Below are 121,896 nucleotides of genomic sequence, written 5' to 3'. Positions count from 1 at the left end.
CAAGGAGTGGAATTGGGGTTTGGTTCGGTTCGGTTCAGTGGCAGTCGGTGTGTTCAGTTCTGGTTCAAGACACCCCAGAATGGTCCAGTTACCAGGAAGTGCCCCAGAAGGGGCGGGGTGGTGGCTTGCTTCAGTGGGGAACAGAATTTGGGGCCTGGGGCCTGCCTCAGGTTGTGACTGTTAGAGGGAGGAGCTGCCCCAAGGGGTGGGGACGGGTGAGAGGAGGCCTGTCCAAGGGGAAGAAGAATTGAGCAGCCTTTTCCCTTGCGCTTGAAGAGTTAATGTTAACTTCTGGGCCAGGGAGCCCCCCCACCTGTCTGCCCCCCCCACTCCCTGCTCCTGTGGGCTGCCCCCTTCTCTTCTCCTTCTACCAGGACAGGCTGTTCCGGAAGCGATCACATGCCTGGGTGTTGTTTTGTTGTCTTGTTTTGTAATGAAAGTGAGATCAGAGTAGGTTTTGTTTTATCAAATATTGAGCTGAAAAACTGCTGAAACTTTGTTGTAACTGGTAGCCATTTTTCCCTAAGTTCAATTCACACTGGTGCCGTGGCGCTCCAGCGGGGGCGCACAGAACGTTATTCCCCTCGCCGAGGTGGAGTACCAGCAGCGCTCTAGCCATGGAGTCAGGGCGCTCTACCTGCCTTCCCAGTGTGGACGGGTAGTGAGCTAGTGCGCCCGGGGCTCCTTTAATGCGCTCTAACTCGCAAGTGTAGCCAAGCCCTAAGATGAAAAATGATGGTTCAAGTCGGGTTCCAGGTCAGTTAAGCATATCGGTTCAAGCTGGTTCTCTGGTTCTGTTCTGGTGTGAGTCCAGGTGGGCAAATGAAATCCCCAGCTGCTGAACTGTCCTCATAAGGGGGGCTGGGGGGCTGGCTATTGCTATGGAAGAGGAGGCTGGTGTCTGTCTCTGTCTGCTCATGATATTAGCACCCGGGAGTTAATTGAGCTCCCTGGGTCAGTTGATGCTGCCTCCTGCGTTGTGATCTGGGGCCTAGACTGAGCAGCTGCTGCTCCCGCAGCGGGGTCTGTGCCAGGGAGAGACCTTCATTAAGCCCCCTCTGTGCCAGCCCAGGTGGGGACTTTTGATGTTCCTGGAACTAGCCCCCTGGGGTAGCCCCGGGGCTCTGCCAACGTCAGCTCTTGAACCAGAGTTTCCAGGTGCCTGGGGGAAAGGGCTGGGGCCGGGCAGGAAAGTGACTCTGCACAAAGGACTCTTTTCAGGGCATGTGTCTGCAGGTCCCAGAGCTGCTGCCCTCAGTGACACAGCCAGGCTCACGCTGGAGAGTGAACGCCCATGGGAACGGGACAGTCCCCAGTTCTCCCAGGCAGAGGGGAGAGGGAAGGAGACAGGAAGGGGAATGGTGAGACCAAAATGGGCAGCAGGAGCAAGAAGTGGGGAGGGAGACTCCCAGCCCTGCCCGGATCCATTCCCTGCATCCCCCTGGGCAGACTGACTCTCCTGGGAACAAAGGGAGGAGCTGTCAGAGGAAAAGTCAGTTCCTGCCCTGGCCGAGGCCCCATGCTGTGGGGGGCATGTGCTGCCCTCCGGGCCAATGTCAGGAGGAATCCCCCAAAGTGGCTCCTTTGATTCTGCTCTTTTCTAGCATTTGTCTTAGAGACTGTAGCCTTTTATTTTATTTAAAGTGAATTTAGTGTGAGGGATCACACCACCCTGGGTTCGGCTCTGGTGGCTACAGTTTCAAGCTTAATGGAGTGAAAGGCACCTCTGCTACTTGCCTCAGATTTACAGTCTCTAAGAACACAAAGACCAAGGGCAGTGACCACACAGACATTCACAAGTACAAGGTCTAGTGCTGTTTTATAAGTTTTATTAAAGTAACGATTAAAGTTATGAGTACCCAAGCATACAGAAATTCCATACAGACCTATGCACGAGTTACAAACATAGTTATACTCACATCCTCCTAGATAGTGTTACAGTCTGTAGGTCTCTCATGGATTGATCATCAGTGGAGGGATGGTTCCTGCTGGAGTTTTCCCATATGTCACGGTGTATGCACACCCTGTCCCGAAAGGGGATGGGAAGTGGGTGTGTGGACACCACTGGTGAGTTTACTTGTCTGTGTCCAACCCCGCTAGCCCAGGGTCCAAGGACCAAAGCAAAGGCCATAGCCCCAGTGCCTGGGGAAGCATGGCCTAGTGGCCAGACTTACTAGCGCGCAGCCCTTTGGTGCAGGGTGGCGGGGCCTAGAGGCCAGTACCCACCAACAAGAGGGGCTGGCAGCCCAGGTAGGGGAGACCCAGGGCCCTAACAGTGGCAGAGCCACTGGCTCAGCAGAGAATCCTACTAAAACACGCTGAGCTTACCTGGATGGGAGATACTCCTCCATCACCCTCCCTGGGTCACTTCCTGCCGTTGTCCCTGGTGAGGCAGTCCACGAGGCTTCTGGGTCTCCAGCACATGTAGCTTCCTGGGACTCCGTCGGGTGCAGGGTCCAAGCTGGTCCTTGTGGCTGTAGCCAGTCCTCAGCGGGACCGACCAGCCCAGGTCCTTTCTCTCCAGCCTCCAACCCAGAATGAGCTTGGCTTCCTCCCTCTAGACTGCTACAGCATCTGGAGCATGCCCAGTCTGGCCTAGGGTGCCGGACTTCTGCTATCCATAATGTGGGTGTAACCCTGTCTTGGCGAGTGTGGTGGATGCGCTCCCAGTCACACTACAGGGAATTCAGTTTTCCTAATCTGGGCACCCTCTTTTTATATGGTGATTCCGACTATACCTACATTCTGTGCACGTTCATGAAAGTGTCAACCCTCTTTGTTCTTATTGGTTTGGTGTCCCCCAGAAGCACAAGGGACCCCAATTTCTATTGGTCAGGTAGGTTCTATTTATTCTCATTAGCATTGATTCACAATTTATACCCTGTGGTTAAGACACATGTATGCCATTACAACATTTTTGTGATTTAAAATTAATCTTCTGGCTAATTTTTCACAATATTACCCACTGGTATATCTTTGCCCGTAATCTTGTGGCACCGGGTCATTCCTCAGTGACGTCCTGAGGTCAGCATTTCTTAGCTCCAAGGCCTAATATGGCTAAGCTAAAATCTTACAAGCTTCAGCCTTTGGGCCTTGTGTTTCAGTCCTGCTTACTTAGATACCTAATGCATACCTATCCCAATCTTATACTTTTATAATCCTACAATTTTACTCTATTTAACATAAAATGATTATATATGACATAACATATGAATTAATCATAACATCACACAATAAATGACAAAAAAACTAAAATAATTGGCTACAGGACTCTGTCCTGGGAGGGTTTAAAAGTGCCCCTGTGGGTTCAGCCTTGGTGGGAGGGGCCAGGTCTATGTTGTTATAAAGTCACTGATGGTTTTACCCAGTGTAGCAGAGTCCAGTGCGTCTGTCTGCAGAGATAGAGCTGGGGGGAATCGGGGTGTGAAATGGACTCAAGCCCCTTCTGAAACCTCCCCCATCGCCCCTCTTGGCCTGACAGGCTGAGGAATCACGTCCACGTTTTGCTCCAGATCATCCCAGCTTCAAAGACACAAGGAAGGGAAATGGCTGTGATGGAGCCAGCTCAGGTAGGGAATTTTTCAGGGAGGTTGTTGTAGGGGGGTAGGGCCAGGAAACAGACAGGGTGAAGCAGAGAGGGGACAGGGTGATAAACCTGCTGAGACACGTTCAACCTGGGCCTGATTTTCTGAACAGGCCTATTCCATTCCCCCCATTTCTGAAACAGGAAAAAAAAAAATCCTGGGCAGGGCTGGGAAAACTGACCAGACTCCCAGAGCTGCATCCTCACCCCACTGGCCAGAGGCTGCTGTGAAATACGAAGGGAAGCTGTCGGGATTCCTGTCCCTGCCCCCGGCTCAGAGCTCTGCTTCCCATGTCTGCCTGTGCCTGGCAGGTTTGTGGGAAATGAGAAGACCCTCCCCTGCTCCGTGTGCTGGGGGGGACAAGGAGCTCTCACTGTCTTCCACCCCCCTCAAGCCTCCTGGCTGCTCTGAGCAGGGTGCGGGTGGGATTCTGCTTTTCTGGGCCTCTTCCCCTGTGACTAGTGGGATTCTGGCTGGGGCTGCAGGTGCTGAGTGGGGGAACTGATGTTTCAGGTGCCGGTGACCTTCGAGGAGGTGGCTGTGTATTTCACCCAGGGGCAGGGGGCTCTGCTGGACCCCGGTCAGAGATCCCTCTACAGGGACGTCATGCAGGAGAACTATGTGATGGTGACCTTGCTGGGTAAGGGATTCCTGTGGCCTCAGCTCTTAGATGCACGTCTGAATCTCGTCAAGTTCTTCCATGGTCAGTTGGATTGGGGGGGAGGGTCGCATAGTTCACAACTGCAGTGAGGGAGAGATTTGCATCTACATACCCCCTTCAAGGGAACAGGGAATTCAGAAACCTAATGGACACGCTAATTCATCCCCATCTCTCCAGCTTTCAGGGGATCAGAAGCAGGGTATTGTCCTGCCTGTATTATTTTTCCTTCACACCCGTTCACCTTGCTCCATCCGTAGGGCGGGCTCTAGGTTCTGCAGGCTTGGAAATAGGCAGGAGTTTAACACCTGAGCTGTGTGTGTGTCAGCAAGTCCCCCATAGCACATCTTCCCTGAGACCTCCTAGTGAGGGTGTAACAACACCTCCGTGCCCTCAGATATCTGCTGCTCCCAAGGGGTCTGAGTTACCACAGTCCCATGTAGGGTCAGGTTAAACTCAGGGAATGTTCCTTGTGACAAATACTCTACCAAGACTCCGTGAGCCCTGAGCTTCCCTGATTTCACCCCCTTGTGCAGTATTCCCCATTCCCGAACCTGACCTGATTGCCCAGCTGGAATGAGGGGAAGAGCCATGGGTCCCAGATCTCCAGGCTGCTGAGGAAAGGGAGAGCCCGAGAGGCACCTGCACAGGTGACGAATGAGGGAAACTGAGACAGAAACATCTGGCGAGTGAAGGAAAAAGTTTGGACTCCCAAAAACTTACTGTGAGTGAAAGCCGTCAGTTGTGCCCCATCTCAACCAGGTCAGGGCGGCTGTCAACAGGTGTCCTATCATCAAGGCAGATATCAGTCATGGCTTCCCACCCACCCTGTTGGCTGTGGGAATTTCCTCCCTGACTTTGCTTCCCTGGGAGTGTTTGGGTGGGATGTAGAGGCAAAATCCAATGTCTCCATCTCCCCAAAAGTAACTGTGTTGTGTTTTCACTCTTTGCTGTTCCCCTTTCTGTCCTTTCTCCCCAGCACAAGCAGTGACTCTTGTCTGGATTCTCTCTCTCCCAGCAGGTGATAGGACAGTGAGTCAGAACAAGAAGGAGAATCCACATCAGGAAGGGCCTGAGCAAGTGGAACCACAGGAGATGTTTTTGAGAAGAGCCGAAGGGAATTTTTCCCAGGGCTTGGAGCAGGGAAGTACCTGGGAAGATCGAGACAGATCAGAGATGCAGCTGGGAAACTATCCCGGGAAGAAACTAGATGAATCCACTGAACATGGCGGAGGATGCAAGGATCCCAAGGAAACCTCAGTCCAGCAGACAAGTCACAATGAAGAGAAACCCTACAAATGCCTCGACTGTGGGAAAAGATTCCGTTTCAGTGCAAATCTTGTTAAACATTGGAGAACCCACACAGGAGAGAAGTCCTATGAATGCTTGGACTGTGGGAAAAGGTTCAGTGAGAAGTCACACTTTATTACACACCAGAGACTGCACACAGGAGAGAGACCCTATGAATGCCTGGAGTGTGGGAAAAAATTTAATGAGACGTCACATCTTATGTCACATCACAGAACCCACACAGGAGAGAAGCCCTATAAATGCTTAGACTGTGGGAAAAGCTTCAGTAGGAAGCCTTATCTTATTAAACACCAGAGATTGCACACGGGAGAGAGACCCTATAAATGCCTCGAGTGTGGGAAAGGTTTTATCGAAAGTTCATCCCTTACTAAACATGAAAGAATCCACACAGGAGAAAGACCCTATACATGCCTTGAATGTGGGAAAAGCTTCATTCAGAAGTCAGAACTTATTATACACCAGAGACTGCACACTGGAGAGAGACCTTATAAATGCCCTGAGTGTGGGAATGATTTCAGTAGTCGCTCCCGCCTTATTAAGCATCAGAAAATCCACACAGGTGACAAACCCTATAAATGCCTCGATTGTGGGAAAAGTTTTGTTGACAGAACAAAACTTACCACTCATCAGAGAATCCACACAGGAGAGAGACCCCATAAATGTTTAGACTGTGGGAAAAGCTTCATTGAGAAGTCACAACTTATTCTACACCAGAGACTGCACACAGGAGAGAGACCCTTTCAATGCTGTGAATGTGGGAAAAGTTTTATTCGGAGCTCAGCGCTTATTACACATCAGAGAACCCACACAGGAGAGAGACCTTATAAATGCCTTGAGTGTGGGAAAGATTATAGTGAGAGCTCAAAGCTTATTACACATCAGAGAATCCACACAGGAGAAAGACCATACAAATGCTTGGACTGTGGGAAAACTTTCAGTCAGCGCTCACATCTTACTAAACATGGGAGAATGCACATGGGAGAGACACCTTATAAATGCCTTGACTGTGGGGAAAGGTTCAGTAAGAGCTCAGAGCTCACCAAACATCAGAGAATGCACAAGGGTGAGACACCCTAGGAATAGCTTGACTGCAGACACACATCAGTGACCCACACAACAGAGAGACCTTGAATGTGGGGGAAGGTTTATTTGGTGCTCCCGGAGTATCAGGCATCTGCAAATCCGCACAGGGAAGAAACCTCTGAGATGTTCGCAGTGTGGGACATGGTCCACATGGAGCTAACACCATGTTGGACATCAGAGACTCCTCTACACAGCAGAGAAATTCTCTAAGGGCCCTGACTGGGGCTGGCCATGGTGACCAACCCATTTCCTCATTCCCACACACATCAGGGGCATTTGGCTCCCAAGGATCCAGCTGCCCATCGCTGCGGTGAGGATCCAGCAGCAGCCAAGCAGCAGCTGGTCAATGACCCTCTGTCTCTGCCTGGTCTAAGCAAACCCCAGGCAGAGGAGGAGAAGCCCCCATCAGCCCCTCCTCCCTGCTACAGCCCTGGCTGCTGAGCTGATGGGGCACAGGTGGGGGAACGGAGAGAGAGAAACTCCTCCAGCCTCTCCCTCTGCCTGGCTGAAGTTCCCCCCTCTCCCTTACCTTCCCAGTCAGGATCCCCCTGCCATGGAGATGAGGAGAAGGACACTTGTGTCAGGCCCCACTTTCACTCTAGATGCCTGTCCCCGCCCCGCATCTTCCCCAGCCCTTGCACTGGGCTCCCCCACTGACCTGGAGCTGTTCCTTGCATGGGGATTGTCCTTGGGGGCTAGAAACTCCTCCCTTCCCCAAATCCCCCAGGGCACTGGGCTATGGGCAATCAAATATTAAGGGACCAGGCCGATGAGTTATGGGGAGGACACTGGGGGTTGAATGGTTGGGGCTGGGGGAGCTGGGAAGCAGGGGGAGCTGCGAGCTGGGGCTTTTGAGTGTTTGGGGATCATGGGACAAGAGGAGAGGGAGAGCACAGCGGCAGAGACTTGCTGTCTCTCATCACTCACCCTCTCTGCTCCTTCTCCCTGCCCCCTCTGCATTCAGGCAGCACCACTGAGGGGCTGATTCCCACAGGGCCTTTTGTGGGAGGCCTGGAGATCCCACTTCTGCCTCTGCAGCATCAACCTCTGAGCGTGTCTATGGTAGGAAACATGGTCAGGATTAGCCAGCGCATCTCTGTGACCCTGCACCAGTTTTTCTACCGTAAACTCTCCCTGAGCATCTTATGTGCAAGGCTGAGATTTGTCATGGATATTTTTTTAATAAAAGTCATGGACAGGTCACGGGCAATAAAGAAAAATTCACGGAAGCCTGTCCATGACTTTTACTACGAATATCCATGACAAAATGGGAGAGAGAAGGCTCCAGCACCTATTGCTGCTGGGGCTCTGGGGTTCCATGTCAGCTGGGGAGGTGCGGGGGCTCTGGCTGGGGTCTCCGAGGGCCCCCCACCACCACCTGCAGCTTGGAGCTCTGGAGCCGCCCCGCCATCCATGCCTGCTGGGAGCTATGGGGGGCCCCCAGCCACCCACAGTGACTCAAAGTTCTGGGAGCCACCCAGTGAGGCCAGGAGATGTGGGGTAACCCCACGGCCTGCAGCAGGTCAGAGCTCCAGGGGGCAGCTCTCGGCTGCCATGGGTGGCAGGGGGACCCCGCAGTTCCAAGCCACTACGGGCTGCAGTCACGGAGGTCTCTGGAAGTCACAGGTTGCCTGAGTTCCACAACCTCCATAATAAAACTGTAGCCTTACTTACCTGTTCTGACCCCCTCCCATTCACAAAGTGATCATTAGTCCCTGAGTTCCCCCTTTGGGGCCAGATTGTCTCATTCCTAGATAGTCTCACATTACACCAGGCCGTGCTGAAAAGCATTAGTGTTTGTACATTTTCTCCCTTTATGCACCAGAATTAATGACATGCTAAATAAATGGGGAGCAGGGACAGTAAAATGTGGTGTTTTAGGGTCTGTGCTCTTTCAGGGCAATGGGGTGAGTCTCAGGGATTCCCTCCTTCCCCCATCACTGTCATGCTCCACTCTCGACACAGCAGCCCCTGTCCAAGTGATGGAGAGTTTTATCCTGTCCTCGTTCTACCCCTCCATCTCCTAGGGTGTCACTTACCCCCGTGTCCCTGTCTCTCCATGCTTAGGAATCACAGTTTGATGTCTATGATCCTAAGTCCGACTCCGGAGGGCTGGAGAAGAAAGTGTCACAGACCTAGGAGTGGGTGGGGAAATCCCACTGAACCTCAAAGCACAGTTTGACCTTTCAGATCTTGTAGCCCTGTTTCCATCTATTGGTAAAATTGCTTCCTGGCTTTTTCTAGGCTAGTCCAGATCATTTGTACATCGGAAGATTTGTCTTTCTTTCTCTTTCTTTTATTATGATGATGCTAAAGCTTTTGCAACTAATACAACCAAATAATGAGGCTAGAAGTGAAGCCGGTTTAGTGGCTTCAGAAGAACGTGGGTAAATTTATTTTCCTGATTTTGAGTCTTAAACGATTCTCTGAGATTTTACTTTATGAACAAGAACGTGTTTTATAGCCCACCCTGGATTGTGGGTTTTTCTCTCTTTGTGAAGGCCGTTTGGTCACATACTTTGATATTAGTTTAGTTTGACAGGATGTAGGTCAGATTCATTGAGGACTTGACAAGACAAATGATCATTTGCCAGAACAGTCCTTTTTTAGATTTTATTTTGATCTTTATCTAACCCTTTGTCATGAGATTTTTTTGTGTGGTTTGAACAATGACAGTGATCAATATCTCTCAGCACAAGCAGTGATGGTATGAGATACATTCACAGTGGTCGAGCCTGAGACTGAAACAGGGAATGAAGTTACTGCCTGATCTATGAAGTGATGTAAGATACCATTTGGAGGGGCAGAAGATGAGGGGAACAGAGCTGGGAAACTGCTGGGTTTGCTCCTCAGAGCCAGACGGCTGAGGCTGAGAACTGTGAACTCGCTGCACCGGTGCCAGAGAGAAACTTGAATTGGATTGTGAGTGTTTTGTGAAGCTGCCCATGAAATCTAAAGGACCATGAATGACACTCCAAAAAATGATCCGGGGGTAGGGGGCAGTATCTCCCTATTGCAAAGATGCTGAGGTTGGGTGTAGGCAAGAAGGGAGCTGGGGATATCAACAGACCTGGGCAGCCTTGAAGCCAGGCCGATAGCCAGCATTGAGGCCAGAGGGAGATGGGCAGCCTTACAGTTCAGCTGCTCACTGTGGCATTGCGTCCCATATTCTTCATAGAGATACTCTTATGGTATGATTATAGCATAACTATGATGTATTTTTTTCAAGATAGGTAATGTGAAAGATCATTGAAAAGGGTATGATTTACTGAATATGATTATCCTATTTGTATGCATCTATCTTTTTGTATCTGAAGTTAGGAATATTGGCTATGCATTTCTATTAGAAATGTGTTTACACTTGGGGAACACCCACTAGGCAAAAGATTGTCAATAGGGTTGTCAAGCGAATACAAAAATTAATCACGATTAATCATGCGATTAAACAAATTAATTGCAATGAATCGTAAGATTAACAAAATTAATCACACGATTAATCGAACTGTTAAACAATTATAGACTACCATGTATTTAAATATTTTTGGATGATTTTTACATTTTCAAATATATTGATTTCAATTACAACACAGCATACAAAGTGTACAATGCTCACTTCATATTTATTTTTGATTACAAGTATTTTCACTGTAAAAAAACAAAAGAAATAGTATTTTTCAGTTCACCTAATACAAGTACTGTACTGCAATCTCTTTATCATGAAAGTTGAATTTACAAACGTAGAATTATGTACCAAAAAAAACTGCATTCAAAAATAAGTGTAAAATTTTAGAGCCTGCAAGTCCACTCAGTCCTACTTCTTGTTCAGCCAATCGCTCAAACAAATTTGTTTACATTTGTGGGAGGTAATGCTTCCCACTTCTTGTTTAGAATGTCACCTGAAAGTGAGAATAGGTGTTCTCATGGCACTGGTGTAGCCGGCGTCACAAGATATTTACGTGCCAGATGTGCTAAAGATTCATATGTCCCTTCATGCTTCAACTACCGTTCCAGAAGACATGTCCATGCTGATGACGGGTTCTGCTCGATAACAGTCCAAAGCAAAGTGGATCAACACATGTTCATTTTCATTATCTGAAATGCCACCAGCAGAAGGTTGATTTTCTTTTTTGGTGGTTCAGGTTCTGTAGTTTCCACATCAGAGTGTTGCTCTTTCATGACTTCTGAAAGCAAGCTCCACACCTCGTCCCTCTCAGATTTTGGAAGGCACTTCAGATTCTTAAACCTTGGGTCAAGTGCTGTAGCTATCTTTAGAAATCTCATGTTGGTACCTTCTTTGCGTTTTGTCAAATCTACAGTGAAAGTGTTCTTAAAAAGTTCGAGACTGCTATAACATGGAATATATGGCAGAATGCGGATAAAACAGAGCAGGAGACATACTATTCTGCCCAAAGGAGTTCAATCAAAAATGTAATTAATGTATTATTTTTTTTAATGAGCATCATCAGCATGGAAGCATGTCCCCAGGAATGGTGGCTGAAGCATGAAGGGGCATATGAATGTTTAGCATATCTTGCACTTAAATACCTTGCATCGCTGGCTACAAAACTGCCATGTGAACTCCTGTTCTCACTTTCAGGTGACATTGTAAATAAGAAGCCAGCAGCATTATCTCCTGCAAATGTAAACAAACTGGTTTGTCTTCGTGATTGGCTGAACAAGAACTGAGTGGACTTGTAGGCTCTAAAGTTTTACATTGTTTTGCTTTTGAGTGCAGTTATGTAACAAAAAACTGTCGATTTGTAAGTTGCACTTTCATGATAAAGAGATTGCACTTCAGTACTTACTGAGGTGAATTGAAAAATACTATTTCTTTTGTTTATCATTTTTACACTGCAAATAGTTGGAATAAAAATAATATGCACTTTGATTTCAATTACAACACAGGATACAATACATGTGAAAATGTAGAAAAACATCCACAATATTTAATACATTTAAATTGGTACTCTGTTGTTTAACAATGCAGTTAAAACTGTGATTAATCATGATTCATTTTTTAATCGTGATTCATTTTTTTGAGTTAATCATGTGAGTTAACTGCAATTAATCTACGGCCCTAATTGGCAGTCTAAATGGCTGGCTGGGAAGGGCCATTAGAGAGAACAAGAGGTTTTAAAAGAAGCTAATCTCCCACCAGAAAGCCTTCTTGAAGACTCTACAAACAGCCTGGAGTCATGGCTGTTGTGACACTACAAAGTCATGTGACCAGATCACCTGGTACTGGACTCCATCTTGGAAAACCAGTGTTTTTCCACTGAAAGGCATGGGAGCCAAGCGTGGAGACAAATGGTGCTTGTCACATACAAAAGCTATTTAAGACAGAGGAGAGACATCAGCATGGTTCTTCACTGACTCCCTGCCCAAAGGAGATTCTGGGAAACCCTTGAAGAAAAAGGACTGAACTGGGGGGAAGTGCTGAAGCCAGGCTAGAGAGGTTTCTAGACTGTGAAGGATACTTGGGGATTTTAAGCTTTAAGCAAGGGCAGCCGGCCCCTTAAGAATCTCTGTAACCAGCTTAAATAATTATTTAGGGTGAGAAGTTGCTACTCATATCCAATCTCTTTAGTATATAAAGCTTAGATTGTGCTTTGTTTATTTGCTAGATTATCTGCTTTGATTGGTTTGCTATCCCTTATAATCCCTTAAAATCGATCTCTTGTAGTTAATAAACTTGTTTTTGCGTTATCTAAAACAGTGTGTGTGGGAGTCATAACTTGGGGCAGAAAGCTGTGTATATTCCTTTCCACATTGAGGGAGGGGGCAAATTTCATGAGCTTATGCTGTACAGTTCCTTGTGCAGCGCAAGACGGTATACACTGGGTTTACACTCGGGGTAGGGGGGCATGCCTTAGGAAGTGGGAGGAGCCTTAGCTGTGCCTTCCCATGCAGAGCTGATCACAGCGTCTGTATGAACTCCAGCTGGGTGTGTCCCTACCTGTATGTGTGCTGGTAAAGTCCAGACTGAAGCCTGCGAGAGGGCTTGGCAGGCTGGTCACAGCAGTGCAGTGTATAGGAAGTCCAGGCTGGTGGGTCAGGCGAGCTCAGTGGTACCCCAATTCCAGATGGCACCCTGGGAGGAACCTGTCACAACCTCCTCCTCATCTACTGCAGTGTCCTGTGTGGGGATGAGAGAGACTGTCTCTGCCCCACTCACCCCACACTGCATCCCTCTTGTAACTAACCCCCTGTGCCCCATGTTCACCACCTGTGTATGGTTATGATATATAATGTACAAAGTATGCCTGGTGAGGGATCATTGGAAAACTCATGATCTGTTTAATATTACGCTGTTGAAATGCGTTTAACACCAGTGCATGTAGAATGGTGAGATTTTACTCTGTGTTTGTTATGAGGGTGACCATATTCCAGGTTCTCAAAAAGGACGCTGATGAGGAGGGTAGCTGCGGGAGGGTGAAGTTTTGGGTGCTGGAGAAGGTACTCACAAGGTGAGGGCAGTGTCAGTCGCTGTCTGTGTCAGGGTGCAGACACAATCCCAGGGTGCAGCGACAGCCATCCCTCAGCACCTACCTGCTGGGAGCCGGGGTATGGGCTGTTCCCCTCCCAGTTTGACACCATACCATTGATAACTACTTGGAGTACAGTCTTTCAGCCAGTCATGCATCCACCTTACAGTAATTTCATCTAGACCAACGAATTCCTCCCTGCTGGTCAGAACTGAGTCTAACCCGGCTGCCCCCTGGATACTTCCCCCACCATCGGAAAGCAGAAGTTGTTCCCGACATGTTCCCAGAACTTATTGCATGTTGGGTGCTACTAGGGTGGCCAGGTGCCTGGTTTTCGACCAGAAAGTCCAGTCTAAACGGGGAGCTGACAGTGTCTGGTCAGATCTAGTGACCGGACACCCAAAGTCCAGTTACTGGGAGAGCCTTGGGGGGAAAGGCAGGGCAGGGGCGGAGCCTATGGGGAAGAGGCGGGGCAGGGTGGGACCTCGGGGGAAAGAGGTGGGGCAGGGGAAGTTCCAGCGCTTTTGCTGATGTGCCTGGTTTTTAAAAATTACCAAGTTGGCCACCCAGGTAGCTAGCTGAGAGGCTGTGAAAAATATGAACAAACATACAAATATCACTTTTCACAGCAGCAGACTTACTAGCTAGCAATAAATAACTATTCTGATGTGTATATGGGTAAGGGGACTGTTGGCCTCAAGATCCGGAGACTGACAATAGGCAGGGGCCAATGCTCCGGGTCAGCCTGGTGGACAGGGCGGGCAGGCCAAGGAGGAACTCAGGAGGCCGGGGTCGCATCCTCTCTGTGAGCTGTAGGGGGCAGAGCAGGGCGGGAGGTGCTAAGGAGAGAGCAGAGCTGGGCTGGGAGCAGAGCAGCACCAGCCCAAGCCAGAGAGGCGCAGCCCAGGGAGCTGAGCTGGAGGCAGAGGGAAGCTGGGGCTGGAGCAGTCCGGAGCCGGGTGCCGTGAGCAGCTGGGGAGAGCGAGGGGAGACCCTGGGCAGAGGAACCAGTGCAGGGAGACATCTCCAGCCAAGAGGGCTTGCAGGCTGGACTGGGAGGGGGGATCATAACACCAATGGGGGTGCGATGCTAGGAAGAAAGGTTCTGAGAGCATCAGGGCGTGAGGCCACCACCAGAGCACGTGTCCGACCTGCAGCATCCCTGCAGCACAGCCAGGGCCTGGGGAGGAGGCCTGGGAGTGGGACGTGTGAGGAACAGACTGTGAATTTTCCTTACATTTCAGAAATGCCTGTTTGTGGTTCATCCCACAGAGCGGGATGATGGTTTTTCCTTTAACCTTTCCCATTTTTTCCCTTAATTTGTTTTAATTCGTTGCTGTTTAATAAATTGTATTTGTGCTAAACTCTATGCAATGGTCAGGGAAGCATCCGGAGTGAGGAGAGCACCCTGGAGTAGGGATGCCCTAGCCCCTGTCCTGAGTGATCACAAGAAAATTGGGGATCGAGCCCCTCTCGAATCCTGGGCCCAGCCTTGTCGGGGTTTCAGGGACTAGAGTGGAAGTGGAGTCCTGGAGGGCAGGCAGGCCTCTGGGTGAAGGGAGTGGGAGCAAGGAGTCAGATCCTTCTGCTATTTGATTGGTATAAGCCAGGAAAGTTCTCCACCATATGGGGACCATTCCTCCGCTTACCTCTGTGCATATTTATTGGTTTTTCCACAAGTTAATTAAGTATTTTAGGGAAAAGTGTCAGAGCGGCCACCAGCGGGAGCTGCTGGCAACACTCTGAGGCCACCAAAAATTTGGTCATGAGAACCCCTGGGCTAGATGATCCTGATGGGTCCTTCTGACTGTAAAGTCTATGAGTCAACAGAAGCCGGACACAGAGAGGTGAAGTGCAGAGCGTGGGATATCGCTAGGACCCAGGAGCAGCTGGGTGGGAGGATCGCGGGGCTCAGGCCCGGCCGCAGGAAGTGACTCGCAGCCGCTGCGGGGACTCTGGCTCCCGGCGAGATCCTCGAGCCCCGGCGGCTGGTGCTGGGAGCCCGGAGCCTGGGCTGCAGCCGGGAGAGGGGAACCTCCAGCCGGGCCCTGCCCGCTGCTCCCCGGGAGCCTCTCCCAGGGCAGAGCCCCCAGCCCGGCCAGGGCCCCTTCCCGGCCCGGCCCCTGCCCCGGGGGGCCCCGCTCGGAGGGAAGGTAAGAGAGACCCGCCCCCCCCCGGCACCCCCGGGCTGCTCCCCGCGGAGCTGGCTGCGATTCCCTGCCCCGGGCCCGGGCAAGCTGCCGCCAGCCCCCGGTGTGTGCGGGGCGGGGGGAGCCCGGCCAGGCGGGGCTGTGGGTGGGGCTGGGACTAGGACAGACACACGGGAGGGTGCTGAAGAGGGCCCGGGGGGGGGGGGGTGAGGGTAAGGGGGGATTTAGGGGGCAGGATGGGATGGGGGCGCTGAAGGGGGATGGGGCGATGCAGGAGAATGAGGGGAGACTTATGGGGCGGATGGGAACAGGGCTGCAATGGAAGGAAACTCCATTGGGTTTGAGTGGGAGGCACAGCGAAGGAAAAGGGGGGATGTGGGGTGGGGGGGCTCGGGGGAGACTGAGAGCAAGAGCAGACTGGGGAAGGGGGAGAAACCGGGTAGGGGTCGGGGAGAATGAGAGGAAGAGATACAAAGGCAGCTCCCCCACCCCATGGGGCAGGAGACGGGGAGGGGATGCCCCACGCCGCAGCCAGAGGGGAAATCTTTTACTGCAACTAGTCCATGATGCTTTGGGGGTAGGTGGAGGCTTCTGCCTAAGGGCTCAGAAGCTACAAGGCAAATATCCAGCCCCCCGCACCCACACACCCTGCTCCCAGTGTATTATTGTCAGACACACTCATGATTTTGGGGTCTGTCTCCTGAGTGTTGGGGGCTGCCCAGGGCCCTGGTCTGATTTCCGGGCAGGATTCAGATCTCGGCCACGCTGACCGGAGTCACTGCTGGCTCTGGCAGGGGGTGAGTGTGGATGGGCCGATGGGATCAGCCTCTGCCTGCCTGTCCCTGGGGGCTGCAGGGCCAGGACGGGGAGGCTCAGTCATTAGCTGCTGCCACCAGAAGGCTCCGATTATTGCTCAGGGAGAGGAGGCAGCTGGTGCGTGTCTCTCTCTGCTCCTGATATTAGAGCCCTTGAATTGAGGTCCCTGGGTCAGACACTGCTGCCTCCTCTGCCTGAGAGCCCAGACTGTGAAACTGCTGCTCCCCAGCGGGGTCTGTGCCAGGGACAGACCTTCATTAACCCCCTTCTCTGGGCCCAGCCCGGGTGGGGACTTTTGCTGGACCTGGAACTAGCCCCCTGGGGCAGCCCCAGGCTCTTCTGACACCAGCTCCTGAGCCAGGGCTGGGTCTGGGCAGGACAGTGACTCTGCACAAAGGGCCCCTTTCAGGGACCTGCTGGTGAGTTTGTACCGAAGGGGGAGGGGCTCCCCATGGGTCTGGGGGTTCCAGAGCTGCTGTCCTCAGAGACACTGCGAGACTGACTCTCCTGGGAACAAGGGGAGGAGCTGGATGCGCTGCCCTCATCAGGGGATCATCAGGGGAGTCTCCCACATGGTTCCTTTGATTCTGCTCTTTTCTAGCATTTCTCTCAGAGACTCTGGCCCTGGGGGCATTTAAAAGTGTCTCAGGGGTTCAGTGCTGGTGGGAGGGGCCAGGTCTGTGTTGTAATAAAGTGACTGAGGGCTTTCCCAGCGTGGCAGAGTCCAGAGCGTCTGTCTGCAGGGAGGGAGCCTGGGGGGAGTTGGGGTGTGAAATGGACTCAAGCCCCTTCTGAAACCTCCCCCGTCGCCCCTCTCGCCCAGACAGGCTGAGGAATCCCGTCCATGTTTTGCTCCAGATCGTCCTGTCTTCCAGGTGACAGGGAAGGGAAATGGCTGTGATGGAGCCAGCTCAGGTAGGGGATTTTCAGGGAGCTGCAGGGGGGTTTGCTGTGGAGGGGGAGGGGTAGGAAACCCCCACGGGGAGTCAGGGAGGGGACAGGGTGTGATAATCCTCCTGGGACACATTCAACTTGGAGCCTGATTTTCTGAACAGGCCCATTGGTGAGGACAGGAACATCCCCCCATTTCTGAACCAGGAAACACCCCCCTGGGCAGGGCTGGGAAAACTGACCAGACTCCCAGTGCTGGAGCCTGACCCCACTGGCCAGAGGCGGCTGTGAAATATATGAAGGGAAGCTGTCGGGATTCCTCTCCCTGCCCCCATCTCAGAGCTCTGCTTCCCGTATCAGCCTGTGGCTGGCACGCGGGTGGTAAATGAGAAGACCCTGCCCTGCTCCGTCTGCTGGGGGGACAAGGAGCTCTCGCCTTCTCCCATCCCCTGAAGCCTCCTGGCTGCTCTGAGTAGGGTGGGGGTGGGATTCTGCTCCTCTGGGCCTCCTCCCCCGTCACTAGTGGGATTGTGGCTGGGGCAGCAGGCGCTGAATGGGGGAGACTTGTTGTTTCAGATGCCGGTGACCTTTGAGGAGGTGGCTGTGTATTTCACCCAGGGGCAGGGGGCTCTGCTGGACCCCACTCAGAGAGCCCTCTACAGGGACGTCATGCAGGAGAACTATGAGACGGTGACCTCGCTGGGTAAGGGATTCCTGTGCCTCAGCTAATGGAAGCCGTGGGGTCTGCGTGGTCTGAATCTGGTCAGGTTCTTCCCTGGTCAGTTAGATTGGAGGAGGAGGGTCGCGTAGTCCACAGCTCCAGGGTGAGATCTCTATACCCCATTCAAGGAAACAGGGGATTCAGACACCTAATGGACATGCTAATTCATGCCTGTTTTACCAGCTGTCAAGGGGTCAGAAGTAGGGTATTGCCCTCTCTGTATTATTTCTCCTTCACACACCGTTCTCCTTGCTCCATCCGTGAGGAGGGTTGTAGGTTCCGTAGGCTTGGAAATAGACAGGAGTTGAACACCTGAGCTGTGTGTGAAAGCAAGTCCCTGAGAGTACACCTATCCTGAGACCGCCTAGTGAGGGTGTAACAACACCCCCATCCCAGGATGTCTGCTTCTCCCAAGAAGTCTGAGTTACCACAATCCCATGGTGGGTCAGTTTAAACTCAGGGAATGTTCCTTGCAATGTTCCCTCTAATTTTTTCCGTCCGTGTGCAGAATAAATTTTGTTATGTGTGGATGTGCGCCACCAGTAGAAACAAAAAACCTAGATATAATATATATTTTTCAAAAGTTACAATAGGGATAATTACTCCAGCCAGGACAGGTTAGATATTTTAGAACTAACAACTCAACGAATTAAATTTAAATGTAAGAGAGAAATAAAAATTATGAAATGCATAGACCAGTCGGAACACTAAAATAACATGCTTTGAAAGAATACATTTACAGAGAATACATGTGCATTGCAGGAAATATGAAGTAATAAACAACAATAACACAAGTATGTGTTGGGAGGTGAGTGTAAAAGACTGTGTTTGTGTGTGGAGAGACACACGGACTTGGTGTGCATGTGTGGAGGCACAGTGTGTGTGTGTGTGTGTGTGTTTGTGGAGACACTGTGCATGTTTGTAGGGACACACCGACTGTGTGTGTGTGTGTGTGTAAACACACAGACTGTGTGTGTGTAGACAGTGTGTGTATGTGCGCATGTAGAAAGACACAGACTCTGTGTGTGTGTGTGCGCACACGCGCGTGGGTGCAGACACACACTCTGTGTGCGCACGTGGAGACACACCGGCTCTGTGTGCGCCTGCGTGGAGCCACATAGACCCTGTGTGTGTAGAGACACTCTGTGTGTGTGTGTGTGTGTGTGTGTGTGTGTGTTTGTGTGTAGACACTCTGTGTGGGGGGACGACACAGACTCTTTGTGTGTGGAGACACTCTGTGTGTGTTTGTGTGTGTGTATATGTAGAGATACTGTGTGTGTGCATGTAGAGACACAGATTCTGTGTGTGTGTGTGTCTCGAGGCACACAGACTCTGTGTGTATGTAGATGCACACCGACTCTGTGCGTGCGCATGTGGAGATGCTGTTTGTGCATGCGTGTAGACACACAGACACTGTTTGTGTGTATGTGTAGACAGGCAGAGATTGTGTTTGCTGGGTGCTGGGGAAGCAGACTCTGTGTGTGGGGTTCAGACCTCAGACCCTGTTCTGCTCACAGTGCTGAGCGAGGCTGTTCCGTCTCCCCTGCTGGGGTACAGGGATGGGGGGAAGGGGTACCCTGACATCAGCACCCCCCGGCCCCGACTCTGCACAGCCAGCAGGAGGGTCCCAGGAGCCACAAGGGCTCCAAGGCAGAGGGCTGCATTGTGGGGTGGCGGGGGAGGGAGGGCACCTCAATCCACGCTGCCTGCTGGATGTGAGTGGCTCTGGAGCCTAATCAACTGTGGCACTTCAGTCACTCCTGGGTGGCCGCTCCAGCACACAGCTTACAGGGAACACAGGTTCCTTGTGTCAGATACTCTACCAAGACTCCATGCACCCTGACCTTGCCTGATTTCACGCCCTGCGCAGGATTCCCCATTCCCAAACCTGACCTGATCACCCGGCTGGAACAAGGGGAAGAGCCGTGGGACCCGGATCTCCAGACCGCCAAGGAAAGGGAGAGCCCGAGAGGCACCCTCACAGGTGAGCAGTCAGGGAAACTGACAGAGAAACTGTCTGGAGAGTGAAGGAAAAAGCTGGGACTCCCAAAATGTGCTGTGAGCGAGAGCCCTCAGTTCTGCCCCGTCTCACCCAGGTCAGGGCTTCAGTCAGCATGCAATGTTCTCTCTAATTTTTTCAATCCATGTGCGGAATACATTTTATGTGCACTGAGATATGTGCCTATGTGCACCACCAGTAGAAACAAAAAACCTAGATATGATATATATTTTTTAAAAGTTACCATAGGGATAATTATTCCAGCCAGGACAGGTTAGGCATTTTAGACCTCACTACTCAAAGAATTAAATTTAAGTCTAAAAGAAATAAAAATTATGAAATGCATGGACAGTCAAAACACTAAAATAACACACTTTGAAAGAATAAAATTACAGAGAATATATGTGATTGCAAGAAGTACCAAGAAGTAACATCAACAATAATACAAGTAGGTGTTGAGAGGAGAGTGTCACACAGAGACTCTGTGTGTGTGTGTGTGTGAGACACAGAGACAGTGTGTGTGCTGGCTGCTGGGGAAAGCAGTTCGCTGTCTCTTTAAGACGCTCACTGAATGCTCTCTTGAGCCCTGTTGTCTACCTTCCCCAGCTCTGCGGAGATGTGGTACACAGGTAGGGGAGAGTGAGTGTGTGTGTGTGAGAGAGAGAGAGAGAGAGACAGACAGACAGAGTGAGCTGGCTGCTGGGGAAATCTCAGAAACAGTGCATTGTCTCTTTAAGAAAGGCACCACCATTCAGACCGTATCAGCTCCGAGTCCTCCTGAGCCAGGCTGTCCCCTCTGCCCTGCTCTGCGGAGATGGGGTACCGGGGGAGGTGGACACCCTGACATCAGCACCCTCCCACCCCCGCTCTGCACAGCCAGCAGGAGGACCCTGGGAGCATCTGCAGGATGGAGCAACCTGTGGGGAGGGGCACCTGAACACATGCTGTGCCCGCAGCTTACAGGGAACACAGGCAGGTGTCCTATCATCAAGGCAAATATCAGTCAGAGTTTCCCACCCACCCTGTTAGCTGTCGGGAATTTCCTCCCTGACTTTGCTTCCCTGGGAGTGTTGGGGTGGGATGTGGAGGCAGAATCCAGTGTCTCCAGCTCCCCAACAGTCACTGTGTGGTGTTTTCCCTCTTTGCTATTCCTCTTTCTGTCCTTTCTCCTCAGCACAAGCAGTAACTCCTGTCTGGATTCTCTCTCTCCCAGCAGGTGATAGGACAGTGAGTGAGAACAAGGAGGAGAATCCGCATCAGGAAGGGCCTGAGCAAGTGGAACCACAGGAGATGTTTTTGAGAAGAGCCGAAGGGAATTTTTCCCAGTGCTTGGAGCAGAGAAATGCCTGGGAAGATCGAGACAGATCAGAGATGCAGCTGGGAAACTATCCTGGGAAGAAACTGGATGAATCCATTCAACATGGCGGAGGATGTAAGGATCCCAAGGAAACCACAGACCAGCAGACAAGTCACAATAAAGAGAAACCCTACAATTGTCTTGACTGTGGGGAAAGTTTTAGCAAAAGTTCATCCCTTATTCAACATGGGCGAATCCACAAAGGAGAGAGACCCTATAAATGCATCGAGTGTGGGAAAGGTTTTATTGAAAGTTCATCCCTTACTAAACATGAAAGAATCCACAGAGGAGAAAGACCATATAAATGCCCTGAGTGTGGGAAAAGTTTCAGTGTGAAATCATCCCTTAATACACATCAGAAAACCCACACGGGAGAGAAACCCCATAAATGCTTGGACTGTGGGAAAACTTTTGGTCAGAACTCATACCTTATTGAACATAGGAGAATCCACACGGGAGAGAGACCGTATAAATGCCTTTACTGTGGGAAAACTTTTAGTCAGCGCTCACACCTTATTAAGCATCAGAGAATCCATACAGGTGACAAACCTTATAAATGCCTCAATTGTGGGCAAAGTTTTGTTGACAGAACAAAACTTAATAATCATCAGAGAATCCACACAGGAGAGAAACCCCATAAATGCTTGGACTGTGGGAAAAGCTTCATTCAGAAGTCACAACTCATTATACACCAGAGAGTGCACACAGGAGACAGACCGTATAAATGCCTTGAGTGTGGGAAAAGTTTTAGTCAGAGCTCAAAGCTCATTACACATCAGCGAACCCACACAGGAGAAAGACCTTATAAATGCCTTGAGTGTGGAAAAAGTTTTATGGAAAGTTCATCCCTTATTCGACATGGGCGAATCCATACAGGAGAAAGAGCCTATAAATGCCTTGAGTGTCAGAAAAATTTTACGGAAAATCGATCCCTCATTAAACATAGGAGAATACACACGGGAGAAAGACCCTATAAATGCCTAGAATGTGGGAAAGGTTTTATTGAAAGTTCATCCCTTACTAAACATGGAAGAATCCACACGGGAGAAAGACCCTATAAATGTCTTGAGTGTGGGAAAAGTTTCAGTGTGAAATCAGCCCTTAATATACATCAGAAAACCCACACAGGAGAGAAACCCCATAAATGCTTGGACTGTGGGAAAACTTTCAGTCAGATCTCCTACCTTATTAAACATGGGAGAACCCACACGGTAGAGAGACCATATAAATGCCTGGACTGTGGGAAAACCTTCAGTCAGCGTTCATACCTTATTAAACATGGGAAAATCCACACAGGAGAAAGACCCTATAAATGCCTTGACTGTGAGAAAGTTTTCAATGAGCGATCAGCCCTTATTAGACATGAGAGAACTCACATGGAAGAGAAACCCCATAAATGCTTGGACTGTGGGAAAAGTTTTATTCAGACCTCACAACTTATTATACACCAGAGAGTGCACACAGGAGAGAGACCCTTTAAATGCTGTGAGTGTGGGGAAAGTTTTATTCAGAACTCAAAGCTTATTACACATCAGCAAATCCACACAGGAGAGAGACCTTACAAATGCCTTGAGTGTGGGAAAGGTTTTAGTCAGAGTTCAACGCTTATTACACATCAGAGAACCCACACAGGAGAGAGACCCTATGGATGCCTTGAGTGTGGGAAAGGTTTTATCGCAAGTTCAGCCCTTACTAAACATAGGAGAACTCACACAGGAGAAAGACCCTATAAATGCCTTGAGTGTGGGAAAAGTTTCAGTGTGAAATCAGCCCTTAATATCCATCAGAAAACCCACACAGGAGAGAAACCCCATACATGCTTGGACTGTGGGAAAAGTTTTAGTCAGCGTTCACACCTTAGTAAACATGGGCAAATCCACACGGGAGAGAGACCTTCGAAACACCTTGATTGTGCAGAAAGCTTCAATAAGAGTTCAGAGCTTACCAAACATGAGAGCATCCACAAGAGTGAGAGACCCTAGAAACAGCTTGACTGCAGGAAAAGATTCAATTTGACTTCACACATCAGTGATCCACACAACAGCGAGACCTCGAATGTGGGGGAAGATTCATTTGGTGCTCCCGGAGTGTCAGGCATTCACAAATCTACATAGGGTAGAAACCTCTGAGATGTCCTCATTGTGGAAAAGATGCCAAGAGGAACTAACTCCATACTGTACATCAGAGACTCCTCTGCACAACATAGAAACAGTGCCTTGATAAAGTGTGACCATAGTGAAAAATCCATTCCCTTGTTCCCACACACATCAGGGGCATTTGGCTCCCAGTTATCCAGCTGCCCATTGCAGGAGTGAGGATAAAGCAGTAGCTGAGCATTTGCTGGTCAGTGACCCTCTGGCTCTGCCTGGTCTAAGCAAACCCCAGGCAGAGGAGGAGAAGCCCCCATCAGCCCCTCCTGAAGTCCTGGCAGCGGAGCTGATGGGCCATAGGTGGGGGAATGGAGAGAAAGAAACTCCTCCAGCTGCTCCCTCTGCCTGGCTGAAGTTGTCCCCCCCCACCTTCCCAGCCGGGATCCCTCTGCCATGGAGATGAGGAGAAGGACACTTGTGCCAGGCCCCACCTTCACTCTAGACACCTGTCCCCATCCCCCATCTTCCACCAGTCCCTGGGCTGGGCTCCCCACTTAACTGGAGCTACAGGGGGGAACTGCAGGGGGAGTTTCCCTTGGGGCTGGTACTCCTCCCCTCCCCTCATCCTCCAGGGTGCTGGGCTCTGGGGAATCAACCATTAAGGAACCAGGCCAATGGGTAATGGGGAGGACACTAGGTGTTGAATGGTTGGGGCTGGTGGAGCTGGGAAGCAGGGAGAGCTGGGTGCTGGGGCTATCGAGTGTTTGGGGATCATGGGATAAGAGGAGAGGGAGAGCACGAGGCAGAGACATGCTGCCTCTCATCACTCACCCCCTCTGCCCCTTCTCCCTGCCCCCTCTGCATTCAGACAGCACCACTGAGGGGGGTGATTCCCACAGGGCCTTTTGTGGGAGGCCTGGAGATCCCACCTCTGCTTCCGCAGCATCAGCCTCTAAGCGTGTCTATGGTAGGAAATGTGGTCAGGATTAGCCAGCACATCTTTGTGACCCTGCACCAGATTTCCTAGCGTAAACTCTCTCTCAGCATCTTATGTGTAAGGCTAAGATTTGTCATGGATATTTTTAGTAAAGGTTGTGGACAGGTCACGGGCAATAAAGAAAAATTCATGGAAGCCCGTGACCTGTCTCTGACTTTTACTGATAATCTCCGTGACAAAATGGGGAAGGAGAAGGCTCCAGCACCTATTGCTGCTGGAGCTCTGGGTCCCCTGGTGGCTGGGCAGCTGTGGGGGCTCTGACTGCTGCTCTGGGGGCTCCCCACCCCCTGTGGTTCAGAGCTCTGGGGGCCCCTCGACGCCCGTGGCAGCTGGGAGATGCCGGGCCCCATTGCCCGTGGCAACTCAGAGCTCTGGGGGCCACCTGTGGGGTACTCTCCTGGCCTGCAGCAGCTCAGAGCTCCAGGGGGTAGCTCTTGGCTGCCACAGGTGGTGAGGGGACCCCGCAGCTCCAAGTTGCCATGGGCTGAAGTCACAGAGGTCTCTGGAAGTCACAGATTCTGTGACCTCTGTAATAAAATCATACCCTTACTTATCTGTTCTGACCCCCTCCCATTCACAGAGTGATCATTAGTTCCTTAGTTCCCCTTTGAGGCCTGATTGTCTCATTCTCAGATAGTCTCACATTACTCCAGGCCGTGCATTTCATGTTTGTACATTTTCTCCCTTATGCACCAGATGCTAAAAAATGGAGAGCAGGGACAGTAAAATGTGGTGTTTTAGCTTCTGTGCTATTTCGGGGCGATAGGGTGAGTCCGAGGGATTCCCTCCTTCCCCCATCACTGTCACACTTCACTCTTGACACAGCAACCTCTGCATCAGCAGTGCAGAGTTTTATCCTGTCCCCATTCTACCCCTCTACCTCCTAAGGTGTCGCTTACCACTGTGTCCCTGGCTCTCCACGCTTAGGAATCACAGTTTTGATGTCTATGATCCTAAGTCAGACCTTGGAGGGCTGGAGAAGAAAATGTCACAGGCTTAGCGTGGGCAGGGAACTCCCAATGAACCTTAAAGCACAGTTTGATTTTTCAGATCTTATAGCCCTGTAAAATTTCCATCTATTGGTAAAATTGCTTCCTGGCTTTTGCTAGGCTAGTCCAGATGATTTGTAGATGAGAATTTTTTTTGTCTTTCTTTCTCTTTCTTTTATTATATTGACGCTAAAACTTTTGCAACTAATACAATCAAATAATGAGGCAAGAAATTAAGCTGGTTTAGTCACTTCAGAAGAAAATGGGTAAATTTATTTTCCTGATTTTGAGTCTTAAACGATTCTCTGAGATTTCACTTTGTGAACATGACAGTGTTTTATAGCCCACCCTGGATTGTGGGTGAAGGCCGTTTGGTCACATACTTTGATATTAGTTTAGTTTGACAGAATGTAGGTCAGATTCATTGATGACTTCACAAGACAAATGATCGTTTGCTAGAATCGTCCTTTTTTAGATTTTATTTTAATCTTTATCTAACCCATTGTTATGAGATTTTTTTGTGTGGTTTGAACAATGACAGTGATCAGTATCTCTCAGCACAAACTCTGATGGTGCAGATACATTCACAGTGAGCCCGAAATGGGGAATGAAGTTACTGCCTGATCCCTGCAGAGAGGTGAGGTACTGTCCGGAGGAGGAGAAAGGGTGGGGCTCAGAGCGGGAACTGCTGGGTTTGCTCCTCAGAGCCAGACGGCTGAGGCTGAGAACTGTGAACTCACTGCATTAGAGCCAAAGAGCTACTAGACTTGGCCAGTGAGTTTCTTGTGAAGCTGCCCCTGAAATCTAAAGAACCATGAACGACACCCCAAAAAGAATGATGCGAGAGGGGCAGCATCTCCCTATTGCTGAGATGTCAAGGTTGGGCGCAGGCAAGAAGGGAGCCGGGGATGTCAACAGACCTGGGCAGCCTTGAAGCCAGGCCGACCCCCATCACTGAGGCCAGAGGGAGATGAGGAACCTGACGGCCCAGCTGATCACCCCCTCCCCAGTGTCCTGTGTTGAGATGACAGAGACTCTCTTTGGCCCACTCACCCCACACTGCATCCCTCTTATGACTAACCCCCTGTGTCCCATGTTCACCGCTTGAGTATGGTTCTGATATATTGTGTACAATATATGCCTAGTGAGGGATCACTGGAAAACTTGTTTAATCAATGCTGTTCTCAAGCTGGGGCTTCCTTTGACTGGCAACACTGATTCCCTCCCGCCCCCAGCTGAGCGGGAGTCCCACCCCCTCCTGCGGCGGCTGGGGAGCCCGCAGGGACTGGGGCGCCACGGGGGATTCCCCCCAGATGTAGTGGCTTCCTGCTGGGTGTGGCAAGGGAGCACCCATCGGCCTCTGCTGGAGCTTGTTCCGTGCAGAAGCCGCAGCGCTGCGTTCCTGCCCAGGTTAGGAAGCGGGCGATGGGCAGTTTTCTGCTGACTGCTTTTCAGGATCAGAGGAGGGAGCCTAGCAGCGATTCAAGGCAGGAGCCCAGCGGTTTGAACATCTCCCTGTCCCTTTAAGCACGTTTCAAGGGTAAGAAGAAGGCAACGACACCCGCATTGCAGCCTGTGGTTCGGGCAAAGAGACGCATCTCAGCTACACTGTGAGTTCAGCGGGCGCATCTGGCATCTGGGCTGTCCTGTCCCTGCAGCGAGCGCTTTGTTAAAGCACCGTCTGCTGCTGGGAAACCACCACCTCTTGGGCTGAGAGCGCAGTAGGGCGGGTGGGATGTAGTCCCCTAGCTGGCTACGCTCCTGAAGGGGTAGGCCAGCTTACCCCACCCGAGAATCTGGCCTCCAACTGAAGCAGAGACCGGATTTGAACAGGGAGTTCCCACCCCTCAGGGGTGGGGACGGCATCAACCCAGTGTTCCCGCTAATGTGGAATGAATTTTGTTCTGTGCACCAATATGGAGGTGATGTGTGACACGTCAACTTCATATCGGTGCACATAACAAAATTCATGTGGTAGGGGTGGGGCCGAGGGGTTTGGAGTGTGGGAGGGGGTTCAGGGCTAGGGCAGAGGGTTGGGCTTTGGGGGTGCAGGCTCTGGGGTGGGGCCAGGGATGAGAGGTTTGGGGTGCAGGAGGGTGCTCAGGGGCTACGGCAGGGAGAGAGGACTCCCCCTAGTCCTCTCTCCCCACAGCAGCAGCTGGGCTGTGGGGAGAGGCGCCTCTCCCCGCCGCAGCAGCTCTGGGGCTAAGGCCACGGGATAGGCACCTCTTCCTTGTCCGTGGCCACCCCTCCCCTGGCCGTGGCAGGTCCGGGGCTGGGTTGGGGCCGGGGGAGGGGCGCCTCGGCCGCAGCAGGTGCGGGCCATGGCTGAATTTGTGCCGCCCAACCCCTGGCCGCAGCAGGTCTGGAGCTGGGTTGGGGCCGGGGGAGAGGCACCCCTCCCCCAGCCGCGGCAGGTCATGGCTTGGCGGGTTCCCTGAGCACCTGCATGGCCATGCAGCTTACAAGGAACTTAGCCAACCACTGAGCTATAGGATACTCTTGTATGGGTTTCTCTCAGTCTCTCTTGTAAAAGCCATTCCACTTCATTTAAATAATTAAATGTTAATTGGGTCAGAAACCAAGTGCGAATCATTGTATAGTGCAGAATACCCAATGCTCTGGTGCTTAGGGTGTTTTAAAGATGGGGAAACTGAGGAAAGCAACTTGTTCTCCGTACACAGCAACACAGCAGCAGAACCTGGACTCAAACCCAGATCTCACTCCACAAACACAGTTCTCTCTGCTAGATAATTCTGGAGACCGCATGCTGTCCATCACTGCTGAGAGGAGATTTACACACTGGGCAGAAAGGGTCAAATTTTGTTCCTATTTACAGCGGTGTAAATCTGAAGTAAATCCATATTATCCAAGAACAAGTTAGCCTCCTTGTTCTTGCGCTGGTGTAGCTGAGAGCAGAATGCAGCCCATAAAACATAGAGGGAGAGCCCTTGTACTATAGAGATAAACACTCTGAGGATTTGGATTGGCTGTAACTCCTAGCTAATGGATGGAGAGGAAAACATACATTGCAGATGGATGGATAAAGGAACAGAGAAATCCCAGCTGGACTTAGCCTGCAATCGCCCGAGGGTAGCTATCACATTGCCCTCTTGTTTGTACAGCACCAAACACACTGTCACAAAAATCATACTAAGACCATAAGAACAGCCAGACTGGGTCAGACCAAAGGTCCATCCAGCCCAGTATCCTGTCTTCCGACAGTGGCCAGTGCCAGGTGCCCCAGAGGCAATGAACAGAACAGGCGATCATCAAGTGATCCATCCCCTGTTGCTCATTCCCAGCTTCTGGCAAACACAGGCTAGGGACACCATCCCTGCCCATCCTGGATAATAGCCACTGATGGACCTGTCCTCCATGAACTTATCTAGTTCTTTTTGAATCCTGTTATAGTCTTGGCCTGCACAACATCCTCTGGCAAGGAGTTCCACAGGCTGACTGTGAGTTGTGTGAAGAAATACTTCCTTTCTCCACACCAGTCATGATTTTATAGACCTCTATCATATCCCCCCTTTCCATCTCTTATCCAATCAGTTACCAATCCATGAGAGGACCTTCCCTCTTATCCCATGACAGCTTACTTTGCTTAAGAGCCTTTGGTGAGGGACTATTTTTTTAATGACAGGTTTCAGAGTAGCAGCCGTGTTAATCTGTATTCGCAAAAAGAAAAGGAGTACTTGTGGCACCTTAGAGACTAACCAATTTATTTGAGCATAAGCTTTCGTGAGCTACAGCTCACTTCATCGGATGCATGAAGTGAGCTGTAGCTCACAAAAGCTTATGCTCAAATAAATTGGTTAGTCTCTAAGGTGCCACAAGTCCTCCTTTTCTTCTTTATTTTTTTAATAAAAGGACTGAAACTGCAGTTCCTGTGGGTGACAGGAGAGGGAGTCCGAAACAGGCAATCTAGCACAGGTGAGCTGCTCTGATGCCCTGTGCAGAAGTTTGGCACCTATGGAAATTGAGCAGGAATTTATTGAAGCATCAGAAACACACTTGAAGAGTATCTGTTTTATGGCATGTGTGTAAAATATTTCCCTGAATCAAGGCTCCATTGGCAGATCAGTCCGTCATTGCAGACAGAGAAGAGCTGCTGTAGGCAGGCATGGGGCTGTGCAGTGCTGTGATGCGGGTCCTGGGCTGGACAAGCCAGGATCTCAAAGCCACCCATACCCTATTTTGGCACCCACGGCAGATGGCTCACCCCGTTTGTGATAACTTTGATCTCGTGGCACCTCCCTGTCCTGGGGTTTCACCCTGTGCTACTGTCTGGCCGGGCATCTCCCCTTTTCTGAACCTCACCTCCTGCACCCTGTCCCTGATTTTGCCCATCTGCCCCCTTTTTCCCCTGTTTCACCCTCCTCTGGACACGCTTTGGCCCCTGCAAAAATTCTGCCCATCCCTCTGATTTCCCCGCTTTGATTGCAGAACATAAGACCGGCCAGACTGGGTCAAACCAAAGCTCCATCTAGCCCAGTATCCTGTCTTCTGACAGTGACCAATGCCAGGTGCCCCAGAGAGAATGAACAGAACAGGTGATCATCCAGTGATCCATCCCTGATTCTTCTGTCACCCCAGGGCTGGTCTTGGGGCTGGGGCGGGGCCCAGGGAAGCTCGCCAAAGGGGGCACCGTACACAGGGTTTGCCTGATTCCCACCTGACCTGCCGAGAGCCAGCTGGGCTGGCAGAGGGGGCAGGCAGGCAGGCGGAGCAGCAGCGTATGGGGAAGACGGACCTGAGCTGCAGGGGGCAGTTTGAGGAAAAGTCAAGCCAGGTGACTCCTCCAGAGCAAGGGTGCCCCTCCTCCGCCCTGCTCCACGTGTGCGGCCCTTGCTGTTCCTGTCCCCCCTTTCCCCAGTTTCTCCCTGGAGCCGCCCCTGGCCACTCCTGACTTGGAGCATCCTCCTGTCTGCTGTGGGGGTGTATGGGTGGGAGGGGGGTTTTTGATGTCAGGGTGCCCCCCCCCCCATGTACCCGGTTTCCATTTAGCTGGCAGCTGCTTGTGTCTGAACAGGCCTTCAGGCTCCTGACCCTGAGTGCTTTCTTAATGAGACAGTGCACTCACACACTCCCCTCAACGCAGCACACAGTCACATATGGGCTGTGCTGGGAGGCATCAGGAGCTGCTGTTCTCCTGCCCTCTCCTTATGCAGCCCACGTGGGGAAAGTGACCTGCATCCAGGGAGTCCAGACCTCGCTCCCCCGCCTCACAGCCCCCTACGGGTGCACGGGGCAGAGGAGCATCAGTCCAGTGGGGGAGCGAGCAGCAATGCCAGCTGCTCCATCACTGCATCCAGGTCAGTTTCTCCATGTGGGTGCAGGAGGGGGATGCAGGGGTTAGGGGTGCAGGGGTTGGGGTGCAGCAGGGGGCAGGGGTTAGGGTGAAGGGGACACAGTGCAGGGGTTAGGGTGAAGAGGGCAGAGTACAGGGATTAGGGGTGCAGGAGGGTGGTACAGGGGTAGGAGGGAAGGGGGTGCATGGATTGGGGTGAAGAGGGCACAGTGCAGGGTTTAGGGGGGCTGGAGGGAGGTATAGGAGTAGGAGGGAAGGGGGTGTAGGGATTAGGGGCACAGGAGGGGAATGCAGGGATTAGGGACAAAGGGGGCACAGTGTAAGGGTTAGGAGTGAAGGGAGGATGGGGAGCCCATGATGGCCAGGGGCAATGGGGGCCACACCATGCCCATAGGGGCCAGGGGCACCAAAATGCAAATTCGCCCAGGGTGCCATTTTCCCTAGGCCAGCCCTGGTAGCCCATTCCCAGCTTCTGGCAAACAGAGGCTAGGGACACCATCCCTGTCCATCCTGGCTAATAGCCATTGATGGACCTGTCCTCCATGAACTTATCTAGGTTTTTTTTTGGAACCCTGTTATAGTCTTGGCCTTCACAGCATCCTCTGGCAAGGAGTTCCACAGGCTGACTGTGCGTTGTGTGAAGAAATCCTTCCTTTTGTTTGTTTTAAACCTGCTGCCTGTTAATTTCATTTGGTGACCCCTAGTTCTTGTGTTATGAGGAGTAACTTTAACACTTCCCTATTCACTGTCTCCACACCCCTCGTGACTTTATCGATCTCTATCATCTCCCTTTTCCAAGCTGAAAACTCGGGGTGTTATTCATCTCTCCCCACACGGATGCTGTGCAGGGAGCTGGCTGGGATGCAAGTGGGGGCGGCGGCTTCAGTGGAGGTTACGGGGCGTGTCCGGGTCCCTGCAGCCTGCCCAGGAAACAGCAAAGTTGTAAATACTGATGGGGGGGGGGGGGGGGAGAGGAAATTCCCTGAAACCACGTGACGGCAGCTCAGCTGTTTTCTCCTCCCCTCTCAGCCTGCAGACGGCAAGTGGCAGCCAGCCCAGCCCCTGCCTCTTCCACCAGCACAGGGCCTGGCAAGGGGGAGAGGGGACCCCACCGCCCCCCAGGCTGGGGGGAGGGGGGTGAAGAGCCCCAGGAGCTGCCGAAGGAGCAGAGGTGAGGCTGGAGGTGGAACTGGTGTGGGGGATTGGTGGAGGGGCAGATGGGGGGGTGGTGGTGGTGGTGGGGAGTGGGGGGGGGCAGTGGTGCAAGTAACAGTATTTTCTTCCCCTCCCCTCCCCTCCCAGTCTGCTCCCCATGCCTGGAAGTGGGGGGGGGGGCAGGAGCAGAGCTGTACTTCCGCAATGCTCTGTACCAAATGGTGCTGGGTTATTTGTGGCGGGGAGGGGAAAGGACTGTCTTTACTGAGAGAAGTTGTACACAACCCAAAAGGCGTAAAGAGGCCGGCCTAGTTTATTGGGCTGTCCTAGTTTATTGGGGCGGTTGAAATAAAAGACAAGTGGACTTGCAAGGTACTAAAATTCTGAAGCAGTTTGTAGCTTCTGTCCCAGTGCATTCGCCTCGCTCTTAATACCGTAATTTCCCCAGCCCTGAAACTACCTTTGGTTGGATTTGTTTGTGTTTTCAGCCAGCCCATTGGTTTGTGGGTGGTATGGGCTGGTGAAGCTATGCTGTGTTCCCAATTTTTTGCAGATCTCTAGGTTCTACTGAAAGAAAAAGTATTATGCCATAAACTTTCCTTTGGACGGGTTTGGTGGGTAAAAAGAGACCAAAGAATAAAATGTTGTTTTCATTCAACCTGGATGGGGTGACCCGCCATAATCCTTGCCAAAGCGGAGTGGGCGTTCATTGAAACTTGTCAGCAAAAATGTCCATAAAGAAAAACTCACCAGGGCAATGAAGCCCTTGCTCACTGTCAGCTCTCTGTGACCTGAAAGTGTGGTTGAGGACATAGTCAAAAACAACCCCAGAAAAAAGTATTTGCCTCATTATTGAATTCTGGCCCACGAGATGTCAGTATACGCTGTGGACATCCAAGTCGCTGTATAATTTTGTACATTTTTTTTTTGACACCTCAGATGCCAACTTATTTCGAAGTGGAAATGCTTCCACCCATCTAAGTCTGTGGCTGTCAGTGTATACCTGTATCCCTCCTTTGTTGCCAGGAATGGCCCTATTAAATCCATTCCCACCAATTCAAAGGGCCGACTGACCTGTATGCAAGGGGACCAGTTGGAGTCATACTTTGAATTTCTCTTATTTTATATCTTCAATAAGCCCAGGAAAAGTATGAGGGTAGACTAAGATTCATTCAGGTGTTTAGGCTCCAGCTTTGGTGGAACTGGCCATACTCCACCCTAAAGGCTCAGGAACAAAGAGGCGCATAAGAACAAAATATCACGTACAGTAACTCCTCACTTAACATTGTCCTGGTTAACGTTGTTTCGTTGCTGATCAATTAGGGAACATGCTTATTTAAAGTTGCGCAATGTTCCCCTATAACATGGTTTGGCAGCTGCCTGCTTTGTCTACTGCTTGCAGGATTCTCTAGAAGAGCAGCCCCTCTTCATGGGGATTAGAACCGGGGGGGGGGGGTGGCAGCTCCCCTAAATTCCCTGTAAGGTATGTGGCTCGGCATCTGCCTAGTAGCAGTTCAGGTGGCCCTCCCCCCACTGCCATGCTGCTCCTGACCTTTCCCTCTGCCTTGGAGCTGCTCTCGAGAGCTTGCTGCAGGAGGGGTGCTGATATCAGGATGTCCCCCTGCTCCCCACTCCGTACCCCATCTCCATAAAGTGGAGGAGGGGACAGTCACAGGGCTCTGGGACAGAAGGCGGGGGGGAGGAGCTTGCAGGAAGCTGTTGCTTCCTGTCTGAACTGGCTGATTTGCTTAAAAGAGCAACATACTTGAAGTGCGGTCAGTGTGTTTAAAGGGCAATGCACATCTCTCTCTCTCTCTCTGTCTCTCACTCATGCACGCACCCCCCAGCACTTTGGAAAGTCAGCACCTGTGCAGCCATGCATGTGCTGTCAGGAGGAGGGAGTGGTGCGCTCCAGCTGGATCGCGTGGGCTCATCATCATGTTCAGTTTTTTGCAGGGAAGTGTTTGCAGCTACTGCCCTGCATCTATTGTGTTTCCTCCCTCCTGCCTCAGTCCATGCTGCCTTGTAGAGCGTGAGGCTACATTAACAGTGTATTAACCCTGGAGGGCTCAGCTGAGTGCTAGTTCCTCATTTAGCGGAAAGGCATTTCCTGGGAAATATCCCGCCCTCTTACTCCACCACCTCAACCAAGCTTCACAATCATTCATTGCTGTGTACAATATTAAACGGTTTGTTTAAATTTGTTTAAAACTTATACTGTATATGTATATAATGTCTTTTGTCTGGCGAAAAAAATTTCCTTGGAACCTAACCCCCCCATCTACATTAATTCTTATGGGGAAATTGGATTCGCTTAACATCATTTCACATAAAGTCGCATTTTTCAGGAACATAACTACAATGTTACGTGAAAAGTTACTGTATTTATTAACATTTCTTGACTTCAGGGTGTATAACTCATGTTTTTAGAATTCTTGTGGTTGTCAAGGGTTGTTGGAGATGTGTGTTCATTATGTTCTGAAGGCCAAAACTATGAATGGGTTCAACAAAGAATTAGATCAGTCCCTCAGGATAGGTGCATCAGCTATTAGCCAAGATAATCAGGGATGCAGCTCCATGCTCTGCATGTCCCTAAACCGTCCTCTGACTGCCAGATGCTGGGAGTGGACAATGGGATGGGTCACTCAGTGGCTGCCTATTCTGTTCATTCCCTTAGAAGCACCTGGCACTGGCGGCTGTCAGAAGACAGGACACTGGGCTAGACGGACTATTTGTCTGACCCACTACGGCAGTTCTAATGTTCAGCAAAAATTACAGTAGATTTTTGTCTTGGAGAAAGATGTTACAGGAGAGAGTATACTGCCTTTATTGAATATTTGAGAATCAAGTTGTACACACAAGCAATGGCATGCGGAAAAACACTAAGGGCTGGATTGAGAGGCAAAAGAGTGGAAGTCAGATAATCCAACAGAATAAACATCTGCTCTAAAAATAAGAAGAAAAAAATTAGAATTAAAAATTCAGGGAATCCCAGCAGCAGATAAGACAACTTGGGAAACTGCTGTGAGATTCTATGCAATCAGATACAGTGATAAGGGATTCTTTGTTTCTGAGGGGATATATGTAAAATGTTTCACTGAATTAAATCTCAGGGATTATCTACACTGGCAAGTTAAAGCGCTCTAACTTGCTGGCTCAGGGGTGTGAAAAATCCCTCCCCGAGCGCAGCAAGTCCAAGCGCTTTAAAGCACTCGTGTGGACGGGCTCGGCTCCCAGGGCTCGGAGCTAACCCCCTCGTCGAGGTGGATTACCAGGAGCACTGGCACCCGCGGCAGCGCTTTGAACTTTCTAGTGTAGACATAGCCTCAGTGGGTTAGATCGGACCAAGAGGAGCTGCACTGACTAGGCATTGGGATGCCTGTGCCTTTAAGAACCCAGCCCTGGGAAGCCCATGCTGAGAGGTGCTGTCTGTGGGAGGGGAAATAAAAAAGCTCCTTTGCCCCCTCCACCATTTTTGCAAGCACTGGTGTCTCAGTCCCACTGGGGTAACTGCTACCCCCTGTGCCCCTGCCTGTGCCGGGTTTTGCCCTCTGGACACCCTCTGCCAGCGATCACTTCTGGGCTTAACTCCTCCCACCCCATCCCTAATTTTGCCCTTTAGCCCCTCTCCTAATGCTGCCTCCAGCTGCTTGACCTCCTCCGACCAGTCAATTTCCGCCCCCTGCTCAGACCCTTTCCACCCCCCTGCTTCGATTTGCCCCCTTTGCCCCTTTTTAACCCCTGTCAAAAGCAGTCCGCAGTATTTTACCGCTCATAAGGGCAGGGTGAAGGGCAGTGGCTTCAGCAGATGAACTGAGCATGCTCAGTACACTGTAAGTAGTACATTCCTACCCAGAGCAATTTACTACACTACACCTGCAGCTTCTTCGGCTGCTGTACCGCTCCCAGGCCTGCCCTCTTCTCCTGAGGGGCAGCTCTGTGGAGGGGCTGGGGGCGGTTTGGTGTCTTTCCGATGTGCTACGGGCTATAAATGGCTGGTACAGCCTGCCAGGACTGGCCTACTTCCACTGCTGTGGGCGATTGAATCAAGGTGTCAGATCTGGGGGCAGAACTGCTTGGGGGGAGGATTGATTTGAGGGTTGGGGCCAGGTTATTTGGGGCCGGGCAGAGGAGGGAGTGGGAGGTTGTGTGCTGGGACAGAAATTCTCTTGCTTGGTAAAGGTGGGTGAGTGGGGGGCAGCTAATTCTCTCTCTCACACACACACACACACACCCCCTGGGGGGTGGCAGGGGGAGTTCAGACATCGACAACGCCAAAACCCAACATCATCTTGTTTTATTAATCTCATAATTTGGGGGGCTTACTGCGTGATTCTTGGGAGGCGCGGGGCCGACTCATTAGTTTTGAGCAGTCTGGGTTACCAATACTGCACCTTTTATAGAAGCCTCCACTCCTCTATTCCCACCAGCTCAGCATTTCAGGGAGGGAAACACCCACCTGCTCACAGCAGCAGACCGAGCATGTTCTTGAGCTTAGGAAAGTGTAGGGTTACCATACATCCGTATTTTCCCGGACATGTCCGGCTTTTTGGTTCTTAAATTGCCGTCTGGGAGGAATTTTTAAATATCTAAAAACGTCCAGGATTTTGCCGTTATTATTTTTCCCCAAAGAAGAGTTGATCATTCAAGAAAGAGAGTGAATGTTGATCATTTGAGAGAGTGCCTGCTTTTTCCCCCTAGCTCCCAGCGCTTGCGCCGGGAAACAGCTGTTTCGCACGGCTGGGAGGGAGGGGGGAGGAAGGGGAATGCGGCGTGCTTAGGAAAGGAGGTGGGGCCAGGGCCGGGATTTGGGGAAGCAGTCCAATGGGGCAGGGAGGGGGCGGAGTTGGGGCAGGGACTTTGGGGAAGGGGTTGGAATGGGGGCCGGGAAAGGGTGGAGTTGAGGCGGGGCCAGGGGCGGGGGGGCACGAGCAAATCCCCCCCCCCCGGGACAATCTCCACTCATTGATGTATTTTGCTTTCCAGAACCAAATATCTGTACAGCTTTTCATGAGTGATGTACCCGAGTATATGGATTCTAATATCTAAACTGTATTGTTAAATCTATTCACCTAAATTTGGGTTATTGCTGATTATGCACTCTGTGTATCATATGACTTTAAAAACAAACTTTATATTTGTGGATAATCTAAGCACTATACCCAGATGTACAGACCCTCTTTTCCCAACCTATGTATTATAGAATTTTTTTTAAAATTCAACACCTGCTGCTGGCAGAAATCTGCAAATGAAACATAGGTGTGTTGGGGAAATGTAATTGGAGTAGAGCAGAAAATTCAGAAGGTGTGCATGCTATTTTAGAAAAGAAAAGAAATGACAGAAGTGTCTGCTGACAGTTCTGTATATGTAGATGGGCTATTCTATATGCATCGCACGCACACGACATTCATTCTCCTCCGAAGAGGAAAACTCTCCAGCCTAAAAAGAGTTCTTTCCCCTCATTGTTCTGATTGTTGCCGTATTGGGGATCTGATTCAGTGTATTGTTTTCCAGAGACATCTCTGCATTGCACCTGGTGATCAGTAGCCTTTATTTCAGAGATCCCCAACTGGGGGCATGCCCCCCTAGTGGGGCATGGAGGAAAGTCTGGGTGCAGGGAGCATGGCGTGGCCTAGGCCAGCCCCTATGGGGGGCAGGGAGAGAGCACCACCCAGCCCCACTCTGCTCCCAGCTCTGCTCCGGTCCCGCCCTTAGCCACGTCTCCGGCTCCTGGCCCCGTCCCTAACCTTGGGACGGCCCCACCCCCAGCCTCAGCCCCTGGCTGCAGCCCTACTCCTGGGCGTGGACAGGGGCAAGGGAGGGGCGTGACCATCAAAAGTTTGGGGACTGCTGCTTTATTTGGAGGAATGCTGATGTTAGACGTGGGATGTAGTTCATATGAACAGTAATAGTTCCAACCTGTGTTGTCTTATGCCAAGAGCACTCTGTAGTTGACTATCCTCATGTTACTTTATAATTTCTCCTTTCAGTTACAGGTTAACTCTGTCTGAGAACAGATACGGGCTCAGCTTTGATCTTTAGACCTGGAAGTAATAAAAATATTACCATAAATGCCAGATGAGCAACAAGATGATTTTTTTTCATGGGTTTGCTAAGGGAGGTTTCGTTTTGGGAGTGAGGTGAAAATTTTGAAGGGATTTGAAGGGAAATTCCAGGGATACCTGGAAAAGAGCCTGGTGGATAATCAGCTGAACATGAGCTCCCTGGAAAATAAGCCTGCTGCCGCCATGGCAACTTACCTTTCGGTAGGACTGGGTGTGCGTCTTTAAGGACTGAGTGACTGTACTGTTCCTGTTACTTCTGCGCGTTTATTTTCTGAGTGGGTCGAAGCATCGAGAGAGACACTTCTGTTCAGTGGAAATCAAACCAAACCTTTCAATTAAATCCACGAGGAGAAGCAGATCGAAATAATTAATTATGCAGGCTCATAAATGGAAAGACTTGCTTGCAATGGGAGAGAAGAGATGAAGGCTTAAGAGAAGCTGTAAGAACTGATGAGATCATGAAAACACTGGGAAACTTCTGCCGGGGATCCATCAGATAGGTGAGCTTTGGTTACTTCTTAATTGTTGTTGTTATTTATTTGTATTGTGGTAGCATCGGGGAATCCCAGTCATGGTTAGGACCCATAGTGCTAGGTGCAGTACCAACACCGGACAAAAAGATTCCTTATTCTGTGGGGTTCAGCACCCCCGTTCTCCCTCTGGGGTGTCTGGACCCTGATTGTCACAATACCATCTATTTTTCTTTCTCTTTTTCAATCCCCCCTTTTTCTCTCCTACACCCCAAAAGAAAACCTCAGTAGAAGTAGTTTGCATAAAGACAGATGTTCAAGCAGAGTTTAAGTTCTCAGGGGAATAAGCAAAGCTGTCGGTTTATTTATCATTATTGTGGACTAAGGTTTTCAGGGAGCTGAGGTATGGAAATTTCAGTTCTAGGGTTTTTTTTTTCCCCTGGTTGGATTGTGTTGGTAATTGTCTGCCTAGCGTTAGGATAGCTATTTTAAAAATATATTTTATATCTTGCCATTAAACACAAATAAACTTAAATACACACATCCCAGGGATTGTCCCTCATACATGTCTCTTGCTGTGAAGGCGAATCCGTTAGAAATGGCTGCCCCTCGCCAGGCTATTGGAGAGACATGACCACTGGATTCTAATGGTTGCACATTAGAAATTGATGCTTTCTCCTCTTTCCCAGTTCTATTGGGGAGTCTGGGGCCCCTTTCCCTTTAGAGGAACTGGTACCTCCCAAGGCTGGGCAGTTTCTACAGTAGACAATTTAGGTGGGAAGTGTGACGGAGTTACAGGCCCGATGCTCTGGAACTGCTCTGTATGAAGCCAGCCAGGACTCTGGGTAGCGTGACTCCCCTCAGGGCACGCTGTCCAGGGCAAGGAGCCTCTTGGGCTATGGCCTTCCTGGGTCTGACCTCCGAGCATTCAGCATCCCTGTTCACACTGTACACTTCCCCTTGGCGGGTTCACCTGGACGGGCCCCTGGGGAAGCCAGAGGGCCCTGCACACCAACCCCACAGTCAGCAGTGACTCTCAGCCAGCCAGTAAAACAGAAGGTTTATTAGTCGACAGGAACACAGCATAGAACAGATCTTGCTAGCACAGAAATCAGTGACTTTCAGCAAAGTCCATCTTGGGGGGGGGGGGGGGGACGACTACTGAGCTGTTGGGGACCCCCCCAACCTTCGAGTCCCAAACAGCAGACCACCCAGCTTCCAGCCACGTGACCTCCCATACGCCTGTTGCTCCTTCTCCTGGTCTTGCTTCCTGGGCAAAGTATCACCTGGTCGCATCCCCTTCCTGGTTCTCAGGTTATGAAGGGCACCATCCATCACTAATGTGCAGGCAGCTGGAGCAGCCTCACCTGCCCCTGCGGGCTTCAGCAAAAGTCACACATCCGTATTCTCACCACCTAGGCATTGGTGTAATAAACAGGGAAACTGAGGTACACACAGTGTTCATGCACAACAGTAAGACTCTCATACAATATAACAAAGGGGAAACCCCACTTTGTCACAGGGAGTTTTGCTGTAACTGTTTACATTTTCTTTTGGCTGGGGTAGGTGCCTGCACCTCAGAAAGGTCTGGCACTAGCATGGGTTTCTGTGGAGATTTTGGTTTTGGCTGTAAAGTGGCTTGGGGTCTGGTGGGCGTACCAGAGTCTGGATCAGTTATGCCACTTGTTCATTACTGCTTCTAGCTCAGTTGACTTAAAGATATCAAAATTACTTGCTGGAATTTCAGGTTGCAAAGACTTTTGGTCTGTCCTGAGATTGCCTCCTTACGGGCCTTCACAGCAACTTCTATAGTTCCCTAGGCTTCTTGTAAAAAGCGGCATAATTGCGGATGGGTCTGTGACAAGTCTGGCTGACTTATTCTCTGGCGAACCGTTTGTAACTGATTTTCTTGCTCTCGTGACAGCTACTAATTGCTGTTCTTTCCATTTCTTGTTTCAATCTTTCAATATTTAATCCCTCATCAGACTTTTCACCAAGACTGCCTGTGACTTTCTCTTTCCTTGCCTCACTGCTGACTGTTTTTTTCAGATTCCCCTTCCCCCCACCCCCCGGCCCCGAATTTTCTGTGTCTCTGTTTTGATTCTTCCTCTGTTTGTTCAATTTCTTCTACTCTTCCTGTCTGATTTTAGCTCTGTCTGTAAATGGGAGTGAGATTCTACCTTTGCTTATTGTGGGTCTCACCAGACCATAACTACTGGAATATCTGGAATTCTATTCACAACATATACAGGTGGCAACTCCATCTTTATACAGGCATCCTCCTTATTTTTTGGGGTGTTGGCCCATTCTCACCTTCAATATTTATGACCTGACAGTACGTATCCTCCAGAATGTTACAGGTTTGTTCGAATGCCTGCATTCTGTGAGCTAGGTCCACGATTCTCACTTCCTGCCCAACTGAATACTCTGGCCCCATTGCTTTATCTCTCCACATGATAATTTCGTAACCAGCCTTTTGTAACTGTTTAATGTAAGTCAGGTCTCTTGTAAGACTATCCCTCTGACAAAGGAGTAGGAATTTACTTCCCTTGTTTGACTAAGCTGCTCTTTTACTGGTCTCTTGCTCTTTGGATAAGGCTTGCCTCGCCCCCTCCAGTTGCTCTACTTTTCTCTTAAATCTTCTTCCCCGGATATTACATGCCACATATATACAATCCATGGCTCGTAAGGTAAGGTGAGCTATTACCAGCAGGAGAGCAGGGGAAACCTTTTGTAGTGATAATCAAGATGGGCCATTTCCAGCAGTTGACCAGAACGTGTGAGGAAGTGTGTGTGTGTGGGGGGGGGGGAGGGGGAATAGTTTTACTTTGTCAGTTTTACTGTTTCCCCATGTTATCTTCACTAACTCCTGGTTCTACCGTACGGAGTCCTGTTAAGGTTCCTTGCTAAGCAACTGTGGGGAGATGCAGTTGATGACAGTGCTATAAAATCATCAGGACATTTGAACCAGGATCTCCATATCCAAGTGTCCCATGAGCTGTTTACGCGCTGCCCAAGATTTATTTAGTTATAACATAATCCTTATTATGCGCACCCCATTTATTTTTTTTCTTTCATTTATTTTTTTTCTCAAGTTACAATGAAAATGAAATTATCGTCTCTCCATCATGGCTCCACAGCAAGCATCTCTCTGCCTGGTTTCATCATTTTCTTCATTAATTTACCGATTCACAACTTGGAGTCAGGTAGACAATACCACTCATGCATTGTCCTCCCCGTTGTTACTTACGTTATTTATTTGCTTGTTCCATTGCTTAGCTGTTAAGGCCCATATAGGGACAAAATGATATGATTACATTACAAGTATCAGAAAAAGAACATCACTTTAGCCTACTTAATTCTACCACTTGATCAGAGCCGAGAAGACTTCATGTGCCAGATGCCATCCCATTTCCCTTTATGGTTTTCTGATGATCACCGAAATCACCAGTCTTTTCCTGAGGGATGCCTGGAACATTCCCTAATTTTTTTTATTTTTTTTTTATTTTTTATTTTTTTTTAATTCATCAGCTGCAGCAAAGTTATTATCAAAATTAAAGCCAAAGCGCACAATTCAAAAAACCAAGAAACAAATAGTTTATGCTGCTGCTCCATGCCCATACAACATCATCGCACAACCTTAAGACACTAACAGGGTTTAAAAAAAACAAAAAAAAACAACTTGATAAGTTCATGGAGGGTAGGTCCATCAATGGCTATTAGCCAGGATGGGCAAGGATGGTCTCCGTACCCTCTGTTGCCAGAGGCCGGGAATGGGCGACAGGGGATGGATCACTGGATGATCACCTGTTCTGTTGATTCTCTCTGGGGCATCTGGCATTGGCCACTGTCAGAAGACAGGACACTGGGCTAGATGAACCATTGGTCAGACCCAGTACGGCCATTCTTATGTGAAGTCTGCTCCCTTGCCCCTGCACCCGGGATGCCAGTATATGAAATTGTGTGGTAGCTCTGTAATGGTACTTGGGGAAGAATTTGGGGTTGAGTTATTCTGAACACACCAAGTAGCAATGCTTGTCAAAGAAGACTAAGGTGCACCGATTGAAAAGTTCCTCTTGTTTTCTCTCTGGTATAAGAAAATGTGAAACTTTGCTAGAGAAGGATTAGATGCTGTGATGTGTCTGTAGCCACCTGCAGAGGGCAGAGAAAATTATATATGTTCAGATTGGATGGGTAATCATTCTCGGGCATTGCTTTTGTCTATAAATTAATGGCAAATCTTCAGTTTTTCACCCCTTGGATGACTTAAAAATATGTACATTTCTGCTAGAAAGAATGACTATCTTCTTTTTAACCTGTGCTGCATATTTTCCCTGCAAGTACAGCAACTTCAAAGACAGAATCAAAATCACTCCAGCACAGAACAATTGGAATTACAGCGATGAGAGTACCTAGGTCCCCCGACGGAACAATGAAATTCCATCAGAAGGAAATATTTGCTAAACCAGTCTCTCAGAGCCTCTCTTTGCCCATTTGGAAAATGAGGATAGTAATACTTACCTAGCTGACCATTCATTCATGCTCCTCTGGAGTACAGATACCATAGCCTAGGGGCGAAATATAAGTAGATGGACACCTGCCTCCTCCACATCAACTGGTGCTGTCTCATGAGTGCAGCTACCAACTAAGTGGAGGAATGTCCGCAGTGTGTTCACCACGAGGGCCAGCTGAGTTTGCTGAGTCGGCTCGGTGCTGTCAAGTGCCTGCAAACCACACTTGGCTCACATTGCAGAGTCAAAACCAAACTCGTAGCATTTTACCGTTTTGGTTTCAATGCTTTGGGTGGATCCTCCCTTCTATTTTTTTCTCTGTCTCTGCAGAAAAGGCATTTTACAACTGGGTTAGATTTTTAAGGACAGGTCATCGTGGGGGAGATGAAACTAGCCTCTTGAGAAAATGAGCACAAATTAGCAGCAGGTCTTAAAGAGCCATGGCCATTTCCAAGTTGACTATGTACAGTAGAAGCTCAGAGATGCGAACACCTGGGGAACAGAGGTTGTTTGTAACTCTGAAATGTTCGTAACTCTGAACAAAACATTATGGTTCTTTCAAAAGTTTACAGCTGAACATTGACTTAACACAGCTTTGAAACTTGACTATGCAGAAGAAAAATGCTGCTTTTAACCATCTTAATTTAAATGAAACAAGCACAGAAGCAGTTTCCGTACCTTGTCAGATCTTTTTGTAAATTTTCCCTTTACTTTTATAGTAGTTTACATTTAACACAGCACTGTACTATATTTGCTGCCTTTTTTTTCCGTCTCTGCTGCCTGATTGCATACTTCTGGTTTCAAATGAGGTGTGTGTGGTTGACCGATCAGTTCCTAACTCTGGTGTTTCTAACTCTGAGGTTCTACTGTATGTAGATTTCAGAAAGGACTGAAAATTCAGCTTGAATCAGGAACCAGGTGGCTTCATAATAAAGAGGCCAGCTCTGATCAAATGTAACCATTTATATTTTTTAATCAATCACCTTAAGAACATAAGAACGGCCATAATGGGTCAAACCAAAGGTCCATCTAGCCCAGTATCCTGTATTCCAACAGCGGCCAATGCCAAATGCCCCAGAGAGAATGAACAGAACAGGCAGTCAACAAGTGATCCATCCCGTTGCCCATTCTCAGCTTCTGACAAACAGAGGCTACGGACACCATCCCTGCTCATCCTGGCTAATAGCCATTGATGGACCTGTCCTCCATGAACTTATCTAGTTCCGTTCTGAACTCTGTTGTAGTCTTGGCCTTCACAACAGCCTCTGGCAAAGAGTTCCAGAGGTTGACTGTGCGTTGTGTGAAGAAATCCTTCCTTTTGTTTGTTTTAAACCTGCTGTCTATTAACTTAATTGGATGACCCCTCGATCTTGTGTTATGAGAGAGTAAATAACACTTCCTTATTTACTTTCTCCACACTAGTCATGATTTTATAGATTCAATCATATCCCCCCTTAATTGTCCCTTTTCCAAGCTGAAAAGTCTTATTAATCTCTCCTCATATGGAAGCTGTTCCAGGCCCATGATCATTTTTTGTTGCCTTTTTCTGTACCTTTTCCAATTTCAATATATCTTTTTTTGAGATGGGGCGACCACATCTGCACACAGTATTCAAGATGTGGGGCGTACCATGGATTTATATAGAGGCAATATGATATGCTCAATTTGTTAAAGTTCATTTTCCTTGTGTCATGATACGTTTCACAGCCGAGTTCACAGTCATCGGACCGGATCAACCTGTCACTGCTATTGTGGGTGAGGACATTGTGTTACCCTGTCACTTGTCACCCCCAATGAGTGCTGAGGACATGGAGGTGAGATGGTTCCGGTCCCATTACTCTTTACTTGTGCATCGCTATCGTAATGGAAAGGATCAGATTGAATATCAGATGCCAGAATATACAGGAAGGACAGAGTTTCTGAAAGACGGCATCAGAAATGGAAGTGTTGCCTTGAGGTTACATAATATCAGACTCACAGATGAGGGACGATACACGTGCTATTTTGAGTCAACTTCCTTTTATAAAGATGCCCATTTGGAACTAAAGCTGGCAGGTCAGTAACTTGTGCTTGTATTTCCAATAGCAATAGAATTTTATTTGTTCTTTTTTCTCATTTGCAGCTCAGCACCCAATAAGCTGGAAGCTTTTGGCATGTGTGATTCTAAATTTAAGGTGTTTTTTCTACTCTTTTTGGCTCACCTAAGAGAGGAAGAGGTACGTTCTCCTGGGTGGCTCAGAGAGTAAAAGGTTGAGAACCCCTGGCATAGGTTGCTTTCATGAGGCAGGAAGAAAATGACTCTGAACTAAACTATAGGAACCAGTTTACCCATGAGAAGCAGCAGAGATGATCCAAGGTCCCTGTTGGCCACTGAGAGATCTATTGAAATCTGCAGGACACCTTCCTGAATACGTCATTAAAAGATATTCAGCCGCAGATACCAACACATTTTCCATCACCGGTCTCACGCTCGGCTGCTACAGATCTCGGGAAATTGTGAAATCGTGATGTGACTGTAGATGTCTCCTCAGCAATTTACCCTCTAAAATCAATTTGAAAATGGGCACTGATGGATAAGATTGTGAATATCCTCAGACTCTCGTTATGAAGAGAGGTCTAACTTGTTTGTGGAAGAGGGACTGGCATCAGAGGCAACGTGTGGGGGGTGGGGCATGCTGGGTCACATCCCTGCGCGCGCGCGCACACACACCCATTTGCTGCTTGGCTTGTAGTGAGCATGCTCAGTAACACTGCTGAAGCCTGCTGCCCTCACTCTGCCCTCCCACTATTGGCAGGCATGGGTCGTCTCTGCCTGGCACCCTACTCTTTCAAAAGAGTGGCCATCAATAAGTGGTCTAATGGCTCCCATTAGTTTGGCACCATCCAAGAGCAAGTGTCTGTACACTGCTCTCTCAGCACATCCTGAGCATCTGTCAGCAACAATGGATGACACGAAGGGTCTGTCTGCATTGCAGCCAGGGGCGTGAGTAGTAGCTCATGTAGATATACCCACGCTAACCGTCCTGTACCTAGCGCACTAAAACTAGAAGTGAGAATGCCAGGGCCCGGGCTTCAGAGCAGCTTTCCCCACCCTGGGAACATACCCCCTAGAGCAGCTGGCAGTGAAGCCCATGTTGTGGCATCCTGGCTTTTACTTTTAGTGAGCCAGCTAGAGCACAATTAGTGCTGATCCATCTGCCTGAGCTGCCATGCACACCCAGAACTTCAGTGTAGAGATGGCTGCAGCTGTTTTCTCCTGTTCTAACACTGTCCCCCTAAGCCAGACAGGTGCCTTTTTATGACTAACTTGACTTATGCACTTTATGCCATGGGGCACATAGGGCCTTCACTGCTGCGTTGCATCTTTGTTGGTTTCTTGCTCCAATCTTAGCTTCTTCCCAAGTCATTTTGATGGCTTTTGATTCTGCTTCTGTTGTGCATTGCCATGCATTTGTTGTGCTGAAGGTTTAAATACTTACTCCTTATGCTGAATATTGAATATTTTATAATATTAAACAGACAAGTTGGACCAGGTAATATCTCTCACTGGACCAACTTCTGTTGGGGAGAAAGCCAAGCTTCCTAGTTTACAAAGAGTTCTTCTTCAGGTCTGGGAAACTAACTCAGTGCGTTCCATCTTGTATTTACCTGTGACACTCGGGATTAGTTTCCCAGACTTGAAGATGACCTCTGTGTAAGCTCAAAAACTTGTCTCTCACCACAATGGAAGTTGGTGCAATAAAAGCTATTACTTCGCCCGCCTTGTCTCTCTAATATCCTGCGACCAACATGGCTACAACACCATGGCACAGTATAAAATTAAAACAATTTTATTCCACTCTCCTCCAGCTCTAGGCACTGGTCCTCTCATCTCTGTTGAGGGTTATCAGGATGGAGGGATCCGAGTGGTGTGCCGATCGGCCGGGTGGTACCCAGAGCCTGAGGTTTTCTGGAGAGATCTCACTGGACGACATTTACCGTTGCTGTCTGAAACAAAACTCCAAGGGGATAATGGCCTGTTTGAAACAGAAACTTCTGTAATCATAACAGAAACCTCAAACCAGAACATCTCCTGTTCCATTAGGAGCACAATCCTCAAACAAGAAAAGGAATCAACAATTTATATAGCAGGTGAGTTACTGTCCAAGCCGCAATGTGACCATCAACACGCACGCACCTGCAATTGGCTAACAACGTTAAAATATGTCTCTACCAATGACAACTACCTTAGTAACAGCCACTAAGCATTAACATGGATGCAAATGAATAGTGATTGAATGGTACATAAATAATAAAACAGAGGATGCTGTGAAGGCCAAGACTATAACACAGTTCAAAAAAGAAACAGATAAGTTCATGGAGGACAGGTCCATCAATGCAGGGATGGTGTCCCTAGACTCTGTTTCCCAGAAGCTGGGAATGGGTGACAAGGGTTGGATCATTTGATGATCACCTGTTCTGTTCATTCCTTCTGGGGCACCTGGCATTGGCCAGTGTCAGAAGACGGGACACTGGGCTAGATGGACCTTTGGACTGACCAGTGTGGCTGTTCTTATTGTGCCTAATTCCTTCCCAAGCTATTGTTTCCCCACAGCTGAACAGTAGCAGATTTCATGGCCTCACAGGTTTGCTGCGCATTCCGGGAGAGATCACCAAGGCAGAGTCTGGGTATATTCTTAGTGCAACATGTTTTATTTCTGCTACATACATCAGTCCTTGAAGTGAGATGGTCACAAACAGTATGCAGGTGAAACCCTCTGTCAGAAGTTTCAGCTGCCTTGTTCCCCGGGAACAGCTCTGCTCCAATAATTCACTCTCCTTAACCGTGCGTTCGGGTGACTCCAGCTATAGCAGATAGCTCAGCTCCCTTCTGTGCTTCATACCAAACAAAGTTCTAATCAGGTTTGATCAATGCAAACAACCTACACAGAATGTGTGGTGTGGATTCACTAAGAGTGGGTATGTGTCTGGAAGGTGGGGGCCACTGACACACAGTGATTATGGCAGGTAGAGCGGCATTTCTAGTCTGTACAAGGAGTGGTAGGTGAGGCAGACTGGCTTTTTGCTTCCTGGCAAAATGGAGGCGTCGCAGAGCGAACGCTCACCGCCACAGCGCCTCCTGCTGGTTACCTCGGGAGTTCACTGGATTCCAGCTCTCGGAGCACCCTCTGCTGGCCGGTGTCTCTCCTGCCACAGGCCCCAGGTCCCTCCCAGACCCCAGTGCCCCTTACCTTGGGGTGCTGCCCCACAGCAGTCCCCACACTCTGGGTCTCCCCTCCCAGGGGAACCCCTTCCCCCTATTCCCACCTTGCCTCAGTGGCTACTTCCAGTCATCATCTAGCCCCTTTCTCTGGGGCAAACTGCAGTCTGTAATGGCCACTCATCATTGGCAAGGGGGTTGGACCAGCTGCCACGGCCTATCCCGAGCTGCTCCTCTGCAATCCCAGTACCTCCTTGGGCCTTTACCAAGGCCTCAGCCTGGGGAGTTGCCAAGCTGAAGCTCCCCAGCTCCTCTTGCCTTGCCTTGCCTTGCCTTGCCTTGCCTTGCCTTGCCTTGCCTTGCCTTGCTCCGCTCCAGGTGCCCTGTACTCCCAGGCAGCCAGGTCCTTCCCACTCCAAGACTGCAGTGAGACTCCTCCAGCTCCTGGCCCCCCAGCCCTCTTATCAGGGCCAGCTGGTCCCTGACTGAGCTGGCCACACCTGTGGTCAGCTACTCCCTCAGCTGCTCTCACTCCTTATCCCAGCCGCAGCCCTCTCCAGGGCTTCTTTTAATGCCTGTTCTGCTGGGGTGGGGCAGCCGCTCCACTACAGGAGGATGTGGAGTGGTGTGGTTTTCCATCTCCACGTACAGAATAAAACCAGTTTAACTGGTCAGAATAAATGTTCATTGCCAATTCAAACCTTCTAAGGGAATTGAATCATTTTGTGAACTGTCCTGATTTCTAGGAATGTATTTGTTATTGTTAACTATTTGCTGGATAGTTTGGGTGAAACTGACTGGCAGCCCTCAATCCACAAGCATGGCCCCATGATGATGTTACTGTCTATTTGCCAGACCTGTTTTCCAGCACCTAAAGTTACATTTTAAAAAACACTAACATTTATGGTTCTGAATTAAACCTTCAAAATGCGATTTCAGTGGAATCAATGCATTGATGCCTGCCTATGTCTGAAGAGAGCCTGAACCAATAGCTCCGAGAGGTGTGAACTGCCCCTGTTTATTTCAGGGTGACTGCCCTGCTGAAGTCTAATAAGCATATTTTGATGAGCCGATTTCTCTAGAACAGGGATCCTTTCCAGTGTACCTTCAAACGGACAAATAAAACTAAGGAACTCTCTCCACTGGAATCTGTTTCAAGTAATGTTAAGGTTGTAAAGTTCTTTGTCTGCCCTTGAAAAGCACTATATTAGAGCAAGGTTATTTATTATTATCCCTCGGTATTACATCATGGGGATTTTTTTAAACAAAGATCCTTCACATCATAGAAAATCTTTACGCAGAGAAGGGGGAAAGCTTTAATTTATCCCATGAGTGTCCAGTAAATCATGACCATGAACCAACTCCGCAGGTTTGGTCATCAGGAGTTTTGTTAAACCCTCCACAGAATTCCTGTCATTTAGGTGCTCAAATGCCCTAATTCTCCTTTCACTTTCCTTGGAATTCTCCCAGCACCTAAGAGTGCTGTCATCCAGAGGTCGACAACAATCATGATATAGTGAACTGCTAATGTATTCTTGAGCTGCTCATTCATACCCTTAGGCATTCCTCCAAGTGTTCCAATAATCACTGGGATTGATTTTGTTCTAGTTTTCCATATTCATTCATGGCAAATTATGAAGAACTCTGTGTTCTCTTATTTCTTTTTTTTTATAGTTCTGTTGGCTGGTGTGTCTTCTTTGTCGTCTTTTCTACAACAACTATCTCAAACCTGTTTGCCTGCACGGTTTGGTCTGTGACAATTGCCAGATTCCATTAAATCTTAGCCTCTTCATTTTCTAGAACGTTTTCAATTTGGTGATCAGAACACTGCCTCGTTCCTTTGAATATATATTTGCCACAGAGGCTCCAATGCAGATGCTTGGCAACCTCATTGTGTCTATTCATATATTCTTTCCCAGCCAGGATCCTGCAGGCCCTCAACACGTGCTCCACCACCTCTTTATTTTCAGAACACATTCTGCATCTTGGGGAGCAGTTCTGTTTAGTCAATTATGTTTCAAATGTAATTAGGCCTTAAGAACTACTCTTGGGCACCCATAATGTGGCTGTCTCTCTTTTGAGGATAACCATCTATAAGCCATTAATTTGTTAATTTTCTATCACTAGTGGGTCTGATCTCTCTCCAGGCATTGCTTTCTGTGTACATATTTTGGGTCTTTACTGGTGATTTGCTTTCTCCTTTCTCTTATGCTTTCTTGGACTGGGATACGTGTTCAGTCATCACCTGCTGTTGTGACCAGGTGGGCTTTTACTCTAGCTGACTCCTTATATATTTTGATGTTGTATTCTTCATTGTCCGTTACTGCACCCATACAGAGACTTTTCCTCCATCACATCATTGGATGTAAATCCTCTCCATATCTTGATTAACATTCATTAATCTATGTATTACTAGGAGTTTTTTTTCTTGTTTCCCAATTTTTTCTTCTCTGATTGATTCCAGATTATCACTCCAGCCGTGTGCCATACTTACGGTATCACCCATACATTGATGGCTCAGACCAACTTCTTCATTGTCTTTGGAATAGTTTTTATTTGTGTATAATATTTTTTCCTCATGTCTTCTGTGATTTCCTTATGTTGTACCTCTGACAGTTCCCTGATCCTGAGATACTTGTAGGGGCCAGGGTGAGCAAGATCCTGGGTAGTGCCTTTGTTGACTTGTACGCCATCAGACTGAACCAGTTTCCCCCTCTTTACAGATGCCGATGCACATTTAGCTGATCCAAACTATAGCTTTATGTCTTCACTAAACTGTTCTATGCATCTCATCAGTCTCTGTATCTCCCTTTGTGACTGTCCGTACGCTTTCAGATGATCCCTGTATAGCAGAGAGTTGACTGGTGGTGGCTCTTTCCTGATATGACAACTGCAATTTGTCTCCTGGGGCGTCCTTGTGAGTTGCAGCACTGCTACCACAAACAGCTGTGATGTTACGGAATCCTCTTGAAAGATTTGGACCTCATCGATGAGATTCCCTTCCAGGCAGAGTCGAGGGTCCCAGTTAACCGTTCATTGTTGCAGAAAGAATATGATTGTGGGAGGAACCTTGCACATTTTCAGTATCTCAGGGATCCACTAATGTTGCATTCTCTCATATGCTTTTTGGTAGACTGCTGTAGCCCATAAGGGCTTGTCTGCCTTCATTATATTCCGCCCTAACAAAAGGAACCTACAGGCCTGGATCCTGGAAGTCAGTAGCTTAAGCAAGTTAGCATAAATACAGACAAATATAGTAGACCTGAGATCTTTGGCATAGCTAAATGGCCAGTTACTGTTAGATTCTGGGGAACTAGGAATAGCTCCCTCAATAGCAGGAGTTGAAATCTAACAGGAAACAGCAACCTCAGGAACAAGGAATTGATCACTGCAAACTCACCTGAGTAAGAAGTGATGGATATGATAATGAGATAACTGGAAATATGTATGAATATGCTGACCTACAGGATAAGTGCACCCCAATATTATGAGGGTGAGGAAGTCACATTTGGGCATGGAAGGCTGAGCATTAGAATGAATAATCATGATGGTGCTCCAGCCCTATAATAGGGCAAACCACCATGTGGAGGGGGTTAGCTTTCCATCATTGGATCCTTCAGCTCTATGGTTCTCTACCATCAATCTTGGGCATTGAGGAACCTGGATCATCGGACTCACTTGGCATACTAAAGGCGGGGCTGGTCCTTTGTCTCTTACCACCAGGTCCTCAGGGAAGGGTTTGGGTAGGCAAATCTAAGAGCTCATGCAAAGAATGATACCGCAGTTATCCCCAATGCCGTGTTATTCATAATTTTTTATGTGGCTTGGAGCTTTTCTGGCTTTCTTATTGATTTTAATAAAAATCTCTAAGGCTTTGCTTTGCCCACAGTGTGTGAGTCCTCGCCCTACACCTCGAGGATCCCTACAAGATATTGAATTTGTTAGTTTGAGTTCACTGTAGCCAGATTCTAGGACAAGAACCCTCTTGCCCTTAGTCTATTAATCAGATCAACTGGCAACCAATACAAGTATAATTAACAATTAAAAAGATCAAGCAACACTAACCATACCTCTCTAGCTTTTTCTTCTTTCTGTTTTGCATCCTTTGTGACCCATCTGTTCAGCGTCAGGTGGTTTTGCATCCCTTTCATGTTCGCTGTGCAGTCTTCTTGCTCGGGATGCAGCATTCCACTGCAAATTAGCACAACACAAATCTTCTTTGCCAGAAGTGCCATTATAGAAGTTTCCACACAGTTGGTAAACACGTGATCGGCCTGTAACTCCTGAGGATCTCTGTTTCTTTCTTTCTTTCACCATCCACCTTGGGCATCTGTTCTTCAAACATTTGTTAATTTTTTCCAGTAGGCAGTCAGAGAGAGTGGTTAGTCATTTCACCCACAATCCATGCACCCTATTTAATCTTCATGCTTTCTAATTTTTCATTCCTCTCGGTGTTTCATCTATTTCTTTCTTTGATATTTCTGTGTATTCCTCAATCATGGTTTTTTTTCTCACATTTTCCCACTGTTTATGTTCCATTGTTATAATTCTCTCATGCTGTTAATAGTAGTAGTAATTTGAATATGGTACCTTTTAAGAACTCTAAAGTTTAAGGGGTGGGGGGAATCAGAAGCCAAGAAATTCATAGTTAAGATTAAATTACAAAAAACCCACATCTTTGGAAAACTGGAAATTTGCAGGTAAGATAGTGAAATCTTTTTAAATCTTTTTTTTTTTTTTTTATAAAGGTAGTATAGACTCAAACCATGGATCTGTGTCTGGATTCATCACTTTAGCAAAGTTTTCTGTGTGGGTAATTTTTATCGTGTGGGTTGTTTGTCAAAAACTGTTCACTTCAACTATAATTTATTATTATATGTGATATCACAGCATTGAACAATATCTCAACAGTGAATCAAGCCAAGCCCACTTATTCACTGATACCGTATATCTCTGTTAAAATGATCTTGGTTAGAACCATTTTTAAGTCCGTTTTTGATCCCTTTCATAGTGTAAGCAGGGCCATCTCTGGTTCCTCGTCTCACCCAAATTCTGCTGTAAATGTATATATTTTTAATAAAAACCACTTCACCTTTGTCCTTGCTTCCAAAGTAATGCCAGTTCAATTTTTTTTTTCCAGAACTTTTTTTCCCGAAGAAATCTCCCTGGATCGCCATTCTGTGCACCATCCTGGTTATTCAGGGTTTTTTTATTGGCCTCTTAATTTATCTCTTGACAACAAAAGGTAATACATTAAATAAGGAAGTAAACTATAAAGAGACGTTCTCTTAATAAACAGTTTTTAAGGTTATATAGTGATGGTGATGACTCCATAGTTAAGGTGGTTACTTTATTTTCAAATTATTTCAAAGTTTGTTTTTGTTCCCCCCTCTAAAATCCCAAAACAGTGATATCAGCACAAAAAAATTATAGCCCTAGGGCTGTGGGTGATTTTTGTTCTGCAAAATTGGAAGTGATTTGAACAAAGGGTTCCCAATTTACAGCATCCTTAACATGGGAATGTTCATCCAAGCTCCATTTTTTTTTCTTTTACCATTTCTTAAGAACAAAACAAAGGAGAAACGTAAAATTTAGTGTATTGGACTTCGCAGCTGAGATCTAGAGTGCAGAACCAAAATACAGTTGTATAAAATGGAAATATTCAACACGGATAAGGCCCAAATTGTCACATGTCACCACTGATTTGAATTGCCTCCGTTTTTTGTGTAATGAATCCAAGGATATGTCTTGACTTCAGAATTAGCCCTGGCTTTCACTCAGATGTTGCTCCTAGCCCCATCTTCCATTCACACACACAATCCTCTGGCCTGAGTTTAGTGGTCCCTTCCACTCAGGCTAGCTCACTCAACTGGGGCTGTGCTTTCACTCAGGCTGGTATTACAGTGAGGGCTCAGGCTAAATCACTAGAATTCTCATGGTCCTCCAGTTCCTTCCCGTAATTCCCCCTGGTGCCCAGAAGGACAGACAAGTTCTCCCAAAAATCCCTGGAAAAGAATCGTAGAATGGCTCAGCTTAGCAGAGCCCAAAGAACCCTGGGATATGTCCCCAGAAGTCCTCGTATTGCACAAGGGTGAGTGCGACAGTAGTGAAGACACAGTAACTTTCTGAGTATGTGTTTGCAGAGCGGCCACAGACCTGGCCTAGGCTAACCTAGATGCTCAGACCCAAGTGCCAGTCATTCAAGTTAACTCTGCAATGAAGACACACCCTGAGACTCCTGGAGCCTGGTTTTAAGATCTGAGGAATCCCAGTTCCAGCTGAAGTCAAAGGTTACTGTAGATGTTGAGCTCTTCTGAAAATTAGGCACAGGGTGTGTCATGCTGGGCATGTTAAAACTCAGGAACCCAATCAATGACCATTTTCACTGTGCACTGGTTTTGTGGGTCCTGGAGCCAAGAGATCTGGGACCCCATTCTGGGACTGCCCCACCTTTTGCACATGCCTGTTTGCATTCGGAGCAGAGTCACTTTATCTTGCTTGTAGTGGACACACAGACACCTTGTTTGGCCACTCTGCCAGTGTACCCCAGGGCAGTCCCTCGGGGAGGTTTGAAGAGCCGTGGGTAAATTTTGACTGTAAAGGGCCTAGTCTTTTTACTGTGGATCCCCGGGGAAAAGAAATGTAATAATAATACTGTATGTATTTCTGCTTGTTTTTTAGAGAAGAGGGCTGCAGAACATAGTAAGTGTTATTCCCTCTCCTTTCACAATATTGTGCACACAGCTGTATCCTTGTTTGGGGGGGTGTTGCTTGTTTTGTGGGTTTTTTATTTCATTTGGTTTTTAATTAAATTTTTAAAAGGTGTTGCAGGCTGGGTTAATATTAAATATGTGGAATTTCACATTGAAAGGAAACTTTAAAAAAAAGTTATGTGACTAAAACCATGTACGTTGAATAGAAATGACCCATCAGCCTTAATCTTGGTAGTGACAATCTAATAGAATAAGAGGCATGAGATTTAACATATACAATGAAGGAAAAATCTAAGGACCTGATTCAGGAAAGTTTTATGCTAGTATTTAAGTGTCTCCCTATTTAGGACTGCCCTTAAGCACATGCTTAACTTTAGGCATGTGTTTTTGTCCCATTGAAGGCAATTGGGACGTAAGCGCGTGTCAAAATTTTGCATGTGCCTAAACCTTTACTTTCTAGTAAGGACATGAGGCACTGAAGATGGAAAGTTTATATTCTAGAAATCAAAGATACAATAAATCCTTAACGCATATTATCAAAATATTAATATTAGTATATTTATTTGCTGTTGTTATTTCAAATCTTTGGAAATAATGATAATGGGTTCAGACCTCCTCCAACTGGGTTGGATACAAAACCAGGGTCTTTCCCTTCTCTCTTGTGAGATTTGGATTGGGTCCGTATGATACAATTGAGGATTTGCCATGGACATCAGTGAGCAAAGCATTAGACCTTCAATAAAAGGGGTTATTTTGTTTTTGGTTTTTGTTTGTTTTAAAGATACACTAAAGTTATCTCCAGTTTAAGTATGATGATATAGAAATAAATATTAGTTACTGGAAATTTCTGTAAACTCGCTATTCAATGTGTAGCCTTTGAAAGAGAACTGCTCATGTACTGTGTACGGATTTCTGACATTATTTCATGGTAATTTTTTACTAGAACTTATAACAAGAGATGTTTGGAAGATGTGTTGGACATTTTGCTCTTTGAAAATTAGTTTCCCCCCAAAAAGTCAAAATATTTAAAAAAAATAATAATGGAACCAAAAAGTTTTAAAAAATGAAAATTGTCATTTCAAATGGACATTTCAGCACAAACTATGGTTTTGTTTGTTTAAATGGAAAAATGATCTGAAAACTGATATTTTAATTTGAAATGAAACAAAAATTGTCTCATTTCTAAATGTTGATTTACATTTTTTTTTTTGACATTTCCCCACAGAAAAAGAGAGGGTTTTTTCCCATGGGAATCATCATTTTTTCTCCAAAAATTACCATTTCAATTAAATATTTTTTGCAGGAAAAGTTTTCAAACACATTTTTGACCAGATTTACTTATAACCGTTTCCCCCTTTCCACTCCTCACATTTCATTCTGTATAATATTGCTGCCTGCTAATTCAGTGTTCGTTCAGAGGAGTTCTCATTTCTTATTCTTGATTGCAGGGTGGAGAGACTGCCTTAGAGAAGCAGGTAATAAATGTTCATATTTTATCAAAGCCCAAATCCCATCCCCTGAAGGGTTCCTAACATTCTGTTTGCTTTTTTGACTGCCGCTGCACACTGAGCAGATGTTTCAGAGCAGGGTTGACCATTTTGGTTGGACGTATTTCTGGAGATTTCATCACACTACCTCATCTTTAATTAAAGATGAAACTTTAATTCCTGGAGACTCCAGGAAACTCCTGGAGGGTTAGCAACCCTATGTCATAGAACTATCCACAATGACTCCAAGGTCTCTTTCTTGAGTAGCAACAGCTAATTTAGACCCCAACATTTAGTTGGGATTACATTTTCCAGTGTGCAGTACTTTGCGTCTATCAGCATTGAATTTCATCAGCCATTTTGCTGTAGGCAGTTTCCTTGCTCAGAAATCCCTTGGTCTGCCACACCAGCAACCTGTGTGCCCAGGGAGTTCTGGCCCAGATCCACAAACCCAGCCAAGACACCTAATTCCAAGTTTTAGGCATTACTGTGATCCACAAAACCCCTGCCTGGCTGCCACCTGAACGGAGGTGTCTGAACTCGGGGACTTTCACTGCAAAAATGTAGGGACCAAGGGCCTAAGTTTCTGCCTCTGGGCAGGCACAGCGCTGCCTCCCTCTAGGCACCCAGGTGCCTTTCTCCCACCTACACCTCCATGTGAGCCAGGAGCCAGGGAAGACAGCCTGTCTTGTCTGTGGGGCCCAATCTGGTAGGGGGCCTCAGAGGCCACCGAGCTCTGTGTAGCCAATGCTTAGGGTACTCACCCACAGCGGCTCAGGCTCCATGGGGAGCTCTTATCACAGCCCAGCTCTGGTTGCATGGGGGTGGGACTTTGGGGGAAGAGTAGGAGCAGGGGCTGGAGGCCACGTAGGTGGGTGGGTCCACAGGGGGGAGAGGAGGAGCAGGGAGTGGGGGCCACGGAGCGGGGTAGGGCCATAGGGGGAAGAGGAGGAGCAGGGACTGGGGCGGAGCCACAGGGGGAAGAGGAGGAGCAGGGGGCAGGTCCACGGAAAGGGGTGGGGCCAGACGGGGGAGAGGAGGAGTAAGGGTGGGGCCACAGAAAGAGGCGGGGCCTGATGTACCCTCCACCCTCTACCGAGGTTCTGGGACTGTTGGCTAGAGCACTGACCTGAGAGATGGGAGATCCCTGTTTTAATCCCTTCTCTTGAGCAGGCAGAGTTAGGCATCTCCTCCAGCCCAGGTGAGCACCCTAGTCGCTGGACTAAAGGTTAGAAGGGAATGTGCATTTTTCCTCACCCCCACTGTTTTGTGTAGAACTAGCCAGCCTCTGAGCACATCTACCAGCTCAGGCCCTGCAGGCAGGAGAGGCATTCAGCAGCCTGCAGCCCCCAGGTTCATGGATCTCAAGCAGAGATAGGCACCTCCATGCTGTCCAGACTTGGGCATTATCTCCATGAGCAGGGTGGGGCTTAGCACACACCCCTCCCACCAGTTAGTTTAGGCAGCGCCCTGTCTAGCATGCCGGCTTTTGTGAATCCCCTCCTTAAAGTGCATCTACCCTGCAGAGTATTCTTGTGGCAGCGCATAGAGTGCATACGCTACACGCCCCCCTAGCACGGGTATAAATAGCAGCTGTAGACGGTGAGGCACGGCTTAGGCAAGTAAAGACACCCATACCCTGTGGGTATGTACCCTACGTGGCTCTGTACATGCCCAAGCAACACCTTCCCCAGAATGGGCTGCTGCCTCCCCACTGCCAGAGCCTTTCACCTCTGTAGGTTTCAGAGTAACAGCCGTGTTAGTCTGTATTCGCAAAAAGAAAAGGAGGACTTGTGGCACCTTAGAGACTAACCAATTTATTTGAGCGTGAGCTTTCGTGAGCTACAGCTCACTTCATCGGATGCATACTGTGGAAATTGCAGAAGACATTATATACACAGACACCATGAAACAATCCCTCCTCCCACCCCACTCTCCTGCTGGTAATAGCTTATCTATTTATCTACTTATCTAGAGTGGGGTGGGAGGAGGTATTGTTTCATGGTGTCTGTGTATATAATGTCTTCTGCAATTTCCACAGTATGCATCTGATGAAGTGAGCTGTAGCTCACGAAAGCTCACGCTCAAATAAATTGGTTAGTCTCTAAGGTGCCACAAGTCCTCCTTTTCTTTTCACCTCTGTAGGGAGCTGCTGGAGCCCTTCCCCGCCACAAGGGAAGACGCAAGCCGTGGGGAAAGGCTCTGGTGAGGGGAGACGGTGAGAAAAGTCTCCGACAGCTCTCCACTGCCAGGGCCTTTCCCCGTTGCCCCCACCCTGCCCGAGCCTTTCACTGAGACGTGTAGCTACACCTCACAGTGTCGATACAGCCTGCTTTTCACTGCAGCGTGTGGCTACATGAACCCTGCACAATACTGCCCGTGGTGTGCAAACTAGATGTAGCTTTAGGGGCCTCTCTCTCTCCCCATTCATATAGGAAGCCTAGGCACCTCACTCAGGATTTGGGGTTCCCATTGTTTTCACAGTGATTTTCTAGGTGCCTAAAAGTTAGGTGTTGTAATGCTGAGTGTCCCTTGGTGGAATGGGGGGCTCTGGTCTCTCTGCTTCCTCTCGGGTCACTCTCACATCCCTCTGGCTCTCTCTCTCTCTCTCACTCACTCACTCACCCCCCCCCAAGCCCCTGCATCTGCAACAAAGGAAACCCCTCAGACCTTGAAACTTCGCTCTGTCCTGCATTTGTAGCTTTCCTTGGAGATGCTTTTACTACGTAAAGGGGCTTGATTGCTCCTCCCATGGCTTGTAACAGAGTGAGCTCTGCACACCCACTGGCTTTAAGGAGGTTTTTGATTGATTTTTTTTTTTTTTAATTCAAGACCACGCACGCACGCTCGCTCTCGCTCTCTCTCTCTCTCGCATAATCATACTGTTGTTTCTCCTGTTCTTACCTGAGGGGATCCAGCAATGATCCCTGATCTCAGCTTGAGAGAAAGCAGAAGCATTAACAGTGGCCGATTTCTCCTGGTTGGAAAATGGAAGGGAAAAAAAAGTTTTGCAAAAAAATACTTTTAAAATGCTTTCCTTTTGAAGTGTTTAATATTTTTCTGTTTTAGGATTTTATGAGGAATTTTTTTTCATGTTTTTTATTTTAAAATGGTCAGAATTGATTTTTTTTTATTTATTTATCCAAAACCTGTGTTTCGGCAAATGAAAAGTTGGGATAACATTTGTGATCATTTTAAAATATTAATTAAAATCTGTTCATCATCCAGCCGTCCTTCCTCCCCCCAGATATACAATCAAGAGAAAGGAGATAAACTGATTCACTCTCCAGCTGGGGCAGATTCTGTCACTGACATGATCAAACCCTCCCCCAGGGCTCAGCTCTGTCTCTAACACTCTGATTCTCTTACTCTCTCCAGAGAGGGTGACCCTGGATCCAGACTCAGCAAATCCCTACCTCATCTTGTCGAAGGATGGGAAAACAGTCAGACTGGAAAGCGCAGATGAGAAGCTGCTCGCCAATCATGAGGGATTTAGTTATTCTCCCTGTGTGCTGGCCTCTGAGGGATTCACCTCTGGGACACATTATTGGGGGGTGGAAGTCGGGAGCAAAGGAGGCTGGGCTATGGGGGTGGCCAGAGAGTCTGTGAGGAGGAAGGAAGGAGTAGTGATCCTTAATCCTGAGGAGGGGATCTGGGCTATAGAGCGACAGTGGTGGGGTGAGTTCTGGGCTCTCGCTAGCTCTAAGACACGCCTGTCCCTAAGTAGGAAACCTGAGAAGATTCGGGTTTCTCTGGACTATGAAGGGGGGCAGGTGGAATTTTTCGATGCTGATAATGTGAAACCGTTCTACACTTTCCACTTGGCCTCTTTCGCTGATGAGAAAATCTTCCCTTTCTTCCGGGTTGGGGGTGCAGGAGCCCACCTCAGACTGTGTCCGTGAAAAAGGGTACATTATTCCACTTGGACTCACTCAGATGTGTTCTCATCAACTTAGGATATCTTTCATTCAGTTTATAAAGATCACTTACAGCTCCTCTTTAGCTTCGTACTAATTTCCTGTAAATAAAGAAATTTTGAAATAATGGATGTATTTTCTGTTCTTCTCTTGTCTACTTTATTTATTTCAGCTGCAATTTTTGGGGGGAAGGGTCTGCTTCCCCGTTAGGGTCACAGATGCCCTCTTGACAGTCTGATAAGAGCCTGAGGCCTAGTCTACACTACAGAGTAAGGTTGATGCAAGGTATCTGACGTTGACCTAACCAGGGAACTAAAATACCTGCCCCGCCACAGCAATTTAATAACTCCACTCCATGAGAGGTGTAGAGTGAAAGTCGATGTAGTTAGGTCGACACAGTGTCAGTGGAGACACTGAGTTACTTACAATGAGTGTTACTAGCTTTCAGAAGCCGGCTTACAATGCCCCCCATTGGCAGTACAATCAATACAAGCGCTCCCAGTGAGGACGCACACCGCTGACACAAGGAGCAAGGTGTAGGAATGCACAAGCCACATAATTACTGCAGCAGCTGTATGCTGATGTAAGTTAGGCCTACTTAATTTTGTAGTGTAGACATGTCCTACGAGGAGTTGTGATCAGTTTCCTTTCATTTGATGTTATGATTCTTGTGATTTATGTATCAATATAAGTGCTATGATCATGCTTTTCTGGGTTCACGATTTGATCAAATTCCCGCAGTCGTCCATTCTGTCTAATTCATAAAAGACCAATGCCCAAAAGCCCCAACAACGATGGGACAACATTAGGTTGTGCACTGTTCAAACCCAGAAAAGAAACCATCTTTCCTCTGAAAGGGTTATGGTACAGCTGTTTGAAAAATGTTCCTCTCTGCTCTCCTCTAGTCGGAAAAAAAAAAAAAAACAGATTAAAATGAAGAACAAATGTTTTGGTTGAACGTTCCATAGAATTTTTTGACTTTTCATCCAAAACTTGAAACACAAAAAAACTGAAAATTTTCAACCACAAAATTTCTCAGTTTTCAACCAAAAGTTGAAATTTTTCTTACTCTCTGTGGAACGTTTCATGTATTCAGAAGCTTAATTTTCTGTCAAAAACCAATTTTGATGGAAATTTTTCAACTAGACCTAGTTAACAGGGAATACACATTGTGCTGCTCTCAGGGAAACTTCACTATTCTTTGTCCTTGTCCTGTTGGTCTCTTAGTCTTTGATCCAGCAAAGCACTTAAGCACATGCTTAACTTTAAGCCTGGGAGTAGGCCTATGAAATTCAATGGGGCTAACAACATATTTAAAGTTACACAGCTTGTCCATCGCTTTACTTGCCTGGATCGTCCGCTTATAAAGGAAATCAAACAGAAAGGATGGTACTGTTCTTGGGCTACAGAAAAATATACTGATTCTAGTGATAAGGAAGGATGGGGTTGTAAACAGCAGCCAAGAGCTCACAGAAAGTGAAGAAACTCTGAGGATATCTTCTGGTTAAAAAAAAAAAATAGAAATGTTGACACAGGCACCTGCTGTGACAATCAGGGTCAGCCACCCCAAGGGGAGAATAGAAGGTTTCACTCCCCCACCAAAAAGCAGTTAAACCAACCGATTGCATACAGCGTCATAGTACTGTAAAACTGTATTCAGCAAGGTCTTTTACAAAAGCTTGTAATGTTCTGACACTGATGGCCATTGTCAGCTATGAAGACAGACTGTGGTTATGAGTTTATGTATTTGTGTAGAGAGAAAACTGGGATCATGATCTGTAGTGCAACTTTAGCTACACCTTATGGCAGAGTGGGAAGCAGTCAAGCGGGGAGGGGCACCTCCAAATCCAGTTGTGTCCATGAAACTGGCCTCAAGTGACAATCCATTGTCCAGCCTGAGGAGAGAACAATGGTGAACTATCACAGTTAATGGAAAGACACTGAGACAACTAGAAATTGAAGAGCACATTCCCAGCTCCAGAACATTAAGTCAAGAGGGAGGTTTCCCCACTGAATAACCAGGCATCATCCTGGATTGGCAGAAAAAAGAAAAAGCCTTTTAAGAACAGGCTTGGAGCTGAGGTTTGTCTCCAGAGCTGGGGGACAGTCCAGAAGCAGAAGGCTATTCCCTGAGTGATGCTGTGATAAAAGAAGGGGGGAGGGGGTAGCTACCTTTTATGGACACCCAGCCAGCCAGTTAGCTATAAAATCCCTGTTAGTAGCTGTTCTCTACTTGCTTTACCTGTAAAGGGTTAAAAAGTCTGACTGCATGCATAGGTGCATGAAATATGTGTCCACAGTTAAGCACCTGTTATGGAGTGTTGCTGAATATTGGTGGAATTAATTGTTGAATCCAGGTGGTCAGAATCCTCCATGAGATTAGCCAACGAGGCGGGCATGTCTCCACTTCTAATCTGGTATGGGTTTTCTGTGTATGCACTAAATGATCTGCAACAACACCTGCATGATCTGTACTACACACCGCATTTCTATCCTGTGATCAAGTCAATGTTGCCTTGTATCTTTGTGGCCATTGCTGTGGAAGGGTGGCTAATGGGTGTTTTTTTTTTATGGGGTATGGCTACACTAATAAAAGTGCTACAGTGGCACTGTCACACTGCTGTAGCAATTCAGGGTAGACACAACCTATACCGCTGGGGGGGATTCTCCCGTTGGCATAGGTAGTCCACCTCCCTGAGAGGCAATATCTACATCAATGGAAGAATTCTTCTGTCAACCTAGCACTGTCTACATGGGGACTTAGATTGGCTTAACAACGTCTTTCAAGGCGGATTCCCCACTCTGGCACTTTGAGTGCAGAAGGTGGGGCCCTGCAAGGCTTTTAAAAATTAATACTAGCCACTCCAGGCTTATATTAAACTCCCAAGGTTACAGCTTCTCTCTGACCTTGGCTTGCTAGATGCTGCCACTACCCAAGTGCAAAAACAACCCCTTTGGACCCAGGAAGGCGCACTTGGGAATTCCTCCCTGTGGGGTACCCTCAAGCCCTTTCACCCCCTCCGGGGAAGAGCTGAGAAAGAAAACAAAGGAAATCAGCTGTTGCCACCACCTAATTAAACATGCACAAACCAAAAAACCCAATCTTGTTCTTAAAAAAGGTAAATTTTATTAAAAACAAAAAGAAAGAAAATATATCTGGAACTTAGGCTATTGCTAGATTTAAAAAGAGCAAATATAATAATTAAGCAACAAGAATGGTTTTCTTGAGGTCCACCTTAAAGGTTACAAGCAAAACAAAAGCACCTGGGGTTAGCACAGAGGAGTCCCCAAGCCTTACAGAAATAAAAGAGATAAACCTAATCACGTCTTCCTCGACATTTCCTGATCTGCTTACATATCTGGGGTTTCAAATGAGTAGTTCTAGGTATGATTTGATTTTTCAAACCTGGCGCAAGCTTCTTACAGCATTGCTGCTTCTGTGTCTCCTCTCCAGAGAGAACAACAACAGACAAACAAAAGGGGAGTCTTGTTTCAATTTTAAAAAGTTCTAGCCTTCCCATTGGCTCTTTTGGCCAGGTTCCTACTCACTTTCAGTGAGCTGCAACAACTGGGGTTGCAGTGTTAGGAAAATGATCTGAAATGTATTTTGAATAGACACAATGCAGTGCTTCATAAAGAGCAAAAACAATTCTCATGGGATTACTTGATCTTTGTGCTGTTAACCCTCTAACCAAGAAAAAAAGGGAGTGTCTATTACGTTATAAAAACAATCAGTTAGCTAAATCCTTTTCAGGCAAAGTTCACTTGCCTGGCTGACTCTTCTGGGAAGTTTCATGATCTTTAGTGTGCCGACAGACTTTATAAACTCTTTCTCTGTTTTTCTGAGTTAGTTTATATTTTAAGGACTATTGCATTGTATCAATTTGCACAGTTAATTTTGGCTATAAAATAGCAGCGTGTGGACGATAACAGCTTTTCCTTTCCTTGCAGGTTTTTAAGAGTCCTTTTTTTGTTCCAGACTGCTACGTCTTGCTTTCCTCTTGCAGAGTTTGATGGGTTTGAAAGGCAAGTAGCAGAGGAACTGGAAAGTTGCAGTCATCTCAGACGCTGTCAGGTGGGGAGATGCAGCTCTTCTCTTATGACACAGCCACGGCTGAGCTGACTGTCTCAATACCAGCTGATTCAAATAGCCAGGTGCCACAAGATACCTGAATGCAATAATGGTTTTTAAAAGCCTCACATTCCTGCTTTTTTGTGAGCTACAGTAAATATCACAAATCATTATTACATTCTAAAGCACAGCATCATGAGACTACACCTGCCCCAGGAGATCACTTGGAATACTGGCCCCGATGCACAAAAAGACTTAGGCACCTCAGCCCCTGATTTAGGCACCTAAAGCCGCGTTTGAGCACTACTGCAAGCCACAAAATCTCTGCTCAGTTGCTGCCTTACCCTGTAGGTGCCTGACCTCTCTAGGCACCTCCATTCCTGCCTCCCTCTATGTATCCAGTTACCTATCTCCCACCTAAGCCCCGGGGTCAGGAGCAGTGAAAACATCGTAAAAGTGGGGGGGTCACCAGCACTCAAACTGTGGGCCCGCTCCCCTGTACTGCCCTTCCCCTTCCCTCTAGCCACCACTCACTCCTCTCCGCCCCTGCCCCCTCCCCCTCATCATACACCCTTATGACTGGAAAAAAGTGGGAGGGCCATGGCGCCCCCCTGCCCCCTGTTCCGGCGCCCCTGCCCTGGGTGATGCACGAAGCAGGAGAAGATGCGCGGAGAAGCACCTACTTCTCCTGCAGGGCCCAATGTGGTAGGTAGAGCACTCCCCCAGGATATGGGAGAACCAGCTTCAACTGCCCCCCGCCCCAGTGGGGAGAAGGGATTGGAACAGGGGTGGGGGGGTGTTTCCCCTCTCTCAGCAGAGCATGAGGTCTGAGCAAGGGTTTTGACATCACTACAGTGTGTCCCCTTTCCCTGCAGCGTGTATCAAATGAGTGAATCGAAAGGGAAGGGCTAAGCTGTTGTGCACAACCCTACAGGGTTCAACAACCACCTGGACTAGCCACGGCCTCAGCTAAAGAGCAAACCCTTCTGCACCCTCTGGGATTCAGAGACACAATGAACCAAAATGACACCGAAACTCCTGAGGAACAAAATGGCCACCACATGTTGAACTCAAAGAGCTGCATAGGCCCCTGTGGTTCTGGGGCCCCAGGACTGGCCACCAATCAGCTGGCTGGCAGGCCCTGGGGTGGCCAGCAGAGCAATGAGCGGCTGGCAGGAGGCGCTCAGGGGCAGTGGAGAGGACCGAGCAGCCAGTGCAAGGAGGGGGAAGGAGGTGGGAAGAGGCAGGGCGCGGGCGAGGCCTCGGGAGAAGAGGCAGTGCAGGAGCGGGGCCCCCAGGCGGAGTGGGGGTGGAGCACCCACCGGGGGAAAAAATATCAGCACCTATGAAGAGATGTGCTACGGGGTTCTTTACAGCAAAGTTCACATGTTTTGGCTCTTCAGACGTAATTCACTGTGGGAAACCAAAACCAGAAATATGTCACCCAAGAAAGCCCCCTCCCCTAGGAAAAAGAAGTTCCTAACATTTTTCCAATTACTACCCATAGTGGGACAGATGTGGAACCACTGTAAACAGAAATAAGATCCAGACAAGGTCACAAGACGGTATGAAACCCACTAACCCACCTGTCGCAGCGCCAATCAGCGGAGATTTCACCTCACTTAAAACAGTGATGTTTTCTCAAGGAGAAAGGGACAGAAAAATTCTTGCCAGTGGAGAGACAGTCAGATGAGAGACAGAATGATCCAAACCATGCAATTTTGGAAGGTGTGCTAATGAAAGGGGCTTAAGAACCTACCCAGAATAGAATAAAAGAGCAGCTGCTTAACTGACCTACAAACGACGGAAAATCCACAAAAGCAGCTTTTCAACTCAGAAGCCTTATGAGAATACAATGCAAATAACTAGCTAAGGAGTTATAAACAAAACCAAACCATATCCCTGTTACAAACAAAACATTACACAGACACCACAACAAATGTCTTCATTTTCTTTTAGCCATGATATTCTACCAAAGAGGAAGGGCACCAGTCCTGGAGATACTGCAAAACCAGGTTGATGCATGGAGTAAACTCCTAATCCAGCTCCCTGTTCCAAAAATCCATTTAATATGTAGTCATTAGATAAAGAACATATCAGATATTAAACTGGTAAGAACAGGTATTATGCTTGATCTTAGCTAACAAAGGCCAAGAAGCAATACTCCCAGTGTGTGGCAGACAATAGTTCAGTCTCCAGATGATTGTAATGCTTTAGCCTAATCCAGATGATTGGGCTTTTTGCAGGGGTAATTTAACGGGGTGGGGTATAGTGGAACGGGCAGGAGGTCAGATTAGCTGATCTGTTGGTTCCTTCTGGCCTTAAACTCTATGAATCTGATTCAAAGAACCACAACCTTCCTCCTCTTCTGCTCCTATGAACTACCCCGAGTCTGGGCAAACCATTTAGAGAGACGCTTTAGGGTCTCTGTCGTGTAAGTTGTTGATTTACAGAATGTTCGGGGCAGCCGGTTTCCTTGAAGCGAGCTCCTCACAGAGATAGGCAGCAGCCAAATGGGAGCTCTGTGGATCACACTTAGCACCTAAAACCTGGGCTTTGGCACCCAAGTACCTCACTGGACCCGGGCCAAGCTGCCTCTGGGCAAATCCCTCTTGACGAAACCTCAGCTACAGCTCCCAGAAGAGCGTGGATTCTTCTTAAAACACTGGCGTCTTTTACTGCTTCAGCCTCTGGACTTTTCACCCTGGAACCCCCTCATGGAAAGCAGCTCACTGGGCTTGGACCCAGGAGCTCAGACGGTGGCTTGGCCTGCTCGGTAGCCATCTTTTTATGCAGCAGTTCTGCAACACAAAGAAACGGTTTGATGTCCCTGAAAACTGAGCTTTAATCTCATTAATGAGCGAGTGCATTTACTGAATGGAGAACGTGTGACCTGTTTCATCCTGAGCGTTTATACATCAATGACTCATGCATAACACGCATGATATTAGCGCCATATCCCCATCCTTTGAGTTTGGGATATTTAAACTGTGCCGTCCAGGCTGAGCACAGTGACAATCAGCCAATGTTATGTGGCCACAAGCTTATCAAAGTTTTTTTTCCCTAGTGACAGCACAAGTCCCAGAGTGTAGAAACATCACATCACCTTGCAATGCCTCCTATCACATCATATTAACATGCAGGCTTCTTCCTAGAGGCGTTTTTGGTCAGCGGGAAACAAATCCCCTAGTCCTGCCAGCTCCCTCCAAACGACCCGCAACATGAAAATAATAACACAGCAAAATAGGGAAAACACCAAGCAGAAAATAACTCAATATCCATTGAAAATTGGTCTGTTTACCATAAATGTAAGGACGCCATACAACATGGCATGATTATTTCATAACGGGAAAAGGAATGAAAGACAAAATTTGAGCAAAGTGCAATTTTTTAAGGGCACTGACATGGCTCCGCTTGTCATGAACTAAAGCAGTAAACGGACAGACTGAATCACATTGTCGGATCAACAGCATTTACCCTAATCTCATATCACGCGGCTTAGTGTGTTTCCTTCTTTTCTTCCCTTCACTTGTATTCCACTATCCCTCGCTTCGCATCCATCAGGCACTAACCTTACAGGCTGCTCGAGTGCACTGGATCACAGAGGAGAGTGACAAACAGGCTACGCAGTCCATAGGCCAAGGATTTTGTTTTTTCCTATCTCAATTACGCCCTCCTCTCTATGGCTTGACAGTCCACAGACTGCAGCCTTTAGGGTCACATAAATTGCATAGTAGAAAGTCTGTGGGGAGACAAGAGTCCTCCAGGGTCAAAGAGAATAGGTTGTCTGAGGCTAGAGAGGCTAATTTCAGGGTCTGTGCTATTTATTGGGTGGAATATAGGAGCTAAAGGTGTTAACGTGACCCTGTTACTGTTCAGCATTAAACAGTGTGAAACAAGGTCTAGGGTTTGGAATACAGAGACCTCAGCCTGCTTAGCTCTATGATAAACCCACCATTAAAAACCCTTTTAATCTTGTATTGAAGATGCAGGAAAGAAGCAAAACCAGTTAGGGCCTTTGAAATGTAAAGCAATAAGTCAGGCTTTCATTTTAACAACACCCCTTGTTCCCTTTCCCAGGAGCCGGAGAGAGTTTTCAGAAGGAATTCCCGCCCCCGCGTTTGACAGGCTCTGGGATGGTACTGGAGATGGTACTAACCGTCATCCCAGGTGGTGTTTGGGATTCAGCTGGAGGTGGCAGGGGTGGTGATGTCACCTGGAGCCCTCTTTGGGGTCCGGTCTGGTCAGACCGTCTCTCAGAATCAGGATGAAAAAGGCCTGGGGGGACCCAGGAAGTGGTAGAGGTGGCAGCCATGCCGGTGAAGTTTGCTCTGATGGCCTCTGTCCGTTTTTCCTCCTCTGTGCCTTCTTTAAGGACCACGGGTGGAACAGCCCAGCTCATCATTTTGTCTGCCAGTTAGGGCTAATATTCAACACACCGATTTTGGTCATAGGTGGCAAGTATAATAGGCCAAGGGAGGCTAAGCCTCCCCTGGCGCAGCCACCACTGCCCCAGCACCAGAGCCATGGTGGCCCCACCTGCGCTCTCCGCCTCTTCCCGTCCCTGCTCTGCCCCTCCTGCGGCCCCCACCACCCGCCTCTGCCTGAGGAGTCCCTCCTCTTCTCTCCTCCACTCCATCCCCCCTCCCCTGAAAGGCCCCCCCACCTGCCACATCCCTCCTCTCCTCTCCTCTGCCTCCCCTCTTCCATGAGGCCCTCACAGAGGAGAAGGGGTGGAGGAGAAGAGGGACACGGTGGGCAGCGGGGCCCTCACGGAGGAGGGCAGTGGAGGAGAGGAGGAAAATGGAGAGCGCGCGCAGCGGGGGCCTCACTCGGGGGAAGGTGGGTGTGAAGGAAAAGAGGAACGCAGGGAGAGAATCATAGAATCATAGAATATCAGGGTTGGAAGGGACCTCAGGAGGTCATCTAGTCCAACCCCCTGCTCAAAGCAGGACCAATCCCCAATTAAAGAGCGGCTGGTGGTGGGGGCCTCGCGGGGTGGGGAAGAGAGGAGGAATGCTGCAAGCGGCTGTTGGTGGGGGGCTTCGCGGGAAGGGGCCAAGCAGGGGCAGGGCCTGGGGTGGAGTGTAGGCAGGGCCATGAGCAGAAGAGGCAGGGCTGCAGGGAAGTTTCACCCACCATCCATGAATTGGGTTAATTAATTGCCAACTCCAAGTCTCTTGTTTTTACTGAGCATGACTTCAACAGTTCTTTCATTATATGATTGTGGCCTGGTTGTTTGGACTAATGCCATTGTTTTAAAAAAAAAATTTCTGGGGACCCAGTTGAAGAAAATTGTTGACGCCTGAGACCCAGCGGAGCTGGGGATGAGGCGCTTGTGGTGTGGAAGGGGCTCAGGGCTGGGGCAGAGGGTTTGGGTGTGGGGGTGAGGGCTGCGGGGTGGCGCCGGGAATGAGGTGTTCAGGGTGTGGGAGGGGGCTCTGGGCTGGGGCAGGGGTTGGGCTGCAGGAGGGGGTCAGGGCTCTGGGCTGGCGTTGCAGGCTCTGGGGTGGGGCTGGGGATGAGGGGTTTGGGGTGCAGGAGGAGCTCTAGGTTTGGGGGGGCTCAAGGCTGGGGCAGGGGGTTGGGGTGCAGGAGAGGGGCAGGGATCTGGGCTGGGGGTGCATGCTCTGGGGTGGGGTCAGGGATGAAGGGTTTGGGGTGCAGAAAGGGGTTTGGACTTACCTCCAGCGGCTCCCAGTCAGAGGTGCAGGCGGGGTGCAGAGGCAGGCTTCCCGGCTAGAAGCGGCTAGAAGCAGGTCCGGCTCCTAGGCAGAGGTTCACAAGCAGCTCCGCACGGCTCTCGCCCACAGGCACCGGCCTCCCCAGTTTCCATTGGCCAGTTCCCAGCCAATGGGAGCGCGGAGCCGGTGCTCGGGGCGGGGGAAGTGCGCAGAGCCCTGTGGCCCCCCTGCCTAGAAGCCGTACCCGCTGCTGGTTGCTTCCAGGGCGCAGCGCGGTGTCGGAGCAGATGGGCACTAGCCTCCCTTAGCCGGGCAGCACCGCCAACAGGACCTTTAACATCCCGGTTGGTGGTGCTGACCAGAGCCGCTAGGGTCCCTTGGTGCTGAGCAAGGCGACCCAGTGCCTTAAATGCCGTGACCCAGTACTGAGTCGCGACCCGAACTTTGAAAAACGCTGGACTAATGTAATCTCTCTGTCTGGTTTGCGTAGCTTTTCCCATCAGCATTTGTTATCATAAGCCATTGTGACACCTTACAAATTTTTACATCCCATTGACGCAAATTTGTAGCTCCAATTATTACAACAGGCCCAGGTCCTCCCTGGGATATTCCCCCCACGTCTCTGGCTCAAAAGTCTGAGCTGGGATCCTGCCCCCACTCAGGGCTTCTGAGGCTACACCCAGAGGCTGCTCTAGACAGTTGCTTAAGGTGGCAGATTTTGGGACCACCCCTGCTTCCTTCCATGGTTTCGGCCATATTTGGGGCAACCCACCTAGCTCCATGTTGGTGTCCAGCCCCCACAGGCCCTGCTACCCAGGCAAACATGGCTCCTGTAGCTGCGACTTCAACAGGCGAGGAGCTCATGTGGATATAAGTGAGGGGTTGGAGTGTAATTTGTATTTATTTATTTACAGAGTATGCATCAGGCCTGTTTTCTTGACTCTCTCATCTTATTAACATGCAGCATCTGACCCTGTTGGTGTTTTGCCCCAGAGGGAATGCAATCCCCCTGGTCCTGCCTGTTTCGTCCAGGCCTTAGCTCCCTTTAATCCTTAGCTAGAGCGGGTCAGAGTCTCACCCGAACCCCAGGAGCTGTACAACTGCCTAGAGCCTCACTCCATTCAGCAAGCGCTAATCTGCGTCAGGGAGGGGAACGTCCAACTGTTGCTCCAGGCTATGGCCCAGCAGAAAATCTAGGGGCGACTCCTCTTCCCAGAAGGGACCATGGCTGCTGCCAAGCCAAGAGTCTGCAGGAGGAAGCTCACTGTCTCCTCCATCTGGAGTGTTTTAAAGCCCCGCTGTCTACAGACTGCCGACAATTTCTGGGGAGCCTGCAGCCCTACAGTGCTCAAGAGCCTGTCATGCTGGGTCCCATGTGCGAGACAGGGCAGGGGAACAGCAAGCCTGAGGCTTAGGAATGAGATCAGTACCTGGGTACCTAGACTGAGGCAGCTGTGCACATGACCAGTAGATTTTTTAGCACCTAGAGGACTTAGAAGAAATCTAAGCACATCGGGACTCCAGACACCTACTGCGTTGGGCAGCAGCTGGGCAGGGGTTTTGAGGATGAGTGACAGCTAAATGTTGGATTCAGGTACCTAACGTGGCATTTAGGCACCAAGCCCTTTTGTGGATCTAGCCCTAGGTGCCTAAACCTGCTTTGAAAACCCCACGAGGCCCCCCATCGCATCCTCAGGTGCCTAATACCTTTGAAAACTCCAGCCCCAAGTTGTTTTTTTGAAAAACTTGCCCGAAAGTCTAATGTGCTTTAAAAATCAGTTCAGTATAATCGGGGCCTCAGACCACTCACATCTCTTAACCATAAACAGAGCCCTACTAAATTCAAGGCCATGAAAAACGCGTGACGGCCCGTGAAATCTGGTCTCTCCCCGTGAAACCTGGTCTTCGCGGGAGAGCAGTGTTGCTCAGATGGGGGGGGGGGGGGCCTGACACAAAAGAGCGTGGCAGGAGTCACAAAGTTATTCTGGGAGCTCATGGTATTACCATCCCGACTTCTGCACTGCTGCCTTCAGAGTTGGGAGGCTGCTGACCGAGGGCTCAGCTCTGCAGGCAGCAGCGCAGAAGGGTGGCCATCCCATGCCATGCTGCCCGTACTTCTGCGCCGCTGCTGGCCGCGGCTCTGCCCTCAGCACTGGTCTCCCAGCCCGCAGCCGCCGCTCTGCAGCTGCTCCACCCTGGAGGCAGCGCCGCCGTCAGCAGCAGCACAGGAGGGTAACAATACTGCAACCCCCCCTCCCCACAATAACCTTGTGACCGCCCCCCCCCCACACACACACAACTCCTTTTTGGGTCAGGACCCTCACAATTACAACCCCGTGAAGTTTCAGATTTAAATAGCAGAAATCATGAAATTTACCATTTTTTAAAATCCTCTGACCGTGAATTTGGTAGGGCCCTAATCATAACAGCATGGGGCTTTGCATGGCATCGCTAGGTGGTACGGTCTGACAGTCGGTGCTCTATGTCTGAACAGACCCATTTTTAACGTTTATTGCTAAAGTCATTGACAGATTTCCTTTTACCTTCTTTGAAAAGGTGTTCTGTATGCTATGAGTAAGGGCTGTAATCCTGGGGGAGACAAACCCGTGTTTTTCACATGTAACGGAAGTCGAATACCTGCTTTCAGTGACCAACCTTGAGCATGGAAACACTGCTGACACCTACAAAAGCATAGATTTAGATGGTAATCTCTTTTTCCTTAGGAGCTGTCTTTCATGTTGTGTGTGTACAGCACCCAGCACCAGGGGGCCTTGAGGTTAGAGGGATGCAGGGTGGGGTGAGTGGGGCAGATAGCATTGCTGTCGTCTCCACACAGGACACTGCGGTAGATGGGGAGGGGCTGAGTAGCTCGGCTTTGGGGCTCCTCATCTCCATCTGGCCTCAATAAAGGGGGGTCGGCCTGGCTTTTAAGGCTGGCCAGGTCCGTTGACATCCCCGGCTCCCTTCTTGCTTCTACACCACCTCATCCTCTCAGCAGCCCTTTAGATTTCAGGAATGGCTTCACCCATCATTTCCTCTCTGGCATTGGAGCAGTGAATTCATGGTTCTCAACCTCAGCTGGCTCGCTCTCAGAAGCAAATCTTGCATTTTCCTAGCTCTGTTTCCTCTCCCATCCCACCCTCTCCCCCTTCTGACTGTATCTCAGATCACTGCAAGGATTTGGAAGGAACTTCATTCAACGTTTCAGTCTCCGCCTGTCGGGATGGGATGTAACTTTAGCTCGCACCCTCAGTGTCTGTGCTGATACTGATCATTGTCATTGTTCAAATCACACAAAAATCCCAGGACAAAGGGTAGAACAAGGTTAAGATAAAATAAAGGACTTTTCTGGCACATGAACATTTGTCTCGTGATTTCCTCAATAAATCTGAGCTACGTCCTGTCAAACTAAACTAATATCAAAGTATGTGACCAAACGGCCTTCAGGAAGAGTGAGAAACCCACAATCCAGGGTGGGCTATAAAACACTTTCACATTTGTAAATGTGAAATCTCAGAGAATCTTTTAAGACTGAAAATCAGGAAAGTAAATTTGCCTATTTTCTTCTGAACTGGCTAAACCGGCTTCCCTTCTCGCCTCCTGATTTGGTTCTATTCGTTACAAAAGTTTTAGCATCATCATAATAAAAGAGAAAAAAAAAAAACAACTTTCTACCCACAAATGATCTAGACTAGTCTAGAAAAAGCACGGAAGGAATTTTACTAATCGATGGAAACAGGGCTGTAAGTTCAGAAAGCTCAAACTGTGCTTTGAGGTTCATTTGAATTTCCCTTGCAGATCTGTGACACTTTCTTCTCAGCCCTCAGGAGTCTGATTTAGGATCAGGGAAATCAAAGTGTGATTCCTAAGCATGGAGAGCCAAGGACACTGTGGCAAGTAACACTTCGGGAGGTGGAGGGGTAGAATAGGGAGAGGCTTAGACAGAGGCTGCTGAATCCGGTGGAGCGTGACAGCGGCGGAGGAAGGAGGGAATCCCTCTGACTCACCCCACTGCTCTCAAATAACATAGAAGCTAAAACGCCACCTTTTACTGTCCGTGTATAACATTCTGGCAAATATGGGATAAAATGTACAAACAATAAATGCTTTTCAACATAACCTGGAGCAATATGATACTATTTGGGAATGAAAAAATGTACCCCCACAGGGGGAACTCAGTGACTCTAACAATAATTCTCATAATGGTGGGGAGGGGGGTGGAGAATCTGTGACATTACCAAGGGTACAATCTGGACTGCTGAACAGCTGTGTCCCCTCAATTCTCCAACCTGGGGTGCTTTTTACACTGCTTCACAGTGAGAGCAGCCACTCCTGGTCTGTCCAGCATATAAATCACTCCCAGTTATACCGCATGAGCGCTATAGCCAGCCACTCCTGAATCAAGAACGGCCATACGGGGTCAGACCAAAGGTCCATCTAGCCCAGTATCCTGTCTTCAGACAGTGGCCAGTGCCAGGTGCCCCAGAGAGAACGAACAGAACAGGTGATCATCAAGTGATCCATCTAAAATTACACTGCAGAGTGACACCAGCAAATTCCCTGTCCCAGACTTTCCCCAGGAATGCACCTCTTGTACTGCCCAGACTTTCTCCTGGACAAAACAAGCTGATAGAAAGTCCGTCATTTTATTAATAGAAAATGATATGTACAAATCCTTTTATCTCAAATGGCGTTTCCCCAAACACTTCAATCCAAACGCACTGGTTTAAACAATAAAACAAGTTTATTAACTACAGAAAGATTTTAAATAATCTAAGTAAGTAATTTGTTTAAGTAATGAGGCATAACAGTCAGAATTGGTTACAAGAAAATAAAAGTAAAACACAACTCATACCTAACTTAATGAGCTAAGTGAATTCAAAACAAAAGTCTCTCTCACCACATTCTTCAGCAGTTTCACTGGCTGGATCTCTTTCAGACAGGATCCCTCCCTCGGGTTCAAAGTGATTTCTTTGTTCTTCAGGTGTTGTGGCTGCCGTAGGTAGAGAGAAAGGGAGGAATATCTGGGGACATCGGGTCCTCTTTCTTATAGTTCTCTTTCTCCTTTGATCTGGCTGAGGTTCGGGAGACAAAGTCTGTGTGGATGGGAATGTCAAGTTGTTTCTTTGTGAAAATGTAGATTTCTCGATCACACCCTGGTTCCTGCCAAACAATGGCCACCAACTTTTATCTCTGAGGAACTGGTTTGCGGCTGCCCTTAGTAGAATCTTAAAACTTTACATACCATACTGCCACATATATTCTAACTGGACAATAATGATCAGCATATTATCGGTTTTCAAATGATACCTCACGTGGCAGGCTTTGTATACAATTTATCATACATCTTGTAAAAGGGGTGAACATAGGGGTACAGACTGTCACCAGATCAGAATAAATTCAATGGTCAGGGTCAGTCTGGACTTGGCAATCTGGTCAAGTTTCAGAGATGTGCTAGCTAATCCCAAACATAGACAGACCCTTGGACGCTGACGCTGCGAGGCAGAGGTGGGAAATCCAAGCTTCCAACAAAAGGCCCTGTGGGAATCAGCCCCTCTCAGTGGTGCTGTCTGAATGCAGCGGGGGCAGGGAGTAGGGGCAGAAGGGGTGAGTGAGGAGAGGCAGCACCTCTCTACCCCTGTGCTCTCCCTCGCCTCTTATCCCATCATCCCCAAACACTCAATAGCCCCAGCACCCAGCTCCTCCTGCTTCCCAGCTCCACCAGCCCCAACCATTCCATCCCCAGTGTCCTCCCCATAACCCATTGCCTAGTCCCTAAATATTTGATCCCCCAGAGCCCAGTGTCCTGGGGCATTTGGGGAGGGGAGGAGTTACCAGCCCCCAGGGACACTTCCCCTGCAGAGAACAGCTCCAGGTCAGTGGGGGAGCCCAGCCCAGGGGCTGGTGGAAAATGGGGGGTGGGGACAGGGTTCTAGAGCGAAGGTGGGGCCTGGCCCAAGTGTCCTTCTTCTCATCTCCATGGCAGGGGGATCCTGACTGGGAGGGGAAGAGAGATGGGGGGGAACTTCTGCCAGGCAGAGGGAGCAGCTGGAGGAGTTTTTCTCTCTCCCTTCCCCAACCTGTAGCCCTTCAGCTCAGCAGCCAGGCCTGCAGCAGGGAGAAGGGGCTGATGAGGGCTTCTCTTCCTCTCCTGGGGTCTGCTTGGACCAGGCAGAGCCAGAGGGTCACTGAGCAGCTGAAGCTTGGCTGCTGCTGGATCCTCACCCCAGCAGTGGGCAGATGCATCCTTGGGAGCCGAATTCCCCTGATGTGTACGGAAAATGAGGAAATGGGTTTGTGACCATGGATGGCCCCAGTCAGGGCATTCAGAGAATTTCCCTGCTGTGTGGAGGAGTCTCTGATGTCCTAAATGGTGTTAGCTCCACTTGGAGCATTTTCCACACTGAGAACATCTCAGAGGTTTCTTCCCTGTGCGGATTTGCAGATGCCTGATACTCCGGGAGCACCAAATGAACCTTCCCCCACATTCCAGGTCTCTCTGTTGTGTGGGTCACTAAAGCGTGAAGTCAATTTGAATCTTTTCCTGCAGTCAAGCTATTTTTAGGGCCGCTCACCCATGTGGCTTCTCCGATGCTCAGTAAGGTTTGAGCTCTTACTGAAAAAGCTTCAGGTAGAGCTCAAACCTTACTGAACATTGGAGAAGCCACACGGGTGAGTGGCCCTAGGTAGTCCAAGCATGTATGGGGATTTTCTCCTGTGTGGGTTCTCTGATGTGTAATATGGTCTGCTCTCTTAATGTAACTTTTTCCGCAATCCAAGCATTTATGTTTCCTGTCTCTTGTGCATTGTCTGATGTTGCGTAAGGTCCAATCTCTGGATGAAACTTTCCCCACATTCCAAGCAGGTATGGGATCTGTCTCTTGTGTGAGCTCCCTGATGTCTGGTAAGGTTTGACTTCCAAATGAAACATTTCCCACAATCGAAGCATTTATAAGGTCTCTCACCAGTGTGGATTTTCCCATGTTTACGAAGGTTTGAGTTGTTATTGAAACTTTTCCCACAGTTCAAGCATTTGTAGGGTTTCTCTCCCGTGTGGGTTCTGTGATGCTTAGCGAGGTCTGAGCTGCTACTGAAGCTTTTCCCACAGTCCAAACATTTATGGGGTTTCTCTCCTCTATGGATCTTCTGATGTGTAATAAATGATGACTGCCAATTGAAACATTTCCCACAGTCGAGGCATTTATAGGTTCTCTCTCCTGTGTGGATTTGCTGATGTGAAGTAAGATATGAACTCTGGCTGAAGCATTTCCCACAGTCCAAACATTTAAAGGGTTTCTCTCCTGTGTGGATTCTCTGATGTGCAACAAGGGTTGATCTCTGTGTGAACGTTTTCCCACAGTCCAAGCACTTATGGGGTTTCTCTCTTGTGTGGGTTTTCTGATGTCTAATAAGGTCAGATCTGTGCATGAAACTTTTCCCACAGTCCAAGCATTTATGGGGCTTCTCTCCTGTATGGGTTCTCTGATGTGTAATAAGGCTTGACTTCCAACTGAAACACTTCCCACATTCAAGGCATTTATAGGGTCTGAATCCTGTGTGGATTCTCTGATGTATTGCGAGGTATGAGCATCTATTGAAGCTTTTCCCACAGTCCGAGCATTTATGGAGTTTTTCTCCTGTGTGGACTGTCTGATGCCTAACAAGCGTTGACTTCTGATTGAAACATTTCCCACAATCAAGACATTTATAGGGTCTCTCTCCGGCATGGTTTCTCCAGTGAGAAATAAGGTTTGTACTCATATGAGATCTATTCTCAATACTGGGGCATTTATAGGGTTTCTCTTCCTTGTGACTTGTCTGCTGGACTGTGGTTTCCTCAGGGTCCTTGCATCCTGCCCCACAATGAATGGATTCATCCACTTTTGTCACTTTTCCCAGCTGTTTTTCTGACGTGCCCCGACTTCCCCAGGCTTCTCCCTGTTCCAAGCACTGGGAAAAATTCCCTTCAGCTCTTCTCAGAAAGGTCCCCCATGGTTCCACTTCCCCAGGAACTTCCTGCTGTTGATTGTCCTCCTCATTCACACTCACTCTCTCACCACCTGCTGGGAGAAAGAATCCAGACAGGAGTCAATGCCTGTGCAGGGGAGAAAGGGGAATAGCAAAAAGGGAAAACTCAACAGACTAAAGGTGGGGAGACTGAGAAATTGGATTCTCTCTCCACATCGCCATCCAAACACTCACTGGGAAGTAAAATCAGGAAGGAAACTCCTGACAGCTAATAGGGTGGGTGGGAGACGGTGAGTGAAATCTGACTACAGCCTGACCTGTGGGAGATGAGGAAGACCTCACAGTACATTTTTGGGAGTCTCAGCTTTTTCCTTCAGATGGTTTTCGTGTCAGTCTCACCAACTCCTCACCTGTGCGGGTGCCTCTCGGGCTCTCCCTTTCCTTGGCGACCTGGAGATCCGGGACCCACAGCTCTTCCCCTCGTTCCAGCCGGGCGATCAGCTCAGGTTTGGGAATGGGGAATCCTGCACAGGGGGTGAAATCAGGCAAGGTCAGGGCGCATCAGATATTGGAGGAATATTTGTCACAAAGAACATTCCTGAGTTTAACCAGACCCCATGCCGTGCTGGGGGCACGTGGTCCCTGAGCCCCCTTGGGAGAGGCAAATATCCAGGGGGAGCAGTTTGGAGGTGATAGTTGTCAAGCAATCCCGAGGGCTTTCCAGGATCTGTGCACTTGGGGGGACTTGCTGAGGCAGACTCAGCTCAGGAGTTAAACCCTTCATATGGTGAAATCTCCAGAGCCCTCCCCATGGCTGGAACTAGTCCCAGGCAGGGGCGGGAACTGGGATTCTGTGTGAGAGTGAGAATTAAACTAGACAGGACAATACAATGCTTCTGCCTCCTTGAAAGTTGGAGGGATGGGGATGAATAGGAATGTGCACTGGGTTTATGACTCCCCGATCCCATAGGAGGGGGTATGGAGATGAAAGTCTCTCTCCCACACTGGAGCTGGGGACTATGTGACCATGGAAAAAACAGATTCAGAAAAGCAGACCCCATGGCTTCCAATAACCAAGGGGACGTGTATCGCTTACCCAGTGAGGTCACCATCTCGTAGTTCTCCTGCATGACGTCCCAGTAGAGGGCTCTCTGAGCGGGGTCCAGCAGAGCCCCCTGCCCCTCGGTGAAATACACAGCCACCTCCTCGAAGGTCACCGGCATCTGGAACAACAAGAGTCCCCCACTCAGCACCTGCTGCCCCAGCCACAATCTCACTGTTCATGGGAGAAAGGTCAATAAAATGGAAGCTCTGGGAGGGCCGGAGGAGCAGAATCTTCCCCCCCCCCGCCCCCGAGCAGCCAGGAGGCTTTAGGGGGTGGGGAGAAGGTGAGAGCTCCTTGTCCCCCCCAGCACACGAAGCAGGGTCTTCTCATTTCCCATTCGCCTGCCAGCCACAGGCAGATACGGGAAGCAGAGCTCTGAACCGGGGACAGGGACAGGAATCCCGACAGCTTCCCTTCGTATTTCACAGCAGCCTCTGGCCAGTGGGGTCAGGCTCCAGCACTGGGAGTCTGGCCAGTTTTCCCAGCCCTGCCCAGGGGGGTGTTTCCTGGTTCAGAAATGGGGGATGTTCCCCTCTCCCCCCACCCGCCAATGGGCCTGTTCAGAAAATCAGGCTCTAAATAAATGTGTCCCAGCAGATTTATCACACCCTGGCCTCTCCCTGCCTCCCCCTGTGAGTTTCCTGCCCCTTCCCCTCCACAGCAACCCCCACCCTGCAGCTCCCTGAAAATCCCCTACCTGAGCTGGCTCCATCACAGCCATTTCCCGTCCCTGTCCCCTGGAAGACGGGATGATCTGGAGTGAAACGTGGATGTGATTCCTCAGCCTGTCAGGGCGAGAGGGGCGACAGGGGAGGTTTCAGAAGGGGCTTGAGTCCATGTCACATCCCGATTCCCCCCAGGCTCCCTCCCCGCAGACAGACGCTCTGGGCTCTGCCACGCTGGGAAAACCCTCAGTCACTTTATTACAACACAGATCCGGCCCCTCCCACCAGCACTGAACCCACCGGGACACTTTTAAACCCTCCCAGGGCAGAGTCTCTGAGACAAATGCTAGAAAAGAGCAGAATCAAAGGAGCCACTTTGGGCGATCCCCCCTGACATTGGCCCCCAGCACAGTGACTTGACTGGTGGCAGAACCTGGCTTTTCCTCTGACAGCTCCTCCCCTTGTTCCCAGGAGAGTCAGGCTGCCCAGGGGTGATGCAGGGAATGGATCCAGGCAGGCCTGGGAGTTGGGATCCTCCCTCCCCACTTCTGGCTCCTGCTGCCGCTTTCGGTCTCACCATTCTCCTTCCGGTCTCCATCCCTCCCGCCTCTGCCTGGGAGAACTGGGGACTGTCCCATTCCCAGGGGCGCTCGCTCTCCAGTGTGAGCCTGGCTGTGTCACTGAGGGCAGCAGCTCTGGGACCCGCAGACACACAGGGAGCCCCCTCCCCATTCGGTACAAACTCACCAGCAAACTCACTGAAAGGGGCCCTTTGTGCAGAGTCACTTTCCTGCCTGGCCCCAGCCCTGTCCCCTGGGTCTCTCCCCATCCCCTGCAGGCTCCAGCTCAGGGGCTCGTTCCAGGCACAGGGAAAGTCCCCCCGGGGCTGGACACAGAGGGGGATTAATGAAGGTCTCTCCGTGGCACAGACCCCACTGTGGGAGCAGCAGCTGCTCAGTCTGAGCTCCAGATCACAATGCAGGAGGCAGCATCAGCTGACCCAGGAAGCTCAATTAACTCCCGGGCGCTAATATAATGGGTAAGGCTCCCTTAGAGTCATGGGTATTTTTAGTAAAACTCAGGGACAGGTCACAGGCTGTAAACTTCACGGCCTGTGACCTGTCCATGACTTGTACTGTACCCCTAACTCTTGGGAGTGCCACAGGTGCTTCTGGGGGAGCTGCACGTGCTGGGGGGGGTGGCCCAGAGGGCACCGCGGGTGCTGGGGGGACAGTGTTCTGGGGTGGGTGCTCTGATGGGAGCAGCCTCTGACCCCCGCTGGTACGGGGGAGGGCAGGGGCTGGCAGGCTCCCTACCTGGCTTCTCACAACATGTCCATAAGCGCAGAAATTAGGGGTGCAGGTGATGCAGGTTTTAACTGGGACTCCGCTGCCAGCCTCCCGCGCCTGGGAGCTGGCCCACTTCACATGCCGGGTCCCAGCCCATTGTGCTCTCCAGATCCCAGTCCTGGGTCCCAGCCCTTCACCCCGGCCCCCCTGTGCCCTGGCTGCCAGCTGGGGGGGGGACAGGCACGGGTAAGGGGACTGGCTTTCACTACCCCCACTATTCAAAGTGTTCCCGTGCCCCAGGACATGTCCCTCCCTAAGCTCCTAGCTCCATGAACTGCCAGCCCCGTAGGTCCCACTGGCTGTGAACTGCAGCCTATGGGATATGCGGAGGCGGTGCCTGTGGGTGGAGGCAGCATGTGGAGCTAGAAGCCAAGGAAGGGACCTGTTGCCACTTCCGAGGAGCCCCCAGTAGGTAAGCATCACCCAAAGCCCTCTCCCATGCCCCAACCCCTAGCCTTGAGCCCCCTCCGTCACGGAGTCCCCGGGCGATGCTCTGGAACTGCTCCCTACGAAGCCACTCAGGACTCTGGGGAAGTCTCCTCTCTGGGAGCAGACTGTCTGCAGGACACACAGCTCACACAGCTTCCACCTTCCTGGGTCTGACCTCGGAGCATTCAGCATCCTCTGCCCCTCCCTGTGCTTCCCACAGCGAGTCTGCCCAGGCGGGCTCCTGGGGAAGACAGAGGGTCCTGCACCCCAACTCCGCAGTCAGACGCGACTCTCAGCCAGCCAGTAAAACAGAAGGTTTATTAGACGACAGGAACATGGTCTAACACAGAGCTTGTAGGTGCAGAGAACAGGACCCCTCAGCCAGGTCCATTTTGGGGGGCAGTGAGCCAGACAACCACGTCTGCCCTTCACTCCATGTCTCCAGCCAGCCCCAAACTGAAACTCTCTCCAGCCCTCCTCCTCTGGGCTTTGTCCCTTTCCCGAGCCAGGAAGTCACCGGATTCCTTTGTTCTCCCACCCTTTAGCTCTCACCTGGCAGGGGGGAAGGGCCCAGGCCATCAGTTGCCAGGAAACAGGGTGTTGGCCATTCTCTGTGTCCAGACCCCTGCACACACCTGCCCTCTAGGCTCTGCACTGATCATACACCCTTATCCCACCACCTAGATACTTAAGAACTGCATAGGGGAAACTGAGGCACCCCCACACTATTCAGAGGAAACATTAAGAACAGTCCTGCTTCATCACATCTCTCCCCCCTTCGAGACCGAACTGAGCGGGGTCACTTTAGCCGGTGACCTGGGGAAGTTCGAAGCCATCAACGTTCCCATAGATGCCCCAGCATCTCTCCCATTCCTCGGTGGGAGTTACACCAGGCCCTTCCAGTTTTACACCCTTCCAGTTTCATGCCCTCCCTTAGGTCAGGGGTGGTCGATAGCACTCGCATGCCGCATGTGGGAAGGTTTATGCGGCCCGTGCCCTTTTGCCACCCCAAAACCCCCGGGGGTCAAACTGGGATCGGGTCTTCTCCCAGCGCCCCAGTCTGGAGGACTGCCATTCGGGCTCTCTTGGTTAAGAGCCCCCATCTTGACCTGGGCCACATACTGTTCACCTACAGAACTAGCATGGAGACATTCCTTTCTCAACAGCCTTGTCTCCCCAACAAGCTGGCCAAACACAGCCACTGGGTTATAGGACTGTTTAACTTTCTTAACAGCTTTCACTTCATCTGAGACCTTCTCAAAGCTATCCACACTGGATCTTTCAACAGGACAGTCAGTGGATCCATTCACAACAGAAAATTTCTGGCTGTTAGGAACTGAAACTTTCTTGATTAAATCACTTTCACACCCTTCAGCTGCAGTAAACTGCTTGCAAAGACTACCATAAGGATTCCTTTCCCTAGGGCTTTTCTATGCAACAATTCACCTCTCACAGAAATTCTGCTCTTACCCTCTTCACCTAGGGCTTGCTCTCGAGGAACTCTTTCCTAAGCAAAAACAGACTCTTTCTGGGTCTCACTTACATCCAGAATTACCTCTGGCCCATCAGGCGGATTCCTACACAATCCCCTTTCAGGCAAACTTACAGATTTCCTAGATAAAAGGTTGGAAGCATTCTCCTTCCCTTTGCCACACACAAGTTCAGGAATCTTTTCCTTCTTGCTACAGGTTTCCACACCCTCAGTAGGTAACTCGATCAAATCACCTTTCTGCTCTCCTTGTGCCCTGGTTAGGATCTCACTCTGATTAGACAGAGTTGCTGCACCCTTTCCCAACAACACACTAGCAACAGGCAAAATACAAGCACCAGAATAGTCTGGGCTCTGGGATTTTGCATAGACACTAACTGGATGTGACCTAGTTACAGGGCCATTCTCCCTAGCAGACATAAACTTAGGAGCATTCCCTTCCTGGGCTTTAGTTGAATCCAGAACCAACTCTGAGACAACTGCACTATTCTCAACCATCACAGGCTGAAAGGCCCCTTCTGTCTGGTCCACAGACAAAGAAGAGCCGGACACACTTTCTCCTTTACCAGACACACAGCTTGGGATCTCATTCCCCTTGTCCCAGCACACAGGGCTGTTCACACACAACTGCTTGGAGAGCAGGGTAACTCCCTCCATAGGCAAGTCAATACCCCTGACAGACACAGGCACGTTTCCTTCACTGTCACAATTCTCCACCCAGGTAACAGGTAAGGTACAGGGACACTCATCTTCCACTCTCCTCGCCTTCCCACACTGCTGACTAGACAAAGCCATCAGCTCACAAGGCTGCCTAGGCTCATCCAGACTTTCCTTACCAAGCACCTTGCCACTCCCAACAGATAACCTGCCCTGCCTGTGTGTCCCCCCACTCAGCTGGGGTCTCAGCTCCCACTGTGCTCAACGCTGCCCTTGCTGTCCCAGTGCAGGTAGGCAGCGAGCTCGCTGCTTTCCTCACTGCATCAGAGCCAGTGTGAGCCCCCTCTCTGGTGTGCAAGGGGCAGGAAGCATCTCTCTGTCCCACCCAGCCCCAGGGGTCTGGTCCTATTGGGATCCAGGAAGTACCAGGGGTCTGGTTACAGGCAGGTAGCCTGAGCCTAGCAGCTCCTCCCCGCTGCCAGCCAGGTCATCTGCATTTTCACTGACTATTTCCCTCTCCGCCAATTGGCTCCCTGGATTCAAATTCAAACCCTTGGCCATTAAAGGAGCAGGGCCTGGATCCTGTCCCAAAAAGACACAGTCACTCCCCAACAGGGTCTCACAGCTGATATCCTGGGAGGGACCTGTTGCCACTTCCGGGGAGCCCCCGGTAGGTAAGCGTCACCCAAAGCCCTCTCCCATGCCCCAACCCTAGCCTTGAGCCCCCTCCCACACATAAACTCCTCCTGCTGTTGTTGGGGGGCAGGGGAGCTGGCCCGGGACGGCTGCCCCAGCAGAGGCTGGTGAGACTGGCCCAGGGACCTGAGCTGCTGGGCATCCCCAGAGCCAGCTGCACCGGCCACTGCAGAAGTCATGGAAAGTCACGGAATCCGTGAGGTCCGTGACAAACTCGCAGCCTTAATCATGAGCAGACAGAGACAGACACCAACCTCCTCTTCCATAGCAATAGCCAGCCCCCCAGCCCCCCTTATGAGGAGCGTTCAGCAGCTGGGGATTTCATTTGCCCACCTGGACTCACACCAGAACAGAACCAGAGAACCAGCTTGAACCGATATGCTTAACTGACCTGGAACCCGACTCAAACCATCATTCTCCCTCTTCCTCAGTGAACCTGAATCGAACTCAGGGAAAAATGGCTTCCAGTTAAAATAAAGTTTCAGCAATTTTTCAGCTCGATATTTGACAAAATAAAATAAAACCTACTCTGATCTCACTCATCGTAAAACAAGACAACCCAGGCATGTGATTGCTACCAGAACGGCCTGTCCCAGCAGAAAAAGAGAAGGAGGAGAGCAGGGAGGGAGGGGGAAGAGAAGTGGGGGCTCCCTGTCCCAGGAGTTAACATTAACTCTTCAAGCCCAAGGGAAAAGGCTGCTCAATTCTTCTTCCCCTTGGACAGGCCTCCTCTCACCCATCCCCACCCCTTAGGGCAGCTCCTCCCTCCAATTGCCCCACCTGAGGCAGGCCCCAAATTCAGTTCCCCACTGAAGCAAGCCACAGAGATCACTCCCAACCCCCTTTCCCCCTTCTAGGGCACTCACTGGTAACGGAACCATTTTGGGGTGTTTTGAACTAGAACCGAACACACCGACTGCCACTGAACCCAAACCAAACCCCAATTCCACTGCTTGCAGCTTGCAGTGACTCTGGTTGGACACCGAATCCTGCGCAGAAATCAGACCAGCCCCTCTTCAGTGCTGTCAACCCAGGAGTCAGACCCCCCCAATAAGGAGACCTTCTTTAAACACAAATATGAAATGGGGAGCAGGCTGTGTGCGGGGCAAGGGAGGAGTTCTGAGTGGACATTTGCCTGGTAAATTCTCAGCCCTTCCGGGGAAGTCTCCTGCCTGCCCCCTGCCCGTACCCCTAGGCTGACCACCTTTCAAAGGGCAAAAGTGGGACACATGCAGGAGCCCTGCCCCCTCCATGGCCCCGCCCCTCCTATCCCTTGAGGCCTCACCTGCTGCTCCTTCTCCTGAGGACCTGCCCCCTGGCCAGGCCAGAAGCTACGTTGTGATGGGAGCCCCGGACCCTCCACCTTCCCTGGGCAGGGGTATTCAAGAGCAGCCATGGCTTGTGTGCCCACCCCCTCAGGGTGCGCCACCCAGGGCAGGTGGTGGGTCTGGGGCTCCCTAATGCAGCCTGGGCGGCTCTTATTATGGCCTGGATCTAGCTTCTGGCCTGGCCAGGTGGCAGGCCTTGGGGAAAAGAGGAGAAGCAGGGGGTGGGGCCTCATCATGAAGGGGGGCTAAGGCCCACCTCAGCCCCACCCATGGGGAACAGGCTGGCGCTGCCCCTGAACCTCGGGCAGGCACCAAGCCATGCCGCAGGGAATCCAGGACAAATGGTGTCCCGGAGTCATTCAGCCCAGGACCGGGACTTGAACTCTGGATTACAAGACTGTCCTGCCCAATTCAGGACGGATGGTCATCCTGCCCACCCCCCACTGCTGGTTTGACAATTTGTAGAGGCACAAATCCCCACTGGCCGCTGGGCAGGGCAGCCCCCTCACCCTCCCTTACCCCATCGGGTGGGGAAGCTGCCTTGTATCGCTCCCCACCCTTCCGCCTTATCCCTGCCCCCTGGCTCTCCCTTCCCCAGCCAGTCTCCTCACAGCCTCCCCTCCCCACATCCCCCCTTTCCCTCGCAGTGACCCCCCCTCACATCTTCCCTCTATTCCAGCCTTGTTCCCCTCAGCCCCATAATCTCCCCCATTCCCCTGCATCGCTCCATCCTCCCTTCAGTGCAACCACTACCCCCTGCCACCATCCCCTCCTGCCCCCTGCATCCCCCTACTGCCCCCACCCTCACACATCTCTGTTCCCCTGTCAATCCCCCCTTACTTACACTCCCTGCCCCTCTTTAGCCCCCTTCCACCTCCCCCTGTGTTGCTGTCCCACCTTCTATCTTTCAGCACTCACCTGGGAAGTGGGAGACCCCTGTTCAAACCTGCTTTCCTCCTCTGCTTGAGGGGGGCATTGAACCTGGGTCTCCTACATCCCAGCCCACTTAGACGCCAGCAGAAGGGTTCCCATTCATGGATCCCTAGGCAGACCAGGCACCTTGCTGCACCAATGAGGCATTATGCAGAGCTAGCGACTGATCAGGGATTATTTTAAACACTAAAACTTTGGGAGGGGAGGGGGTATGTGAAATGTGCAGAATCAGGTCTCCTTGAGCAGCTCCATGCCTCTGGGCCTTGGGATGCAACTGTGTGAGAACCCAGCCCTGGCAGCAGGTGCTGAGGTGTAGCATCCCCCAAGGGGGCGGGGGGGAAGGAGCCCCTTTATACCTCAACATCCTTTTCTGCAACCACTGCAGATTGCTCACCCCCACGGCTGTCGCTTTTAACCCCTCTACAACCTGGGGTTTCCCAACTGATACTGTCTGGCTGGGCCTTAGCCACATTCTTAACCCTTGCATAATGACAGGTTTCAGAGTAAAGAATTATAACATTCATAAACCAGTCGGAAAACACTTCAATCTCTCTGGTTACGCGATTACAGACATGAAAGTTGCGATATTACAACAGAAAAACTTCAAAACCAGACTCCAGCGAGAGACTGCAGAATTGGAATTCATTTGCAAGTTGGATACAATTAACTTAGGCTTGAATAGAGACTGGGAGTGGCTAAGTCATTATGCAAGGTAACCTATTTCCTCTTGTTTTTTCCTACCCCCCTCCCCCCGACGTTCTTGTTAAACCCTGGATTTGTGCTGGAAATGACCACCTTGATTATCATACACAGTGTAAGGAGAGCGGTCACTTTAGATAAGCTATTACCAGCAGGAGAGTGAGTTTGTGGGGGGGGTGGGGGGGAACCTGGATTTGTGCTGGAAATGGCCCAACTTGATTATCATACACATTGTAAGGAGAGTGATCACTTAGATAAGCTATTACCAGCAGGAGAGTGGGGTGGGGGGAGAGAAAACCTTTTGTAGTGGTAAACACCCATTTTTTCATGCTTTGTGTGTATAAAAAGATCTTCTACACTTTCCACAGTATGCATCCGATGAAGTGAGCTGTAGCTCAGGAAAGCTCATGCTCAAATAAATTGGTTAGTCTCTAAGGTGCCACAAGTCCTCCTTTTCTTAACTCTGGTTCCTACCCCGGTCTCTGATTTCCCCATCTCCTTCCCCTACCTCCAGCGCTTTGACCCTCCTGCACATCAGTTTGGCCCCTGCACGGATTCTGTCCCCCACATTTGACTCCTTTGCCCTCCTTACCCCTATGGCCAGCAGAGACCCCTTGGGCTCCCATACAGGAGAGGTGAGTGAGCGGCACCCTTCACACGAGCACCCACACCAGCTGCAAAGCAGCAGATGGTGGGGGCAGCGGACGGCGGCACCCCCCGTGTGTCTGTCCCAGCCCCAGCCCCAGCCCCAGCCCCGCCCGGCCGGGCTCCTCCCGCCCCGCACACACCCGGAGCTGGCGGCAGCTTTCCCGGGCCCGGGGCAGGGAATCGCAGCCAGCTCCGCGGGGAGCAGCCCGGGGCCAAACCCGCCCCCTGCAGCCCGGGGGTGACGGGGGGGGCGGATCCCTCTTACCTTCCCCCCGAGCGGGGCCCCCCGGGGCAGGGGCCGGGCCGGGAAGGGGCCCTGGCCAGGCTGGGGGCTCTGCCCTGGGAGAGGCTCCCAGGGAGCAGCGGGCAGGGCCCGGCTGGAGATTCCCCTCTCCCGGCTGCAGCCCGGGCTCCGGGCTCCCAGCACCAGCCGCCGGGGCTCGGGGATCTCGCCGGGAGCCAGAGTCCCCGCAGCGGCTGCGAGTCACTTCCTGCTGCCGGGACGCAGGGAGCCCGATCATTGTTCCCACCCAGCTGCTCCTGGGTCCTAGCGATAAACCCACGGCATTGTCCTGCCTAGAAGCCACAGGATCACTGGGGGCACAGAAAGGAGACGTGCAGATCCCGGGGCGGGGGGAGAAGGGGGGTTTCTAGGGAGACTCCAGGTTGTTCCAGAGGATCCAGGGGTGACGGGAGCCGGGGACACTCTGTGTGTGATCCGCTCTGGTAACAGACTGGCACAGGGAGCAGGTGGTCAGAGCTGGTCTCTTCTCTCCACACCAGGCTCACTGGCGACCAGCCCTGGGCTCCCAGCTCTGCTCCCCTCGCTCGGGTCATAGAGCTGTCAGAGATTTGCCCCTGGGTTCTGCTGGTTACTTGTAGGTCCAGATGAACCCATCCCTGGGCTCTGTTTAAACCCCCCTCGTGTCTGCCCCCTCTCAGGGATCCCCTCTGCCCATCTCCTGGCTGGCTCCCCCCTGTGGGCACTGACTGCAGCTCCCTGTTGGGCACCTGGATATCGGCAGCGAAGCTCCTGTTGCTCTGGGTCAGGGACTGGTGCTCTGCCCGCTCAGGAGTGTCCCCTATTTCCCCCTCATCGTTTTCCGATTGTCAGCAAAATCATCCACCTTCTCCTGATGGCCACCTAGAAAGTCCCCTGAAATGTTGGAATTGATCCGATGCAGCCATCGAAACAGACCAGTGCCACCGAGTTAAGTGCAGGGCCTCATTTTGCTCGGCCAAAAAGAGATCAAGAGATTAGACAGCACTCTTAAGTTATGGCTGCTGATGCAGCTGCACCACTGTGAGCTCTCTAGTGTTTTTTTCTTCTCAGAGGATGCGTCCGGGATCCTGGAGACGGTTTCGTGCAGGAGGTTTGTGTGGGGAGAGATCACTCACTGTCATGACCCATGGGTCATTAACCCAGGTCTGCAGGGTTCCTGGGAGCAGCCACCCTCCAGCACGCCACCTGGAAGCCGACGAAAAACTGCTTACCTAGGACTGACAAAGTCCAGACCCAGTTTGAGGCTCCTATTGGCAGAGTCCCAGAGCAGCTTATCGGCCCCCGGGACCTCCTTAAACCAGCAGCAGGAAAAAGCAGCTGTCTGAACAGCCGAGCTCCTCCCCGGCTCTGGACCGTGTGTTGGCTATTCCTGCTCCCACTCCCCAGGCTCGATTTCCTGGCATCCAGACTCAGGGTGTCTCATCTGACTTGAGGTGCTGAACACAATTTGGTCTTTTGCTTCTGCTCTTCCAGTGTCCTGACCCAGCTGACTCTCGACTCCTGTCTTGTGAGTGTGGACTCTGCCTCTGACCACTAGGTCTGGTTGCCCATGACCCAGCCATGACACTGACTTTTCTACAATTCCTCCAATGCCCTTTTCTGCTCTCCAGCTCTGCTCTCCCAGCAAGACACACCGATCCCTTGGCTCCCAGAGTCCTGCTTGCCTGCTAGTCAAGGGCTCAGGGGGAGTGCTTGTCTTGCCCCCTCCCCCACCACAGCTGCTTTTCCTCGGGGACTCTACCTAGCGCAGAGGAGAATCCGTCCTGGCAGCAATTCAGGAAGTCACAGAAGGGACGGTCTGCTCAGCTCCCTCTGCAATGCCACTGCCCGAGATCGTTAGGAGTGGGTGCCCAGTGACTGCGCCCGCAGCTCCTTGAGAGACTCCTGGGGGCAGGGTAGTCGTGTTTCACGGTGACCGCAGGAAGCCATGCGAAGAGTGCGGCATTGAGGAGACTCTCCTGCTGTCCCAAAGGGTTTCTGTTCTCCTGCACGGTCAGACCGTGGGGCCAGGTTGCAGAATGGGGAAGAGCTGTTTGGTGACGAGTTGCAGGAGTCACCATACAGGTGGCAGCAGCTGCAGCTCCTGGAGTCCCTGTAGTCGGGTTACCATGCGTCTGGAGTTTCCTGGACATGTCCGGCTTTTGGGGTTTTCAATCGCCCTCCGGGATGAATTTGTAAAACTCTCCAAAGGTCCAGGATTTCCCTCCCAATGCAGCACTCTGGGGGCGGAGGGGGAGCTGCACACTCTGCAGGGGAGCACGACACTGTGTCTAGCTCCGTACCCCAGACACAGTGCTCTGAGCAGTAGGGTACGGGGGCCGGGGGGCTGGAGAAGGGACATGGGGTCCCAAGGGACAGTCAGGGAACAGGGAGCAGGAGGGGTTGAATGGGTCAGAGGTTCTGGGGGGAGCCTGTCAGGGGGTGGGCATATGGAGAGGGGTCGGGGGAGTCAAGGGACAGGGAGCAGGCGGGGTTGGATGGGGCGGAAGTTCGCGGGGGAAGTCAGGGGCAGGGAGCAGGGGGGGTTAGATCGGTAGGGGATTCTGCGGGGGCAGTCCGGGGACAGGGAGTGGTTGGATAGGTGTGGGAGACCCGGGGGTCTGTCAGGGGCCGGGGGTGCGGATAGGGGGCAGGGCAGTCAGGGGACAGGTAGGGGGTGGAGTTCTAGAGGGGCAGTTAGGATGGGGGGGTCTAAGGAGGGGGAAGTTGGAGACAGGGAGAAGGAAGGCTTAGATAGAGGGCAGGGTCCTGGGAGGGGGTGATCAGGGGACAAGGAGTAGCGGGGGTTGGATGGGTTGGCAGTTCTATGGGGGGCAGTCAGGGGACAGGAAGTGGGAGGGAGTAGATAGGGGGCAGGGCTACCACTCCCCCCCCCCCACCCCCAGAGTGTCCTCTTTTTTGAAAGTTCAGATATGGTAACCCTACCCTATGGGCCCAGCCTCCACTCCTGAGAGTTCAGGCGAACCTCCCCCTGTTCTCAGGGAGTCTTTGGCTTTGGCGGCTGGGCCTGCCTGCCGAGACAGAGGACTCAGTGTTTCCATCAGGCTGCTCAGTTGCCAATGCAGCCACCCAAAGACGGGAAGAATGGAAGCAAAAGAGCAAAGCTGGACCATGCGCTGAGCTCTTGCAATCAAGTGAGCCCAGCCTGGGGGAGACGAGGGAAAGCTCCAAGGTGGCTGGTGGCTGCAGGGAGGCTGGGGAGGAGAAATAAATAGTTCATGATGAATCCTCCGGGCTTTGTCTTGTGTGGTGAAGGGTTTCAAATGGGTCTAGTTACTATCACATTCAACTTTACAATCGCTGTGTCTGATTGAAGGGCAGGTCTGGAAAGGTCAGAGGTCACTCGAGGAGCTTCAAGTCTCAGATTCTGTCCCTATTGCCTGCTTTGACCAGCTGATCTCAACCCAACACCTCCCTCAGGTGGTCGCAGTGGTGAGCTCTTTCCCTCTTTTTCTGGAGTAGCCGCCAGCATGGGGACAGGATACATGTGGCCAAGGAAATGGAGAGGCATGGGGGTCACTTGCAGAGGCATGCAGATAACTTGCAGAGTTGCCTGTTAATGCAGCTCCTATGGGGGAAGCCCGGTAGGGTCCCATGCACTCCGGGGCACCATTTCCAATTTTGGTGGTGCCGGGGAGGATAATTTCACCCTGATTCCACGGGCTACTTAGGAACCTGAAAACTCTATAGTGTTTTGACAGATATCTTAGCAATGAGCTGACAGGAACACTTGCCAGACTGCTTTCTGGGGAAGACAGCTATAAGAATGGGTCCAGGGAATGGTTCTGTAGCTCTGAGCTGTTTGGACACTTTCAGGAAACATTCCTGATGCAAGACAGAGATCCCCAAAGTTATCCTGGGTAACCCTGAGAGACTTATGGAAAACTAGCAGATCTCACATCTGTGCTGTCACTTTGCACTGACAAACTCGGACTGTCTGAACCTGTTCATGTATTTTACCTGCTTTAACCTCTCAAGAACTTTCACCTATAAAAGAAAGAAAATTAAATAAATGACATAGTTACACTGATATAGGGCCATAGTGTAAACCCGACCTCAGAGTTGTCCCATTGAAATGGAATTATTCACAGCAGTAATTAAAGTGAAACATGCACGTAAGTGTTTCCAGGGCCGAGATTAAGGCCACAGCTTATGAGAGGTGCAGACGCAAGAAGAGAAGAGCTGTGCAAAAACTGAAATGCCACTTAGAACTTGGCCCAAACAATGCATCACAAAAAATAAACTCATCTTGTTCTACAGTAACAGAGCTGGTTCAAAAGGGTTTTACACTGACAATGCAACCTTTTAACTAAAAATGCCACTTTGGATTCCATTGATCATTTGAAAAAAGTTCCCTTTTTAAAAATACATTTTTGATTTCTCTGCCCACTTGAGAGAGAACGTGGAGTTTTTCCCACCAAAACTAAACAAAAATTTGATCATTAAAAACATTTGCAAATAAGTTTGAAGAATATGGGGGGGGGGGTAGCCCCCCCACTTTTAGGAAGCTTTTGCCCATTCTGCCCTCATCCCAAATTAATTTGTTGCAGTAAGAAAACTTTGAGCAACAGGGAGACTCAGAGACCCACAATATAACCGCCAATATCCTCACCCGCCCCTGGAGCTGGGCAAACAGAATTTTTTGCTCGCTGGCAATTCCCAAAAAGAGATGGGAAAAAAATGGTTTCAGGTTGAACAAAACTAAAATTTTTCCAAATCTTTGATGAACCAAAAAGCTTAAAAAAAAAAACCCCAAAAGACCCAGGAACATTTCAAGGCTTGTAACTTTTTGAATTTTTAAAATAAAACTGAAGGACAAAAAATTGTTTCAAGCTGAAAAATCGAAATGGTTTGTTTGGAAAGTGTCTAAACGAAATGCTTCGACTTGTTAAGAACCCGGGGGAGGGGCTGGATGTGAACAATTCAGCAGACTGGATATGAATTTGCAAACTGCTGAATCTAAAATAGTTTGAGATGAAACGTTTCGCCCAGTCTCGTCCCCACCATTGAGGGGCATCGTAGGAGGGATCAGCTCTTCTCGCTGGTTCCCCAGCCCAAGTCTGTCTCCATTTAATGGGTCCCTCCCCCGACTCTGGTTTCGGGTTGCCAATTTTAATTGGTCGTATTCCTGAAGATTTTATCACAGGACATAATCTTTAATTGAAAATTACTCTTTAATTCCTGCAGACTCCTGCTCACCCTGGAGGACTGGCTATGCTGCTCCAGTTTCCTGGGCCACACTCGTGTCCCCACCGAACGGATCCCTTCCTCTGGGTGTCTGGGGGAAGCGTCTGTCCTCCAGGAGCAGGTCTCCTTCCCCATTCTCCAGGGCTGGGTCTCGATTCCTGGTTCTGGTCCCCTGGGCCTGGTCCCCGTCCCTGTCCCACGCTGCGGGGAGCTCCGATTCCTGGGAATCCTGCCGACTTCCAGGCTGCGGGGAGGGATGATGTCAGGGCGTGTGGGGGAGTCCGGGCCCTGCACCCCTCTTCCTGGGGCTCCCCGAGACTCTCAGCCAGCCAGTAACACGCAAGGTTTATTGGACGACAGGAACACGGCCCCAAACGGACCTTGTGGGGACAACCAGGACCCCTCAGTCAAGTGCTTCTGGGGGGCAGGGAGCTTAGACCCCAGCCCTGGGGTTCCCTGCGTCCGACCACCCAGCCCCAAACTTAAACTAAACCCCTGTAAACAGGCACCCTCCTGCAGCCTCTGTCCCCCCCCTTCCCCCTCTCTGGGCTGAGGGGGGGGGCCTCTGTCCTCTCTCCCTCTCCCTCCCCTTCTCTGGGCTGGGGGCTGTGGGGGGGGCTCTCTCCCCCCCTTTTCCCCTCTCTGGGCTGTGGGGGGGTGCTCTGTCCCCATCTTCCCCCTCTCCCAGCTGGGGGGGGCCTCTTTCACCCCCCTTTCCCCCGCTCCGGTCTCTGAGTCTCTCTGTTGCTCAAAGTTTTCTTACTGTAACAAATTAATTTGGGATGAGGGCAGGATGAGCAAAAGCTTCCTAAAAGTGGGGGGAGCTGCTGGCACCCAAACTGTGGCCCAGCCCCTGTGCCACCCCTTCTCCTCGAGGTCCTGCCCCCTCAAACCGCCCCTTTCCCTGGGGCCCCCCCTCACACCGCCTTTCTCCCTGAGCTCCCACTTCACGCCGCCCCTTGCCCCCAAACACACTCCCCGCCCCCGCTCCCTTCTCTCCCCCATCATCCAGTCGCTCACACTTATGGCCAGTAAAAAGTGGTGGGCCCTGGTCTCCCCTGTTCCGGCACCCCTGGATGAGAGTGGGAGAGGATGAAGAACTCCTTTCAAATATAACTCCCCCGCAGCCTCAAAAAAGCACAATTTGCCAGCAACAGCAAACATGCACCTAACCAACCCAGGCCAGTCACTCTGTGTTGTGTGTTACATTCCCATCCTGGGGCGGTTTATGTCTTGGAGAATGTGAACCCTGCAGGCCTGGGTGTTTCTCTGCGTAATGTGACCTCAGTGCTCCTGATGAGAGCCCTTGTTTGTAAAGGTTTCAGTCGCAGACATATTTATCATTCATGTACAGACAGACATTTATTCACAATTAGAACTGGTCAAAAATAGCAGGGGTGGGGAGGTTCATGAAAATTGAAGAAGAAACCACTACCCCCGGCCCCCATATTCTTCAAACTTATTTGCAAATGTTTTTAATGATCAAATTAATGATTTTAATGATCCTATGGGGGAAGCCCGGAGTGCATGGAACCCTACCGTGCTTCCCCCATGGGAGCTGCATTAACAGGCAACTCTGCAAGTTATCTGCATGCCTCTGCAAGTGACCCCCATGCCTCTCCATTTCCCTGGCCACATGTATCCTGTCCCCATGCTGGCGGCTACTCCAGAAAAAGAGGGAAAGAGCTCACCACTGCGACCACCTGGGGGATGTGTTGGGTTAAGATCAGCTGGTCAAAGCAGGCAATAGGGACAGAATCTGAGACTTGAAGCTCCTCGAGTGACCTCTGACCTTTCCAGACCTGCCCTTCAATCAGACACAGCGATTGTAAAGTTGAATGTGATAGTAACTAGACCCATTTGAAACCCTTCACCACACAAGACAAAGCCCGGAGGATTCATCATGAACTATTTATTTCTCCTCCCCAGCCTCCCTGCAGCCACCAGCCACCTTGGAGCTTTCCCTCGTCTCTCCCAGGCTGGGCTCACTTGATTGCAGGAGCTCAGCGGAGGGTCCAGCTTTGCTCTTTTGCTTCCATTCTTCACGACTTTGGGTGGCTGCATTGGCAACTGAGCAGCCTGATGGAAACACTGAGTCCTCTGTCTCGGCAGGCAGGCCCAGCCGCCAAAGCCAAAGACTCCCTGAGAACAGGGGGAGGTTCGCCTGAACTCTCAGGAGTGGAGGCTGGGCCCAGAGGGTAGGGTTACCATATCTGAACTTTCAAAAAAGAGGACACTCCAAGGGGCGGGGGGGGGGGGGTAGTGGTAGCCCTGCCCCCTATCTACTCCCTCCTACTTCCTGCCCCCTATCTACTCCCTCCTACTTCCTGCCCCCTGACTGCCCCCCACAGAACCGCCAACCCATCCAACCCCCCCTGCTCCTTGTCCCCTGATTGCCCCCTCCCAGGACCCTGCCCTCTATCTAAGCCTTCCTTCCCCCTGTCTCCAACTGCCCCCTCCTTAGACCCCCCCCACCCTAACTGCCCCTCTAGAACTCCACCCTCTACCTGTCCCCTGACTGCCCCGCCCCCTATCCGCACCCCCGCCCCCTGACAGACCCCCAGCTCTCCCACACCTATCCAACCACTCCCTGTCCCCGGACTGCCCCCGCAGAACCCCCGACCTATCTAATCCCCCCTGCTCCCTGCCCCTGACTTCCCCCCGAACCTCCGCCCCATCCAACCCCCCCGTCCCTTGACTCCCCTGACCACTCTCCATACGCCCACCCCCTGACAGGTTCCCCCCAGAACCCCTCACCCATCCAACCCCTCCTGCTTCCTGTCCCTTGACTGTCCCTTGGGACCCCATGCCCCTTCTCCAGCCCCCCAGCCCCCGTACCCTGCTGCTCAGAGCAGTGTGTCTGGGGTGCAGAGCCAGACACAGTGCCGTGCTCCCCCGCAGAGTGCTCAGCGCCCCCCCCCCCCGCCCCCAGAGTGCTGCATTGGGAGGGAAATCCCGGACCTTTGGAGAGTTTTACAAATTCCTCCCGGAGGGCGATTGAAAACCCCAAAAGCCAGACATGTCCGGGAAACTCCGGACGCATGGTAACCCAACCACAGGGACTCCAGGATCTGCAGCTGCTGCCACCTGTATGGTGAATCCTCTGACTCATCACCAACCAGCTCTTCCCCATTCTGCAGCCTGGCCCCATGGTCTGACCGTGCAGGAGAACAGAAACCCTTTGGGACAGCAGGAGAGTCTCCTCAATGCCGCACTCTTCGCATGGCTTCCCGCGGTCACCGTGAAACACGACTACCCTGCCCCCAGGAGTCTCTCAAGGAGCTGCCGGCGCAGTCACTGGGCACCCACTCCTAATGGTCTCGGGCAGTGGCATTGCAGTGGGAGCTGAGCAGACCGTCCCTTCTGTGACTTCCTGAATTGCTGCCAGGACGGATTCTCCTCTGCACTAGGGAGAGTCCCTGAGGAAAAGCAGCTGTAGTGGGGGAGGGGGCAAGACAAGCACTCCCCCTGATCCCTTGACTAGCAGGCAAGCAGGACTCTGGGAGCCAAGGGATCGGTGTGTCTTGCTGGGAGAGCAGAGCTGGAGAGCAGAAAAGGGCATTGGAGGAATTGTAGAAAAGTCAGTGTCATGGCCGGGTCATGGGCAGCCAGACCTAGTGGTCAGAGGCAGAGTCCACACTCACAAGACAGGAGTCGAGAGTCAGCTGGGTCAGGACACTGGAAGAGCAGAAGCAAAAGACCAAATTGTGTTCAGAACCTCAAATCAGGTGAGTCACCCCAAGTCCGGATGCCAGGAAATCGAGCCTGGGGAGTGGGAGCAGGAACAGCCAACACACGGTCCAGAGCCGGGGAGGAGCTCGGCTGTTCAGACAGCTTCTTGTTCCTGCTGCTGGTTTAAGGAGGTCCCGGGGGCCGATTAACTGCTCTGGGACTCTGCCAATAGGAGCCTCAAACTGGGTCTGGACTTCGTCAGTCCTAGATAAGCAGTTTTTCGTCGGCTTCCAGGTGGCGTGCTGGAGGGTGGCTGCTCCCAGGAACCCTGCAGACCCGGCTTAATGACCCATGGGTCATGACAGTGAGTGATCTCTCCCCGCTCAAACCTCCTGCACGAAACAGTCTCCAGGGTCCCAGACGCATCCTCTGAGAATAAAAAAACAAAGTCATGATGAGTAATAGGCTATGTAACAAGAGCCCCCTCTTTGTTGCAACAGCCCCAGGTGCCCAGAAGAGTGGACGGTTCTTACCTCCAGGAGATGCCTGGGGTCTTCCATCTAAGCCTCAATGGGACCCCTGTTTCTTGGTCTGACAGGATGAGATCATCTGTCCCCGCTGCTCCCTGCGCTGGGCTGGCTGCAGCACACATCTGTGTAAGAGGCTGGGCCAGAGAGATGTTACAATCAGGCTCCAGGCACCCCAGAAGGAGAACAGAGGGTCTGAAACCAGAAGACGAAGCAATCAAATCAGCGGATTCGACAGAGAAGTTTTGTACCCTACAGGGACGTCAAAGAAGGTCTGTTAGGAAAGCTGAGAGGTTAGTCTGGAAACTGCTAAGGCAAAGATTGTGACTTGTTAAGATTCAGTTTTAGTCACTACAAAGTGTGTTGTGTTTTGTTTGTCTGTTTGAAATTTGTCTCTTTCTCTTGCTTAGTGTCACTTAAATCTCTTCTTTGTTACTATGCTTCCCAAACCACCTCAGTGTTGTGTGTTCGAGTGAAGTGTGAGTCTCCAGCCTACCCAACATGCTGAGCTGTGCCCTGTCTCTTTGAAGGTAGCGAATAATTTCTGAGCGGTGCTGGGCCCAGAGTCCAAGGGCAGTTCACCAGACATCTCGTGGGAAGCCCAAAGAGACCAAAGGAGCAGGAGAGATTCAGGCCCCAATGACCCATGGGAACTTCCCACAGAAGAGCCTACACAGGGCTCCAGACACAGCCAGCAGGATCCCTCCCACAAGCTGGGCCATGTCCTTCCCCTCCCAGCCCCACAGCTTCCTCCCCACCCCAGCCTCAGGAACCCCTCCCACCTCCCTGCTCTCCCCACCCACTCTCCAATACCAGGCTCTTTCCAGAATGGAAGCAGGTGGGTACCAGAGTTCACTCACCGCTAGATGCTGGCCAGGCCTCCTGTCACAGCTTTCCAGCTGGGCTAGCAACCCCACTGATACTCACTCTTGCAGTTTGTTGGCTGGGAACTCAGCCCTCCAACCAGGTGACTGTCCTTTCGCCCACTCCTTCCTGGGTCGTGTTCCTTGCAAACAAAGTCCAAAAATGTCTTGAACAGAAACAAGGCCTTCCACCCTCGTGGGGAGCTCTTCCTCGGCCTGATTGCGGCTCGGCCTCCCCTTCTTGGGTTTCCATGGTCTTCTGTGTCCCCTTCCTTAGGGACGGTGAGAGAACCCAGTCCTACCCTGGACTCCAGGTTTTGGCCCAAGGCCATCTACTGAACAGCTCGGTCTGCTTCTGTACTTTTGCTGCTGTTTTCCCTTGTTTCCTCTCAGGTGGGTCTGACTTGGTCATCAATTTGGCCTAGCCCCAAGCTTTGCAGCCACAGGCCAAGCCACCCTGTTGGATACCCTCCTCCTTCAAATCCAGTCCAGCGTGGCTGACAGTTTTGCTGAGGGGATGGTGAAACCCCATTGCTGATCAGAAGGAGGTCAGAGTCCGTTCTCTAGGAGCTGAAGGTCCGTTTGTCCTGCTGCAGGAAGTGGAGCTGGATAGCAGAGATATTATGTGAATGAGACTGCATGATGGATTTGGAGACTGAGGGACTGGAGCCTCCTCCCAGAAACGCTCCCAGGAGAACAGGTTTGAGGAGATCTCTGGGGAGCCTCTTGCTAGGAAAAAAACAAGGGTGGCACATTGATGCAGATGTCTCTGTCCCAGGGATGGGGGAAGCTCCCAGCCAGGCTATGCAGCAGGGATCCCATTTCTCTCCCAAGAAACCCATATGCCCAAAGAAGTCAATGGCTCTTACCTCCATGAGGGAGCGGGGTCTCCCATCTCAGCCTCTTTGAGAACTACCACTGCTTGGTTTCCTAGGACAAGGTGACCTGTCCCCACTGCTCCCTGAGGTGGTTCAGCTTCTGACTGCACCCATTTGGGAGGCTGTCACACACCCCAGGGCCTAGAAGACATGGGGGGGTGGGAGGAGACTCCTCTTCATGTCACATTCTGAGAGCCCAAGAAGGGCCAAAGGAAGAATAAAGGGCAGGAGATGAAGCTAGCCCAGAGCCTCTGTCCCATCCTCACCTCCTCAAATGTGGAGCTTCCTGAGCTTCAGTTGGGCAGACAGTCTGTAGCCCTGACCCAAAGGTCCTTCTGCGCCATATGGGGCAGGAAGATCTCTGCCTGGGAGCACGGGGAATGGGATGGAGGTGAGATCAAGAAAAGAGGGGAGGGGTATGGATGTGAGGGAAAGAGCTCCTGCCCCAGATGAAGGAATTTGGTGGGCCGAGGGAAGGACCCAGCTCCACAGAGAGGGGAGAGAGTTTCTGTGAGTGCCAGGGGCCTCCATTTCCGCTTCCACTAGCCCCCCATTTACAGTGAGACAGAGCACTACCTGCAGCAGGGAGCGGGACTTGCTGAACAGGGAGGGGAACCTTTAAGAGCATCAGATGAGCCACAGCCCTTGCAGCGCCTCGGGCATCTGGTGCAAGTGCCGGATGATGTGAAGCTCGCACATGACCTTGGCTGTGACATCCTCATGCTGCAGGGGAACGAGAACATGTCAGAGACTGAGACACTCCCCAGGAATCAGGGAGGATGAAGGGCACCTGGAACCAGCACCATCATTTCCACCCAGCAGCTGCTCATGTCTGAGTGGTAGATTCACCCTCCTGACCCCCAGGATGGAGGCTTGCTGTCCTCTCTAGTGACCTCCAGTGCCAACCCCCGTCCTTGTAGGGTGAGCTCCTGCCACCTCCCCATTCGTGCCCCTGACAGCTGTTCCACCTCCAACCCACCTGGGGACACCGCTGAAGTTCGTAGAACCCTCTCCTCCACCCCTACCTCCATCCCCACCCAGATAGGGCAGGGAGGGGGCTCTAGCAGGGTGGCGGGGGGCAGGAGGGATTCTGGCAGCAGTGAAGTGGGATGGGGAGAGCTTGAGACCTTTCCCCAAGTCACCCCAGTGACAAAAGCTGAAGCCACAGGATGGCAGCCCTGGTGAACGGGGCAGGTCAGCAGCCCCTGCAGACTGAATCCTCCCAATCTCTCGAGAGCGGGTCCAGCCCTACCAGCAGCAAGACCAGCTTCCCACGCCCATGTGTCTCAGCCCTTCCTGGTCAGTTGCCATCACCAGTCAGTCCTTGGCCTCCCAGGCTGCCAGGGATGGGAGCAACTCTAGATGGTGGCTCGGGTGACATGGACACTAGGCCATGGGGAAATGGGTGCAGCTCTGTGGGGCAGGAAAGGTTCACAGAGGGCACTTAGGGGACTCTCCTGTCCTTCCCAGGAATGATAGCAGAGCACCACATCCTAAGAACAGAAGTCCATGAAGGCCAGAAGTCCCCACTAGGCTCCTTGCTACCAGGCCAGTGAATGCCGATAGGATGGGAATGAGACCCTGGGCCGCACCCCAAGCTCCTCAGTCGATTGCAGCTGCTTACCGTGTCCCCCATCAGTTGCTGGGCTTCCCCCAGGAGGGAGTAGACAAGCACCAGCCCAGCCTGGCTGACACGCAGCAGTGGGTCGTGGATGGCCAGCACTGCTGTCTGCAGAAAGGATCTTTTTTGCCCGTCGGAGAAGAATTTTCCAAAGACCTAGAACCAAGAGGACATGAGGCTCGAGCAGATTGCCCAGAGCCAGCCTCCAAGTCCTGGCGGTACAATGGCGTCTAGTGCCCCAAAGGGCGGGGAAGAGAGCTGCTGTGGCCAAGGCAGTTCATTCCCCAGGAGGCTTTCAGGGTCCCAGGGCTCAGGGAAGCCCCTTTATTAAAAGGGCGCAGATGCTGAGGGACCAAAGCCTGGGGTGGCTCTTGCGGGAAGGCAATTTATGGCAGGGGCCAGGATGGGCTGGAAGTGGATCTCTAATGTGTGTGAGAAGGCCCACTCTGCTGTGCAGGCACAGAGACAACAGGGGACCCTGTGTTGCTTCCAGCAGAGAGATCTCCTGCACCTCAGCGGCTAGAGGAGTTTGTGTGTGCTGTTGTGGGGGGAGGGGGTTGGAGCTGACAGACCAAAGGTCTCTTCCCCCAGCTAAGTGATTTCTCTAGTTGCTGGCTATGGCCTCTGCAGCTCCTTGGTTTCTTCAAGGGGAATCCAACCTGCAGCCTGACAAGGACAAGGAGACTCATGGCCCAGTCCCCATCCCAGACGTTCCTTGGACACTTTTATTCCGCTGCAGCAATTCAGCTTGTGGGAAGCGGGACAAGCTCACACAGTCTCTCTCACGGGGCGTCTGTGGAGGAGCGTTCTGTCGATGCCCTTGTCGATCTAGGAGCCATTCCAAGGCCTCCTCTGTGATGTTGTGGAAATCAGTGGAAATCACCCATTTCACCTTTGACTCCAGTCTGGGGGCACTGTGTTACGGTGTGTTCGAAGGTTTGGATATTCTCACCACAGTTGTGAGACAGGGGCGGGGTGGGGCGTGTCTTTGATTTTCTACTTGTGCAGCAAGTAGCCGCAACTTGGCACAGTGACAATGTGCTTCTTTGGAACAGTGGCTGAGGTCCAGATACTCTGCCATTCCCTGGCCGGGTCTGGAGACATGAGGGGGGCGCATGTGGTCCATATTGGCTCTGGAGCTCACTATGTCCCCTACCCAGTTCCCAGGTCGGGGAATTCTGCTTCCTGCCCGGCAATGGAATTGGGCAAAGCCCACCTCCTTTCTCTGCTTCTACAGGGTGCAGGGAATTAAACAAGGGTCTGATCAAGCAATCGTGACTGACTGACCCAGTGCTCTCCTCTCAGACACTTGGGGATCAGCCAGGGGGACAAGGAGCAGAGAGACACCCAGAGCCATAATCCTATATTAACTCACCCACCCGGGGATCCTCCTTATGCCACGTAGCAATGCATCCATGTAAGACACTCAAATCACGGCAACTAGTGAGGTTACAATGTGGGACCTTTAGCACTAGCCTGTCCCACTGGTTGCTGGATGAGGAACTCTGAGCTGGAAATAAGGAGTGGGCTCTTTTCCTGTCTCCAGGAGGCATCCACTGCAGGGAACCCAGCCAGCCCCACTCCCTGAGCTGTGTCATGCCCTGGCACAGTGCCCTTACCTCCCCCACTCTGGCTGTGTTCTTGTAGCCCAAGAGCCTGCTGTCCTGGTGCCAGTCATAGCACCAGAGATCTTCCGCCTCATGTATGGTCAGGCCTGGAAGAGAGAGAGAGAGAGAGACTTTTCTCCTCATTCTGGTTGCAGTTTCTGTGTCCTTCCAATCCCATTGGTGGCTGCACAGTGGAGTGGAGAAGAACAGAAGCAGAGAGAGACTTGTCCTCCGGCTGGGGTCAGTCTGAGAGAAATGGTCTGGGGTCCCATGATCAACCTGTGGTCACTCTCAGTCCCCTATTGGGTTCCGTGTCCCAGCTGGGTTCCTTACCCCTCTGTTGGAGCAGCAGTTGGTAGAGCCGGTAAGTCCCCTCCCTGGCCTGCCGGCTGATGTCCTTGTCTGGCTCGCTGACCAATAGAGCCAGCTGGGCCACATGGTGCCCCATCCGAGGGAACTCGGCTGAGATCTAACGGAAGGGAGAGGAGAGGGGACTCCATCAGCATTTTCCAGTCAGCTCCCTGGGCCAGAGGGCTCCTTCCTCTTAGCCCCTCGGCAGGAGATGCTGGGGGAGAGGAGCTTGAGATCGACCCTTCATTTGCTCTGCTGCCAAGGGAGCCCGCAGCTGCTTTGGGATGCCAAGCAGGGGCTGGAGCATGGTCCCCTTAAAGGCCCAGGGACAACACTGAACCAGGACAAGAAGAACTTGACTCAAGCCTAGCTCAGTCCCTGCTCTGACTCTGCCTCCCCATGAAGAACACTCCTAACCCACAGCTGCAGATCCTGCAGCCCACTGGAGCCAGCCCGCCTCCGCCTGGAGCCAGCAAGCTGGGGTCGGCAGTCACTTACGTCAAACTCAGGGAGGGTGACTGTGTATCTGAGTAGGGCTGTGCTGCTCCTGATGGCCCTGGCTTGCTCCTGGGACACCCTGGACACGCCCCAGAAGTTGACATGCTGTGGGGAAAGGAGGCAGGTCACACTCAATGGCCAGGTGCACCTGCTTTGCAAATGAGTCCCACGCCCCCAGCCCCAGGGGCCTGAGAAATTCTGTGCAGGGGGGGAATATCTGAGGCCTTGATGGCAGAGCTTTAGAAGGGGATTCTTACCCCCAGGATGCAGCTTGTACCCTGCAGGTCACAACTTGTCAGTGTCTCTCTAGATTGGGAGAATGTTCGGGGTCGGGGATGGTCCCATCCTCCCAGAACTCCTGATTCCTGGACAGTTCACCAGAAAGGAGACTGAACCCTCGGCCCTTCCCTGCTACGCAAATCCTTGGGGGGATGTAGGGAGTGACTGAGAGCACAATCCCCCCAGGAATTTCAGAGCAGATCAGAGGGAAGGGCTGATTCCCTGGGCTCCTCCTGTTTCTCTAGGAAGGAGCATGTGCCTCTTCTCTGAGAACCATCTCCCCAATCTCATGGGCTCTGTGTGTTGGAGGGGTGGGGGAAGGGTGGATTTTCAGACTCTCGCTCCCCAAGACAGCCAGGAGCCTTGTGATTAGTGCTCAGCAGCACCAGGCAGAGCTCTGGCTTGAAGTCCCAGCTCCTTCCTCTGTCCCTCAAGAAGGAAGGACCTGACACTGCATTGCACTGAGGTCCCCAACCAAGGACGGCCCACTGGGGACCCAGCTAGGAGGACAGAGTAGAAAATGGATCTTCCAGTCTCTCCTTACCAGTCCCCCAAAGAGTTCAGGTCAAATGGGGCTCACCTCCAAGATGAAGTGGAGCCTGTCAGTGTCTGGGGACTCTGCCAGCAGGTTCCCCAGCATGGCATCCAGGACCTCTGGGATGACTTTGTGCAGAGCCTGCAAAGCATGGGTCAGAGTTAGGGAACCTGGGCCTACACCTGCCACAGGATGGGAAGAGGGGTCTCTGGGAAGCACTGGGGAGACTCCCAAACACATCTCCTGGCCTCTCTCCTTCACATCCCACTGCAGGCAATTCGCAAGAATTGATGACCCCTGGATCTTTTGCCATCTGGGCAAAAGATGGCTTATGGAAGAAAGAAAGAAAGAAAGAAAGAAAGAAAGAAAGAAAGAAAGAAAGAAAGAAAGAAAGAAAGAAAGCAATCCCCCAGGGAGGGGTAATCTCTTCCCTGCTGGAGGGAAGGATCCAACCCTGCAGCTTGTTCCATCTCCGCTACCTCACCCCTAAATCTGGAGCTCCAGCGAATCAAGGGAGCAGGGACCAAGGACTACTCTGGAAGAGGAGGAGGATGGAGGAGGAGGAGGTACCTGGATGCCGGTGGTGTCCTTCTCCGTGCCCAGGGTGAAGACGGAGTGAAGGGCAGCTCGCAAGAGGTGGGTCTCTAGGGCTGGCTCCAGGGCAGGTTTCATGGTGCTGGCAAGAGAGAGGAGCTGGTATTAGACTGTGCAGTACGGGGGTGGGACTGTCACCAACACGGACACCAACCCACAGGGATAGAGGCACAGGCTGGTGATTATGGAAACTGAGGCACTTAGCTAGGAAATGACAAGGCCAAGGTGACACAGACAGACAGTGGCAGGACAGGAATAGCTCCTGTTCCCTGGAGCCTGCTGCCCCTCCTGTATGTGAGCCTGGGGAGTGAGCCACTCCCCAGGGCCCCTGTCATGTTATGGGAGTGAAAAGAAGAGCCCCACCAGGAGAGAGTGAACCTTCCCACCCCACCATCTCTGCCAGAGGCGCCACTCTTGGGAGGTGACCTGGGAGGGACAGTGACGGTGACTCCCAGCCTTGGGCCTGAGAAGCACTGGGGTGAGGGGAGCTGGCGGGGTCGGGGGGTGGGGCTGTCTCTGTACCAGAGGTTGCCTACTGCAGCCAGGGAGTGGGCGAGGATGGCGCTGGGTGACGAGTCATCCGGAAGCTCCTCGATGAGCTTCTGTGAGACGCGAAGGAGACAAAGGAGCGTGTGAGATTCAGGCCCGACTGACACCTCAAAGTGACGAGATGACACAGCCAGTGCCCCACATGGTCAGCAGGATCCCCCACCACCTCCCGCTCCTCCCATTCCTTCCTGCCCATCAGACTTGTCCCCCTTCCCGGATTCCTGCCCAGCTCACTCCCAATCCCCTTCTCTCCTCCTCCCTGTCAAAACTGCCCCCATTCAGCCCCATCCCGACGACTGAGCTGGGACCATGTGATTCCTTGGCCCCCACTCTCAGCTGCCCTCCAGCCCCACAATTCCCCCCCTGCCCACTACTGACCAATCTCACAATTTCTCCCTTCTCTTCTCCCCGGTCTTCAGCCCCAGCAATCCTTGTCCTCTGCTGCCCCCTCCAACACCACGCAGCCCCCACCCATTAGCCCGGCCATACCCCTGCCAATCCCATGTCTCTCTCCTTCCTCCAGCTGCCGTATGCCGTGTCTCACTCACCACAATCCTCTTCACCACAGCCGCCTTGCAGCAGCGCGGCTCCAGCGTGTCCTCCCCTCTCTCCCGTGCAGCCAGACATGCGGGGTAGATGGCCTGAAGGAACAGGAGCTGCTGCCCCTCATCCTGGACCCACCGGGAGTGGGGTATAGCGAGAGAGAACCTGTTAACTAGGGACCTTCCTGTCCAACCCAAACCAGCTCCAGGGCTCAGGCCTCAATGGGGGATTGTGGGGACCCGCCTATTGTCCAAATCCCCCACGACTCCTACACAAGGAGGATCAGGAACTGGGACAGTGCCCGTGGGGGGAGACAACCTCGGCTCTTGTGGGACAAACACCCCCATCTTGGGGGTCCCACATCATGGATGTAAAAGGGCCCCATTGGGGTGGTGGATCAGGAGGGACAAGACCCTCGGCAGGGGGTGGGAAGGGACAGGGCAATCTTGGTTCCAGCCCAGGTGGGGAACATTTGTACCTTATCTCTGCACTGGAGCTGCTCTCGGATGACCTTGAGAGCAGCTTCATCTTTGGCCATGTCCACCCCTTCCTCCTGCTCCGAGTCCAGGGGGGTCCCTGCACCAGGGAGGGAAGGACAGGGGCGTGGTGGGCAGAGCAGGATTCAAGACCCCCCTTCCCACCTCAGGCACCCAGGGCAGATCGGGCCCCAAACCTCCCTCTCAGGGATGCCTTCACCCCCAACAGCTGCAGAAGCCCAGAGCAGAGCCCCCCCTCCACTGCCCAGGACTGCAGGGGAGGTGCCGATTCCCCCGGCCCCGGAGCAGCAAGGACTAAAGTGGCAGCAGCTCTTTACGCCCCCACCCCAGGTCCCCGTGCGGAAGAGGCAGCTGTGTGACGGCTGCTGCTGTCAGTGGGGTTCGCGTGGCTCAGGCCAGACCCCTGGGCTGGGGACCCCCCCCATATCACTGTGAGAGCGTCTGGGCCCAGGGTGTTCACATCCCCATCCTCAGCCCTCCCGGAGCCCAGCCTGGCTCCTCCCCTGGAACAAAGCAGTGGCCTCCATCGGCCTGGCTGCTGCCAGAGGCCCAGGTGCTGCCGCTGCTGGGACACACAACAGGGTCCCCTGCTGAGCTGCCGGTGCTGGGACAGGGACCTTCCCCCTCCTGGCCGGCGGGGGCTGGAAGGGCCTCAGTGAGCGGGCAGGGCGATGCCTCCTGATGGGAACGAGGGCTGGGCTCCTGGGGCCGCTGCTGCCCACACAACCAGCCCCAGAGCCACCCTGCCCGGCGCCCCTCCTGGGCTGGGTCCTGTCTGCAAAACCGCAGCCTGGGCCAGCTCCAGTGGGGCCTGGTCGGGGCTGCTCCCAGCTCGGCGCCTGCGCCGGGAGCCGGGTTCCTTTTCCAGAAGGCTGGGCACTTCTGCCATCTGGCCTGGACGGGAGCTGCTTCCCCGCCAGCGGGGACGCAGGGCTTGCTCTGCCCTTTGGGAAGATGGCAGCTGCTTCCCTCAGGCTCTGGGGCCACCTGCAGAGCCTTCCTCCTGAACATCCGCAGGAGCCTGGCCATTCTGGAACCGAGCGGGGAGCAGGTGTGAATCTGGGCTCAAGGCAGCCTTTCACTCATGGGCCTTTTCCATCCCTCCTCCTCCCTGCTCCAACCACAGCAGCCCCCTCTGCCCCCACAGGAGTGCAGGGAGTGCCATGTACACACACAAGAGGGAGTTCATTGCATGATCTGCTCCCAGCATTCCCCCTCGTAATCCCTGCTGCTGCAATATCCAGGAAGTCTCATCCTTTTCGAGCAATGGGGTCAGTCCCAAAGATCTTCGGTTACTCTGGACAACCAGCCCCCTCCTGTCGTCCCAGGCCACACTCCCGCCCAGGCTAGAGAAGGAAGAGAACCCAGGAGTCCGGACTTCTTCTGGGAAACCATTCCCCATGTCAAAGTCACAAAGACCCTAGGCACAGGAAGACCAGGGCCCTCCTCGTTCCCCATTGATTTCCAGGCTCAGCACCTCACAGGGTCTGGCCCAGCTCAGAGACTCTCAGCCTGGGGAACAGTGTCCCACAAGGGAAGGGCTGGGAGCCCCATTGCTGGAACCTTTGCAAACACACTGGAGACGGCTCTGGAGAAGCCCCTGCCTGGCCTAAGAGTGAGGGGCTCTTAGGGGCTGTTTGCAAAGGAAATCCCCCTTTGGAGATAGTCTCTCCCCGTTTCTGCCTCTCCCCAGACAGACAGGGGAAGACACCGAGGAACCCGAATGCCACTCACTTGCTCTCACTGATGGGATGATGGATGGCGGATGTTCAGGGTCAGCAGACATCCCTCGCCCTCCTCCTCACTCTCCAAACCCAAGGCAGGCTGGAGAGGGTGGTGACCTCAGGAGTTACCCTGCCCAGCCAGCAGGCAGGGTGATGACACGAGGGCGATCAACTGGCTGTGAAAACAAGAGTCTGTCTGATGCCAAGGGACAGAGAAACTCAGCCAGCAGCAGGGGGGTGCAGAACACTGCCCTAGGGCAGAGGTGACAGCGCCTCCAGGATCCTGACATCCCAGCACTTTACACACCTTCCTGGAGCCTCCCAAACCCACTGGGCTGTAGCGATGGGACCCCAACCCTACTGATGGCAAACGGGCCTCAGCTACCAGCTTAGGGTCACACTGAGTGTCAGAGCCATGGATGGACCCCTTCACTAACCACTGCCGCACACTCCCTCCCACAGCTGGCAATTGCAACCAGGCCCTAATGTCTGGTCCCCCTGCCTTTGAGAGAGAGTGTCACTCCTGCTTCCATTGCTGCCTATTGATCTGTGGGACTTTGGGTAAGTTGCTCCCCCTCTCTATGGCTCTCTGGGACTCACATCCCTGAATGGGCTTTAAAAAAGACAATGGTTCAAGTTTGGCCCCAACTAGTTCTTGTTTCTCAAGACTAGCCATTTTAGCAAAGTTTAGAATTCTTGACATTCAACACCTGGAAACATCCCTTTCTCCTTCGCAGATGGCCTTAACATCCCTTATCTCACCCAGGCTCCCTGCTGCCTGGACTTAGAGAATTGACCCTATTCCCATTGGACCTACCCAAGGTGTCACACAGCAAAGCGGTGACGGAGCCAGAAAGAGAAGACAACAGTCCTGACTCCTGTTCGAACTAAGAGACAACAACCCCCCGGAGGCAGGGATAAAGCCCAGGAAATCAGGTGTGAACATTTTCATAGAAACCATTTTCTGTCAGAAAATCCATTCAGATGGAACCACTTTGTTTCTTGAAATCGTAACAAGTAGGATGAAAATCCTTTGCAAAAATATTTGTTTGCAAAAGAAGAGCATCTCCTGTTTGTCACAGTGCATTCAACTATCTCGTCGTACACAAAGGGGATACACTATGATCTAGAAAATTAGACGAGATGCTTCAGTCTGAGCTAAGTAGTTGCTGCTCTTCACAATTTCAAAAGAATAAAATTCAAATCCAATCGAATATTAGGTCATAATCTGATATGGCTCAGTGTGATAGGACACCCCCTAGTCTGCACTGCTCTGAGTGACACTCTTCAGTGGATCCCCAGCATTCACCCATGGCGAGGTAGGTGGGAGAGGATTGTTATTCGTCCTTGACAGAAGGAGAAACCAAGGCTGAGAAAGGAGCAGGGACTTGTCTTAGCTGATGCAGCCAGTCAGTAGCAGAGTTGCTCTCAAATGAGCTACAGACCAACAATTGTTCATAGTAATTATTCAGCAAATATTTCAGAAGAATTGGAATGTTCGAGAGGATCATGAACTGCTCTGAGACAATGAATGGAGAGCAGCATCCACATTGGTCAAACATATAACTGGTGGTGCTTATTTGCTTGGTCATAAAAGAGAACAACAAAGACCAGAGTTTCCTCCCTGTCAATAGCCCCCTCCTCAGCCAATCAAGGTTGAGACTTTGAGGGGTGGGAGGCTAAGGGTTCTCATCAAATAGCCCAAAGAATGGCCCTGGTCACCAATGAGGGGATCACTCTCAGAGCACTATTCCAGTCTCACCTCTCTGTGAGGGCCTCCCACAACCCCCCCGGCCCCCGCTCCACACACAGAGCTCCTGGTGGTGGGAGGAGAGCAGAGGAAAAGGACAAAGGAAGCAAGAGAAAGGTAGGAGGGTCAGAGGAACAGGGAAAACAAAAAGGAGAAACCCCAATGTCCCCAGTAATTCTAAGGGACAAAGTCCTAGGTCGGAAATAAAATGCTGCCCCCACAATCTAGTGTTTTCCTTTCCTAAAAATCAGCCGGCACCTGATAGATCAGACTGAACAGGTTCCAAACCTCTCCGAGGCTCTTACCTTCTATACAGGGACGTCTGTTTTTGAGCAAAACCACTAAAAGAAAAGGAGAAAACTCCGAAGAGGGTCCCCCTTGCGCTCACGTACGTGCAAGTGAATGCTCTCTCAGTCCTCCAGGAGAGACCTCGAGAAGGAGACGTGCTGAAGCAAAGCCACAGGGATCTCCGAGGTTGCCCCTGTCCTGCCTGGCTGATGTCAAGATCTCTCTGTGAGATCATCGCCTCCCCACCACCTTTGTCCAATAGGCTGCAGTCCTGCCAAAGGCCCTTGTGATGTTACTGCCACACCCACCCCTCCCCTGCAGTGCTGATGTCCTGCCCCTGTCCAGCCACATTGGATGTTTCAGCCGCTTCCCCTGGATCACCCACGCAAGGAGCGTTCGTTGTGGGCTCAAGCCGAACACAGTAAAACATCAGAGGCTTCTCCCCATGCTATGCTCAGTTTTTCATAAATTAGCAGACTTTATGGACAGAAGAGACAATTGGAGCATGTCATCTGACCCCCTGCATATCACATGCTTTCTGTAGAGCATAGTAGCTAGTTTTTGACTACACACGTTCCAGAAAGGCATCTCGTCTTCATTAGAAGACATCAAGAGGTGGGGAATTCCCACCACTTCCCTTTCTAGTTTCTTCCTTTGGTGATTCATCCTCACGGTTGAATATGTGTACCCTCTTTCGAATACGAATTGGTCTCTTTTGAGTTTCCAGCCACTGGGTCTTGTTATGCTTTTCTCTGCTAGATTAATGAGCCCTTTCATACCCGATATTTTCTTTCCATGAAGTCACTTCAACACTTCAATGACGTCACCTCCCGATCTTTTTTATCATCTAAACAGGCTGAGCTCTTTCAATCGCTCACTGGCAGGCATTTTTCTCCAGCCCTCAAAACGTTTCATTCCTTTTTGCTGCCCCATCTCCAATATTTCCAAATCTTTTCTCAAAGGTGGACGCCAAAACTGGATGCAGTATTCCATGATCCGTCTTCCTCATGGTGTGTCACCTCCCTATGCTCCTCACTGCTCTTTTCATACATCTAATGATGGCTTTAGCCCCGTTCACCACAGCATCACCCCTGGGTGCTCATGTTGAATGGCTTGCCCAGCATGGCCCCTAAATCCTCTTCACAGTCAGTGCTTTCCTGGATACACTTCTCCATTCAGTAGGTGTGGCCTGCATGCTTTGTTGCTAGCTATAGGACCCTTCATTTGGTTCTTTTCCAACTTGTTTTCTTTGAATGGCTCCAGCTTCTCAAGGGATCCGATTGCTCTGTGTCACTGCCCTCTCCTCATCATTAATTACCACTCTGCTACTATTTTATCACCCACCAATGTTAGCAGCAGTGATTTTATATTGGGTTGCAGTTCATTGATATTTATTTTCAAGAATTAATCCTTGAGAGCCTCTTCATATCCCTAGTGCCCAGAACCTGCTCCACACAGCACAGTGAGAAAAGGCCGCCCAGCCCAGCTGTGCCCTAGGGGCTAAGCACAGAACAAACGTAGGGAGCTTGTGTCATCCACAGCTTCTGAACAACATCTGGGGGTCATCAGCTTACAAAGACACTCTAGACCAGTAGCGTAGACAGGGCCCAAATGTATCTAAGTGTCCCACCTTGAAAAACAGGAGAGAAAAAAACATAACCTTGAGTAGCTTTATTTTACAGTTGTGGAAACTGAGGCACACAGAAACAAAGAGATTCGCTCAGGGTCAAAAAGCCAGGAAAAGAAAACGGCAGATCTGCTGATAGTCAGTTATGGGCCCTAGCCGTGTTTGTCCTGGCCTCTCTGCTTCAGCTCCAGTAACAACTCGAGTCGAGGTTTTCTTCTTCTCCATGTCCTTCTTCACGTCACTGCAGAAGAAAGATTGTTTCTGACCAGCTGGCTCTAATGCATGGAGATGTCTTTCCAGAAGACGTGCTCTGGCTCAGTCACATGTCATGGGTTTTCTGGAGGAAGCACTTGGTGCCGTTCTAGGGCCTGTGTTACACAGAAGATGAACAATTTTTTTCTTTCGCTAGGAGGGTAACGCTGGACATTTTCTCTCATTCATTTTCCTTTGGAATAATTTCAATCCAGTCCAAAGGATTTCCTCTTCCATTGTGTCTTCAGCACCTTTCCTAGCAAACAGTTACTGTTTGAGCACAGGTTTCCAGTTTCAGGCTGTCCCAGGGTGAGATGGCCATGAAAGGGGGAGTAGCTCAACTGAACCTATCCCCAGGTGAAGGGAATAAGTGCAGGGGTCATATGAGAAGGAGCAGCATGTAACTAGGATCCAAGCCTGTTGGGCGTTATAAGAACAGCCTGTGCTCAGCCAGGAGAGAGACCCGCAATGGGAGCAGGCCTGGGAGGGGCTTGGATAGTCCTTTCAAGGCAGTTTCGGTACACAGTAGGGGATGGAACAGCCAAGCTGCTAGGGTTGGGAGCTGGGCCTCCTGGCAGTGTCCAGGAACGAAAGCACAGCATCTGCCAGGAAGGGAGTCCCCACAGAGGGACACTGTAATCTCCCAGGGAGGGAAAAGGCTCTCACTGCCATTTCTTAACCTCATGGGGTGTTCTCCTGCTCTGCCAACCCCACCCCTATTTCAGCATCTCCAGGTGCCTGAGGGAGCAGGAACCAGAGGCCATCCTGCAGCTGGGACAGAGATGGAGGTTGATGACCTACCTGCCCGTGGTGACCATGGTGCAGGACAGCCCTCAGGACATGCGAATGCAGCTCCAGATCTGGGAGCAGCTTCCCTTTGCTGGCACGAGACCTTGCAGGTTGTGGGGCGTGAGACAGGCACTAACTTTTGGTAGCCCTCAGTGGGATCGGAGGGTAATGGTTTGTAGAAAGTTGTGTTGGAGAGCTTTACAAAAACTAGGCAAGCCATTTACAACACACACTTTGCTTCTCTACAAAAGAAAAAGGACACTAAACTATCTAAACTATTACATGCCACAAGGGGCCACAACAGTGGTTCCCTTAACCCACCCAGCAATCTTGTTAATCTATCCAACTATACTCTTAGCCCAGCAGAAGAATCTGTCCTATCTCGGGGCCTCTCCTTCTGCCCCTCCAACCCCACAAACATGATACAGTTCTGTGGTGACCTAGAATCCTATTTTCGACGTTCATTGCATGATCAAGGAATATTTCCAACACACCTCTGAACAACATACTAACCCACAGAGACCTTCCTACCAAGACGACAAAAAGAAGGATTCTGGGTGGACTCCTCCTGAAGGTCGAAACAACAGACTGGACTTCTACAGAGAGTGCTTCCGCCGACGTGAATGGGCTGAAATTGTGGAAAAGCAGCATCACTTGCCCCATAACCTCAGCCATGCAGAACACAACGCCATCCACAGCCTCAGAAACAGCTCAGACAGGATAATCAAGAAGGCTGACAAAGGAGGTGCTGTCGTCATCATGAGTAGGTCGGAATATGAACAAGAGGCTGCTAGGCAGGTCTCCAACACCACTTTCTACAAGCCATTACCCTCTGATCCCACTGAGGGTTACCAAAAGAAACTACAGCATTTGCTCAAGAAACTTCCTGAAAAAGCACAAGAACAAATCCGCACAGACACACCCCTAGAACCCCGACCTGGGGTCTTCTATCTGCGACCCAAGATCCATAAACCTGGAAATCCTAGACGCCCCATCATTTCAGGCATTGGCACCCTGACAGCAGGATTGTCTGGCTATGTAGACTCCCTCCTCAGGCCCTACGCTACCAGCACTCCTAGCTACCTTCGAGACACCACTGACTTCCTGAGGAAACTACAATCCATTGGTGATCTTCCTGATAACACCATCCTGGCCACTATGGATGTAGAAGCCCTCTACACCAACATTCCACACATAGATGGACTACAAGCGATCAGGAATAGCATCCCCGATACTGTCACGGCAAACCTGGTGGCTGAACTTTGTGACTTTGTCCTCACCCATAACTATTTCACATTTGGGGACAATGGATTCCTTCAAATCAGCGGCACTGCTATGGGTACCTGCATGGCCCCACAGTATGCCCACATTTTTATGGCTGACTTAGAACGACGCTTCCTCAGCTCTCGTCCCCTAATGCCCGTACTCTACTTGCGCTACATTGATGACATCTTCATCATCTGGACCCATCGAAAAGAAGCCCTTGAGGAATTCCACCATGATTTCAACAATTTCCATCCCACCGTCAACCTCAGCCTGGACCAGTCCACACAAGAGATCCACTTCCTGGAAACTACGGTGCTAATAAGCGATGATCACATAAACACCACCCTATACTGGAAACCTATTGACTGCTATACTTACCTTTATTTTCCCCCCTACTGTTCTTGTCAACTACTGGAAATGGCCCACCTTGATTATCACTACAAAAGGTTCCCCCCCACCTAGCCACCCCCAAGCTCTCCTGCTGGTAATAGTTCACCTTTCCTGATCACTCTGGTAACAGTGTGTATGGTAACACCCATTGTTTCATGTTCTCTGTGCATATAAAATCTTCCCACTGTATTTTCCACTGCATGCATCCGATGAAGTGAGCTGTAGGTCACGAAAGCTTACGCTCAAATAAATTGGTTAGTCTCTAAGGTGCCACAAGTCCTCCTTTTCTTTTTGCGGATACAGACTAACACGGCTGCTACTCTGAAACCTGTCATTAATTTCATTTGGTGACCCTTAGTTCTTGTGTTATGAGACGGAATAAATAACACTTCCTTATTTACTTTCTCCACACGTGTCATGATTTTATACACCTCTATCTTATCACGCCTTAGTTGTCTCTTTTCCAAGCTGAAAAGTCCCAGTCTTATTAATCTCTCCTCACATGGAAGCTGTTCCATACCCCTAATCATTTTTGTTGCCCTTTTCTGAACCTTTTCCAATTCCAATATATCTTTTTTGAGATGGGGTGACCACTGCACGCAGTATTCAAGATTTGAAAGAGGGCAATGCGAAGGCTTTGCAAATGTTGACGGGGAGCTCCTCCTAGGGGTGATAGCGAATGAGAGAGGCCAGGTAGGGTGTGGATTGTGAAGACAAGGCTATACATCGATCTATGGCACTTATGTCCCCTCCACCCCATCACTGTAGTACAGGAGCATCTCACAATCTTTGGATGGATTTATCTTCCCAATGTCCCTGTGTATCTAACCTGAATTCTCCCCCTTGGAAAAACTCCACCTGATCCGGCTGGAGAACAGCCAGATGTTCCGCCTCCAAACTGCACCAGAGAACATCTGCACCCTCTCATGTTCACCCCACCCATGTCCTCGCCCTCGCGTCCTGCTTCATCAGCGGGTGGCAGGGCCTGCTGCCCCCTGAGAGCGTGAGGAACCCCGGGGGGCCAGTACCGCAGTCCGGCCCCACGGCCAGCCGAGGATACTAGTTGGTGGCTCCTCCCTGGAGCCATAAGCAGGGGTGTGTACCTGGCACAGCTCCCCAGCTCCCCCCGTGCCTCTCCCTTTTGTGGAGACAGAGACCCGGGACACGGCATTTTTGTTGAAGCCCCTCTTCCGGCTCCTCCAGAACCTCCCTACACCTCCTGAGCTGCACACATGCCCCGGCCGCCCCACAAAGCCATAAGATCCCCTCCTCAACCACCTCCTGGCGCTGGCCCGACGGCCATCTGTCACTCCAGGAGCAGAAAGCTGGATGGGGTTTGCCCTGCGACTGTGGGGCCTATTTCCGGTCCCTTGTCTGCTCCTGTCTCCGGGCAGAGTTCCTCTGGGCAGTGCCCACTGACTCCTGGACGCCTTCGAGGAGCAGTGCAGGCTGTTGGGGGTTCTCTGCTCGGTGTCCCCCTCCAGATCCCTGATTTTCCACCTTAGACCAGGTTCCCGTTCCTGTTTTCTCCTTTGTTGTTCCCCACCATCAACTGGAGCCTGGACTTAGTGGTTCCTCCCGCTTTGTCAAGGGACAGGGCCTTTAGTGTTGGGCAGGCCCAGACCGGCCTGTACTAATACTTCCCATAGCACAAGAACCCACAGGGAGTGACTCACCCTGGCATCGGCTCCGTTTACCCTGCCCAGGAGAGCGAGGGGCAGCTCTTCTGTGCTGCCTTTTCTCTGCCCCCCTAAAAGGGGATGGACCCCATACGGAAGGAACATGGTCCTGAAGCCTTTCCCCCCAGTGGAAACATGGGGGCTATGGCATCATACTTTCTATTTAAGCATGAGATACCACACACTACAAACTAGAGGCCTATGTTAAGTGCATTGTCACTTGTTAATCCTGAAGTTGGACACTGGTTCTGAACAAGACTGGCAAATGCTCACTATCTTTCTGCAAAAAGCTCAGCTGACTCTCTAGAAACATGCGGTGCAACAGGGAAAGACTCAGGAGCTGAAAAAGTGAAGAATTCTCTCACCATATTCAAAATATGTGCATACATGGCAGGCGAATGCACCAATGCAAATAGGCATCAAGTATTAAGTCATTGCGTATGTTAGCTTGATGTCCGTGGTGGGCCAGTAGATGCATTCTAGATGTTCAGGTTATAGAAGACACATCAGCTGCATCTGTGACATTTTAGAAGAGTTAAATGCTTGTCAATTGAACCCCAGACAGAGGGCTTCTTGTGCATTTGATGGAGCTACAAACTTCTCTGGAAGACATAGTGGAGTACAAGCTTTGCTCAGAGAAAAGTGTAACCCTCATCTCTCCTATACACACTGTAGAGGCCATCTACGCCAACTAGCATTAGTACAAGCTGCAGAATCTCCAAGACATTAAAAAGCCACAAATTTCATGGCTTTTTTATACTCTTTTTTCAGCAAGAGTCCAAAAGGATTGAACATTTTGGAAACAAATAGAAGATACCCTGAGATTGAAGTTCAAATGAGTCCAACCTGGGAAAACCTGCTGGCTTTCTCATGAGTGATTCTTGGCAGTTGTCTTAAAATTACTGCAACTGTTATTACTGGCTTTGGAAAGTATCCACCAAGAGAGGACAGATCTAAGTAGTGAGGCTGGTGGACTACTTTTGTTACTGAGGGTATGTCTACACTACGGAATTAGGTCGCTTTTATAGAAGTCGATTTTTCAGAACCAACTTTATATAGTCGATTGTGTGTCCCCCCACTAAGCGCATTACATCGGGGAGTGCGTCCACAGTACAGTGGCGAGCATCAATTCTCGGAGCAGTGCACTGTGGGTAGCTATCCCACAGTCCCCGGAGTCTCCACTGCCCATTGGAATTCTGGGTTAAGCTCCCAATGCCTGATGGGGCAAAAACATTGTCGCGGGTGGTTTTGGGTACATGTCGTCAGAGTCCCCTCCCTTCCTCCCTCCCTCCGTGAAAGCAACGGCAGACAATCCTTTCGTGCCTTTTTTCCTGGATTACCCGTGCAGACGCCAAGTACTGCAAGCATGGAGCCCGTTCAGCTCACCGCTGCAGTTGTGAGCACTGTAAACACCTCACGCAATATCCTCCAGTATGTGCAGAACCTGCAAAAGCAGGCGAGGAGGCGATGGCAGCGCGGAGACGAGAGTGATGCGGACATGGACACACACTTCTCTCAAAGCACGGACCCTGGCAATTTGGACATCATGGTGGCAATGGGGCAGGTTCATGCGGTGGAACGCCGATTCTGGTCCTGGGAAACAAGCACAGACTGGTGGGACCGTATAGTGTTGCAGGTCTGGGACGATTCCCAGTGGCTGCAAAACTTTCGCATGCGTAAGGGCTCTTTCATGGAACTTTGTGACTCGCTTTCCCCTGCCCTGAAGCACAAGAATACCAAGATGAGAGCAGCCCTCACAGTTGAGAAACGAGTGGCGATAGCCCTCTGGAAGCTTGCAATGCCTGACTGCTACCAGTCAGTTGGGAATTAATTTGGAGTGGGCAAATCTACTTTGGGGGCTGCTGGATCCAAGTAGCCAACGCAATCACTGAGCTGCTGCTATCAAGGGTAGTGACTCTGGGAAATGTGCAGCTCATAGTGGATGGTTTTTCTGCAATGGGGTGCCCTAACTGTGGTGGGGCGATAGACGGAACGCATATCCCTATCTTGGGACTGGACCACCTTGGCAGCCTGTACGTAAACCGCAAGGGGTACTTTTCAATGGTGCTGCAAGCACTGGTGGATCACAAGGGACATTTGACTGACATCAACGTGGGATGGCCGGGAAAGGTGCAAGACACTCGCATCTTCAGGAACTCTGGTCTGTTTGAACAGCTACAGGAAGGGACTTACTTCCCAGACCAGAAAATTACTGTTGGGGATGTTGAAATGCCTATTGTTATTCTCGGAGACCCAGCCTACCCCTTAATGCCATGGCTCATGAAGCTGTACACAGGCAGCCTGGACAGAAGTAAGGAACAGTTCAACTACAGGTTGAGCAGGTGCAGAATGGTGGTAAAATGTGCATTTGGATGTTTAAAAGCTCGCTGGGACTGTTTGCTGAGTAGGTTAGACCTCAGCGAAACCAGTATTCCCATTGTAATTGCTGCTTGCTGTGTGCTCCACAATATCTGTGAGAGTAAGGGGGAGACGTTTATAGCAGGGTGGGAGGTTGAGGCAAATCGCCTGGTGGCCGATTTTGCACTGTCAGACACCAGGGTGATTAGAAGAGCACAGCTGGGCACGCTGCGCATCAGAGAAGCTTTGAAAACCAGTTTCATGACTGGCCAGGCTGTGATGTGAGAGTTATGTTTGTTTCTCCTTGATGCAAACCTGCCCCTTGGTTGGCTCTGATTCCCTGTAAGCCAACCACCCACCCCGCTTCAATCACAGCTTGCAGAGGAAATAAAGTCACTATTGTTTCAAAATCATGCATTCTTTATTAGCTGATTAAAAAAACAGGGAGATAACTCACAAGGTAGCCCAGGTCGGGTGGGGGAGGGGGGAAGCACTGGGTAGGGTGGCGGATGAAGGGAGGAGGGAAGGACAAGGCCACACTATAAATCAAAACTTAGGATATGCCAGCCTTCTGCTGCTTGGGAAATCCTGTGGGGTGGAGTGGCTGGGTGCCCGGAGCCTCACTCCCCCCCCGCCTCCCATGTTCTTGGGCGTCTGGGTGAGGAGGATTTGGAACTTGGGGAGGAGGGCTGGTTGTTATACAGGGGCTGCAGCAGTGGTCTGTGCTCGGGCTGCCTTTCCTGCATCAGATCCACCAGACACCTGAGCATGTCCGTTTGCTCCCCAATTAGCCTGAGCATGTCGTCCTGCCTCCTCTCATCACGCTCACTGAATTCTTTCCGAGACTCTGCCATTGTTTGCCTCCACGCATTCAGCTGTGCCCTATCAGTGCGGGAGGATTGCATGAGCTCGGAAAACATGTCATCACGAGTGCGTTTTTTTTTGCCTTCTAATCTGGGATAGCCTCTGGGATGGAGATGATAGGGGGAGCATAGAAACATTTGCACCTGTGGGAGGAAAAAAAGGGAGAGCAGAATTAAAGAAGATACATTTTAGAGAACAAAGGGGAGACTCTTTCAGAGTGAGTCAAGTGATTCAAACCACACAGCACATGTTCTTTTGATACAAGGTCGCGTTTTGCCTTTTATATTGAGTGCCTGCTGGTTTGGTGTGAGACATCACACGCAGCTGGGCACCAGAATTTGGCTTGCAGGTAGCCATGGTAACCCCAAGGGGCACGTGGAGTTCGGCTTCTTCCGCCTTCATAACATGTGGGAATGCTTTCGAACTGCGGTGCCCTCCTTTCCCATACCAAGCAATGCCTGGTGGGTTGGCCATTTAAAAGGAGAGGCTGCAGTTTTCAGGTGGATGTGCAGCAGAACACACACACCCCCAACCCAATTCTCTGGGATGATCGCTTCACCCCTCGCCCCACCGCTTGGCTATCATCAGCCACACGTAAACAGCTCAGCAAGAACGGGCACCTCTGAATGTCCCCTTGAACAAATTCCCCTATTTCAACCAGGTGACCATGAATGATATCGCTCTCCTGAGGCTAACACAGAGAGATAAACGACAAATGTTGCTTGAATGAGCCCAAAACCCAGGAGCATTCGCTGCCATGCTCTGTGCTGCAATGATTCCAGACTACCTGCTACTGGCTTGGCGTGGTAAAGTGTCCTACCATGGAGGACGGAATAAGGCTGCCCCTCCCAGAAACCTTCTGCAAAGGCTTTCAGAGTAGCTCCAGCAGAGCTTCATTGAGATGTCCCTGGAGGATTCCCGCTCCATCCCCAGACACATGAACAGACTTTTCCAGTAGCCGTGAATCCATCCCAAGTCTTCAGGGCAAATGAATCACTAAACACGCTTGCTTTTAAACCCTTATTGTATTTACAAAGGTACGCTCACCAGAAGTGCCTTCTCCGGCTTCATGGTTCAGGAGCCCGCCTTGGGAGGTTGTGGAGGGTATTGGCTTCAGAGTGATGAACAGTTCCTGGCAGCCGGGGAGAATGGATTCACCATTTGCTTGCTGTGCACTCTCCTCCTCATCCTCCTCCTCTCTTCCTCCTCCACAAAATCCTCCTCCCTGTTCTGTGAGACTCCCCCCTTGCAGGTGTCCACAGACAGAGGTGGGGTAGTGGTAGGGTCCCCCCATAGAATTGCATGTAGCTCATCATAGTAGCGGCATGTATGGGGCTCTGACCAGGAGCATCTGTTTGCCTCCTTTGTTTTTTGGCAGGCTTGCCTGAGCTCCTTAATTTTCAGATGGCACTGCTGTGTGTCCCTGGAGTAGCCTCTGTCCATCATACCCCGGGAGATTTTCGCATGTACGTTGGTGATCTGTTTTTTTGAATGGAGTTCTGCCTGCACAGAGTCTTCTCCCCATACTGTGATCAGATCCAGTACCTCCCGTTTGGTCCATGCTGGAGCTCTTTTGCAATTCTGGGACTGGATGGTCACCTGTGCTGATGAGCTCGCCATGCTGGCCAAACAGGAAATGAAATTCAAAAGTTCCCGGGCCTTTTCCTGTCTACCTGGCTAGGGCATCTAAGTTGAAAGTGCTGTCCAGAGTGGTCACAATGGAGAATTCTGGGATGGCTCCCGGAGGCCAATACCGTCAAATTACATCTACACTACCCAAAATTCGAACCAGTGAAGTCAATTTTACCGCTACTCCCCTTGTACAGAAATCGATTTTAAGAGCCCTTTAAGTCAACAAAACGGGGTTGGTTGTGTGGACGGATTGAGTTTTAATGCGACTTAACGTGGCTAAATTTGACCTAATCGTGTACGGTAGACCAGGCCTAAGTTCAGAGAAGACTATTGCCATTCCCTCTCTTGTAAGTCTCCTGTTGAAACCACTTGGATCATTAAACAATGACAAACAGTAGTAGATCTCTGTCCAGCAATAGAAGCTATCCTTGGATCAATCAATCAGAGATATCCATTGAAAATCTGGAAGCAAAGACTTCAGTCCAGAAGTTGACTAATGAAGGTACTTATATTGACTCCATAAGTGAAGAGGACAAGAAGTGTTTGTTAAGCCAGGTGAAAAAGTACACAGACTTGATTCTTACAAATCTACAGTAGAGATTTCTGGATTCTACTCAACCTCCACGTAGCTTTTACAGATGCCTGTCTTATAAAACACCAACAGTTGAGTGGAGTGAGGCACTCCCAGCAATGGGGCTGCCATGTGTTCAGGACAGAAGAGAGAATTTTGAACAGAGTGGAATATCATACCATGAACGAACGAAGATTTAACTTCAACTTTTCTAAAAGCCCCCGAGCTTGGAGTCCTGTGATAAGCACATCCATTTGTTTAAACCAAAATATGGGGTTTATGTAGGAAGACTTGAAAAAAGTGACTTCCCCTACCCCCTTCTCTCCCTGACCCCCCCGAGGCTCAAAACTCAAAAGATGAAAAAGCAGACCTCACCACAAATTTATTATTTTTAAATATTTCATGATTTTTAAGGCAACCTGCTGATATTTGAAGGCTGTGGGTTGGCAAAACTCTGCAAGATACAATAAAGTGGCATTCCAAGAGGACAGAGTTAAGGTTATATGGGGAACCGGCAACTATAACTGAGCTCCTCCT

General features: G+C 50.6%; 3 protein-coding genes and 1 non-coding gene across 8 annotated transcripts; 2 read left to right on the top strand and 2 right to left on the bottom strand.

Annotated features, from left to right (window-relative positions):
• Window positions 1–3,514: 3,514 nt before the first annotated feature.
• Window positions 3,515–23,966, top strand: LOC141998584 (uncharacterized). The gene is made up of 4 exons (XM_074971455.1): window positions 3,515–3,569; window positions 4,098–4,224; window positions 5,261–6,608; window positions 21,168–23,966. The coding sequence occupies exons 1-4, from the start codon at window positions 3,546–3,548 to the stop codon at window positions 23,035–23,037; spliced, it is 3,369 nt and encodes a 1,122-aa protein (XP_074827556.1). The 5' UTR covers window positions 3,515–3,545; the 3' UTR covers window positions 23,038–23,966.
• A 2,413-nt stretch (window positions 23,967–26,379) lies between these two features.
• LOC141998483 (butyrophilin subfamily 1 member A1-like) lies at window positions 26,380–60,861 on the top strand. 5 transcript variants are annotated; one of them, XM_074971339.1, is made up of 10 exons: window positions 26,380–26,741; window positions 31,475–31,616; window positions 37,597–38,165; window positions 41,231–41,341; window positions 44,354–44,701; window positions 46,496–46,777; window positions 52,987–53,091; window positions 54,528–54,548; window positions 56,008–56,034; window positions 59,425–60,861. In XM_074971339.1, the coding sequence occupies exons 4-10, from the start codon at window positions 41,236–41,238 to the stop codon at window positions 59,946–59,948; spliced, it is 1,413 nt and encodes a 470-aa protein (XP_074827440.1). In that variant the 5' UTR covers window positions 26,380–26,741; window positions 31,475–31,616; window positions 37,597–38,165; window positions 41,231–41,235; the 3' UTR covers window positions 59,949–60,861. The 5 variants fall into 5 exon arrangements, with proteins under 5 accessions (XP_074827440.1, XP_074827438.1, XP_074827443.1 ...); XM_074971337.1 differs by having other exon boundaries at window positions 37,591–38,165; XM_074971338.1 differs by having other exon boundaries at window positions 26,381–26,671; window positions 37,591–38,165.
• Window positions 60,862–66,013: 5,152 nt separating this feature from the next.
• On the bottom strand, window positions 66,014–66,197 carry LOC141999114 (U2 spliceosomal RNA). Its single transcript, XR_012641972.1, has one exon. It is a non-coding gene; the product is annotated as a U2 spliceosomal RNA (small nuclear RNA).
• An 8,303-nt stretch (window positions 66,198–74,500) lies between these two features.
• LOC141998452 (uncharacterized) lies at window positions 74,501–88,135 on the bottom strand. The gene is made up of 5 exons (XM_074971299.1): window positions 87,951–88,135; window positions 79,490–79,577; window positions 78,784–78,910; window positions 78,098–78,211; window positions 74,501–77,779 (listed from the first exon to the last, which is right to left on the bottom strand). The coding sequence occupies exons 2-5, from the start codon at window positions 79,511–79,513 to the stop codon at window positions 76,503–76,505; spliced, it is 1,542 nt and encodes a 513-aa protein (XP_074827400.1). The 5' UTR covers window positions 79,514–79,577; window positions 87,951–88,135; the 3' UTR covers window positions 74,501–76,502.
• Window positions 88,136–121,896: the final 33,761 nt, after the last annotated feature.

The sequence above is a fragment of the Natator depressus genome, chromosome 14, assembly GCF_965152275.1.
Source record: "Natator depressus isolate rNatDep1 chromosome 14, rNatDep2.hap1, whole genome shotgun sequence".
Classification (NCBI taxonomy): domain Eukaryota; kingdom Metazoa; phylum Chordata; order Testudines; family Cheloniidae; genus Natator; species Natator depressus.
This window is presented reverse-complemented; position numbering and strand designations above follow the sequence as displayed.

What these genes read in the sequence shown, in the direction of transcription:
- LOC141998584 (XM_074971455.1), top strand. Translation starts at nt 3,546, where the DNA reads ATGGCTGTGATGGAGCCAGCTCAG. An exon ending in CTGTGATGGAGCCAGCTCAG is followed by an intron (nt 3,570 to 4,097) that starts GTAGGGAATTTT and finishes CTGATGTTTCAG; the next exon opens with GTGCCGGTGACCTTCGAGGA. An exon ending in TGTGATGGTGACCTTGCTGG is followed by an intron (nt 4,225 to 5,260) that starts GTAAGGGATTCC and finishes TCTCTCTCCCAG; the next exon opens with CAGGTGATAGGACAGTGAGT.
- LOC141998452 (XM_074971299.1), bottom strand. Translation starts at nt 79,513, where the DNA reads ATGGCTGTGATGGAGCCAGCTCAG. An exon ending in CGAGATGGTGACCTCACTGG is followed by an intron (nt 78,212 to 78,783) that starts GTAAGCGATACA and finishes CCCCCTGTGCAG; the next exon opens with GATTCCCCATTCCCAAACCT. An exon ending in CCCGAGAGGCACCCGCACAG is followed by an intron (nt 77,780 to 78,097) that starts GTGAGGAGTTGG and finishes TTCTCCCAGCAG; the next exon opens with GTGGTGAGAGAGTGAGTGTG.
- LOC141998483 (XM_074971339.1), top strand. Translation starts at nt 41,236, where the DNA reads ATGAAAATGAAATTATCGTCTCTCCATCATGGCTCCACAGCAAGCATC. An exon ending in GAAGAGGGCTGCAGAACATA is followed by an intron (nt 54,549 to 56,007) that starts GTAAGTGTTATT and finishes TCTTGATTGCAG; the next exon opens with GGTGGAGAGACTGCCTTAGA. An exon ending in AGACTGCCTTAGAGAAGCAG is followed by an intron (nt 56,035 to 59,424) that starts GTAATAAATGTT and finishes TACTCTCTCCAG; the next exon opens with AGAGGGTGACCCTGGATCCA.